The sequence below is a fragment of the Parasteatoda tepidariorum genome, chromosome 6 (genome assembly GCF_982258835.1).
Source record: "Parasteatoda tepidariorum strain Cologne lab strain chromosome 6, Ptep-v5.0, whole genome shotgun sequence".
NCBI lineage: Eukaryota > Metazoa > Arthropoda > Arachnida > Araneae > Theridiidae > Parasteatoda > Parasteatoda tepidariorum.
The window spans coordinates 100,914,462-101,036,357 of NC_141760.1; the positions used below are offsets into that span (position 1 = coordinate 100,914,462).

The window sequence follows — 121,896 nt, forward strand, 5'->3', positions numbered from 1 at the left end:
GACTACTGTAAAATTATACTTCTTTCCCTGATGATGCCATACTAAAAACCTTCTCAATCCCATTTTTTGAATATTTTAAACTTAATAGCAAATTTAGGTGTGAGATGAATTTTACCTCAAATGGGAGGAAATCGAATGTAATTGCTGAACTGAAAATTACTAGAACTCCAAAACTGAAAAAGGCCCAAAGTATTCATCTAGCGAAAGATCAAAATACATCCTATCTTCTAAATAGGGTTGATTCCGAAAATTCCTTTTCATAACTGTGCTTTGTTCATAATTGTTTCATTACAAAATCTATAAGATCAGGTTTACTCGCTTTTCGCTCTCACGTAATTACGAAAGTAACAGACACTTCAACAATTAGCAGATGGAATGGGACACAAAGATCTACAACAAATTTGAAGTTTGACCGTAAGTCTCCCCTTTTAAAAGAAATAGTTCCGGGAAGGTAGTTAGTATTTCAAACAGATTACGAATTGGCCATGCATGATTGATTATACATGGTGAATTCATGTGCAACAATCGTAGACATCTTTTACTAAACGAACTAGCAGCTGTTTGCCCTAGTTGCAGAGAACCATTAAGCATAAAACACATCTTAACACTGTGTTCTAATTTGAAAATTAAGAAACGTCGTTTGTTTAATAATGATTTCTTTTTCTTTACTCGGTACAACTTCTCATCGAAACCTTATTGACATTCTTAAAGATAAAGGATACTTCCCTTTACTTTAAATCATGCTTATATATTGACTAAGTGCTCGGTGCAATGTATCCTGATTTGGCTCTTACGCAAAAAAATAACCCTATCCTTGATTATGTATCTGACGATATATTGGACCACCTATAGATATAAACAAATCGTACAATTATAGAAATAATCGATTTTCATATCGTGATGTGTTGATATTCGGGCAAAGTGTAAAAGAATATTATTTCACATACAATTCAGTTATCACTTCCTTACTACTTAAAAAATACTTTCAGGGTGGGTGAGGTAGAAAACAATATCTAACTTACCACTTCTGCATATAAAAAATTATCGCTGATATATAAATGTTTGATTATCATATGAAGATGCGTTTAAATTCCGGCAAAATATAAAACGAAAAATATTTGAGCATGCAATAATAATTTGGTTTTCACTTCCATACCACCGTGAAAATTCTTCCTAGGAAACAGTAAAAATGGGCAAGTATGGTACAGGATTTCCTTTCTCCAACTACCTCAATACCCAAGGACTGATGTATTACTAGTTTTTTCAGTTAATAAATGTTTGGGGATTTGAAACAAATTTTTATTAAACAGCGAATTAGATGCTATCGTTATAAGATTTTTTTTTAAAAATGTTTGCAAGTCAAATAACCTATATCTTCCTTTAGTACAAAATTGAATCGCAGCATTGGTTTTGTAAGTTGGCATTCTTTTTTTCTCTAAAAAAAGCAAACATAAATGACAATTTCATAATAGATCCCAGCTGTATTATAAATCCATACTTAACACGTTGACCTCTGTTCTACCAACATTGAAATAACGTCCATTAGAATGGTAGTCAAAAGGCTCATACCATGCTATGTGTTGTACCAGCAGAGGAGTGAATATCTTGTTATTTGCCTCTGCATTATAGACAATCAAGAAGGTGTGTAATCCGTAAGTTTTTAATTAATAGAGATCTATGGAAGTGCCACCCTACTTTCTTATCGGAATGAATATTAAAGGTTTCCCATCGCCAACGAATTCAATATTTTGGAGCTGGACCATTGCAAGCTTTTTAATGTAGTCATAATTGTTAGAAAATTTGCATTAAATATTTTTTAAATGGTTTAATAAGTTGGTATAATAAGATTTCTATTACCAAGTAAACATGGATGCTAATTTAAGAATAGACCCTGGCTCAACACTACCCTAGTTACCAATAGCAGCAGAGGAACATCTTAAAGTGTTTGACGTAGAAAGGTGCGGTCCATTCACGCTTTCTCTATCTTGCACCTCTCCTTAGGTAATTTTTGCATTTTTTAGCTCGAATTAAAGGAATCGCCCCATAAACTGAAGTAACACGTTTTGCAAATGTAAAAATAGAATGCGATCAATCAAAGCTAATAAAGAATTATTATACTCAAATAACAAGATATCTATACCTTATCATAATATTATCACTGTAATATTGTACAAATATCACAAGACTTGTAACGCGTTTCATACTTTGCTCGGCATTCTACCAAACTGATGGCTATGCTTACGCAACCAATCATTTACAAATGGAAATGATTCATTTCTCTTCTCAGTCTGGGAAAGAATGCTCAAAATCATCAATACATTGGATAGCATAACTATTTACCAAATATATGTGTTGGAAAATATCCCGAATACAAGTTACTGTCTTAATAATTATACACAAATTTTTTTAAGGAGCAATTCTTAAAAGTTCTCTGTTTCAACATTCGTTGATAGTTCTGTCAATTAACTGCCTTACTAGTTCGAATCAAAAATTAATAGATAAGTTACTTCATCGGCTTAAATAGTATTGAAAGTAGAATAATAGTATTTAAATAGTAATAAAGCTCAAATAAAAGTACGGAATACTAATGTGTCAATCCTCTAAACAAGGATCTTCCTCTGTGTCTAAACGTGAAATGACAGTTGAAAAGTAAATAGATAAACATGTACATCAGGAACAGAAGAACAACAAAATAAAAGAGAGTGATAAAAAAACCTAAGTGAAGCTGTCTTGATGGAAACCTTAGAGTACAAAAGATTAAATTAGAGTAGATTTCCAAAATTTAAGGAAAGGTGTGACACTAGTAAGTTACAGAACCTCTTAAAGGTTACAGAATCTCTAAAAGAACGAACGTGAAAGTGTCTAGTTTTTATTGAAAACGAATATATAAACATATATGTATATACAACGTGTGCATTAATTTTTGATATATTTGAAGAGAGCTGAAATATAGTTTAAAATAAACTATCTTTAAACACATTACAAATGTGTCATGTACTGTCATCTAGTATAAAGACAGATAATTAAACATGATTCTGGCATAAGAAATAAATCGTTTAATCTTTTATACACCTCATCCCGGAAATATCACAGAGAAATACATATATAGAAGGTGGCATTTTGACGCGAGCAAGAAGGTTTATTGAAATTATAAGAATTTTTCAAAATGGAAAATGATTTATAAAACTAAAGATCGGTAGATGAAGTTGAATGCCTATAGCAGCAGAACTTAGGATTGAAACTCCAATTCTAGAGAAATGGAGGATCGTTGAGTATCCTAATTTTTACATATATTTTATGTTCTTTAAGTTTAAATTTAAGGGTGAGTTTAATTTGCCCAATGTAAGCAGGTACACAATTAATCGGAGTGTTGCCTACCTCTGCCTTTGAGGAAATATCAGTTATCAAAAGTGTTCCGAAAAATTAGCTAGCGAAAAAATTAAATTCTCGAAAATTGTTTTAATAACTTTTAAAACTTGTTTCGATATTTTCGTAAAATATTTGTAGTTTTTTTCCTCAAATTAATGAAAATCCAAAGGAACCAAATTAGAAAAATAAAAGTACACAGTTTTTTCATTTTACTTTAGTTAGAATTAGATAGCTTATCGGGTCAATATTCTGTTGAAGGAATAAATAATAATCAATGGAAATCCACTGTCAACAGCAATCGAGCTTTAAGCTAAACAAGCTTTCCTTTTTGCTTATAACGATTGGAACAAATGTCAGAAGCCCGATAAATAAGAGAGCGTAAGGCAGCAATCTTTTGTTTAGGAGGTCAATGGTTACCGATTAACAGAAGTGAGAAATTCATTGCAATTACGAATAAGACTAAGTAAAGTAAGCATTTTTTTTCTTGTTTAAACGTGAAACAAATGCTATTGAATTCATAATATTTAAAACATGATCCATGGCCATGAATATGAAACAATTGTCTATAACAGGTGAATTAATTAAAGTATATAATTTCATAATAAGGCCTATACGAGTTAATTAAAAAGGGTTGAAAATTGAAAGGGTTGAAAGCTATTCCAACTGAGCTCACAATCATAAGCTAAAATTTATCATTAAAAGTGAAAGTGTACTGTTCTTAGTAAATGCGAGTAATCGTCAATTTAAACTTGGCTGAAGTGGAACTCTTTTTCAGTCTCTTTTCGATGCAATTAGAGTTACAATGGGAACGTTAGTAAATAATAAATTGTGCACCAAAAGTGACAAATATGTTTTCATTTGGTTTAAGAGGACACGGGACCTTTCAAATGAAAATTTATGAAAACTTGTTTTTTAATTTAATTTTACTATTATTAACATAATTTATTTATTTTTTAGCATATTTTAGGAAATAGGCCAAGTAAAAACAATTTTGGTCAAAATTTTTTTAAAAATTTAATAAAATATGAAAATTTCAAAAAATACAAAAATTGTCCCTTGTGTCTGAAATTTCATCCAAATAATTTAAAATTTTTTCTATAGATAGATAATGATGATATAAAGACTCTCTAGCATCAGTTATTGTTTCACTTCAACAGGTTTTGAGAAAAAAAATTTTTTTTAGTTCCGACGCTTTTTTTTCGAAAATTTTCATTTCCTCCTACAGTTAAAGTTGTATAAAAAACTTTATAATTAATATTTCGTGAAAACAATGCTACATTGTCTTTATAACAGTCATATGAAGCATATGAAAAATTTTCAGGCAAAATTTTCAAATATTCAGACACAAGGGACAAATTATAGAAGTAAATTATGCAAAAAAAGTTAACGGAGAAAAACTATTTTTTTTGTGTAAATTAACTAAAATTCACTGTAATAGCTATAATATCATGCTTAAAATATTAAAAGAACTTCCGATGTATTCTTAATATAATAAATGCTAAATTTTTACCAATACAAACGATTTTTACATAAAAATATTGTTCGTTATGCATCATATCAATATGTCATATGTAACCTTGAAACAAATAAAAAAGATTATTTTTGTGTGCATAAAAATTACACTAAAAACATTATTCTCTATAATTTTAATAAAACAAATAATATATTTGATACCAGATAAATAAAAAAATTATTGACATTGACATAGGAAAAGCAGGACATAGGATAACTACAATGTAAACAAACAGACAGCTTATGGAACGTCAAAAGTTCCACGCCTACTTTTCAGAAAAATAGCTATAAAACCATAAAAAATCATCGTATCGAAAAAATTTGAACAACACGTGATTCAAGCTGACTATCTTTACATTTTTAACAAAAAAAATTTTTTTTGAAAATTTTATGATTTCAAGGTCCCGTGTCCCCTTAAACGTTCGAAGCTAGTTAACATAATCATACGGGTTTTTGAGAGTAAATACATTTAAACTAGAAAGTCTGGATAAACTTGAAATAAAATACTCAGCTAATTTATAAGAGGTTTTGCCAATATTGGAAGCAATGGGCCTAAAAGGAGCCTAAGCCATATGAACTTTAGGTGAAGCTTAAAACCTAGCACAGTGTGAATTATTATATGCAAGAGAAAATTCCAGATACTTACGAATTATTACAGCAGTTTTGATGGCGGATATAATTTTCTTAAACTCTTTACCATTACCTAAAGATTTAAGCTTTAATCTATATGGGCCGTCATAGATTAATTATTAGGATTTCTGTAAATATTTGACTTTGTCTAGAACTACAATTTGTATCCTTTTTAGTAATAGTAATGTCCGAGGTAAACTAGCAATGCTACTAATTAATACTACCGATCACTAATACTACAAATTACTTTTGAATACTAATGAATAATACCAATACTATCGAAATTTTAATTCAGAAAGAGGATTTTTTTAAGGTCGCGAATTTAAGTCAACAGTATTGACAATCAAATGTTTTTTTGCGGTTCTGACATCACTAAATTAAAATGATCTTTTAATAGAAAAAATCAACTTGGATATTAAGGGTGGGAGAGTAGAATAAAGTTGTTATTTAAGAGCACTGAGCTCGTTATTTGACGTAACAGACAAATTGACGACAGAATTTTGATTAACTGGTGGTTAAGTATTAAGCTCAGGAATATAATTATATGTGAGGAATTTATAGAACTACTCTTCGGATTAGTTTGTGTAGAATAATTCAATTCCTCACCAAGAACGTCGATCAATTGTGTCAAAATTGGAAGTAGAATTATTGATATTTATATGCAAGTCATGTAATTCGTGCTCAACAGTGGCTAACTTTTTACGAAATTTCTTGAAACTTAAAAAGAAGAATTTTCTCAATTTTGTTGTAAGGGCATAATATATTTTAATGATATGAATTCAGAATAAATAAAATTTAATGCGCCTACAATGAATAAGGAAACTAAGGTAGTGTAAGAATTTGTTTTTCAAGCTTTAAGTTGCAAAAACTTTGCGATTTCTTACAAGTTCTGAAGTTAATAAGGTTCGCAAATGTCTAATTAAAAATTATGTTTGTTCGAGTTTCTGTTGTGCTGGATAAAGTTATTTTTCTTTTATGAACATAATATGTGTGATATTGATGAAAGAAATAATTATGTGTCTTATTTAAGAAAAGAGAGAAAAGTGTATCACGCCTAAGCAAGATTTGTAAAGATATTATAAGTTTATCGACTTAAATAAATATTACATTAATACCATAAGATCAGTATTATTCTTCGCAAATGTGAAAAAGCTTAAATGGCAAAGTATAATTAGAAGTATAATACGCAAAGAAAAATTATGCATAGATAAAAGAAATCTGCTTCTTCAATTCATGTTGAAGAAAATAAGATATGTACCCTTATTAATAAGCATGGCAATCAAACTGAATACTATTTCGTAACACAATTCTATTTAACGAAGAAATAGAACTGTTGAAGAAGTAACAAAGTCTGTCATCTCCTCAACAAGCCATACCACATTAATCAGCATGGTTTACCAAATAAGTAATGAAGGAAAGAAAAATACTGCCAATCTCGTAAAGGATATCCAGAGATTAGGTCAGTTTTGTCTCTTGCCTGCTGAAAATTTAATTGCATTAAAATAAGCGCATTGGCAACAAAAAAAATATTCACAGACTAATTCTTAAGATCTCATGAATACAATGTGGACTCAAAAATTCTCCTGAGTACAATCAAGCTATGAAAAAAAAATTCTGACCATTACATTACGAAATTCCAAATATTTTTAAATGCCCATTACAAACTTTTGATGAACACAATGCCCTAAAGAACATGAATGATCTCAAAACAGTCAGTTATATCTCGTAATTTCACACATGAGAACTAACGAATACAACAACAGGCAATGATTAAAGTGCTGGAATGGGAAGATGTAAACATTTCTACAATTTCTGAAGTACCATACGTACACTTTTGCTAAAAACGAAATATTCAACCTGATTCTGACATATACAGGGTTGGATTACTGAAGGGTTCCGAGAGAGACAAACGATACATACAATACTGGACGAACATGCATAGTTGAAATTATAAAATAAATTTTATAAAAACCCTTAACTGCAACCGTTTATGGGGTATTTCATAATAAAAATGTCATAGTTTAATAATCGTTTGTAGAGCATTTTATGTGTGACAAATCTGTTAGAGATAAACAAAACTATCTCCATTTAATCAATTCTTACCTACGCGAAAGCCTGAGAAACATCTCAGGCACCTAAGTTAAGTAATTTGCATTTCATTTTAGTCATCAGTTTTTTGATAGAAGAGTTAAGGTCCTTAAACCAACTATATTATCAATTGCTTATAGAATTTTATTGCTAGTAAATGCATTGTAGTATTTTAAAATTTTTTCTGATAGAAAGCTGAAGAAAAAATAAATATTTAGTTTCATTGATGTTCGTAATAGGGATAGGAATTATGTGAGAGGAGTTGAAAAACTAGGAACAAAATAGGGAAAATTAAAAAAAAAGGACTAAAATAGTTCAATATTTTACTGAACGTTATAAAGTTGCTCCATGTTCTTGGAAGTAACTTCTAATTATAAAGTAATTAATTTCATAAAATAAGCAAGAAATTTGCAAAAAATTATATCTCGTTATAGAAAAATTGATTTTTTTTAATAAATCATTCCTGAAGGCTGCTATATTTTTTAAACATTGTAGCATTTTTTTACAATATGAATTAATGAAAGTTATTACTTAATGATTTTTTTAGCTGCATATAGCGCAGATTATAAAATTTGTCAAGTGAGCGCAATGCAAAGTGACGTGTATGTAAAGTGCATAAGCACTCAATGGAAGATCAAAAATAAAATTTAAAAGGAATTACGAATAATTTTTAAAAATTTTAATGAATTGAAACTTGAAGATGGAACCACCCTTCTACGAAATAAATATGTTTCAAAATTAAATGGAAGACTTTTCTAAAATTTATTTAAAACAAGGCAAAGAGCTTAAAAATTTTTTAATTTTTTCAAAACTTTTGAAGTAATGCATCGTTGAATTACAACAGATCATAAAATATTTTGTTGAATGACAAGCCAAACTTTTGTGTTAAATTTATTTCTAAATCTTTCTTTTTGCTTTTATAAACTAATGGTGGATCATTAGACATAATATATACCACCATGTCTGCTGTACTAATATTATTAGTATTCCCATCACTGACCCTGTTTTTTATATATATATCACATCACATTGTTGATAACGAAGGCCCAACTGTAACATATTGCTGTTGATACTAGTACAGATAATGGGAACAAGAGAAACTTAATGAATTGCGGTATTAGATTTTCAACTCTCAAAGTGCCAATTTCTTAAGAGATTTGCAATTGCAGATAGTGTTTTCACTTTTTTTTTCTTTAATAATTTCAAGAAAAAGACCTACATCTGTTTCATTTAAAACCAAATATTTTTGTTACATTCAAATACGCCATGAAAAGGAACCTTTTATCTTCTGCTGTCTGATCAGCAAAAACAATGTTCTAGGAAATGGCAAATAATCAAAGCGGAACAGATAACTCCATTTTTACTGCATACATCGTACTGTTCTCTGTGCGCTGTAACTTTAAACAAAAAACAACTTAAATTTCCCTTGCGTCATTTTGATTGAGTTTGTTACATTTATTAAGCACTGCAAAATTATGCATACATGGTCACAATTATTCTGTGTCACAAACTTGAACCAACATTTTGATGAACCGAACGCATGTTTCTGAAATAGAGTCAAGATTATTCATCAAATGCATATGTTCCCAAGGTAGATTATCAACTAATTGCATATTTTTAGAACATTTTGTACTAGGTTATAAATGTCTACTGGAAGTAATACAATGACTATTGCTTACTTAGGCAAAAGTTTATCACGGAGAGAAAACAGATTTGGATTTTGCTATCAAGCAGATACTAGAAATTCAACAAAGATTCTAAATACTTCCTTCGAAGTAGAAATGAATCTCTTACAAATTGTTGGATGGCGAAACGAATGAAGTCTTGTGAAATGTTAGCCTGTAAAAAAATTCCTAGAACTCTTCGAAACATTTTAAAAGTTTTTCACACACTTCAGGCCATGCTTAAACTAGTTCATTAACTCATGTGTAAGACAGCACTTTTTTATATCAGGCATTTCAGAATGCTTTTGAATAAATTCTATGCATCATGTTCCGTAAAGCAGGACCATTACTAAAGACAAGCTTTCTTTATCTGTTCCATTTCCTCCTTTGCTCAATATTCTATTTCATATCATTGAAATTTTCGATAATCAGACAAAGCAACTCACTTCACCTGTAATATATATATATACTATATAAAAAATTCTTTTCGCGCATTCCATTAAACTTTTAAACCCATGTCTGCCGATTTCTCCAAAATTGACTACCATGTGGCATCTGCTTTTATTTCAATTAAATTTCATTCTGCAAGTTCTGTTTTCATTTCTGATTGCCAAATAATCTTTTTAGCTTTAAAATACTTTTCCATTTCGAAACATAATAATTAAATTCATTTAGATTTTAATTAATCTTGACTATAAAGATTTTAGAATTTAGTTTTCCTGGATTTCTGAGGTATTTAAGAATGTCAAGAAATGAAAAAAATCGATTCTATGGCAAAATTCAATCACAATCTTTCCAAAAGCTCTATATAACAGAATTTTCAAACTGTAATGACAATTGTTTTAAGTACCTACAGGCAGACAGAATTTAATAATGCATGTAATAAAATCGTTAATTTACGCATTCATTACACTAAATTGATCCAGAAATATTGAGGCTCTTATAAATAAATTATGTAGGGTATTGATCGTACAAGGCGAATAAATTGAGACATCTTACTAAAAGAACCAGTGTCTGCTAAATGGAGTTGAAGAGAACCATTAACCATAATGCACATTTTGACATAGTATTCTAATTTAAAAATTAAAAGACGATATTTTAATTGTTCTTTTTTTTATTCAACAACCTTCCTTAGTGACTCTCGACATCGAATCCTTATTAAGTATCTTAATGACATCGGGTACTTTTCAAGTATTTTAACCAGAATTCTAATATACACTTAGTGTTAGGCCAGGTATATAATTGGCTCTTGCACCAAAAATTGAAACTAACTCAACTATTTCGAATCAAAATAAACGAGATTTTATTAATTTCGGCAACTAGGTAGATTTTTTGTGGGTGATTTTCGTGTGGTGAAGTGATTTTCATGAAGTGTTGAGCATTATCTTTGATTCAATATTTTGGTCATACATTGAGTATCTACGAAGATTAATTATTCTCAAAATATTACATCACATAAGGAGCCAATTCAATACTAATAGATAACAATAGATCTACCGATCAATTGTTAAGTCAAAACTTGATTGTTATCCCATAATCTCTTCATCTGCTATAAAGTTAGTTTTACTTAGAACAAGTTGCTAGCTTCTCTCAGTTTCCTTATTTTTTAGTTAAAAAGAAAGAAAAAAAACTTTTTGGTTACGATATAAAAAGTTAAAATTATATCGAAAAGCTGTCCAGAAAAGGTGGATTTTTTTCAATAGCAACAAAATTATTGAGTTTTCAAACTTTATTTTGAAACATCGATTTATCTTATTAAATAAACTTTTTAAGAATGCATTGAGACATGATGAACGGGATAGAAAAAAATTAAGCTATGTACAAAACACACACAAAAAAAAGAAGAAAAAAAACAGTGATTCAAGTTAATAAAGCTAAGTTACGTTTTGCAAATGTAGAATGAATTCTAACGGTTTGCAAATGTAGTTAATTGGACAATAAATTATAATTTCATTCTTTCTAAGACCGTGTTTAATATTCTTAGCACCAATGCTAAAATATAAACCATTTTTCATTTGAGCATCTATTTGCTACTACTGCTCCAGAGTGTTTCCATTGTAAGGAACCGCTCTCTGTGAAACACATTTTAACCAAATGTAGCAAATTTAAAATTCAGAGACAACGCCAATTCGGTTGCTTTAATCCATTATTGATTTTATTAATTGGTAACAGCCTCCACGACAACATCTTCTCATACCTCAAAGCCATTGGTTTTGATACATCAATATAGATATTTAATAAAAACCAAGTTGTAGGTGCGATATAGCCACAACTGGCTCTTGCGCCAATAACTAAAAACTAACTAACTAACTATTTGCTACTAACTTCAGCTCTGATGGAGTACGATTTTAGGAAATGTTCAAAATTAAATGAGATATATTGACATTTTTAGTTTTTATCATTTGCAAAGTTTTTTTTTAAATAGAATGAAATAAATATCATTAAGCTCTCAACCATTTTAAAACACCTAATGGGCAGTGTTAGTTAGGCTTATCACCAAAAATTGGCTTTCAAATTTAAACTAATTTTATCTAATAAGCTAAGGGGATCATTTTCTGATTTCAATTCTAAAAATATTTCTATTTACCCTTACTAGAAATAAATGGCTCAGTAAAAGGGTATAGCTCAATCACGAGCATGACAAAATGTTCTAAGGTTTACCATTGATGAAAATACGGGTATCAAAAGAGTGCTACATGAAAAATACAAAGAAAAAAAAACATAGAAATACATTTGCAGTAGCCGAAATTCTAAGTTCTCTCTGGAATTACTATTGTTTTTATTATTCATGGTAGCTATTTATCAAAGTTTGCTCGAAATATATGTAATTTACATGGATGTTAAGGCGAAATGTAAAGATATATTTTTTTATTAAATTACTATACGATTAAATGTTTAAAAATTCTTATTTGGAATATAGGACCAAAATATCATGGAGTGATTTAACTTAAAAAATGAATATCCTATAAACAAACACCTCCCTTTTAAAGCATAATACTTGAGTAAGGCTTTGTATTTTAGCATTCCACATTTTTGAACCAGGTGCTTCGTTAATAGATCTATCAATAAATTGTTTTAATAATTCAAATCTAAAAATAATGCACAATAGACAGTTACTTAATCGTCATATAGCATTGGGGAGGCCACACATAATTGTATTTTCTGAAGAATTGGTAAAAGTTGGAAATTTATGGAACTGAGATAGCAGATTTTTTGAAACATACTGCACATGTATGTCGATGTGCATCCAACTTCAAATGTTTTTCAAATTTTTTTCAAAGAATTGTTCCCTGTTATTTTTGTTGGAAATGTCAAAAAAATATACAAGAAATATTGAAATTGAAATTTCGTGCGATGTAAAAAAAAAGGCTATAGCAGCATTAGTTTTCTTTTAAAATTTTATAATACATATAATAACACTCAATTAAAGTGAATTTTGACTATCTTTGGAGATTTCTCTGATTCGATCTATCGTGCTCGACAACTTGCAGAACATTTTATTTATATTTTTGTACATTTTGCCGAATCTACGTAATCTTTGATTAGCTTGACTCCTTGCTCCAATTTGTCATTGACATAATTTAATGCTGATACTTTATATATGATGTGATGGTAAATTCGGAATTTGTCTTTTCTGAAACATTTTTAGGTAAGCTTTTGAGTCAAGATCACCTATGTAAAATAAAAACGAAGAATTTGCTCCAGATAAATCAGAAGCAAGTGTATTTGCTGTGAGAATTTATGTTTTCCAAAATCCATTTCATGTACAGTGATACACGAAAGTCAGCATACACTTGCAAATTTTCCCATTTTTGGAAATAAAATGCAAATAAATTTCTTTTTCTCATTCGTATAGCTACCAGTATGCATTTGAATCATTATGTGTCCAATAGACATCAAACATTTCAAGATTATCATAATCATTTTCAGATTAAGTTAAAAATATGCGTTTTTCAAACTCACAAAAGTGAGCATACAGTTGTATTTAAATAGATTTTTGCAGCTATTTGGCCATCTTTTTATTCTCTTAATATATTTGTAAGAATTGTGCCTTGTTTTATATAAGCTTTAGAGGAGATTTTTGAATGAAATTTATTTCATTAATTTCAAAATGGCAACTAAAAGAACTGAAACATCATTTGAAATCAGAGAACTGGTTATTAAATTGAAAAATGATGCAAAATCACTCAATCAAATAAGTCAAATTATTGGTAGAAATAGAGCTACAGTGCAAGGAATAATAAAGAAATATAATTTGACAGAAACTACGGAAAACTTGCCTCGTACTGGTAGACCACCAAAATTGAACGGTAGAAATGAAAGAGAAATCATTCGAAGAATTCGTAATAATCCGAAAACTACTGCAGTAGACATAGCCAAACATCTTGAAAAGGTTAAAGAAACTGATGTAAATCCAGAATGTGTTAGAAGAGCCTTGAGAGAAGAAGGATATAATAGCAGATTTCCTCGTAAAAAACCTCTCATTAGTAAAGTCAATAGAGACAAAAGATTAGCATTTGCGCATCTTCATGAAAACGATAATTTCGATTACTGGAGCAAAGTTATTTTTACAGACGAATCTAAATTTAACATTTTTGGCTGGAATGGTGAGCAAAAAGTTTGGCGACAACCCGGAACAGAGTTAGAATTGAAGAATCTGATTCCTACAGTAAAACATGGCGGAGGTTCAGTGATGGTTTGGGGCTGTTTTTCAGCTTCAGGTGTTGGCAATTTAGTCTTTATAGAAACCACTATGGATCGTTTTGTCTATTTGAATATATTGAAAAACAATTTGAAGCAATCAGTGAGGAAATTAGGCATAGGAAATGACTGGATATTCCAACAGATCAGGATCCAAAGCACACAGCTGGTGTTGTCAAGGAATGGCTGTTGTACAACCCTCCAAGACAACTGCACCCCCCTTCTCAAAGCCCTGACCTGAATCCTATCGAAAATTTATGGGATGAACTGGAAAGAAGTATCAGAAAAAGGCAAATTAAAAGCAAAGACGATCTTGAAAAGGCATTGCTTGAAGAATGGCAAAAAATCCACAGCACTGTAACCGAAGGACTGGTCTATTCAATGCCTAATCGTATGAGAACTGTTTTAAATTCAAAAGATGAACCAACTAAATATTAAAATATGGAAATTTCAAACGTAGAATTTCCTGTATGTTCACTTTCGTGACTTGCGAAATGACTGATTCTCCAATATTTTATATTATTTTATGTCTAATGATAAAAAAACTGCTGTTTTTGCTGATCAATTTTTTATTTCTAATCAATTTAAGCTAAATTTAATTCAATTCTTAGGTAAATATTTGAAATAAATAAGTTTCTGTTAATTTTGAAAGGTGTATGTTGACTTTCGTGTATCACTGTATACCTTGCGATTTAAAAAAATTATCGGTTAAATTGTTTTTATAGCTTTCTATTCTTTGGACGGAACTTTGCTACTCTAAAAAGCAATCTATAGTATGCCAGTAGTGATTTTACAAAATCATTAATTAAACTATAAGATGTAATAGGATGGTCAAATGTGGTATTTTATATGGGAACAAAGTTATTACCACTCCAAGTAATGTCTAGATTTAAAAAATTCAACTAAGATTAGAAATCAATCTAAAATGAAATTCCTAAGTTAAAACAAAAAGAGAACTCTTCATTACGTGAAAGTTTAAATAGATAACTTTATTTGATGCTAGGAAAATGAAAAAACAATCAGATACGCATGAGTTTTTTGTTACTGAATGCATTAAATGGTGACTGGTGTAAGTTAAGTCTGTCAGGGTCACAAAGTCCTCCAAGTTCCCATAACAAATCAATACCTCGGGGGGTACTGATCGAGAAGCTCCCTTGTCTTCTGGATTCGAATCAAAATTACAAGGATACGAAGTTGAACATTTGTAGTCGTAAACATAAAATTGGGTCGGCTGTTCAACGACGTGCAAAAAAAAGTAAAATTAATGAAATTAGTATTTGAGTTTGAAAAATACTGATTTTAGTGATATTTTAAAGGGAAATTTGAAATTACAATGTCTTTGCTAACCCCTAAAGTAGATTAGAAAGCTGAAATATTTGATATATCAACTTTGTAAGAGAAAGCGAATACTTTTAGATTTGTGACAATGTGCTTTATTTCTAGGGGTGTATTATGTATTATAATGCATGATTAGTATGGCATGGACTATCTTCCATCACCTGAATTGACAGTTTTGAAATCCCATAGAGACAGACTGACCAAAAGGTGTTGTTCAATCTTACAAATCTCCTTCCTAGAATAATTAAGTAAAAATATGTTCTAATAATTTATAGGAATCTAGTGGATATTCTAACATAAATATGATATGCATTAGACTGTTTTGCATTTTTTAACAAACATGCATATCAACTAATACATTATGTCGAATAAAACCTTGAAATTATACTGAAAATTTTAAACAATTAGATTTCTTTACTGCTAAAAATTGTACTTATTATTTTTTCTGTAAATGATTCAAATAGGAGAGACAAACTCTTTGATTGGTATTATCCTGGTCTTGAGTTTTTTATCGGTGGCCCTACATTCTTTTCACTTTTTTCAAAACAATAGAACTGGGTTCATTGCTTTAAAAAAAATCATAACTTTCTAGCGTTTTGACTGACCATTAGTATAGTCACTCAAGAGTCAATAAATTTCAACCAACATAAAATAAAACAAAAATATTTTTATTAAACGAAAACAACATGCGTATACAATATAAAATATTACTTGTGGCTAAAAAGAAAAAGTGAATTATTCTGGTTGAAAAAATCATAAGCCTGTCAACATTTTATAGATACATTTAACCCCTTAACAATCGGTTAATTTTCAAGAAAACGGTCATAAAAGTGCCTATTTTTTGACTTTCGTATTTATATTACGTATTTAATTAGTGCTGCAACTAGTTTAAAATAAACTAACTATCTACAATTACCTTAAAAATATATTGTTACTGCCATCAGGTGTGTAAAATGAGAAATAAAATGTTTTCCGGGTAAAAGAAATGAATTAGTTTTATTCTTATTGGCGCGTTACTACTGAACACTCCAGCCCGTCAATATCACGGGAGCGAGAAATAGCGGGCGAAATCTTACACCGTCATTTTCACGGGAGCGAGAAGGAAGGGGTTAATATTTCTTTTTTGTATTACTTTCAGTTTTTTTAATTAATTCTTTAATTAATGCTGTGAATGAGGTTTTTTTGTGACAAGCGATAACCAAAATAAAAGCTTAGATGGTTCTTTGTTTGTAGCAAGCTTAAATAAATAAAAATACAGATTAAGCAGAGCTTTGATCCAAAATTACTAGTATATAGAGTGCACGAGTGGATGACAGTGATTTACCTAGACTTTTATTTTATATTGAGTTCGATGCATTCTGTATATTAAAATATGACAGACAAAGAATGTAACTTAATAATGGCATATTTTTAACTAATATAATAAATATACTTTATAATTCCCTGTCAAAACTTCCTTTACATGTAAAATCAATATAAAAAGTACTCGATACAATAAGTATCAGTAATCACTCACTTCATATATGAAAGTTTTTTATTCTCTAGAAAAGTTTTATTTAATGAGTTTTTTTATCAAATCTTTAGTAAAAATTCAATTTTTATTCTAAAGGAGAACATTTTTCTTTGCGGATTAAAGCAAAAAAAGAATAAAAACTGAATGAATCAAAAGTAAATTACGAATATGGACATACTATAGTTTCGATTTTCTAAACAAAATCCTTCCTTAGTGTCTGATTTCAGAAGTGACAAGAAAAAGTAGAGACGTACGAAGTGGTTTCCCTGCAAAAACTGAGGAGCAAGATAAAAAAGAAAAGATTTAATTAACATGTGAGAAGGTGTCAATAGGGATTCCCAGAGTGCCAAAAATAAAATAAGGATAAATTTCCAAATTTTTAAAAAATGTCAGATACTAGAACGATTATTAACTAAATTTTTAGAATTATTCAAAATGTGGAAGAATTTCTAGAAATAAAGGTTGGTAGATGAAGAGCAGTGTGGAATGATTTTAGGAACAGAAAACTCTAACCTATGATTAGACTTCCAGCTACTTGCTGCAATAAAAGATTGTTTACTGTCCCGATTTTGCCACATTTTTCATGTTCTTTACGTCGAAAGTTAAGGGTATTATGCATAATTATACACAAGATTACACTGACAAAAAACTAGATAAATATCCTAACTATTAATACGGGCTAGAAAACAACTTTAAATTAAAATTTACTCAAAATCTTAGAAATTCGGTGACTGATTTTTGGATAAATTAAAACAATCGACTTAATAAAGTTTAAATTAAACAGTTTGTTGAATTGCGTAATTAATGCTCTGCAAATTGAATCTTTAATAACAGAAGGAAACTCACGGTCAACAAGATAGCTCCAAGTTAAAGGAGCTTTTTACCAAGAGGTAACTACTAGAACAAATTTAAACAACAGGTGAGAGTAAAGCAATAATCTTTTGTTCAGGAAGTTATGAGAGAAGGAAATCAATGTGATCATGTCAGCATTGACCATCAGTGTGAAACAATCGTCAACATATAGTCTATAAAAAGGGAATTATAATTACTTAAGCTATGTCGTGGACCATATGCTGATGCTACTAAAAGTGAAATACTTTAAATAAAATGGGGGTAATGTGTACTATTCGTCGATTTCAACTTTACAAAAACTGGATCTCTTGTAATTTTTGTTTTTCTGTAAATTAAGGGCAGAGAAATATTGGTAAAAAATATTTACATCAAGACATCGGAAGACAACTATAACATTATAATACATCACAGACAATATAACCGGGATTATTATCAATAAAGGGTTAGATTGCATAAATATGAACGGTTTTCTGATGAGTACGTTTTTGCAAGAAATGAAATATTTATCATGATTCTGACATAGAGAGTTATCGAAGGGTTCTCCAGGAGCAACGCAATATGCAATACCAGGAGAAAGCGGATTGTAAGAAAATGCATAAAAACCCTTGACTGTCATCTCTTATGTGGCATTTTATAATAAAAATTGTATAGTTTAATTAACTTTCGTTTTCATAGAACATTCTGTTAAACGCAAAAGAATAAGAGAGAGAGAGAGGAAAAAAAACTATTTCCATTTCGATGTTAAACCAATCCTTGCCTGAACAAGGTAAACCGCTGGCGCCTTCTCCCCAAGTTGAATAATATGATTTTCTTTACAGTTTTAGGATAGATGAGTTAAGGTCTTAAATGCCACTTTATCATCAATGGTCTATGGAGTTTTTTTTTTACTAAAAAAAGATTAATTTCAGTTTAAAAACATTTTTTATAAATGAAAGTGAAATTTTTTAGTTGTATTGCTATTAGTAATGTGAATAGGAAATATATTAGAGGAGATGAAAAACACGAAGCAAAAATAGAAACAAATGTTTAAAAAAAATTCAGAAAATAGCTCAGTGATATCATTTGCTGTCTTCTAGTTTTAAATTAATTGTGTTTTCATATTCAAGCAGGAAATTCGCATTGAACTATGTTTCGTTTTAGACAAATTTTTTAATAAGTAGTTCATTAATGCTTAAATTTTTTTTAACATTATGAAAGTGTAGTTACGAGAATATTTGTTAATGTAAGTAAGGGTTCAAGGACAAAGAACCAATGAAACAACTTCTTAATCAAACTTGTAGATTAAATTTATTTGTAGATTCTACACCCAATTTCTCCCATATAGACCAGTTGTTGCATATATACTAAAGTCAAACACCACTTTTAAAATATATCTTGTGATATACGTAACAAACTGTGAATCTAAAAAAAATTTATAAACTTAAATCTCAAAGAAGAAAAAAATGTGTGAACATGTTAAAAGAAAGGCATAATAATTCGCTCTTTTTATTGATTGAAGAAAGAATTATAAAATATATTTCGTTTGACGTTTATGTTTATTTGTATTAATATAAAATACCTTTTAATAATTCAGAATAATCGATAGACAGAAAAAACAGAAGATGCAAATTGAATGAGTTAGTTTTGGGCATTTAGGTCTATGTCAATGACTACAGAAATTAATTTATATATTATTGCAAATAATAATAAAATAAACATCAACTTATTAAAAGAAAACACAAATGAGTTAAGAATAATATTCAAAACTACAATTTACATATAGAAAGGTGGCGAGCATGAATGCCAGGTTTGAAGCAAGTTAAATCAGTCATAAAGCCTGAAAAATATAACTATGAAAAAAGATATACGTTTATAAAAAATATAGGATTCTTAGAATTACTATGATAAATTTACTTTATGTATAATTATAATAACATTATGTAGTGAAAGAGTTATTTAAAAATATTTGATTTTCACCAGGGTGTAAATTAAAACATTTTGACGTTAAATATTTTGCGAAAAATGTTCATTTTGACGTTAAATACTTTGCGAAAAATGTTCATTTTATGCTTGGATACAAAATAAATTTTTGGCTAAATCTTTCCTTGCTAGTTGTACCTCTATTGTTACAACGTTTGATTTTGTGATAAAATGTAAACATAGTAAAAAAAAGAAAATTCGGATTGATAATATGTTGAGATACTGATAGTGGTTTGGATAAATTTGTCCATTCTTCTGAAATACGAATTAGGTAAATTTTTCTGGAATATTAAGTAGTTTTTTGCGTTAATGGTTAATGTGGTCTGTTAACCATAAATGGTTAATCTGAATGGTTAATGTGGGTGAAAATGAGGATTTAAAAAATAAGAAAAAGTGAAGAAAAAATTCTTGATTTAAAAATAATGAATTCATGACATAAGTTACACATCTAGAACTTAATTAATGTTCTTAAGCATTATTAACAACAAAATTATTCACCAAAAGTTTTACTGAAAGGAGAAATTAGAATAAATATTCTGAAGTGAAATTGTTTAGCAAAGAATTTAAAAATATATGTATTAAACGAACGTAACGTTACCACATAACATTAGTAAAAATTTTGATTTTTATGTCTAACTATATATAAAAATCCAATAATGGTGTCGCACCAGCCAATGAAATCTAAGGTATCACGTGACATTATGAAAGAAGTAGCCAATCCAAGCGAGGATGCAGTTTTAAGCCAATCAGAAAAGAGAACGCATTCGCTTCAAAGCTTTTTGTTGATTTACTTTGAGTGGGTTTTTGCTGATTACATCTCATCTTATCTTATCATTCTTATGCCTATCCAGTGATTGATATCTTTTAATGTTTACATTTTTGTTGTTTGCTATTATAAAGCTTACTGAGGCTTGCTTACCTTAAAATGGTTAAATTTTAAATCACATTTATTTATTCAACTCATTTCAATCATTTGGAATTTCAGTATAATGTCTGACAGGACAGATCGCGATCGAGAATATCGCAGACAGCGGAGATTGGATCCCACGTTTCGTCAAAATGAACAAGAGCGTCGAAGAATAAATCGACAAAATAATCGAGAGCTTACTAATGCCCGCCAAAGAGAAAATCGAAGTAGGGCAGCTAATCGTCTTCGAGAAATAGATGAAAATCAGTATTTGGGAGAATCGTACAGTGATGACTGTCCACCTCTTTTGATTGGATCTATGTCTGTAGAATGCTCTCATTACAGGGCACTATCCTTTGTAGCAGAGCATGGAAGAATAAAACACAATTGCTGTCACAATGGCAAGATAAAGCTGAACCCAACTCATCCGTATCCAGAAACTTTGAAACAGCTTTTATTGGGAAATGACAATGACTCAATGAATTTCAGGCAAAATATACGTTTTCACAATTCGTCTTTTGCTATGGCAGCATTTTGTGCAACCCAAGAAATTCAATTTAAAGGTATAAGCTGTGTTGCTCTTCGTGGGGAAGTTAACGCAATGGCCACAACCAGCATCATGCCAGCGAACAATGAAAAACCACGTTTTGCGCAAATCTATATCCATGAAAATGAAACTGCTTTGGCCTGCCGAACATCTGAGCGCTGCAAACCAAGTGTTTTAAAAATCATTCAAGATGTTATGCAGCTAAGATGTTATGCAGCGATTTATACGCTCAAGTGTATAAATCGCTGTTTGAAGCTTATAAGAGGCATCCTACGGAGAGTGTTCGCCTTGAATTTCACAAGTTGACCACTACTGATGGCAGACGTTATAATCTTCCAACATCTGGTGCTGCTGCTGAAGTGTCGGCTGTTGTTGTGACAGGTGCTGAAGGTTTAATACCTGATCATGTACAATTTATCGCATACCCAAAACACCAGTTTGTGTGTCAAAAGATGTATAAACTATCTCATCATGTGGAACCAATGGTTTTCCCATTGCTTTTTCCATCAGGTGATCTTGGTTATTCCCTAAACGTACCAAATAATGCAGGATCAAGTCGTGTTACTGCTGTACAGTATTTCGGATGGCGGTTGCGAGTGCTTAGAGACTTTAACATTTTCACCTCTGCTGGTCGTTTATCCCAAAGTCAATATCACAGGATTGCCGCTTCATAATCTTCAACTTAAAGTTGGAGCTGTAGTGATGCTAATCAGAAATTTGTGTATTGCCGATGGGTTGTGCAATGGCACACGTTTGATTGTACGGAAAATAACTAAAAATGTTCTCTTTTGTACAGTTATGACTGGAAGTAAAGCTGGTAGTTCAGCTTGCATCCCTCGCATTACTTTAAATACTGGTGATAATAAAGAGTTGCCCTTTGTTTTGCATCGCACGCAATTTCCAGTCAGACTCGCATTCGCTATGACAATCAATAAAGCTCAAGGCCAGACTTTTGGCAAAGTTGGCCTTTACATAGACCAGAATTCTCCACTATTTGGCCATGGCCAACTATATGTTGCTTTATCAAGGTGCCGGAGCATGTCTGGGATAAAAATTCAGATTGTTGGTGCAAATAGTGACATTGAAAGTTCCTCAATTAAGAACATTGTTTACACAGAAGTTTTGTAAATATCTTATTTTTGTGCATATTTTTTTCTTTGATAACCATTATGGTAAATTGTTATTATGTTTTTTATTTTTGTTTCTATAATTTGAATGTAAATTAATTGGGGGGTGATGCCCTCTAAAGAGAGCATCCAGCATATGATTCCCTTTGAATTTAATCATGTTGCTTTAAGAACATTGTTTATGCAGAAGTTTTGTAAATATCTTATTTTTTTGCATAGTTTTTTTCTTTGATAACCATTATGGTAAATTGTGATTGTTTTTTATTTTTGTTTTTATAATTTGAATGTCAATTAATTGGGGGGGGGATGAAGCACTCTAAAGGGAGCGTCCGGCATCCAGTATATGATTCCCTCTGAATTGAATCTAAACTGCTCTGCCACGCGTGCTTCGGTAACGGAACTTCAGTTCCGGCTAATGCCCTTATAATAACTTCTAATATATATGTATTCGAATCTCATTATTATGATAGAATTCCTTGCAATTTACTAAAAATTTTGTATTTTACTGATTATTAAGTTGATTAGTACATTGTTAAATAAAATCCCTTATGCTCTGCCGCGCATTTATATCCTTATATAAATGTATTAAAATTTGTTTGCGAAGCAAACAAAAAAGAATTGCGTAGCAATTCTCGGGGGTTGGCGAGCGGTAGCGAGCAGGGGGCGGAGCCCCCTAGTAGTTCAATAATGGTACGATGGCATAGTTATTTATTTGCATAGAGATTTAAAAAAGTTAAAATAATACATTATGTTAGGGTATATAGTTTTAATTTGTGCAGACATCAGTTTTATGCGTAGCAGCAATTAAGAATTTAAATAAAGTTAGAATTCGGCTAGTAGGTAATTATGCAGGGCATTATTAATGCTAATTACTCTAATCAAAGTTATGCATATGATCCGTGATTTTTAAATGACGCAAATAAACTCTTCATCTGAGAAAAGTTTGCCATAAAAGATGCGTATTTTTCGTTTGTCGTTAATATGTAAGAAATTTGAAGCCTTCTTATGCCATTCATAAATTTAAAGCAAAGAGTGGACAGTACTAAAGTTCAGCGATAGCAAGAACTAAGGATAGGAAAGTTAGATCTAAGAAGATGTTGTTGTTGTTACTTTACGTCGCACTAGAGCTGCACAATGGGCTATTGGCGACGGTCTGGGAAACATCCCGGAGGATGATCCGAAGACATGCCATCACAATTTTGATCCTCTGCGGAAGGGATGGCACCCCCGCTTCGGTAGCCCGACGACCTGCGCGCGAAGTCGAGCACTTTACGGTAGCACAGTTTAACGAGGACCAATACCGCACACCCTCGGTCCCTACGCAGACTGATCCAAGTGGTCACCCACCCGCACACTGACCGTAGCCAGTGATGCTTGACTTCGGTGATCTGCTGGGAACCGTGTCTTAACGATCAGTCCACTGCGGGACAGATCTAAGAAGAAGTTCGCATGTTAGTGAGAAACGGGAGGATAATGTTTTAGAACAGATAAAGGTAGAACATGCGGAGAAATATTTAAATGATTGTTGAAAAAAGCAAGTAACGAGAATATTAGTTTTATGCATATACTTATATTACGAGAAATGCTGTATTAAGATCTTCAAAATATTCAGTTTTTTTTTCTCCTCATTTTAATTAAGTTTTGAATTTACTTAGAGTCAAATAGATCTTCCTGTACCATCAAAAATAACTTGTTTTTCTGAACAGTTACTGTAGGTCTTCACGGCAAGTCCTGACACTTGTTAAGAAATATCACGTTGAAATTTAAATTAAGTTTAATTTACCGTACTAGAAATAAATGGCCCATGAAAGAGATCACAAGCATGACATAATGTTTGAAGGTCTACTATCGATGGAGACACAGGCATTAAAACAGCTCTGTTCTCTGAGCATGAAAAATACAAAAAAGTCATAGAACTAAGAACAATTCAAATAGATTTTGCAGTAGATGAGATTCGAAGTCCCTTTGGAATAGAACTACAGTACTGTCATTCGTGGTAGTAGTGTTTTTTTTTTCTTCAAATTTTGCACAAAATATATGAATATTAAGACTAAATGTAAAGGCATATTTTCTTATATTAAATTACAATGCTATTTAATTTTTAAAAATGCTTATTTAGGATATATGACGAGTGTTCTTCTTTTCGTCTTCTTGCTTGAGCTTGTCAGATATGTGGCACCTCTGCATTTGCTGCATTTTGTACCAAGCTCCAAGCCCAATTTTTCATAGCTCCATTGTCTTGGATCGCCTACTTAGTTTATATAGTCTGGCAATCCCTTAATGGAGTTAAGGTGAAGCTTTTTAGGATATGGATTGCCTAAGGTAGGGAGGCGCGTAAGAGCGAGGGCATCACACTCGCGTAGGATCTGATGTGCTGATTCTACCGCTTCACGGCAATTCCGACATATTGGTTTTTGTTCGAAAAGTCATATTCTATGTAGATGTTTCCTATATGGATGCATATTTTGTTTAAAAATAAATTTATTTAAAAATTTTATTTAAAAAAAATTATAGGGAAGTTGATGAGCTTTAGTTTGAAATGATTTGCAATTAAGAGAAAAATAGCTTTTCTGTAAAATCGTATTCAGTTTCACTTGCATATAATACTAATAGATTTAAAAGTTCATTTCATTATAAAACAACTTATTCAATACTGGTTTCATGAGAAGAAAAGTTTTTTTTTCCATAAGGATATTTAGGTTTTGTTTATCAGAATTCATATGCGAGTTAAAATTAGAAATGTTTTAAAAGTTTGGTGTTTTAAAGCTTATTGAAAATTTTTATGCACCTTTAAGTGCAACACAATGTTTCAGTAAGCATAATTACCTCTAGAGTAATTTAATTGATAAAATTCTAAAGATTTTAATTTGTTACTGCAGTTTACAAAGTTTATTATCCTTTGTAACATATTTTCCATTCTGAAGAACGACTTGGCAATCGTGTTTTTTGTGTCATTTTTCTTTTAAAAAACCGAATGAAAACAATGTCAGCATTACACGGGACCATACTTAAGACTGTTATTTTCAAGTTTCTTGAGATTATATATATATATATATATATATATACATACACAGTCAGACCTCGAGATAAGGTCATCTGCATATAAGGTCACTTTTCCAAAGTCCCGGCTCACTGAATAGGAATTCTTCGTTGCAGATTTTCGGATATATGGTCAAAATATCCGAAATATGGTTTTAAAAATCATTATCGCTTATAAGGTCATTCTTATCTGAGATGTAACATGGTGTCAGCCACATGCGTAGCAAATTGGTTTCGTCATGCTGGTTTTGTGAGTTCTCTGAATATCGTGGATGACGAAACCGAGGAAGAAGACGATATTCTGATGGAAGATTTGAAAAATCGTGACCATGCCATTGAAGGGGAAGCTGAATATTGTTTGATTGATGAGGAAATTGCCACCACTTCTGAAGCTGTAATTTCTGAAATTGTTTTACAAGTTTCACAAATTGTGGACAATGACAGTGATGCTGAGACTGTAGTTGTAACCCTAAGGAAAGCCTTCAATGCAATAAATGTTATACGAATTTTTTTTACAAACCATAAGGGAGCTGAAGAACATTTTGAGAAGTTACAAAATCTACAAAACATTGTTCGAAAAATGAAACCAAAAACGAGACGGATCTGCATAAATGATTACTTTAAATAAGGTTAGATGTAATGTATGTAGTACACTTTGAAGAAATTTGTAAACAGCTTTATTTTAAATTAAAAAAAATTTTCAAAAATCTAACTTTCTTTAATTTTTTATTAATTCTATTAAAATGTATTGACTTAAATATTTAATTTATGGCCGATTGTTTTCGTTTGTATTACCTTTTCTAAAAAATCATAATGTGTACTATTCACGTGCTTAGTTATGAACTGCTAATGAATCGGTTAAAAGGTCACCCCGCTTATAAGGTCACTTTTGCGATGTCCCTTAGGGTACCAACCAATACCTAACGTTTCATATGCAACAGTTGTTGCCAAAAAACCAACAAAATCAATAGGAACACAATATGACATAACTGAAATAGATGCGCAAAACATGAAATCAAAAATTCTGAAACCAAGACAGAAATCTAATAAATCGAAATCAACGGCATCTCAAGTTACTCAACAAACACCCAGCACTTCAAAACCCTCTACTCAATCTAAAGCTCCAAACAATACAGAAAGTAACAGATATCTAAAATTAACTCCTCAAATAGTAAATGCTTTGCATAAAAAATTATCTCAACCTTCAAGTTTTAGCAAACAAACATACATCCCGAAAAGCAGACAAAATAAATTTAAATTCCGTCAGAAACAGTTAAATGGTACTCAGCAAGACCAGCAGTCGCTTTCGGACGCAATGAGTACAGATGAAGATAATACAAATGATTCGCCAGAACCAGAAATGCAAGTAGATGAAGGGTTAGAAACGCCAGCTAACCTCATTCCCAAAAATATCAAAATTAAAACTTAAAAGATAACGGAGAGGAAAGTTTTAACCTGGAATTGTCGTGGATTTTATTCAAGCTGTTCGGACATTAAACATTTAATAGAGGTGTATAATCCCGCGTGCCTTGCTCTACAAGAGACATTTTTTAAACCAACTCATACGGCTACTATACGAAAATTCTCACACATAAGAAAAGACAATATTATTGGAAATAAAGCATGTGGAGGCGTGTCTCTTCTCATTTCAAACAGTTATCCATTTTCAAGTATTAAACTTCAAACAAACCTTCAAGCAGTTGCCGCTCAAATAACAATAACTTTGCTCATAACTTTCTGTTCTGTTTACCTTCCCCCAAACGAACATATTTCACAACTAGACATTGACAATTTAGTAAATCAGTTACCTGTACCTTATGTTTTATTGGGAGATCTTAATGGTCATAATACTATTTGGGGAAGTAAAGATATCAACGCTCGCGGTTCACAAATTGAAAAATTAATAAATGATCATCAACTGTGTTTACTGAATAGCAATGAAATAACTCATTTCCACTTTCCATCCAGAACATATCATTCTATTGATTTAGTTATTTGCAGTCCCAACATTTATACTTTACTGAACCTAAATGTTCACGATGATTTAGGTCAGAGTGATCATTTCCCTTTACTTCTATCTATTATTGAATCTGGACAAAGGAATCTTCCCGCATCACCTAAATTTAAGTTTGAACGTGCTAACTGGACCTTATTCAGAAAATTCAGTTAATTTAAATGATGACTTAGTCAATAACTCTGTCAACGAAGCTACAACATCAATTACTAATGCTATTCTGTCTGCTGCAGAGAAATCTATACCGCGCACTACTGGTAATCTCCCAAGGTACCCTAAACCTTGGTGGAACCAGGAATGCAGCTCCGCTCATAAAGCACAGAAAAGAGCGTGGAGAATATTTCGCAGGTTTCCCACCATCGAAAATCTTATTATTTTCAAAAAATCGCGAGCCCTAGCCAGAAATATTAGGAGAAGAAGCCAAAAGAATTTTTGGATTCAATATGTATCCAACATGAATAGCCCCCCAGGGGCACACTCTCGTGTGACGGGCACGGCGCTCCCGGGGCCCCGAGCTGGACCTGAGCATTTTTCCATTTCTCTCTTGCGACGGTCCTGTTTTGAGTTTCCGACATTTTATCAAATATTTATATTGACCTAGTGAGCGAATTTTATTTCATTTCATTCAGAAGCACTGTTTATCATTTACAGATGGTAGATCTTTAGATTTTTGTTTGTTTAATACTATTTTTGTCGGGTTTCCTGATTTATGATGTTTCACCTATTAATTTTAAATAACCAATTTTCCCTTAAAGTAAACAGACTAAGAACGTTAGCTTTTTCTGACCAGCACGTTTGTCGTGTGCTGCGTCTCGTAGGGTGGAAAAAGGGAACCTGGAGCAACCTGTATGCTCTCTCATACGAGTGTGGCGCCCAAGGGGGCATTTTCATCTTGGAGTTAGTAGACTGCGTGCTCTTTGGTCCATGCTTCACTGTAGACGAGTGGAAGGAGGATAGGTCCCCCTCTCTTTCAACCGGCTGGTGGGGCAGGCTTAACAGCACCCTGCTTGGGACTACGTACTGCCCCACTGGAATGCCTCGTGAGCTATAATATTTTTGGCGGATCCACATTCCTCTGGTGTAGTGCTATAACTGGAGCTACCCTGAACAGAGTGCCGAGGCTGAAATATTCAGAGCCGATATCTCTGTTCCCCTCGTTGGGCTCGATGGTGGGCATGGGAGTGTCCATCGGAACAGCCTCTTGCATTATGGAGAAAGCAACTTTTTCACACAATCAAAGTAAACCAACACCTAGTTTTAACCTCTCAAATTGTACAAATTACGACCCAACACAAGCAAGATTTATAATACTTAGTTCTACCGATAAGAAGCTTTCTACCTTGTCTCCATTCCTCGTACAAAAATCACTAGAATCACTCATGGGAAACCCTAAAATTGTCCGACAGCTGCCCTCAGGGGATTTATTAGTGGAAACTTCGTCTGTTAAACAAACAACTGCACTACTAAAATCTCATAAACTTGGCAATGTTACTATAAGAGCATCTCCACACAATACTTTAAATATATCAAAAGGTGTCATATCCGATAAAGCTCTTCAATATCTCCCTATATCTGAAATCATTGAAGGACTCTCTACTCAAGGCGTTATTGATGCCCGACACATAACTATTAAAAAAGGTTCAGAAATTATTGAAACTCAACACATAATTTTAACTTTCAGCACAGCCACATTACCCACTGACGTAAAAGCTGGATATAGAAATTGCAAAGTCCGACCTTACATTCCCAATCCATTACGTTGTTTTAAATGCCAAAAGTTTGGTCATTCTACCAACAATTGCAGAGGGAAGGAAACATGTTCCCGCTGCGTCCAAACGGGGCATACATTTAAGTCTTGTACATCACCTGAACTATGTATTAACTGCCATGAATCTCACTCTGCTAGTTCACGATTATGTCAAAAATGGAAGCAGGAAAAGCAAATCTTAAACATTAAAGTAACACAAAATCTCTCCTATACAGAAGCTAAGACAAAATTTCTAAATTCACAGCCGCGCCCAAACATTTCATATGCAGCTGCCATATCTAACTCTAAAATAACGAAATCCATTGGCATACAATACAATGAAGAAGAAACAGACCCACAGAATACGAAATTTAAAACCTTACTTCCCAAAAAATTTGTCAGTACATCCACAACAAAATACTCTAAAGCAATTCAACCGACACGCAGCACTTCAAATTCATTACCTTCTCAGCCCTCTCCACAATCCTCTCAACAGACTCCTTCGCAAAAGAATCCTAGTAGTAATCAATATATAAAAATTACACCTCAACTAGCAAGTGTCTTGCATAAAAAACTATCTCAATCACCAATGATTAGCAAAGCTAAGTTTGTTTCTAAAGGCAGACAAAATTGTTTTGACAAAAACCGTAAAAAACTTATAAATAACAAAAAAGATTCTCAATCTGACGAAATGTACACTGATGAAGATGGCACCGACTCTGAAATGCAAATTGAAAAGGGTATGGAAACGCCTGTTAACCTAAGCCCTAAAAACATAAAATTAAAAAAATAAATAATGGAGAAAAAAAATAATATCTTGGAACTGTCGTGGCTTTTATATCAACTTGCCCGATATCAAAGACATTATCGAAAAACACAATCCCGTCTGTTTTGCTCTCCAGGAAACATTTTTGAAATCAGAGCAAAATGCTACGTTAAAAGGATATACCCACATAAGAAAAGACTGCATAACTGGCAATAAAGCATGCGGTGGTGTATCAATTTTGATATCAAAAAAGTATCCATTTTCCAAATTTCCACTTTCAACTCCATTACAAGCTATAGCAGCACAAATAACGTTTCAATCACTCATAACAATATGCTGTATCTACATCCAACCGAACCAAACTGTTACACAATTAGAACTTGACAAACTAGTTACTCAATTACCAATACCTTTCATAATCACGGGAGATTTAAATGGACATAGTGTAATGTGGGGAAGTGATGATAATAATTTACGCGGCAATCAAATAGAAAAGTTAATTGACGATCACCAACTCTGTTTGCTGAATACCGATGAAAAAACGCACTTCCATTTCCCATCTAGAACATTTCACGATGTCGATCTAACGCTATGCTCACCACGTATTTATCCAGTATTGAAGTTTTCTGTCGGAGATGATCTCTACCACAGTGATCATTTCCCTCTCATAATTAAAGTTTTACAACCTGGATCTGCAACTACAGGGCATTTTCCAAAATTACGTATAAATCTAGCAAACTGGCCTCTTTTTGCAGAAATCATTCATTCTAAATGAAGACATCATTGATAATACCGATATTGAAGAAGCCACATCATATGTTACAAACGCTTTAATATCTGCAGCCGAAAAATCCATTCCGTATACAACACAAAAACTACTAAAATATCCTAAGCCGTGGTGGAATAAAGATTGTAATAGAACTATTAGAAAACAAAGACAAGCCTGGAGAAAATTTCGTCGTAATCCAACAATTGAAAACTTAATACTATTTAAACAATCGCCGTCACTAGCTCGAAGAATTCGCAGACAGAAAGATTCGTGGATTAAATACGTAAGTGAAATAACAAGTAATACTAAATCAGCAGTAGTATGGAAGACAATTAAAATAATTTCTGGACTGTATACTTCCTCTCCAATTCCACATTTAATAGAGAACGGTAATAAAATCACAGACGTTAAAGAGATCGCTAACACATTAGCCAAAAATTTTTCCTTTGCCTCCAGTAAAGAAAATTACCTCCAATCCCTTCAAAATTATAAATCCCGAATAGAGAAAATAGCTCTAAAACCCCCTTTACGTAGTGACGATTATAATTCACCTTTAACGATGCATGAACTAAAGTCTGCTATAATTAAATGCAAAGAAACATCCCCAGGCCCTGACAATATCCATAATAATATGTTTAAAGCAGTGTGTTCCAAACTGTAAGGCGTGCCCCCCTAGAGGGGCGCGAGACTGTTGCAGGGGGGGGGGGGCACGCAGCTGATTCCAAAATATCATTTTCGAATACAAACCAAAAAAGTCGAATAGGTGTCAAAAAAATTAATCAGAAAAACGGTTATACGTAATCCACAATCCTCGCCGCGAATTTCTCGGGTATAAATGCTAAAAAATCCATCCATACTCTTGCTGGAACGAAAACATCTTGCTTTCCCGTTTGGAGCCGAGCGCGAGGAAACACTAGACAAGCACTCGGATCATCCCGGGTATTCTCGAGGTTACTCCCGTCAAACTTCAGTAAGCAGAAGCAGGCAGCAGGCCCCGACAAGGCTTATGAGCCAAGGCCGTCGTTAATTCGACGACGTTAGCGCTCATTACATCCAGTGGCGTAGCGAGGGGGGAGCAAAGGGGGGCATCATGCCCCGGGCGCTACTCACAGAGGGGCGCCAAATGGTCAGCAAAACAAAACAAAAATTGTTGGATAATTTTTTATTTTTATTATAATTTATTTCTGGAAAATGTATTTTAAATTTAGTGCCAGTGAAATATAATAAATGGTAATTCGTAAATAAAATGGAACACTATCAAACTGTAATAATGTATTCATAATAGAAATGACGCGTCTTTCCTAATGTCAGGGCTGACTCGACCTGTGTCTGTCAGCACTTCCTTATGGCATCTACGCTGTGTGGTTACATATATTATCTGCAAATATTTGCAGTGTACAAGGTTCAAACATCAGTGTACAAAGTGTTTGTATGTTTGTACAGTGTACAAAGTACAAACATTCCTTCTTTCAGAATACTATTTATTTTTATTTCTATAAACGCAAAGTAGCTTACGATCAACTTTATCATTAAAGTATGATCAACTTTAATGATGTTATTGATAAATTTGCTTCATCAAAAGCGGAAAATTTATTCATAGTAATTAGTTTTATTAATGTATTATAATCATATTAATAAATATATGTATTTCCTTAGAGATAATAAATATTTACTTTTTTATTGTTTTAAAACTGCGTATTTTTAAAATATTTCTTTATAAATATGTAAAATAAATAATAGGTATCTTTTGAACTAATTCTAGATGATCATTTACATTTCAAAATCTAGTCTTGTTTTCTCAACTAGATTTTTTGTCTCAAATTTAATGCCTAGCTTGAGCCTATGACTTTATTTATTTTACTTTATTTATTCATTACTTTGCGAGTATATTTTACTTATAATATTAGATGGTTTTCGAATGGGGGGGGGGGCGCTAAAAAGGTATTGTGCCCCGGGCGCGAGTTAAGCTCTCTACGGCACTGATTACATCTGGTGTGGAACTATCATCAATTGCGCGCGACTGCGGGGGTTTTCAAACTCGGACGACGCGACTACACTTGGATGCGTGCTCCCAGACGAGAGCAGACACGCGGCATTTCGTTAAGAAACGTTGGTTAAACTCGACCGTTTCCACGCAGATTGTCTACAAACTTTATAAACTCGCTTTGGCACACTTCTAAATTAATATTGAGGTAAATTTCAAAACTGTTACAAAGTATTTTTATTTGATTTAAAATAATAACCCTTTTAGATGGATAAATACGTAACTGGGTTGAGAAGAAAATTGAATGAAGCAAAAGAAGAGGTAACGAAAATAGCGGAACATCTTCGCAAAATAGTAAACCTAAATATAGAAAATATGATCCAATGTACTTATCATTTGGATTTACATGTAAAGTCATTAATGGCCAAGAACGACCAATGTGTTTGCTGTGTCTGAATACTTTGGCCTCAGACAGCATGAAACCAAATAAATTAAAACGGCATCTCGAAAATGTACATGCAGATCACTTTGGCCAGACAATAGAATTTTTCCAAAGAAAATTGGAGAATTTAAATAAACAAAAAGAAATGTTTTCAAAGACCATGTCTGTTACACAAAAAGCATTGCTTGCGTCTTATAAGGTTTCTTATAGAATTGCTAAATGCAAAAAACCTCATTTAATAGGAGAAACTTTAGTGCTACCTGCAGTTATTGACATGGTAGCTACGATGCTAGGTGAATCATATGCTGATAAACTTAAAATCATTCCACTTGCAGATAATACGGTGGGAAGACGAATATCCGATATATCTGAAGATCTTTGCAATCAATTAATAGAAAAAGTAAAACTATCTTCTTTCGCGTTGCAAGTAGATGAGGCTACAGATGTTCTTAAGGATGCACACTTGATTACATATGTAAGATATGTTGTGGAAACTGATGTTAGAGAAGACATGTTATTCTGTAAACCTATTGAAGGCAATACTACAGCAAGTGAAGTTTTTAATATGATTGATAAATTTTTCAATGAATTCTGTTTTCATTCTGTGGGAGAACTGTGTTGGACTATGCACAGATGGAGCTCCATCTATGGCAGGAAAAAACGGTCTACAGGCACTAGTTCGAAAGGTGGCTCCTCGGGCAAGTTGGACGCATTGCATGATTCATAGACAATCACTTGTTTCAAGAGATATGGGTGAAGATTTACTAACAGTATTTCAAGTTATTATAAGAGTTGTAAATTTTATCAAAAATAGCCCATTAAGAGGAAGGCTTTTCGCAAAATTGTGTAATGACATGGGTTATGAATATACATCACTTCTATATTATTGTGAGGCACGTTGGCTTTCTCGTTCCAAAGTACTTCAAAGGGTGTTTGAGCTAAAAGAAGAGATCGCCATATTCCTTACTGATAATAATAGAGATGAAGCAAACTTGTTTTATGACACGAAATTCCTTGTAAAACTTGCGTATTTAGTGGATATTTTTCAAAGACTCAGTACTTTAAATAAATCAATGCAAGGGCCTCAAATTCATGCTTTTGTACAGAAAGACAAGGTTACTGCATTTATGAGAAAATTGGAACTGTGGATAATAAGTTTGAAAAATAATAACTTTGACATGTTTCCCACTTTTAAAATTACCTGTCTTGCAGATGAAATAGAAGAAAGTAAAGTTCTTATTAATAAACACTTGACCAGTTTAAGGGAGCAATTCTCGTTTTACTTTAAAGATCTTGACATGTCCAAATATGAATGGATTAGAAACCCGTTTGTGATTGAAAAATATGATGATTTTGGCCTTACGACAGCAGAGCAGGAAATGATAATTGACTTATCTAGTGACAGCACATTAAAGCAGATGTTTCAACACGAAAATAATATTGTCACGTTTTGGTTACGAGTAAAGGACGAGTTTCCTACTTTAACAAATAAAGCTTTAGAAATTTTATTGCCCTTTGTAACATCTTACTTATGTGAAACTGGATTTTCTGCAGTAGCTGTCTTAAAGACAAAGTATCGATCTTGCTTAAAGATTGAAAAGGAACTGAGAACCGCGATATCTTCAATGATACCACGGTTTGACAAAATTTGTGCTGAAAAACAAGCTCACCCTTCACATTAAATTTTTATAATGTTGTATTAATGTTGAATTCTATTTTTTGTACTTTTGTAAGATTTGTTTTTATTACATTATATTATTATTTCTTAAAATAGATAATTATTTTTTATGTATTTTTATACATAATATTGTATATTATTTTGTAGCCCATTAAATAAATTACAATATCAGATGAGTGTTTATGAAATTGGATTGTTAGAAAAATTAAGGGAGGCACAACAAATTTTTTTTCCAAAGAGGGGGACGCAGGTACAAAAAGTTTGGAAAGCACTGGTTTAAAGCATCTATCAGACTCTCAACTCCACTCACTTCCACGTCTTTTCAATAAAGTATGGTTAGAAAGACAGTTTCCTTCAGCTTGGCGCAAATCATATGTTGTTGCTGTTCCTAAGCCAGGCAAAGATTTGGAAAATCCTTCAAATTATCGACCTTCAAGAAACATTTTTGTCATCATCAGAAAATTTTAATTTACGTAACTACATTTGTTACCGAAACGATAACATTTCTGGTAACCGAACTAATGGTGGTGTTGCTATTTTAATTTCTACACATTTTTCCTCATCCCATTTGTCTCTATCATCTTCATTACAGGCTATTGCCGTTCAACTTCACATAAACATCTCTATTACAATTTGTTCTTTGTACTTACCTCCGAATGATCCCATTTCACAAAGTGATTTGAACATTGTAATTAATCAGTTGTCGAAACCTTTTATTTTGATTGGAGATTTCAACGGCCACAACACGCTGTGGGGTAGCCACAACACAAATGCTCGTGGAAATCAAATCGAAGCAATCATCCTAGATCATAGCCTCTGCCTACTGAATCAAGGTGAGGACACTTATTTTCACGCACCAACTCGTACTTTTCACTGCATTGACCTGGCTTTATGTTCACCTACACTTTTACCATTCTCACAATTTTCAGTTGATGATGATCTTCATAATAGTGACCATTTTCCTATAATAGTTTCATACTCATCTACTTTTAATATTACTCCCAGACCATCTGTTTTCATATATCATCGAGCGGATTGGAACCTTTTCACACAACTTGCTGAAATAACAAATGATATGGTTTCAAATTACAATATTGAAACTGTTGTTGAAACTGTTACTTCAAGAATCATCAATGCTGCAGAAACCAGCATTCCAAAAACATCAACTTCTCTCCCTAGGCATCGGAAGCCTTGGTGGAATGCTGAATGCTCCGCAGCTCACAAAGAACAACAGAGACTTTGGAATATCTTTCGCAGGTATCCATCGACAGACCACCTCGTGGCCTTTAAACGAGCTCGAGCACTTGCACGCAAGACTCGGCGCCAAAGCCAGAGAGACTCTTGGTCTCGCTATGTTTCATCCATCACATCTACAACATCTACCAGACAAGTCTGGTCGAGGGTCAAGAGAGCGAATGGTATCTACCGTGAATTCCATCTTCCGGTACTTGATAGAAACGGTACCACGTACTCTGACCCTGTAGATGTGAGTAACATCTTGGGTGAAACTTTTGCTGCCGTCTCCAGCATTGAAAGTTACAGCCCAGTTTTCCAAGCTCACAAGCGTGTAACTGAAAGACCTAATCTGCAGTTTACGACTCGACAGCGGTTTCGGTACAATAGTAATTTTACATTTGAAGAATTACAGAGAGCACTGGCTAGAGCTCCCTATACCAGTCCCGGCTTTGATGGTGTATCATACCGAATGCTTCGTCATTTGACCTCTGCATCTTTTCAGAATGTGCTGTTACTCTTTAACAGATTATGGACCGAGCAAACATACTCATCAAGTTGGCGACTGGCTATTGTCATACCAATATTGAAACCTGGTAAAGATCCGACGGAGCCAATTAATTATCGCCCAATAGCATTAACGAGTTGCCTCGGCAAGGTATTTGAACGCATGGTTAGGTCTCGCCTCATTTATTTTCTCGAGAAAAACAAACTTATTCCAGATTTTCAAAGTGGTTTCCGTAGAGGCAGATCAACACTGGAAAATATAGTTTCTTTAGAATCGCGTATACGTAATGCCTTTGTCCGACGAAGTCATTTAGTCTCTATCTTTGATATTGAGAAGGCTTACGATCGGACATGGCGTTACGGCATTTTAAAAGTTTTATTCGACATGGGTCTCCGTGGTCATCTACCGATTTTTATCAAAAACTTTTTAAGTCGTAGATATTTCCGGGTCAAAGTGTGCAATACGCTATCTGATGTTTTTATCCAATCTGAAGGTGTACCACAAGGCAGTGTTTTAAGTGTCATACTTTTCATTGTACATAGTTCTCTCATCTTAAACATACTACCATCTACAGTTCATGGCTCACTTTATGTTGACGATTTGAACGTATCATGCTCAGGATCAGACATGAGAGTAATAGAGCGGCAACTTCAACTGAGTGTTAATAAAATCGTGGAGTGGTGTGAAATGAATGGCAATACAATCTCCCCCTCTAAAAGTTCCTGCATGCACTTCTGTCGGTTGCGCAGGCTTCATAATGAACCTGCCATTCACATCAATAACACTGCCACACCTATAGTTGAGAACACAAAGTTTCTTGAGCTGATATTTGACAAGAAGCTTACTTTTTTACCTCACATCAAACAACTTAGAAAACGATGCGAGAAGACTTTAAACATATTACGAGTGCTTTCAAACACGTCTTGGGGTGCAGATCGCATCGCCCTACTGCGAATATATCAAGCGCTAATATTATCTCGTCTTGATTATGCATGTGCGGTATATGGCACTACTTCCGCTTCTAAATTAAGACGCTTGGATACAGTGCATCATACTTCCTTGCGTATATGTAGCGGCGCCTTCCGCTCGTCCCCTGTTAAAAGCCTCTATGTTATCTGTCATCAACTACCTTCAGATCTACGCCGCATGCAGCTGTCCTTGACGTATTACTTTCACATCATGTCATCTGCTACACATTCTCTACAGCATGATTCTACACCATCAAGTTTGCTGCGGATTTATGAAGCTCGTCCGTCTCATTTTCGCCCTTTTAACGTTCGCATGCGATCACTTATTGAAAATTTATCTATTTGTGATTTGCCATCACAATCAGTTGAGCATTTGCTTATTTCACCATGGACCATCTCACAATACCAGTTTGATTGTCAGTTTGTTGCTTATAATAAAGCTCAAGTGTCTCCTATTATATTTCAGCAACTTTTCATTTCCCATCGTCATCAGTTTTCTCAATACGTCCCTGTATTTACAGATTGCTCAAAATCTCTAGGACATGTCGGTTGTGGCGTCGTCATTGCTGATGCCACGTACAATTTTAAAATCCCAGATATTTGTTCAATTTACACTGCCGAAGCTGTAGCTATTCTTTTAGCTCTGCGATTGATCTCATCACTGCCTACTCGAAAATATTGCATTTATTCAGATAGTTTGAGCGTGTTGCGCCAATTGGGACATTTCGAAGAATCGACTCACCCAATTTTAAATTTTATACATCATCTGTTAAATTCTTTTCATAAAAATGGGTTTGATATTTTGTTTTGTTGGGTCCCAAGTCATGTCAGAATTCCAGGCAATGACTTGGCCGATGTTGCAGCACGATCTGCTCTCTATCATCTGTCTCTATGGTTGCAGCAGTGGGACCTCCAAATTAATAATAAATTGCGCGCTATAAAAATTAATTTAGATCCATTGCCTGTGCTACGTAATCGTAGGGCAGACGTCAAACTTACTCGTCTTCGAATTGGCCACACTCGATTGACCCACCTTCACTTGCTGTTTGATGAACCTTTTCCTCACTGCAATACTTGCAACGTTTTACTCACAATCCATCACATTTTAATTTATTGCCCATGTTTTAACCATCATCGTCTAACCTTTTTTGGTAGTTCTAATTTAACACTGCAGGATTTGTTAGGTGACTGCCATCATCCTAACATTTTTGGTCACTTATACTGTATATAACTGTTTTATCCTATTTACAATTTTATGTGATTTTATTCAGCTTTGAATGCAACTGTTTTATGATACTTAACTACATTTAAATTTTATCTTGTTTTACTCACTCCTGAATGCGTTGGTTTCGTTGTATTCAGTTTTATAAATTCCGTGTGATTTTGATGGGAAAAACTTGTAGTATATATCTACCTAGGATTTTTTTTTTGAAACCGTTTGTTTGGCGCAGCATGTCCTTCTGTGGACTTCGTGCCATTAAACCCAACATTCAATTCAATTCAAATTATCGACCAATTGCTCTGACTAGCTGCCTGTGCAAACTTCTTGAACGCATTATAAATTCGAGATTAGTATACGTATTAGAATCCCAAAAAATTTTATCAAATAAGCAAAGTGGCTTTCACAAATGCAGCTCCACAGTTGACAACCTCATGCTCCTGGAAACAGACATTCGCTAGGCTTTTCTCAAGAGACAACATCTCGTAACAATATTTTTCGACATAGAGAAAGCTTACGACCGAACATGGCGATATGGAATTTTACGAGCCTTTTGAATCATGATATTACCGGTAATATGTTTTATTTTATCCAAAACTTTTTAACTAACAGGATATTTCAAGTGAGAATGAAAAATATTTTATCAGACACATTTATTCAAGAGGAAGGTGTACCTCAGGGCAATGTAACACTATTCCTAATAAAAATAAATGAAATTTTAACTATTTTGCCTCCCACAGTGGATGGAAGATTATTTGTTGACGATCTCCGCATTTCTTGTAAAGCTTCCCACATGAACACAATTGAAAGACAATTGCAAAATTCCATTAATAAACTATTGAAGTGGGCAGAATCAAATGGTTTTACCTTTTCATCGAGTAAAACATCTTGTATGCATTTTTGTAGACGAAGAGGACTACATCCTGACCCCGAACTTTACCTGAATAGATTTCGCATTCCAGTTTTAAATGAGACAAAGCTTCTTGGTATGGTTTTAGACTCAAAATTAACTTTTAAACCCCATATTCAATATTTAAGAAAAGCTTGTAACGCAAAACTAAATTTACTGAAAGTTTTAACAAACTCATCTTGGGGGGGCAGATACGAATTCAATGTTAGAAATCTATCGAAGTGTTATCCGATCAAAACTTGATTATGGCTGTATTGTTTACGGTTCTGCTAGAAAATCATCTCTAAAATATCTTGACATAATTCACAACGCCGTCATACGTATTGCCACTGGAGCATTCCGAACCTCTCCAATTCAGAGTTTAAATGTACTCTATCATGAACCATTCCTCTGTACTCGGCGAAACAAGCTATCATTAAATTACTATTTTCATATCAAGAGCCATCCTCCATCCTATTTATCATAACGTTTTAATGCCCAATAACGAAAGACTTTTTATGAACAGACCATCTTCAATACCAACTTTTGGTTTGAGGATGAAAAAACTTTTAGCTGATCTTAATCTAGAGGATTTTAGTATCTTACCGACTTATCCGCCAAAACCTCCTTGGAAATTGACCCAGGTTCAAACCCTAGACGTTTTTAACAATTTGACAAAAGGACAAACTACAGATTTCATTTATCAACAGACTTTTAAATCTCATAGAGAAGAATATTCTGACTATAAATTTATCTATACCGATGGGTCTAAAAGTGAAGGTCACATGGCAAGCGGAGTTAAATTTCCTAATTGTACCATTTCAGAAAAACTTCATCCAAACTGCTCAGTATTTACTGCTGAATCTCATGCCATACTCTTAGCACTTCAGTACATATTAACTCAGAAACGCACAAAATGGTTTATATATTCTGATTCAAAAAGTTGCATTGCAGCGCTACATAACTGATCTCCTAATCCTCACTCCATTTTCAATAAAATTTTACACTTATGATAATTTGTTACAGGATGGACAGTCCGCAAAAAAAAAAAAAAACGAATCACCCTGAATAACTTTCGTTCTAATGATCGGATTTTCACGAACTAAGTGCCAATCTTAATGGTTCCTTTTGGTGACCTCAAATATGTTAATTAATTAGTGCTAACTATTGATTAAGTTACGAAATCAGACACAAAAACGTACTTTCTCTGAATAAACATATAATTTTTTTTACATATTTGGAATCTAGACCCTTGAATTAGGGGGGTAGAAAAAAATTGGGTGGTAAATTGGGCCGCAATAAAGGTTTATATATTTGGCGATAGTTCAGAAAACCGCCAAAAAAAGTCGCCTGCGCAAATAAATATTTTAAGATAACCCATTGACTAATTCAAAAGAGGAGTGCTTAATTTTACTAGGTTGCTACGCAACCAAGCTCTGATAGTAAAAAAATTGAAATAATGTTCAGTGATTGCTCGGAGGTGTTTAATTTATTGTTAATAGAAAATATCTCGAAGTTTCCAGGCCATAAACAATTTTTTTAGGGGATTTCTGTCCAAAAAGCAAAAAAAATATTATTTTAATCTCCTTTGAAAAGTAAATTTGAATCGATTTATAAATTATTTATGATAGTTTTTAGAATTTAAATACATGAACTTTTTATCTGATATTATTTAGATTACACTGTTTTTACTATATTTATTCGAGGATTTTATACTAAAATCAAATTAGCATAACTTATTATAGCTATATACAAAATTTTAGGGATAATCATTTTTACAGCTTTAATCGAGTCTTCTAGGCAAGAAAGTTTGAAGAAAAAAAAGTGCTTGAAAAATAAAATGTAGATTGTATAATAATTCTAATGCATATTCACAAGGTTTTCTATAATTTACGATATTTCTTTTTTCTATAACTCAAGGAATTGCTGAATGTTTAGCGGCATTTTAAAAAGATTGAAATATGTTACGTTTAAGAATAAGATATTGAAATAATATGTTGCATATTGTAGGATTCATTGTTTAAAAAATCGCTTCATTCTACTAGATATTTAGGTTACATCGCTTCCTTTGGATAAAGATGATTAGCAAATAGCATCCTCATGTTTCGATACTTTCTGAAACTTACACGTTCGCAAATTCACCATAAAATGTCGCACAGCATATTCTTCAATTACGATAAGCTACATATACCACCAAATACTGCTACTATGGTTATTTTTGCTTTCTTATGTATATCTGATGCTCTCTTTTTAAACAGAGGTTGTAAGATCCTTAAGATACTGAAATGGGGGCACAAAAACTTAAGAGATAAAATATTTAAATTCATTAACTCAAAATATCTGGTGTCAAAATGTTAATTTTTAAGTTAAATATAACTTTTTCAATATTGATGTTCTTACGTTTTTAAAGACCATATGAATCCTGATAAAATATTAAAATGCATATGTTTACTTTAACGAGTGTAAAATCCTTATCAAAATAATGATCAAGACCCAAATGTAAAACAGTATAATTGACGATAAAAACTCAACTGGCTTCAAAACATATGAAGAGGGAGGTAAAAGTCGACATGTTTCGAGTTTTCAAATATAATCGCCCATTCTCAAGACTTGTCAGGCTTGGATAGCTTGTGGCTTTTATTATTGGACGCTCTAAACATGTCTATTTTTATTATCATCTATTATTTTTTTAAATCAATGAAGTTTTTATATTTTCGATTCAGTTTCTTGGGATTATCCATTTAGTTACACAACACATTAAATTATTTCACTCGATATTAAAATAAGTTTTATATATGTTATAGGCACAGGTTCTTAGATTGAAAAAATAATAATTCACTACTTTGTAAAAAAATTAATGCAGTAAAAAAAATTTTTTTTTTGCTGCAAGCCTTAACATTTTAATTTAAGGTCATAAAAAAATTCCGTTTACAATTGAAATTTCAAAAGTCGAATGGGAAAATGGAATGTCCCCTAGTACCAGGAATCGAAATGAAATAGTTACAAGGACAACTTTTTTAAACAAGTTAGCGTTTCCGTCCTACTCGAAGTTGTTTGAAAAGGTATTTTTTATATATCGATTCCAAAGTTTATTCTACATATATTTCAGGGTATACTTTCGGAGTATTTCGATCGAGTTTATTTTTACACCCTTATTTAACAAACAAATATTTAACAAACAAATATAACTTTATTGAGAACAAAAACACATAAATACAAAGAATATATATTCGTCGTCAAGAGGAAAATCCTGTCCAGGCGACAAAGAAAAGTAATACAATAAATTTAAAATAGAAATTTAAAAAAAAAAAAAAAAAATACAATCATAAATTATTTTGCTCATCATAAGACGTCATATATTGTTGAACACTGTAATAATAGAAAACAAAAAAAAAATGCATGAAACTATATATATAAAAAAATAAATAAATAAATAAAAAAAAAATAACAAAGGTAACATAAGAAATTCGTTTGGATTGGCACAAGACTGGTATAAAAAATCAAATGCTTCCTTTAAAGTGAAAAATAGAGATCTAAATCGTCAATGTTCATCACAAATTGAAATAAAGCACGCTTAAAAGAAGAATATATTTTGATGTTTTGCAACTGAAATGGTAATTTATTATATAATTTAGGTGCTAAGTAAAAAAACTGTTTTCGTGAAATTTCTTTTGTAAAGAAGGGAATCTCATACATTTCAGTTGGTCTCCTTTCAGACACATTAGTTTTTAATTTGCATATTAATTTATTGTTGTGTAAATAGAGTAAAATACGAAAAAATACATTATGGCGAAATGGTAATAGGTTAATTCTTGTATATATATTGGTAGTAGTTACACTTGAATTATTTATATTTAGAGAATTAATAATCTTGAAGCATTTATTCTGAACTGAGATTAAGGGAAGTAAATTAGTTTTATATTCACCGCCATATATTATCGCACCATAATTAATTAAAGAATAAAACCAGGAGTAATAGAGTGCTTTCACAAAATTAAAATGAATTTTATTCTTAAGGTGATAAAATTTAACTAAAACGAAACGCAATTTTTTAACTAAATTGTTAATATGTGTTTTCCATTTTAAATTAGAATCGATATATAGTCCTAAATATTTGATATTGTTTACAGATTGTAGAATATAGCATTGACAATTTTCATTAGTACTTTTGCAGGAGAGAGAGTGAAATTTTAAATTTAAGTTAAATTCTGATTTTCTTAAACTGAAATAAATATATTTAGTTTTATTTAGATTTAAATTTAAGTCATTTATTGTAAACCATTTTGAAATTATGCGTAAATCAGATTGAATTTGAAAAATTAGTTGATTTAAATCAGTGCAAGAATACAAAATTACGGAATCATCAGCATACGTTATTATCTTACCAAAAAGTTTGAGTTGACAAAAGTCATTGATGAATATAATAAACAATAAGGGTCCTAGAATAGATCCTTGAGGAACACCACGGTTTGAAAAAATATAATTACTAAAATTACTTCGGATTTTAACTCTATGTTCTCTGTTTGAAAGATATGAAACAAACCAATTTAACATAATTCCTCTGAAACCAGCAAATTCTAATTTTTTAATTAAAAGATTGTGATTGACATTATCGAAAGCTTTTGATATATCAAGAAATATAGCTACTGTTGTCTTATTTTCGGCAATACTATTATGAATAAATTTTGAAAATTCCAAAAGAGCTTTTTCTGTACTTTTGCCTTTAATAAATCCATGTTGATTAACAGAGAAAAAATTTGTATGTTTTAAATAATTGTACATTTTATCAGCTAGAGCTTTTTCAATGATTTTGGAAAAAACAGGTAATATTGAAATTGGTCTATAGTTTGATAGGCAGTTTTTATCGCCGGTTTTAAAAATAGGAGTTATGGTTGCTCTTTTTAAAGAAGTTGGAAATATGGATGACTTGATTGAGGTATTGATGAAATTAGTTATAAAATTTATATTATTGAGAGAAAATAGTTTAATTAATTTTACATTAATACCGTCATAGTCAAAGGAGTTTTTATTAGAAAGAGAATTTATTAAGTGAAGTACTTCACAATCATTCAATTCTAGGAAAACAAACGAGGTTAAACTTGGTGAAATATATATTTGCAAACTGTTTAAATTTGGGTTTGAGGTATTGTAGGCATTTGCAAATGATTTATTGAATTGATCAGAAGATTCATAGTCGTTTAAAATATCAGGTAAAGTAAGTGATTTGCTCTGATTACCAATAATACCATTTACAAGATCCCATTTTTGTTTATTTGAATCACAATTTAAAAATTTGAATTTGAAATATTCTGATTTTGCTGTTTTAATTAAGTTCTTAAGCTCAGAAACTATAGTGTTATATGCTGTTTTGTAAATAATATCCCATGGATATTTTCTAGTTTTTTTGAATAGTTTTTCCTTTCTTCGAATTAAAATCAAGATATTATTAGTCATCCAGTTATTTTTGGCTTTTTTGTTTGATTTATGCTTATATTTAAAATTATTTTTTAAATTATTGAGTTTGAAAACAAAACTTCGATATTGTTGATCAAGAGAATCTTGAGGATTGTAATTAAATTTGTAATTTGACAGATAATTATTGAGCTTATTATAGTTGATTGAAATTTTATTTTCAGCTTCCTTAATTTTATTTACCTCATCGTAATGAACACTGCAAAAGGTTGGATAGTGATCGCTTATGTCATTTATGAATATTCCGGATTTGATTGAAAATTTATTTGTTTTTACGAAGACATGATCAATGCAAGTTGATGAGGAATTTACTCTAGTTGGTTTGTCTATGTAATTTTGAAATCCAAATTGGCATAATAAATTAATATATTCATGAGTAATAAAATCATCACTTAGAATATCAATATTTATATCACCCATCAGTATTATATTAGGATATTTAAGCTTAGAGATTATTACTTTAAGTTCAGTATTAAAAAAATCAACAGTAAAATCATGAGATCTATATAAAGATAGAAATAATAAATCTAAAGATTTGCAATAAAGTAATATAGATTCTGCGGAAACAAAATGTATAGCTAACTCTGAAATATCAAGACATTTTTTAATAAAAACACAAACACCTCCAGAGCGATTATTATTTCTGCAATTAAAGAATGAATTATAACCATCTATTGAGTAAAAATTAGTTTCATTTTGATAAATCCAAATTTCCGACATAATTATGACACTTATATTTTCAATCATGCTAGAAATATGTGAAATAAAATTATCAAAGTTGGCTCTTAAACTTCTAATATTTATATGTAAAATATTAATGTTTAACTTACAGGTTGAGGTAATAAAAAACTTTAAATCGTCCAAATTTTCAATTTTTAGGCAGTCCGGCACAGATAAAAATGTTTCTTCAGTTGGATGGAGTATTAAGGTCTTGAGATGATTTCACACGTATTATTTTGGACGATTCATCTTTTCTCAGGAATATTTTACCATCACGAACCCAACAAAACTTGAATCCCTTTTCAGATTTAGCCTTACGTGAAAGATAAAATAGATGCTTCAGTTCGGGAGTCAAATGTTCATTGAAGTAAACAGGCATTTCAGTGAATCTGGAGTTGACTTCGCAGGTTGAAAGTTTACGATTTCTCAGTTTCTTTAAGAGCTCATCACGTACAGATTTGGATTTAACTTGAACGATGATTGGTTTAGGTTTATCTTTATTAAAGCTGGGGACTCTGTGAGCGGTGATCAGATTTTCGGATATATTAGTATTCGCAACATTATCAATCTGGGATATTACTTGTTGTATGTCTTCATTTTCACATTCGGGTAAGTTACTTATTTCAAAGTTGGATCTTCGGGAATATTGCTTGAGTTCAATAACTGCTTCTTTTAGTTCATTCAGTTCCTTCTTTATTTCTGCGCTTTCTCTAGTTAGCTGATCATTTTTTGCTTGTAAAGTTTTGTTTACGTTCTGTAGCTCTGTGATAGAATTTTTCAACTCTTGAATTACTTCACTGTTGAATTCAATTGAACGGGTTAAGTCATTGAATTTGTTAGTTATTAACTCTTTTAGGTCTTTATTTTGCTGTAAGATATCCTCGAGAATGTCTGGGCTAGTTGCACTTTTTATTTTCGTTGGATTTTCCTGTGATTTTGAACATTGTGCGCAGGTCCACTTTTGTTTTTTATCAACAGTAAGTCTTCTAAAAGCTCTTTCAGCGAAACCACCACATTGAAAATGAAAAACAGAATTGCATTCACCTTTGCATGTTAATCCATCTGAGTCTTCCAGAATTGGTTCGGCACATGCTTTACACAAAATTTTTGACGAAGACATTGTTTGAAGCAATATTTATGTATAGAAAGCTTGCTTACTAAAACATTAAATTGATATTTTCAAATTTTTATAATTATAAGTGAAATTAGACTTAAAACAATGGGTAAAATCAAAATATTCAAGGAGCGAGAAAAAGCGTATGCAACAGAGGCTACCAGCTGTTGCCAAAAAAACATCTTATTTGCTTAACATTATTTGCACAAAATTATTATTTGCTTAAAACATTATTTGCTTAAAATTATTAAATAATTTACTTAAAATAAATTATTCAAGCTACATGATTTAATGCACTTATAGTATAATAATAAACGGAGCTTCCGACGCATATCCTTAACCTTAATACCGCTATCATTAAATAAATGGAATAAGCTTAGATAAATAATAAAAGTTAATTTTTCCCTCGTTTTAATTTTCAAGGAATAATATGTTTCGATCAAACAGATTTCATTCTGGAAATATCGAAATTATTGAGTAGGTCCCTTGGAGCAATATCATTCTTATCCTCTTTTGACGAAATATAGGAAAAATTAGTTTTCACAGTTTCTGTAAAAAGTATGTTAGCCTACTTGCCACGTTTTTTTTTTTTTAAATTTTTTTTAATTAAAATAAGTTCGGAAATTGTGTATTTTTTATAGCATTTTTTTAAAAATCAAATGAATCTAAAATTGGCACAGCTTCGGAATCCTTTCAAATTTCAATTTTTAGTATTTCCTGCTTAACAAAATAAGGCATTTTCCTGATAACAAATTATACAACAATAATATCTTGGAAATCATGCTAAAGTAAAAAATTAAACTAAATAGTTTAGTATATTATCAGAAAAAAAATCTACTTAGTATCATAAAGAGTAAAAGATAGAATGAAATAATTAGTGAATCACACGTGGTCAGATAATTAAAAATTTAATTTCACAACTAAGATAGTAGGACGACATTTAAGATACTGAGATATTTTAAGACACTAAAAAAATTGGCTACGTATTCCACAGCCTTTTATGTTCGGTATCTTTATCCTCTTTGTAGTGACTTATAAAACATCAGCACTATTTTAGATAATCTAAGTTGAAGTCACAAGAAACAAAAAAAAAGACAATCAATAATTTATATTCTTTTTTCAACAAAAATAGTATGCTAAGTAAATAATCAGCTGTTTTGCATTAAATAATTTTAAGCAGCTGAATGTTTTTAATTTCTTAACAAGGTTTTATCCTTAGCTTGCAGACAATATTTCTTTAAAAAGAACTTGACTATAATTTGAAAAGGAAACCTAAATTAAAGAAAATCTAAATTAAAGTTCTAAAAAAATTATTAGTATATTAATGAAGGAATAATAAGCGTAAAATGGTAAAGAATAAGAATTTTAAAATGTTAAAATTTAATTAAATAGTTGGTAAAATAGTTCTGCGATACACTTCCGGAAATTTCTTTTAAGATTAGGATGATATAGGGTGAACCAACAAATGAAGGAGCATGTCATAGATATTTCTTAGAAATACAATTTTAAACGTTTGAATTTAGATTGATTGGTAACAGTAGCTTACTACCTAACAATAGGAAGTCATCTAACAATGCATTTAGTTACCTAGTCTTTGAGTCTTCGCTGGAAAAAGTTTTGAATTTGTTAGTGTCTGTTCAACACCTTGTTTCTTTGACAAAATTATAAGGTCAGTGTTTGTTATCCGGTTAAACTACAATTAATTGCATATAATATTGCTTTTTCTTTTCATTGTGAAAAAAAGAATTCAAAATATGGTCATTGAAGTTACGTTTTATTTATTTTAAGCATCATAACATAAGCAAGTACTGAGATTAGGGGGTGTTTATTAACTGGATTACAGAACGATGAAAAATCAATGTATAAACAAGTGTTCCTTTACTGGGATTTTTTCAAGTTAATGAAAATAAAAGAAAAATTTTAATTTTCTTGTACCTTTTGTCATATTATAAATCAAAATTATGTTAAAAATAAAAAAAAAACAACTTCTAACCAGTGAAGTAACAGGCATGTTCCTTCACTGAGAATAGATTTCCCAGTGAATGAATAGTATGTGTGAAATATGATTTTACTTGGATAATTAGTAGTTCAGCGACATAGAGGACTCCTAAAATTCAGTTAAATGTTGAATGAATAGTTCCTATAACTATTTCATTTAAATATGCAAATTTAATTTATTTAAAGAATTATAATAATAATTAATTTATTATTTATCTTTATAAATGTAGTGATTAGTTATTACATCATACCTTAGACTCCTTAATAAACTATGTTTATTAACTAAATATAACAACTAAATGTAATAATAAAAGCTTGAATGGAATCTTTGCAGGATTTTGTGCCAATAATTAGCTAAATTATTATCCTATTGCCGTCTTTAATATCCTAACGGGAACTGTGAGGAAAAATCCATTTAAAGACAATTATCTAGGTGAAAAATGGGTAAAGTTTTTTTAAGGCGACATCCACCGATAACTCAGTGCAATGGCGAAGATAATTTCAAAAGGCAAAACTTCCCGTAGAGAATAATATTCGAAATACTGGTTTTAAGTACTTCAGAAGAATCTTTAGGAGGGAAGTAGCCCTGGAATCCTTTTATAAAGTGATTGTATTTACAATGCGAATGAAACAAGAGTTGAATACTGCCCTTAAACGGGAAAAATCTGCGGCCTCAAAAATTATAATGATTTATATTCTAAAGTACCTAGGAAAGAAAAAGTACCTCCATTGGTAGTTTTTCCTTACAGAACAATTCGTTGAGATATTACAGAATCAGTCCCTGCTGCATATTTCATTGGAAAAAACTATTCATGAAATGAAACGATGACCGCAGCAACATTTTACAAATATATTGCAAATGTTTCTACCCATGGCTAATTAAAAATGCAATCAAATTCCTAATTTTGCTTCTTCTGGATAGGTATAAATCTCATATCAATTTGAAACTGAGCAAGTTTTGTTCGTCAAAACGAATTTTCTGGTTTAGTTTTCTACATAATTCTTGGAAATCTCGTTAGATCTTGAAAACAAAAGAATTGTAAAACAATATGTCTCGAAAATTTTACATCCATTTTTAAATAAGATTTGAGGCATCAACTGATGAAGTTAAAATGCTTTTATGAAATGCGATATTTTTTCATTCGATGTAGAAAACGTTGACTGTAACAAATGCATGCAAAACAGACACCAAGAGTTAATGAGCAAGACAACTTATCAACAAAACTATCCCCAGATGGCGCCACCGGCGCATCTGGGGATAGTTTTCTGGGATGAGGGCTCGTTACATCCTCCCACCTTGAGTTTTGGACGACGAATGTCATGACGAAACTCAATTAGTCACTTCAAGTCTTTAGATTGCTTAAGATGCTCTGCAGAACATCCTCGTGAGGGAAGATCAGCTGGATTAAGAGTTCCGGGAACATAATTCCATTCTTCTGGCAAACTGAGAGATCTGATTTGGACATTATCAACGCTGAAAGAAGAAAAACGGTAGTGACTTCAACAAATTTATTCAAAGGACAAATTCCGTTATATGATACTTTAACATCATATCGAAAAATGATAAGAGTAACTGCTTGGATTTACAGATTTTATCGAAACATCAAGAGTGCTGCGGATGAACGAAACCTCGAAAAACAAGTACATTGAAATTCTTCATATTTCTTGCAATTAATTGTTTTACTCACTACGAATGAAACAAAAAATAATTTGGACTTTTAACCACAAAAAATGCTTAAAAAACAACAAACGAAACAATGATCCGACAATAATGAAACAAAATTTGATGAGATACCATATTAATAATTATGTAAGATATTAAAATACATATAAATTATATATACATATATTTTTAATATAATTTTCTTTATATAAAACTATAAATATTAATAATAGATAAGGTTAATATAAAATATAGTACAACGTAATATATTAACTCCGTAAACAAACCAAGATTAAATATATCTTTAAAATAAATTAAAATGTATACTTATTCAATATCATAACTTCCTTCTTAATGTTGATTTGACAGAAAACTGGACACGACGGATCAAAACTGGAATTTCAACAAGCACTGACCTGGAAATCGTAATAATTCTCAGGCCAGCATGGTTGAAAATTCAGTCGATGAAGGAGCCTTCTCTCTACATTTAAGGATGCATCACAATAACTGATGATCATAACAACCTGGAAGAAAACTAAAAGCATTGAAACTGGATAAACAAAACATGAAGCACAAATTATGATACAACAGAACTTGTTCTTTCCAATTATTGATTCATGAACCCTTAATATTATTCAAAATTTTAATAATAATTTAAAAATATCATTTATAGTAGTAATGTTATTCTTGCATCATCAAACAAATAATGAAGTATGTAAGCATAAAAACTTTAGCACATGTAATCCAAATTTCAATAACTAGCAACATAATAAAATCAGCGTATCTGCTACATTTTAAATTACCAAGTCCATGATTAATTCCAAGAATTTTTCAAGACTTTACAAATTTACTATTATCTCTGACAAAAACACAACAGCAAATTTAAAAAAGCATTATAATAACATTAATTGAAATGATTGGTATAGCCAAAACTGTTGTAATCTGCATCCTCAGTTGATTTTTAATTTAAAAAACAGAATAAATAAAGAGTTGAAGCAATAAAATAGCTGAAAAATACAAAAGCAATTAATTTCTTTTTTGCAAAATTATATTCTAAAAATACTTTTCTTGCTCATTGATAAGGAAAAAAATACTTCTGATTTTTCAGTTCTCATTTTAGAATAAAAAAAATAAAAAATTTGCCAATGACTGGCTTGCTTCAACTAGAATCTTAAATTGATGTAATAAAAAAATAAATAATAAAAATTCTTAAATCACAAAAGTTTAAAAGATAATTTGCTCTGGAAATGATGTTTTTTCTTCCATTTGTTGAAAGAACACAATTTTTAAAGAACACGATAAAAACATTTTATAATTTAATAAAATATGACTGTGAGTGTGGAGTTAGTTACAAATTCGGATATTTGGTACATCAAGAAATTCAGGGGAGGGTTAAATTCTATTTCAAAAGTTAGATTAATCAGTGATCCAAATCCATGACTTTCTAGGTGCGCTGATACTTTGTAAAATGTAAATCAAGGAAAGTTGATAACTTTAAGTTTAGGGTGTAACATACTATTACTTTAACCTTTTATTCAAAAGAGAAAAAAAAGGGGCTTCTTTTCAACTTTGTATTGTTAAAGTATAACTTATTAGTCATTCATATTTCCTTTCAAATAATAAATAATATTCAAGAAAATTCAATTCACTCACTAATTCCAATATACTTCCATTCCATTATAACCAATATAATAAATAGGAGCACAAAAAATTGCTTGAATAAAAAATAAAACTCTACCAACTCCACATAAATATAATTTAATGAGAAAGATACCTAGTTAATTATAATGGAAGAGATTAAAATATGTACAAATAAAAAATATGTAGGAGGTACATACCTGTCAACAACTTTATTGAGTTGATCTGACTATAGATCTATGAGGATAAGCAACAACACAACATACTAGTTATAGAGTTATGAAGTGAGGTAGCAACAACAAATGACTAGTTAGTGAAATAGTTACACTAAGGAGTATTTTGCCAAGCAATGTGACACTTATACTTACCCAGCATCAGCACAAATCTTTAATAACAGATATTCTAGTAGGTATTTCTTTTCCTACAAATTATGGTCATAACGTGCAATTTCATCGCTTCCACGTAAGACATAAAGATACACTGGGGCTGGTGAACGAGATTTTAAAGGATAGGAATTTACCTATCTTATTAGTTCATGAAAAGATATTCTTAACAATTGCTTACATTATTGAGCTATAAAACGTATTCGCCATTTTCACCACGCTCAAAAAAAATCGGGCATCCAAGCTCTTGGCGATAGAATTACTTTGGCAATCACCCATTTCAGCTGATCGCCAAAGTTTAGGGTTATAAAACGGCGGGCATTCAAGACAGTGCGTCATACTTCACGCTCCCTAATTTTAAAAACATCCCTTTATTTTCTGAAAATATTTTTTCTTTCTAATGGCAGGCACTGAATTTGAATTTTTGCCTATACTATGCCAGAATTGTTGCTCATTTCGCGTTACCCAGTGGGCACCTGTGAACCAAAGTCACGGAGGCGAGCAACATTGCCCACGCCACACTGCCACAAACCCGTTTATAGGGTGGGCCACATTCACACATCATACACACACACACACAACAGAGGACAGCACAAAGAGAGAGAGAAACATCCATGCCCAGAGCGGGATTCGAACCCGCAGCCTATGGCTTCGCAGTCAGGCACGCTAACCGCTCGGCCACCAGGCCGGCTTTTTCTGAAAATATATTTTGATTCGAAAATTGTTTTTCATATTCAATACATCAAACTAAAATTTTCATAATTGTTTTTTTATATCTACCGTAAAGATTGGCATCACTACAGAAAAAAAAGTAACTAAAGCTGAATTCAAGATAAAAAAATAAAAAAATGCTTCTAGAATAACATTTTGCGATTCGTAAATGTTCAGGTTCTATTGATCTATAACTCATTTTCGGTTAAAGCAAGGTGCGTAAAAACACCATTTCAATAAACATTTTTTTAATTAACACTGTGATGTATATTTTTCACTAATTTCATTCAATTCGACTTTTTGAAAATTTATAATTATTCCCTTTAAGATTGATTCTATGTTTTCATGACGGAAAAGAGTTGAACGTTCCGTAAATAAAATAAAAATATAACAAATTTCTTTAAAAAATAGCTAGTGTTCAACTAATGGTTTGTCCATTGATTTGGCCAATGGTGCATGCATGCAATGTTTCATTTTTTAAGCATATTTCAAAGTAAAAAAATACCACATTTCATAAAATTTCTATGATTGGCCTTAAATGAATTAATACTCGGTTAGCATATTTGTTAAAAACCCTTTCATAGTTTTATAGTTAAAAGAAATAATGTAATTAAGGGGGCCACAATGGACCAAAAACCCCTTTGTTTGAGTGACCGGGGGAGGGTTCTTTAAGCTAAATAGTCGGAGGAACACCGTGTATGGCGTGGCTTAGTTGTTACAACTGTGCGCGTGTGTTATTCATTGAGCGGGCTTTCGCTGGTTTAAATCCCGTCGGATCGTCCATTGTAATTTTTCTTCCTTCTTCTGTTTATTTTACAATGTATTATTTTATTGATATGTTTTTCGATATTTTAAAGGGTTCTATGTAGAAAAAATATTTTTTTTCCTTCGGGAAATAGCGAATAATGCGTTAAAAAATAAAACAAATCCGCTGCACACACTCTGTTTTCGCGCAGACTGAGTCAAGCGGTCACCCACCCGAAAACTGACAGCCAGTGATGCTTGACTTTGGTGATCTGCTGGGAACCATGTCTTAACGATCAGTCTACTGCGGGACAGAGATCGTAAGGAAACTGCTTATAGACTTTTAAGTAACAGGTCTGATTTCAGAGAAACAAGTCACAAAAAATACCCTCATTGTATTTAGAAAGACTAGTCGTGAAATAGATCTCATATGAGTTTCAAGGCATTCAATCAAGGTGACTACCAAGAGACGAAAGTCACCATGAATAGTCATGGAGACTTTTATGGGATTTCACAAGACAGAATAACATCAAAGTTACATTATGACCTCCTTGGGACAATTCAAAACGATCCCACCTGTGACTGTGACTATTTTTGACTTTTACACTATTTTTGAAGATTTTTAGCAAAAAAGCTACTTTTTTATTTTCTGCAGAAAAGATGAAGAAAACACATGATGTGAAGGAAACACAAATGTTCCAAATACCCTATGATTTTTTGCAGATTTTTGTAGCTGTATATCCATTATATATACGTATGCAGAAATATTGGACACTTATTTATGTATCACAAAATTTTATTTTTTAAATTTACATACCTTTTGAACTACACCTTTTCAACAATTAGTTTTCTCTATTTTTGTATCCTTGTCATTCGGTTTAGCGCAAATAATACATCGGCAATACGATCCCACCTGACGTATTAATTTTAGAAATGCGTATTAATTTTACTAAAAAGGTATTTCAGATACATAAAAGGATGAAAAAAAAAATAATTTTTATACTCATCAAATTCATTATAACTTCTGTACTTTTAGTCTCATCGATTTGATTTTAATGTCATTCGTTTCAGCGTAAAAATACACAGAAAACAATACATTGTCTGACTTGGTTTAAGTTTTTCTCATAATGATTTGCCTAGATTTATGTTTCTCTCAGTAAATTTGAAATGTTTGCTAATGTTTATCTCGGGGTGACACACTTTAGGTTTCTATATCCAAGATTCAGACTATTTCGTTATTTTAACTTAAAAAGCAAAAAGGTATACCCTATGTGACACAAGTAAAAACCACCCCATTTTAAAAAGAGTTATATTCAGATGCCATGGCTTGAGATTCGAATACTACACCAAATTTTTAGTAAACTAAACAAGTCTAACTGGCATCAGTGAGCTATCATAACAAAGGACCAGGGTTAGAAATCTCAGTGCGGACCTAAATCTCAACCAATTTCAGATCAATGATAACCGATGGTCTGGAAAGTAGGTACTTTATTTACGTTGCACTAGAGCTCCACGATGGGTTATTGGTGATGGTCTGGAAAATACCCCTGAAGATGATCACTTTTTTGATCCTCTGTAGAAGGGATGGTTTCTCCGCTTTGGAAGCCAAACGACCTGAAGTCATGTACTTTACGGCAGAACAGGTTAACGAGGACAGATATCACGCACACTCAGTCCCTACGCAGACTGATCAAAGTGGGCACCCACCCGCTTACTGAATACAGCCAGTGATGCTAGACGTCAGGGAACCGTGTCTTTACGATCATTCCACTGCGACATTGTCTGGGAAGTAAATTTTTATTGATTGATTTATTGGTAGACATACATATGCAGGCTTGTGTGTCCAATTAAATAAGTACGACCCGTAAGCCTTTGTTATTTAGAAGAGCAGATGGCCAGTTTAGAATAAAACAAAAACGAAAATACATCCGGCGGGATTCGAACTTGTTCTGTCTGACTGGAACTTGACTGGGTGATAGGATTCAGGACAAGCAAGTTCGCTGCCGGAGGGAGGGGTCCTGAGTTCGAATCCCAGGGACGTACATTCATTCAAAAAAATGTCTTTCTTTTTTCTTTCGTTTATTTTACATTATATTATTTTTTAATGTGTTTTTCGATATTCTGGAGGGTTCCGCATGTTGGAAATAATTTTTTTACAGGGAAAATGGGAAAAATTCAGGAAAATCAGTTTATTTGCTCTTTTTCGACTCCTCTTGCAACATTTTGGCTAAACAAGCATGCATGGGGTGTTCTATGTGTAAAATCCAGCAAAGAAAGCGTAATGGAATTATAAAAAAAAATATAAAAAATGAAATGGCGCGAGTAAGGTTCAAATTTCGAGACCCCCTAGCTCCCTTTAATATCAAGGTATAATTTTCAAACTCGAAACCTTAGTAGGGGTCTATGGTCCAAACATGGCTGAAGAAGAAAATTTTTATAGGGCACATAAGGGGTCTCAGTGGGCCCCTAAAGGTATATTGCGAAGCTGGGCGGAGAGAGCTTTTGAAGTGAAACTGTGTCAAGCTTCACGTATAACCGTGGACTATATAGATCTCATAGGGGATACACAATGTGGCCCTGTAGTTTACTATGTATGTATATCTAAAATAGTCTTCTGAAAAGCTTTAAAACGAGGAAATTCGTCTTCTAAAGAGCTTTAAAAAATTCGAAGTCATTTTTCAATATTAACTAACGCAAAGCCCGATATCAGACCTTAATATTGACCCATAATATTTTAATTGGACCACGCGTTATATTACCGGGTAATAGTGCACCCTTCCAGAGGAAATAATTACAAACTTCATAGGGGGTACACAATGTGGCCCTGTAGTTTACTATGTACGCATATCTAAAATAGTGCGTTCGATAGCTTTAAAATGAGGAAATTCGTCTTCTAAAAACCTTTAAAACGAGGCGATTCGAAGTCATTTTTCAGTATTAACGCAATGCCCGATATCAGACCTTAATATTGACCCATAATATTTGAATTGGACCACGTGTTATATTACCGGGTAATAGTGTACCCTACCAGAGGAAATAATTATAGACCTCATAGGGGGTGCACAATGTGGCCCTGTAGTTTACTTTGTAAGCATATCTAAAATAGTGTGTTGAATAGCGTTTAAATGAAGAAATTCGAAGTCAATTATTTGTATAAAAATATGGTTCTATATCTCCCTCTAATACTTACCTATAATATTCAAATTGGACCACTTATTATATTACCGAGTAATAGTGTACCCTACCAGAGGAAATAATTTTAGACTTCATAGGGGGTACGCAATGTGACCCTGAAGTTTACCATTTATGTATATCTTAAATAGTCTTCTGAAAAGCTTTAAAATGAGGAAATTCGTCTTCTAAAGAGCTTTAAAAATTCGAAGTCATTTTTTAATATTAACTAACGATATCAGACCTTAATGTTGACCCATAATATTTTAATTGGTCCACCTATTATATTACCAGAGGAAATAATTGTAGACCTCATATGGGGTACACAATGTAGCCCTGTAGTACGCATATCTGAAATAGTGCGTTCGATCGCTTCAAAATGAGGAAATTCGTCTTCTTAAAACCTTTAAACAGTTTTCTTGAAACAAAAAGCGTGATACGTCTCACGCTACGTGTATGATCAGAATCTAAGTTTCAATTTAAAATGATGTAGATTACGGATAATAAATAATTTGTATAGGATTTTTAGCACTTTAAAAATAATGCTCATTTTAACACAATGTGTGAATTTTATTAAAATTTTGCCATTAAACAAGTAAGCTTATTTTCTTTTCATATTTATTTGATAAATTTATTATTAATTTTATTAGTCTCACTCTCAAGCTATGTAACTACACTATTTTTCAAATGCGTTTATTAGCTTAATATTTTAAAAACTTACGGAGATGGCTGTCTGTTCAATAGAAAACAATAATGCAGTTAACTGAATTTTATACGATAGGTAATTAATACAAGTACTTTATTTTGATTAGTATGTTGCAAGTGCTTTTAATGTATGATGCATGAAATTAAACAGATATTTCTTTGAATAATTAAAATTGAGAAAAATAATTTTAAAAAATATTCACATTTCTCACAGTTTCGTTCTTAGATTATTAGATTTCTATTATTAGAATCAAAGTCACAGATATTAAACTATACTGCTATTACGTCATGAGCAACAGGGCCTGATTTATAAATGAGGGGCCCTAGGCACAGAGCTGTCAGAGGCCCGGTGGTCGCTACTTTAAACTAAATTTATCCCGTTGTTTGATTATGAAGTGTTTTTAAATTATTTATAACACAAGTGAATTGTGATGTATTAGTAAATTTGAGCTTTTATTTATTTCAATATTTGTTAACTTATAACTAACTCTAATAGACATTCCTTAAGAGAAAAACACAAAATAAAAATAAATAAATAAATAAAAAATTTTAATATTTAGGGGTCTTAGACTTGAGCCTCTCAGGCCTTGTGATAAATCAGGGACTAATGGCTATGCAGGGGTCCGATTTTTAAAGACGAAATTAAAATACATAATTACAATAGTTCTCTCTATAAGAACAAAAAGTTCTTATATTTGCAAAAACATTAATTATTTTTCTTGTTTTTAACTGATGAGTTTAAATCAATTGAAACATAAATATTGTCTGAAATACTGATGAAGATGTATACCTGCCCCCCTTCTCCAACGACCTTAAAACTTCGTAAACATTTAGAAGGAGGAAATAAAGCCAAGGCACGTGTGAGAAACGAAATTTGTCGCAAAATTGGTGCAGACGCCCGCCAACACGCGCCATCTCTCCTCCTACATGCAGTGACGTCACTTTCGGCCAATAACGTAATCCGGCACGTTTAGTATTCTATCGCTCGTGTTTATTTACGTCGTACAAGAGCTGCAAAGTTGTCACTGATAGGTATAATGCTTATTTGTATAAAGTATTTAATATGATATAGTTTAAAAAACATTCGTTTTAATTTTTCTCCTTAGCAATGTTTGTTAACTGTTAGATTAGTATATCTAATTTCATCGCAAGTTTATTTTATTTTAATTCATATGTATAAATTTGTTTTCTTCTTTCATCTTAAAATCATTTAAAATTACATTTATTAGAGGCTTAAACGCATTATAAAGAGTGATTTTTATCTTAGGATAGGGGTGCTCAACCTGCGGCCCGCGGGCCAAATGCGGCCCGCCAACCCTCGATGTGCGGCCCGCGGCAGCAATCTGAACAAAATGAAGAAAAAAAAATTAAATATTTGTTTTTGAAAAATAATAAAAAAAATTCGGTAATTTAAATTTACACTTTTAAGTTTTTGACGCACCCAATCTCAATCAGTGTAGTTTTTCGATGGTTAACGGTACGGATTTCAGCATAGTTTTAAAAATCGCAATATTTTTAATACATCATTATTACGATTTACGAATTTTAATTACCACTTTTGACGCTTTTCGTATGTGCCGATTCCAATGACTTTTCGGTAATTATTGCTACCCATTTTCAAGTAGTGTCTGAAATAGCGATTTTTGTGCAAACTTCATGGAAAATCTAAATGATTTTAGAGCCTTTCTTCAACAGTTATTGCTGCACATTTCCCCTTGGTTTTTAAAACTTCGATATTTTAGCACGATATTATTACGAATCGCGAATAAAGAATCGCTCATTTAGATAACCATTTTTTGACATGGTTTTTTGTAACGATTTTATCGCAAATCAAATTATTTTTCAATCGTTATTTTAGAAATTATTCCTACACATTTCTACAAGGTTTTGAAAGTACCGATATTTTTTATACGCTATTGCGACATTTTAATTTTAAATTCCGCATTTAAATTACATAAAATTTTGATGGACTTTATTTACTCCAATTTCATCTGAAATATTAAAGTAATTTGGTTATTGTTTTAGTAGTTATTACGTTTTCCCCTTGATTTAAAAAGATTATGATATTTTTAATACTATGGTTTGACAGCAAGCGAGTTTTGAATCGCGCATTAAAATAATTATTTTTTACGTGCTCTGTTTGTGCCGATTTTATCATTTAAGTTGTACCGATTTTAACACGCATTTTTTAAGAGGTTTTTTTAACGTGATTTTTCTTCTTTCCCGTTATTGCTCCATTTTTATTTGTGATTTAGAATATACCTGATATTTTCACACAATAATACAACTCGTGAAATTCGATTCAGTTTTAATTTTTTCTCGTTACTTAAAAAGTAATTAACGTATCTTAGCCAAATCAACACCTTCCCAGGAAAAAAAAACGAGATGTGTTTATATTAAAAGCGGTCTGTTTTGCAAAAAAAATAATTCAAAACACGGCATAATTCTTTAGTCCCATGAACACGTGCAAGTTTAACAACACATATCGAACCTATTCTTTTTGTTGTCACATGTAATTTAAAAGTCGTACATCGTAATTTGTATTTACGCTATCTGAAAATTGCGCATCGCATTTCGCATTAACATTAACGAGATTTAAAAATAATCCATCGCGTTTCGTATTTACGGGATTTAAAATCACATATCGCGATTCGTGTTCTGGTGTTTAAAATATCATCCGTTGCTACTTTTCTCGCAATTCATATGCAAGCGTTTTAAAAACCATATATCGCAATTCATATTCATGCATTTTAAAAATCAAGTGTTGTGAGTAGTCCTTTCGCAATTTAAAAGCCACACGATTCGTATTCACGCGATTTGAAAAACAAGCATCGAGTTTTTTATTTGCGCAATTTAAAAATCACCCGTGGAAATTCGTATTCAAGCAATTAAAAAATAACACATAGCAATTCGTATTCAAGCAATTAAAAAATAACACATCGCTATTTGTATTTCCGCGATTTAAAAACCCAGAAGGGAAGAGCACCATCTAGGACACATTCCAAAACTGATTATGTTATTTGCTCTTAGTTTATTACTACCCACAACAGCCTCTGTCGAAAGACTGTTTTCCAGAATAAATTTGGCCTGTTCAAAATTACAGAGTTGTCTTTAAATACAATCATTACATTTTCATTTAATGGCTCAAAAAATATCACATGATCAAGTAGATAAAATTATCACAATATTCAAAAATTTTGCAAATTACAGTATAACCATTAAGAAATTTTTAAACCATTTTCTACCTTCTTGGAGCATTTTATATCATTTATGATTATATGCTGGGAAATGATTTGTATATCATTAAATTTTAACTGTATAAAAAATTTTATCAAGATAAGTTTCGCAAAGTAATGTAAATTTTATTGATTGTTAATTGATTGTGTATTAATTGTAAATAGTAAGGGTCATGCTAAAAATATATTCGTCATAAAAAGTTGCAAACAAGTATCTTAATAGTTTTTTTATTATTAAGGAATATAGTTCCTTAAAATTTAATGTGTTTTCTTTCCTTCTTTTTCTTCCCTCTCAGCCTCTTATTATTAATTTAAAATAAAAATGTCTGAAAGTTAAAGTACATTCCCTAATAAATGCTAAATCTTATTTTCCACTTAAGGGGTTTTGTTTTAGTTTTAATCATTTTTAACCCTATAAACTTTCCTTAAATCAAAGTATTTAACTTGAATTTATATTAATAACTAGAATATTTATTTATTTGAAATTTAATTCTATGAAAAAAAATGTAACGTTAAAATTTATGTTTAAATGGTTTTTTGTTTCTTGTAATGTGATAAAAAAAAGTCAATTTTTCCATAGTTTTTTAATTATTTCAATTTATCTAAATTTTTTCTGATAAATTGATTCTGATTTTCGAATTCTGTTTTCCTTCTTAAGTAATCAGTTTTGCATTTTCTAATTTTAAACGTTTTAAAGTATTGTATTTTCTGCAAAGAGATTACAAGGTTAACTGACAAAAAGAATTTAGTGTTATAAAAACAATGATGTTTATATAACAATCACAACCAACAATTGCTTTCAATATGTCGGTCTAAACACTTTGGCATGCGGCCCTTCATTGGTCAATCTGCTATGCATGTGGCCCTTCACTGAAAAAGGTTGTGCACCCCTATCTTAGGATAATTATTCTTCATTTTAAAATGCATCTTTCGCTTTATTAAAAGAACGCATTACGTTTTTCCTTCAAAATATTTTTTACTATTTTTCTAATTATATTATGTTTCTATATATGTATGGTATAGCAGTCATATATCCTATGTATGGTATAACTGATGTAAAAATTTTGATTGGTAATATATATGGGTGATTCTCACGAAATACGACAATTAACAGTCTTTTGCTCCAAGATTTAATTCTATTCTACGAAAAGAACCTTTTTTTTTAATAATTGATAAATAACATCGCTGTTAGCGATGTTATTTATCAATTATTAAATTGTCATGTTTCCAAAGAATCACCCATATTTATGTGTGTATTATATATATATATAACCATGAAAACATTTTTTCAGCGTCATGATATCATAATAACAATATTTTAATCTGTACATAGATTGAAATATTATTATGATATCATGATGCTATAAAAATACTGATATTCCATTACTTAATATCCTGGTCTAGTGTGCCATATGTTATTTTTGCCTAGTAATTTGTTTGACTAGAAACTAGTAATATTTGGAACTTTACGTTTTTTTAAAAAGGTATTTCTAGTGGATTTATTATTTTAACAATAATTTCTTCTCTTTGATGTAATAAATAATATTAATTAATCGCCTGATTTTTTTGGACCAAATATTTATTTTTTTATTACCTTCTATAGGTTGCTGCCAGGGACTAATATAGGGGATAAGGACATTAAACTTTTCCCGGGGGTTTTTAGAAAAGCAACACGCTTTTGACAGACCGGTTTTACGCACAAAAAGTGGCATTCGCGTCGTCCTAGGGATTATTTTCTGACATCCCCGCCGTACCTTAGCATTGTGCGTAATCAGTGTTGATCATTAAAAAGTAATTTAATTTAAATTCTAAAATTTTTTCATTTCCGTAAACCAGTATATTATTTTGTATATTGCTTAAAGATGTCTATTCATTACTCATAATTTATTTGTTTGTTTATTGAAGTTTTAAAACCAGAGATCATTCAGATTACGAGCAATTATATACTATAGTTTCGGTTTTGTTTAGTTTCGGTTTTCAGAACTTAGGTTAATTAAAACCGAAGGAAGGATATTTGCTTATTCAACCATAGTTATTAGTTTGCAGCGTCTGGTTCTATTATAACTGAAGTATAGATGCTTATATTAGCATTTTTTTGTATTTAAGAATATGATTTAATAGAACGAGTTCAAAACTAATACCCTTTGAATTTTATAAGTTTACTATTATTGTTTTAAAATCGCTATAATTAAAAATGCACATTAATGACACATTTTTTTAAACAAAATATAAGCCATGCAACCGAAAATTTTGTAAATTTTCCGATGAGAATTAAAAATAAAAATCTTTTTCATGAAAATAATTATTCGTAGCATTTATTATGAATTCGATTGTATCTTTCAATTTCTGATCTTTATTAATGCCTTTGCGCGAATAAGTATTCAAATTATTATTATTATTATTATTATTATATATATATATATATATATATATATATATATATATATATATATATATATATATATATATATATATATATATATATATATCAAAATCTCCAAATTCATTTCTTAATGTCCGCGTAAGACTATCTACCTTGCTAATTAATTGCCCACAATCCAAATGCTCTTCATTTTGTTTTGATTTAACAAGGAATAAAGATAAAATAACTCATAATTTATGTAAATATTTAAACATTGCTGCCTTTATGAATATTTTTTTAAAAAGAAAACAATCATATTTTGCGTTACACGTAAAGGGAAACCACGAAAATATCATTCAGATTGCTTGACGCTTAAAGAGTTCCAGCGAAATGCTCAGTAATCGTAATGAATTTTTTTTATATAATAAATCATTTTTTTATCGTCTTTGACAGACAGTCAATTATTTCGGTCATTAGCGAGATGCTCTTCATATTTTTTGTAATTTTAAACTCATTCCAAAAATCAAGGTAGCGTGGAATTTAAATATCGGCGTAAAACAATGTTTATAAATGTTATTAAAATAATTTATTTTAACAAAGATTAAGTTGAAATTAAAGTAATCAAATGTTGCGTTAAATGCAAAGGAAAACCACGAAAAATTCTTTTAGATAACTGAACAATAATAAGATTACAGCTAAATGTTCATTATCGCAGTGAATTATTTTTTTACCATTAATTTTTTTTATCATCCTTGACAGACAATTTGTCATCTTAGTGGATGTTGTGAAATACTTTTCTTATATTTTTAACTTTTAACGCGACCCAGAAATCAAAGTAACTTGCAATTTAAATATCAGAGTAAAATCATGTTTATAAAAGCTTTTGTAGTAACCTATATATTATTTAAAATTAAATTAAAATTTAAATAAATCAAATGTTGCGTAAAATGCAAAGGAAAACCACGAAAAAGTCTTTTAGATAACAGAACAATAATAACATTACAGCTAAATGTTCATTATCGCAATGAATTATTTTTTTAACCATTAATTTTTTTTTATCATCCTTGACAAACAATTTGTCATCTAAGTGGATGTTGCGAAATACTTTTCCTATATTTTTAACTTTTAACACGACCCAGAAATCAAAGTAACTTGTAATTTATATATCAGAGTAAAATCATGTTTTTAAAAGCTTTTGTAGTAACCTATATATTATTTAAAATAAAATTAAAATTTAGACAAATCAAATGTTGCGTTAAATGCAAAGAAAAACCATGAAAATGTCTTTTAGATTGCTGAACAATAATCGCATTACAGCTAAATGTTCATTATCGCAATGAATTGTTTTTTTAACCATTAATTTTTTTTATCATCCTTGACAGACAATTTTTCATCTTAGTGGATGTTGTGAAACACTTTCTTATATTTTTAACTTTTAATACGACCCATATATCAAAGTACCTTGTAATTGAAATAGAGGAGTAAAATCATATTTTGAAAGACTTTTTGAATGAAAATAATTAGAATTTCCATTACACACAAATGAAAACCAGGAAAACGTTTTACTAGCAAACTAATTGTACGCTAACAGGCTATAATGAGACTATATCTCAGCAATTATTATCATTTTCCAATTTCTTGTGCTTTATATGAAATTTAATGTTTTGACTAGCTTGGAATGTTTACTAAAATGTTCCTTATTTTATTTATTTATTAATTTTTTGTAAATACATGAATTGTGTTTTATTTTATTTGAAATATTTGAATTTCAGAATGATATAAAGAATTAAATTTTAATAACATAAGTTTTTTTTTTTTTTTTTAAGTTTAAAGTTTACGAATTATAAATCTTTAAAAATATCTGGAAAAAAATGTGTCATAAAATTTGCGAATGTCAGATTTTTCTGGCAAAGAGACTGAATGTTATCAATTATTATTAATCATAACAACTTATAAAAATCAAATAAAAAAAGAACAAATTATGTACAGCTGCAATAAACAAGCACCGCAGTTCACTAGAGGGCGTGGACATAGAGTACAAACTAGTTACTAGACCAGTGATGTCAACGTTCACCGTGACGTCCGTTTGGTCTGCCATGCATTTTGTTCTTTTTTACAAAAATAATTAAACTGCTAATTTTGACTTTTTCTTAATTAAAAACAAAGGAATGTATCTGAGAGCTAATGAGTTTTAAAGTGTTTATGTGTTTGTTAAGTTTTAAAGTTTAATGTGTTATTAGTGATTATATATTAGTGCAATAATTTTACAAAAAATTGAAGCACTAATATACAATTTGTATTTATTCTGGATTTAATAATAGATAAGCTTTTCAAAACTGCTATTTTTAGTGCATTTTTCGTGGCATCTTTTGAGTATTATGTCTTATAACTACTTCAATTTTATTCATTTTTTTTGGTTATTATTTTGCACATCCATGTTAATTTTTACTATTGGTGTAATTTTTCCCGAATGGTGATATTGTAATCATTGAGAAAACATAATCTCTTAGTAGTTTTTAACTGCATTCTAGACTTGAGTATTTTGGTTACAGAATGTGTACATTTGGTTTAGTGCTATGCGTTTAGTTATTCATGTTTATTTTTATGTATAGTTTCAAGGTTGTGGTTTTGGACATCCTAATTTGTTTTGGACAGGACACGTGGGTTTTACTGTCTTTAACTGTCTTGAATTGTCCTAAACTGACTTAAAGTGTCCAAAAACTTTAACATTGGTAAACGGTAAAAATTCTATATGTGTAACACATAATAATTACATATATTAATAAATATTTGATACTTTTTGTACAATTTGTTTAAACTTATTAAAAGAAAATAATAGAACAGGAAACGATTTATAACTTTCAAAGCTCCACAACTCATTGAACAACAAAAGTTAATACCTTATCCCTTAAATATGAATCTATAGGCTTTTAATGCTGATAAATTATGTTTCGCATAAAGATAAATAATGCAATTTTAAAAATAATAATACACTTTTTAATAAAACAAAAAAATTGTCCTCATTTTGTTTCTTGTTCAAAAATTAACGTTTTATTTTTCACAATATTTTTTTAAAATTATGACATAATTTGAGTAAGGACAGTTTTGGACAGGACAGATTAAACCGTGGATTAATCCATTCTGTCCTAAACGCTGCCAACTCTGGTTATTATGAGGCTTATTATGTAAATTTCATAAAAGTTTTTATAGCAATCTTGTTCATTTTTTGTTTATTTATAGCTCTTGTGCTTATAATCCTGACCAAAACTTGACGACTGAATTAGAATCCACTCCGAAAAATTCGTTTGGTCACAAACCTAAAGATCCTAAACCGGAGAGTATGTCTGGTGAGTTGTTGCGTCCAGTGAATTAGTATCATTATTTTTATTTCTTCATAGTAGTAATATAACTACATCTAACAAACAAAAAAGGAACATAAGAAAGAAATTGAAGTGTAGTTAATAACTATACTGATTTTTTTTTTTTAAATAGGATTATTAATTTTAATGCGAAGGATGGAATTTTTTTTTTTGTCATCAGCAAGTTTTCCGCAAGGGAGTTAACAAAGTAAGTTAACCATAGTGTTGACACAGTCAACGGAATAAGTCTCCGCGAATTCAACAAGCTTGTTTATATCTCAAAAGATAAAAAACTGATTTGTGACTAACTCCGTGACTTTTTCATCTGCTGTATTTTTGGTTGCACAGTGTCATTTTAGAATATTTAGATAATTTGGGTTAGAAGTCTAATATCTTTAAAATATACTCTGACCCAGAAAGCAGAGTTGGCCGTTGATTACAGTAATCGATTACAACTGTAATTGATTGCAGATAATTACAGCTATGTAATCAATTACTTGTAATCACGATTACAAGTAATCAATTACTTGTAATCGTGATTACAACTTTCAAAAAATTTTGATTACAGCTGTAATCATGATTACAATTTTGATTACAGTAATCAATTACTTGAAATCATGATTCCAAGTAATTGCGATTACAAGTAATCACAACAAAAACGATTAGGAGTAATTATGATTACAAGTAATCAAAATATATGATTACATGTAATCATGATTACATGTAATTGTGATTACTTGTAATCAAACTATACGATTACAAGTTATTACGATTGTATACTATAGTCAAACTTTTTATGTAAGTATTCATGTGTTTACATATTTTTATGTACATAGAATGTACGCACGCATGAACGTACAATTTGCGATTCCTATACATACAATGTATGCACAAACGTTGTTTGTACGTACAATATTCATAATTATATTACATATAATTATGCATTTATGATACATGTACGCATGTATGTTAGTTTGTACAAAAGGCAATGTTTTGTATCTTTGTATACATAGACAATGTATGTATGAACGTATATGAAAATAATGTTTATGCGTTTGCATGCTTTTATGTACTTAAGTACATATATTGTATAAATTTACGATAATAGCACGTATATACAATGTACGTATGTATATAAAATTGTACGTATTTACGTACAATATGTAAGAATGTTATTTAAAGGTGCAATATATGCACATAATTGCGTGAATAAAATGCGTACATGTATACATGCATATTTATATGTACATCGATATATGTTCACGCAAAGTATGTACTTATGTACAACTTACGTATGTACTTGTATAACTACATACTTTGTTAAAACTTATGCGCATGTAATACATGGATGTACAAAAAAATAGTTATATGCACAATGTACGCATGTACACACAACGTATACATGTACATAATAACAAGTAATGTACAAATACATGCGTACATTTAAATATATGTAATTACAATATACACATACATTGTGCATACATTTAAAAAATTTATATGAGTAAAGTTATTAAAATTTGTTTTAAAATTTATTCTAAGGCATATGAAACTCGACCTCATATTTTTTAGAAAGCAAACGATAATTTTATTTTGAATTTCTAAATATTAATTCCACACATAAAATTTACCGTTTTTCTTACCATTTAAAAAATTTCTATGAATCATGCATTATGTTATAAAAAAAATAAATCTGTATTGTCAAACATTTCATGAAAATACCTAAAAATAATTTTTTATTCAGAGAATTTCAAAATGATATAGAACAATTGAAGCTGAAAACTAAATTTAAATATCGTTTGATTTTGTCATTTAACTTGCTTGAGTCATTAAAAGTTAACTTACATGCATTTTATTTATTGCATTGTACACATATTTAGACATAAATGTAATGTACATATGTATACGTGTAATGTATGTACGCATGTACAATGTATGTACATACATTCATGTATTGTACGTGCATATATAGTACATATGGATATGCATACATGGAACATACGTGTATTGTAGATGTGTGGATACATTCATTGGAATTATATACATTGCACCATATGCATAGATAGGGATAGCATGCATGTACACATGTAAAATTTGTACGAAAGTATTATGCCCAATATATTTATGCACATATGTACTGTATATGTACACACATATGTACATTATATGAACATTATATGTTCATTTCATCATTTGTACATTATATGAATATACATCTGTAAGCTATATGTATATACATCTGTACAATATATGCATCTCAAATGTGTATATGTACGTACATTATGCATGTCGAATGTATGTATGAATATAAGTAAAATATAAATACGCCCAATGTACGTACAATTGTACACAAATGTATTTTGCATATTTGGATACATACATTGAACATTAACATATTATGTATATGTACATAAATACACTGGACATGCATATCATGTGCATGTATACATACATATATTGTACATCCTACAGATATACTTATATTGTACATGCATACATATATTATACTGTTCATAAATAAATTGCACATGCAAAAAATTGTACAGACAATGTATGTATGTTCGTACAAACACAAGTACTTGTATATACATGCGTACATTAACATAGATATACATTTTACATACACAAATATTTGCATAAAATGCATATATTCATTGTGTATAAATGTACATGTCTACATTGTTTGCACATACATACGTAATTATTATCTATATACATGCGTACATATATTTTATACCTACAATATAAGTGTATGTACATGTGTGTGAAACTAAAATGTCTGAGCATATGCACTAGATAAAATCATGTGTACATACATTTTAGTTACATTCATTTGTACGTATGCAAATACGTACAAAATGCAGTACATGTTAATACGTGCAAAATGTATCATTATAAAATACATTCTACTATCTACTGTAAAATATAATCATTTATAAGAATACAATAGTCTTGTAATCGTGTATTTAGATTACATGTAATCATAATTACATGTAATCAAATTACATGTAATCAAATTACCTGTAATCAAATTACATGTAATCATATATTTTGATTACGTGTAACCATAATTACTAGTAATCGTTTTTGTTGTGATTACTTGTAATCGCAATTACTTGGAATCATGATTACAAGTAATTGATTACTGTAATCAAAATTGTAATCATGATTACAGCTGTAATCAAAATTTTTTGAAAGTTGTAATCATGATTACAAGTAATTGATTACTGTAATCGACTATGTAATCATGATTACAGCTGTAATCAAACTTTGTAATCACGATTACAAGTAATTGACTACTGTAATGAAAATTGTAATCATGATTACAAGTAATTGATTACTGTAATCAAAAAATGTAATCGATTGCATTTTTGGCCAACTCTGCCAGAAAGCATGTAACCTTAGAGCAACCTTGTGTGGGAATTTTCTTTTTATTGTAACGAAAATGTTTGTACAGTACAGAACCCGTTATCCGGAAATCAGAAAACCGAAAAACTGGAACGAAATTCGATAAATTTTCCCGCCATTTTTTTTAAAAAAATATTTTTTTTTCCTCATAGGATGTTAGGATTTTTCTTTCTTTTTTGAAAGATTGTCACTTAGATGGTTTACCTTACCATCACTTTGGAAATAATCATTAGTGTATTACTTCATTTTTTCTTCTTTTTAAGATTATTTCCAAATATATTTATTTTAGTTGGGTTTAAAAATAAAAAAACCGCTTTTTGTAGCGATTCAGAAAACCGAAAAAATCAGTTATCCGGAATAGCGATGATCCCGATCGCGACTTTACATATTGTCGACTCCCGGGCACCTCCACTCGCCGCGGTTTTATTTGCCAACTGTTTCACCGCCTTATCTAGTAACCCTGACTCAGAGGCAACCCTACGCTCGCCGCAATACAGCACTCGCAAAAGTCATAAACGAATCTTCGCGCTCTTGGATATTTTTAAAAGTTGCTTGTTGAATTAAGTTAAAATTTTATCCTCGTTTAAGACTAGAAAAATTCAAATAACGAGATCAAAATACTTCGTCCTTCTATAAAGAAAAAGTTACATACACACAATTATTTCAGTTAATTACATACATATTGCGGTTAAAAAAATTTTCAAATAGAAACTATTCTTGTAAATTAAATAAAAATCTGGAGTAATAAAATATTTATATCTTCAGAATAATCAATTTCTTTTGAATATCTTAATTAATAAACAAAGTTTTAAAAAATAATCCCCTATATAAATCATCGCATTATTAAGTGTACATATATTTTAAGATAAAAGTATTAAAAAAAATTTACGCAGTTTGAAAAATAATTATTTTTATTTACTTCATTTTTACCATGTGTTTTCAATTGTTTCTATTTTGGAAAAAATATGTATTCTTCAAAATGCTTACAATATCTTAAAATAATTGCATATATTTTATACTGAACAACATTTGATTGACAATATTTTCTTCATAAGAGAGTACTTAAAAAAATTTGAAAATATTTTCATTAAATTTGTTCAAATATTTTCTGTAAAATGCGTGCTATTATGAAAACAAAGAGAAAAAATATTTTTAGTTAAGCCATGACATAAAGAGACAAATCTATGACATATTCACTACTATTTTCGTATAGTTAATTTATTTTTTATAACATCAAATCATATTTATTAAAACTTAAAGTTGTGGCTGCTCAACTTTTTTTAATGATTCTTAAGTTTGTCAGGGAAAATTCCGATATTTTCCATTTTTCTTGCTTCTATCACTATTATTTGTATATATCTGAAATTACTCACCTTCGTTTTAATTGTTTCCTGATTAATTTTATCATATATTTTGCTACATATATTTATCCTTTCATTCTATGCTTCATTAATTTCATAACTTATCCATCTTGTAACTTTTTATTCATAATTTTATAAGAACTTTAGCTCATTAGATTCTATAACTCAACAATTGGTATATATATTTTATAATTTCTTTATTCAATTTTTGGGCTTCTAAATAAGATATGGAAAAAATACTATGAAAATTATTACCTTTATTGTCAATCTAAAATTAGGTCTTTTTTCCTCCTAAGTGCGAAAACACATTTACTAACTTAATGTAACGTAATTTAACACGATTCATCTTTTTTAATAGGAACGATTCAGAGAAAAGCAGGATCAGTAAAAGTGAAATGTGTATTTTAATTTATATTCTGCTTCAAAAATGAGACAAAAGAGACACAGAAAACTTTTCTGTTATTATTTAATAGTATTCATTAGTCTTTAAAATTCCAAAAGAATTTTTAAATTGCTGGAATCATACAATAGTCTCATTTGTAACAACTTGTTTTTTAATTTTTTTTCACACAATAGCTTTTATTGTATGTAATTTGCTTTAAAAGTTCAAACATTTATTCTTAGATTGTCATGCAGTCTGTGTGTCTGAAAACTGTATGACCTATTTTATTTTATTTGTTCCTCGCAGAATGGTAATAATTGTTTCTTATTTGGTAATAAAAATCTTACTTTTGCTGAGATCGCAAGAGTTTTGTTTTATTATCATAACATAGATTAATTTTTTTGAGAAAAGTGTAAGTCCTCAGCCTTTCAACCATATTGCTTTAAAACTACTTTCTTTATTTAAAGTGTAATTATTAAATTTAAAAATTGTTAAGATTCTCTTATTTGTCTCAATATCTTGTCTTTAATGAATCAGAAATAAATAAACAGATTGTCCTTATATGATATGAGTTATGATATGAGAATGTCAAAGTTGATGCTTACTGTTTGCATTATATTTTTATTTTACAAATCATAAAAAGTTTTCCTTAATCAAAATTTTGTTCACCTCATAAATACACTTTAACTGCTACAAATTTTTAAGTCCTGGCTACCAAAGCTGTGGAGTTGGCTAATACGTATGAAGGAATTTATCGTTTGGGACATAACATTTACAAAAAAGTGTCAAATCTAAGTACAATTGTTTGGAAGCAAATATTATTCGCACTGCAAATCATTACATCAAATTTAATCCTAGATATCAATGTCAGAAAAGTAAAAAAGAATAAATTCATGTATAAAGCTGACAGCAACAATCTCCTCATCATTACACGTATATAAAATGAAAATGCTGAAAACTCATAAATTGCGTAGTTACTTAAATTAAAGGTTTTAAAAACTAAACAATAAGGTACAAAACCCTGCTGCATTATTGAATATTGCGTCCACATGCTTGATAAAGACACCATAAATTATTTACAATAAATTTATAAAAATAATTATAAAGCTATATTCTACTCATATATCCTACACCCACAACAAAACTTTATCCTAAAAAGGATATAAAAAAGCAAGAAATAAATATGTGTTTCAGGAAGTCCGAATAAAAAGAGAATGATAATACACAAAAACTTTTAAAGGAGTTAAATTTATTCACACCTCATGTTCACTCATGCGTTTTTTAAATCGTATGTCGCAAGTGAAACATGCGCGAATTAATATTCGAAGATTTTCGCGAGAAAATTTGAAACCCGACTTGGCGAATGTAACATTGGCGAATTTCAAAATACGGTGCCAAAGAAGTGCCCGGGAGTCGACAATGTGTAAAGTCGCGTCCCGATCATTCCGGATAATCGGTTCCCTACTGTACTAAAATCTTTTTTTCAATAAAGCAAAAATATTGGTTTCAAAAACCTTTCATCCTAGAAGGATTAAAAATTTTTTTAAAAAGTATTGTCACCATATATGGCAACGTTACTTTTAAAAAGTAACGAGTAAAAGTACAAGTATTTTTTAAAAAAGTAACGAGTAAAAAGTTCTTATTTTAAAAAGTAACGAGTAAAAAGTACAAGTAAAAGTACAAGTACTAAACAAAAAAAGTAACGATTTAAAAGTACATTTCTAGGAAATCGAAAATTCAAAGTAACCTAAAATTTTATTGAATAATATTCTTATGTTCTTTAATGTTTTTGCAAAATTGTTGTATTTTATTTAATTATTTGTAATTTTGAAAGTTATGAATATTAATTTATTTTTGAATTCGGAAGAATATTATAATATAATTTTATAATATAATCGTAAAATATAATTTTAAAATCAAATATAATTTTAATATCAAACTTTTTATGGATTTGCACGAAGAAGAAATTTTATCTAATGATTTTAATTTTTAGTTTATTATTTTTATTTATTTAAATTACCATTGATTTAAAATTGTTTTACTCTTTAGAAACGCGTTTTAAAAGCACAAACATAAACAACGCAAACACGGGGTTTCAGATAGCTTTGTGAGCTTTGAGCTAGTAAAAAATAATTGAATGTGCAGAATAAGTTGAAACAGAAGGTATTTAAATACGAAGATACCTGTGAATGCATAGATATTGCACATTAATTTCATAAATTAAAAAAGCATAAGCATTTTTTTAAATTTTATAATTTTTTTTTTTTTTTTTAAGAAAGCTTACCGAGTTTTACAAAAAAGTAACGATTTCATTCGATATTTCCGTTACAAATACTTCTACTTGTACCCTAAAAAAGTAACGAAAGTACAAGTAAAAGTACTAAATTTAAAAAGTAACGAAGTACAAGTAAAAGTACGTACTTTTTACTTGTACCGGCGGTACAAGTAACGAAAGTAAAAGTACTGCCATATATGATTGTCACTTAGATAAAATAGTCACCTTAGCAATAGGATCAAATTGCATTGTCCATTAAAATTTGCTGACAAGGTGGATTTTAACTGAGAATACAAGACTTTGCGAAAAGAAACCTTATAATGACCTAGATTTAAGATTAATTTCACATTGAGACTAGCTTCATTAAAGGATCTTTTTCACGCTTGAAAACCTTAAGTCAACCTCGATTTAAGGTTTTTACATAGAAGGTTGTTTTCCAAGGTTTTGAATTAGGATAATGTGCGTAGAATAGAGCACATTGTCACAGGTCTCATTTTAAGATTAGAAGCTTTACACGAAAACCGCATAGCAAACCTTTTTAGGTTTACATTAAAAGGTTTTTGCTGAGTTAAAATAAACTTTATTTTTCTAACTGGGGAGTATAGGCAAGGTGCACACTGTCAAAAAGACCTAAAAAGTCAGGCGGTTTTCAAGAATTGTAGGGATTGGGACAGAATGAAGATAAGTCAATTTTTTAAAAGTATGCTAATTATCTTTATAACATTTATTAACAAACACATCTTTAACACCTTACTTTGGAGTGTAGTTTATTACCAACTCCTGTCATAACTTGATGTATAGAATTAAGATATTATACCTTATAGTGTAAAAATTATCTTCTTTCTTATTCATCGCCAGGCCGATATGACGGAGAAAAAACTGTGAAAACGTTTCATTATTCATCACCTAAATATAGTTCTGGACAGAAGCTCAAAGATCCAAAGCGTGACTACTGTCCTGGTATGTTACAATTTTTTTGATTTAAATCTTATTGCATTCATTAGTTTTTTTTTTGTAAATTTATTTTATTGCACACAGTTTTTTTTTCCAATAAATATATATTTTACTTTATATCGAGCAATAGCTATAATGGGTAATAATATGTAATGTCTCCTTATCGTTTGTCTTTTTTAGTGAGAAGCTCTTACTTTAAAACCTTTAAATTTGTGTATTTGAGGTGATTTATTTATCGACTATGTCAACCTTCATCTATCCAATTGTACCTTAAGCTAGAATCAAGTTAACAAATCTTATATATTGGTATTTAATATTTATAGTGGTAGTTACGCCACATTACTCCCCTTCCAGAATTTTAATTGTGAGAGAATTTGATGACGAATACCACTAGTTGATTAATGCTGTTTTTTTTCTTCAATTAATTACATCATTTTGCTCTTTCTATTATATTTTTTTATATCATTTCATTCATATTTTTCCTTCAGTTTTTGAACCGGGAGACTTTTATTTACTTCATCAAATTTTTTTTTCTTCATATTTTTTTGATCGCTATTTTTTAACCAATCAACTGATTTATGTATTCCATTCATAGACGTTGGCACTTTTAAGTTCATATAACGTCCGCAGGTCACCATTGAGGGTATTTATCTATCTACTATGTCAACCTTTATCTTTCAAAAAGGACCTCAAGATTGAATCAAGTTAACCTATCTTATATATATTGGTATTTAATATTTATAGTGACAGTTGCGCCACATATTTTCCGTTACAAAAATTTAAGGTGTTTTTGAGATTTATTTGAAATTGTTTTGAGGTTTATTAGAAGTTGACATCAAAACCAACCTTAAAGGAATCAACCTCCCAAGATCTATGAAGTTGTTTTATTCACACTTTAAGTTGTTTTGAGGTTGATAAAAATCTGACTTACGAGCAAAATCAGCTTAGAGAGGTTGATTTTGTGGTAGATAAATTATATTGAAATGACAAAAGAATTCATATAGGAGAGGATATCGTTTTTCTTTTTGCTTATTCTTTAAGGCTGGGTGTAATAATGGATGAATTTAATCTATAAATTCCAAGTCTTGATTATGTCATATAGTTGAAAAAGTGCACCGCAATAGGTCTAATATATATACTTATACTTCAGGTCTAACATATATACATACATAATACTTTTCTTTTAATGAAAACAATGTCTTATCTTCTATTTCCTGTGGTGAGTAAAGTAAATCCACAGATTCAAGTGATTTGAAATGTTAGTGATGAGCGAAGACCTTCTTTAACTACAGTAAGACACAAACATTTTGAGTGAGTTGCAATATTTTTAGAGCATTTTACCTCATTTTCACCTTGAACAATAATTCTTTTATCAAAACCTATTCTAACATTAAAAAAGTAGTGATAGCAAACAATTATCTTAATTCATATTAATACTGTACATTTTGATTTTATTTACTAAGTTACCAATACAAACATCTACTTCAATTTTGTAAAAAATTATGAATTGTGCCTTGAGTTTGTTGTAATGGCGCCTTATGTTTTTCTACAATTTTTCTATGGCTAATATTTTTTAAGAATTTTGATGGAACAATTGATATTGTTCCTCCAGTATCACAAAGTCCCGGAATTTCAATTTTTGAGCCATCACTTCCAGACATAGCCATATCACAAAAATATTTTTAAATAATAGTTGTCATTGTTTATACTGATGTTTATAAATGCCTTTCTCAACCTTTTTGTCACATTTGTTTTGAGAAGAATTATCAGAAACATTTTCTCCTTTTTTCTCATATTTGTTTTGGGAAGATTTGTCAGGGTGAGTTCAGTTGAACTTTTTTTTTCATCAATATTATATTTAGAATGACTGCTTTTTTGATTGTAATCAGCTTTATATGGGTAATTGTAATTTCGTCCTATATAATGCTGTTGATCAGTCTGATATCGGAACTGTCCCGGACCACTCTGGCAATTATTTGTAACATTTCTTTTTACTTGTGATGCGTTATATGCAATGCATTTCCGTAAAGTAGGAGAAAATTCTTTCGGTTTAGTACTGGTCTGTTAATTTATTGCGATTCTCTAAGGTTCAAATTTATCTAGTTTTTCTGCCAAACTTATAGAACTGTTCATAGAATTCCATGTATCAAGAAAATGTTGTTTAACTTCATTTGGTGCTCTAGTTTTAATTTGGTTTGCAGTAATTAATTTTTTCAATTGTTCAAATGATTCTATCTTCAGCTCAGCTAACCAATCATAAAAGTAAGCAGATATTTCATTGCAAAAATCGCACCAATAATCCTGAGATCTTTTATGTGTTTAAAAGAATTTAAATCTTTTCTGGATTAAGTTAATACCTACAGTTTAATATGTCAATAATCATGAGCTAATTCACCCTGTCCCTGTGTAAGTTGGTTAACAATATCATGGGGTAACAGATTCAATAAATGAATAACATATTCGTAACAATATATAACATATCAGTTTCGGGAATATTGGCTAATTTTGCCTTATTTTTGAAATTTTTTAAATACGAAAATATCTCATCTTTTTGAGGTTCAAGCGGTTGGGACAATTTCATTAAGGAAATGTTTACACTAGATGAAGTTACACTTGAGCATTTTTCTTTATCATTACTTTAAAACTTATTTTAAAAAGTTCAAATTCTTGATTTCTAGCTTTTAATATTTGTAGTTCTTGCATTTATTTCTTTTCTTCAAAGATATGATTTACAATTTCCTCAAAAATATGGGGTTATTTTTTTCCTGATTTCAGAAACTGGTTCAGTATCACTTATTCTTAACTCATCTGCCAAAATAATTAAACCAGCTTTTAATATGTTATTTAATTATGATATTCCCTTGTCATTATTTTCTAGATATAGAACCTTTTCTCTTAAAAGTTGTAATTCTGTTTTTTTCCCGTTTTTCTTCCAAAATTCTATTAACTATTTGTTTAGTTATAGATTTATCATATTTTCCTTGCTTTAAAATTTTATTTCTTGTCTCTGTAACTGTGTTATTTTCTTTTACATCTAAATCTAATTCTTTAATCATTTGCTATCATTTACAAATTGATATAAATAATGATGCATCAAAAACATGCAAATCAGTCTATATTCAAGAAATGAAAATAAAGATGTTTAACTCATTATTTTTCAATATTTCAAGCAGGAAATTTTAATAAAGTAACAATTTTTGTCTTAGGAATAAAATTTCAAACATTCTAAAATGTGATGGTTTTAAGAAAATCAATTAATAATTATTTTAACATATCAAGCTTGTTTACTGAAAATTATTTTTTATCTTTATCATTGTTGCAGAGAAATTCTGTCAGATGCGAATAACTAAGTAAACATTGCTTTTACAGAGCCTATTCTACAGTAACTAAAATACTTATTATTTATAGTTAAACAATTCCGTTTTAACAGAGTAGTAAACTACTACGCGTAAACTACTCATTGTCAAGAATGAGCATGATCATAATATTTTCTGACTTAATTTGATACACGATCAATAAATTAATTCCTAAATGTTTTGATTAAACAGTCAAGATTATTAAATACACTGAATGTTTCTATATAATCATCCTCTCTAACATATTATGCATTGATGTACTTTACTTTCCTAACTGATTTTTAACTAAAGGAAAAACACTACTTTAAGATTTTATGTATCTGTCATTGAAATTTATAAAGTTTACTAAAAAAATTACTCAGTTATAAATACCTTTTAAGTTGAAAAATTCATTCAAGCTACTGACCACGAACAATATGACGAATGTTATCCTTGATGGACAAGATGTAAACAATCTTGAAGAAATTACAACTCGGCAGTTGTAGAAGTTTTCCAGTTTTATATCGTTCGCGAACACAGTTTACTTCTACTAATATTTCTTTGCATTTTCTGGCATAAAATTGCGTTGGCTAATAAGGATATTTTAATTAATATTTAATTTATTGTTCTCTTTCAAAAGTAATGAAATAGATGATAATTTTAAAAGTTCGAATGTTAGATTGAATAATATTTAATCTTATATAATATTAGCTCTAATATTCAAAGATGGGAGGTTAGCATGCTGACATGAATTTAAGTTGTTATTTAATAACATTAACGCTAAGAAATTTTAACAATAAAATTGGTAATTATTGGATGCCTTACAATAGTAATTGAGAATCACCAGTATCTTGAATGCGAAGTTTAATCTGAATTATTGTTAATATTGAGTGTGAGTCTTATGAAAAATATTATATTTTCAAATATTTCAGCTCATGGTTACTACGATACAGATTCTGCCCATGAGGATCGGCAAGATATGAAGCCAGGCTACACATTCGGACATAGACGTTCACCTCCAAAAATTGATACAACCCCCGGTATAGCTAAAGATTTAATTCCTCTAAGAAACTGAACGCAAGAATGCGTGGAACTGAATTTATTAAATAATATTAACAACTAAGAAATTTTAACAATTAAATTGGTAATTATTATATGCATTACAATAGTAATTGAGAATCATCAGTTTCTTGAATGCAAAGTTAAATCTGAATTATTGTTAATATTGAGTGTGAGTCTTATGAAAAATATTATATTTTCAAATATTTCAGCTAGTGGTTATTACGATACAGATTCTGTCCATAAGGATCGGCAAGATATGAAGCCAGGCTACACATTCGGACATAGACGTTCACCTCCAAAAATTGAAACGACCCCTGGTATAGCTAAAGATTTATTTCCTATTAAAACTGAGCAAAGAATACGTGAAACTGAATTTATTAAATAATGTTAAAACTAAGAAATTTTAACAATTAAATTGGTAATTATTAAATGTATTACAATAGTAATTGAGAATCATCAGTTTCTTGAATGCAAAGTTAAATCTGAAATATTGTTAATATTGAGAGTGAGTCTTATGAAAAATATTATATTTTCAAATATTTCAGCTAGTGGTCATTACGATACAGATTCTGCCCATAAGGATCGGCAAGATATGAAACCAGGCTACACATTCGGACATAGACGCTCACTTCCAAAAATTGATACAATTCCTGGTATAGCTAAAGATTTATTTCCTATTAAAGACTGATATTTTTTATCACAACTCCATGTTACACAAGCACTTTTCATTAAACAAAATTCTGAAATGACAATCATTTTTGGCCAAATTTGTTTATTCTCAAATTAACATTTCTTATTTAAAAATGATTTTTTGCTGTATCTATTAAAATCCTGTACCTTGCGCACTAAGTATGAATGAGAATAACACTGTGGCACCATGCTTATATCATTCTCGGCTGACGCTGCCTATGCGCAATGTTTAGTTCTTCTAAAAAGCCTATACTCTGTTGCAAGTTAAGAAAAGACCATTGCGGTCTGGGACTTGAGTAATCTTGCACGACTGCATACAGTTCTATTTTATTTCGTTAAAAAATTATACAATGATGCTCAAAAACAATATAAAAGCCTTAATAAGTAAAACACATCAGATAATTTATCCCATTTATTAATCATAGAATTATTAGAAAAAGAAAAATAGGTTATAATTTTGTGTTTATACTGGAATCCTAAATGCCTCTTATAAAAGTTGGTACTGTCGGAAATGCAACCGCCCAAAACAGAACTTTCCTAACGCATGCGCGTTAGGAGTTGTTGTAAGTACCCTTTACATCAAATAAAAACTTTTGTTTATATATCGAAAAGCAAAATTATTGGCGCCTAAACAGGAATGCCTGGTCATTAAAACTGTATAAGATTTAAAATAATTGAAACTATTAATAAATGAAATTGAAGTGTTCTTAATAATGGAATCACTAGATAAAACTGAATTAACTACAGTTAGAATGCCACTGAGAAGCGGTTTCACAAAAGCTGCTAACAGCGTAGAGGTAGCGTTGAATACGAAACCTATTAATTACAATAAATTAGATATTTTGATGTCACTCTTAAAACCTGTTCAGAGACTCGAACTGTGACTTTATACACTAATGTGACTTTGGTTGTGCACTTTCCTTTATATTTTTTTAAAGTATGCAAGGTGGGAGCAATGTCGGAAATGCACCCGTCCAAAACAGAACTTTCCTAACGCATGCACGTTAGGAGTTGTTGTCTTCACACACTTAAAAAAGGCAGCATGTCAGTTGTCTTCTAGTGGCATATCTTTTTTTTCCCTAATTTACTTGTGTTAATAAATATATAGCTATGTTTTTCCAGATCGTTTATTTTGTTAAGAAATCTTTTACAGACCCTGGTGTCAAAAGAACCTAAGAAAGGGGTAAGTATCCTTTACATCAAATAAAAACTTTTGTTTACATACTGAAAAGCAAAAGGCGCATCTTATACTGACATGCCCTTGACAAATGAAGTGTGAGACAAAATTTTTTTTATTTTGTTTTGCTCTAAAAGAAAATCGTCTACAAGAAACAATATTTAATTTTTTCCATCAGTTTTGATAAATGAGAGTTGGCGTTTAGCATCAATTTGGTGTGCACTTATATGCACACAGGCTTTCTCAATGGAGATAATGGTAATATTGTTTTTTATTAACTTGCAACACAGTATAGTTGCACATCTTTGCTGAAGAATTTATACACAAATTTAACCAATACAGCTTTGGAAATGGAGTAATCGGTAACTTGGAAAAATCGGCAACTTAAAAAAAAGAAGGAAAACTTTCATACGTAAATTGGGATGCTTCTCTTTATGATCAGAATTTTTTTTTTGAGGTAGCAAAAGTAGTATATTGATGTATTCTTCTTTTAGTTAATTTCATTAAAAATTATTTTGCCCACCTCTGCTTTTTTTTCCATTTTATTACCATTCCATACCTGCCAACTCTTCCGGATTTTCCGGAAGATTTTATTTTCATATTTAAAGTGGTAGCAATACTCATGTAATTCCAATGAAATTTTTGAATTATAATGATAATTACAAATGAGTTTGACCACCACTACATATAAATAATTACAATAAATATATAAAAGCATAATAATCCTTGCACAAGCGAATTTCAACAGGATCAAAATATAAATATATTTTTGAGTCAGATTGTTTTTCGTTTATTGTATTACAACCACTCTAAAAATCCATTCTCGGAAGGAGTGAAAGTTGGCAGATATGCCATTCATATAAATCAGACTGTTGTAACTGGGAAGCAACCCCCAGAAGCTACAGACAGCCATGGAGAAGGTGGATCCACCGCCGTGCACACATATTGCCATTTTTTTCCCTAAAGTGTTTGTGCCGTCTAAATACTAGACTATATGCCTAGAGCTGTATCTAGTACCTAGTCATCTATCATCATGTTTCATGTCTCGTACTAGGTCACATATAATGCACCTAGTCATCTTATCTTTTTGACTGATATCAGATCTAATGAATCAGTGTTAGCTCACCAGGGCTGGTACTGAGTTACCAGAACAAATCTAACTAGATGTAGTTATCTCATGAGAAATCTTTTAAAAAGTGGGTGTAATCATCCTTATTCTATAAGTTTTACAAAATAATTTGCTATCAATTTATTAACACTTTAGCAGAAAGCGGAGCAGTTAGCATCCCTCATAATATACCCCTGAAATATTTTTGCTCTGATACTCACTGATATTCTCCCTGACACGAATTAATCACTTGTGTATCGCTTTATGTCCTTTCCTTTTTAAAGCACTTTTAAAATCCATTACTTATGCATACTTTTACATTTCAAAACTTTTTACATTTAATAATGTGTTTATAGCGCCTGGACACTGTGATCCTGATCAAACCTTACCGAAAGTGGAAAGTTCAAAGCACAGTCACAGTTATTCATTTGGAGAGAAGCATTACGTGATGGATGGCACACTGGGTAATCAAAATGTCTAATGAAAGAAAACAAAATATAGTTGCTTGTTAGAATAGAAGCATTTGTTTTGCATTACAATTATATTAGATTTACAGTATATTCAGGGGTTGGACAAAATTGTGGAAACATTCTAACTCTATGAAAACTCTATACTAACTCTACTCTAATTCGATACTAACTCTACTCTAACTGTATACTAACTTAATGAAAATAAATTTCACTTAGCAGTAAATGTCTTGGAAGCTTTTACATTGCAAAGCTCTTGACACAGTTTGAGAGATCTTGCTTTAAGCTTTTAGAAATGGTATCTTTTCACCCATGCAAAATTTGGATCGACCCAGTTGAGGAAAGGAAGTTAATAACTTCTTTCCAACTTCAACAAATTTTGAATTCATACTGTAGGAAATATTTAAAAGAATAAATGCCAATTTGAATTCTGGGTATGGAGTACCTATCCCAAGGCTCCTTCATCGAAATATAATAGAATTAAAAAAAAAAAGAGCGGGATGAGAAGATTAGTAAATAAACGTAACAAGGTTTTTTAAATTCTTGCTACTCGCACAAATTCAGGGTAGTGTGCTGACATGAATCTAAATTTATTAAATAATATTAACACCAAGAAAATTTAACAGTTAAATTGGTAATTATTATATGCATTATAATAGAATCATCAGTGTCTTGAATGCAAAGTTTAATCTGAAATATTGTTAATATTGAGAGTGAGATTTATTAAAAATATCATATTTTCAAATATTTCAGCTCATGGTTATTACGATACAGATTCTGCCCATGAGGATCGGCAAGATATGAATCCAGGCTACACATTCGGACACAGACGCTCACTTCCAAAAATTGATACAACCCCTGGTATAGCTAAAGATTTAATTCTTATTAAAAACTGAACGAACGAATGCATGAAACTGAATTTATTAGATAATATTAACAACTAAGACATTTTAACAATTGGTAATTATTATATGCATTACAATAGTAATTGAGAACCATCAGTTTCTTGAACGCAAAGTTTAATTTGAAATATTGTTAATATTGAGAGTAAGTCTTATGAAACATATATTTTCTAATATTTCAGCTTCTGATTATAACGAAGATTCTGTCTATAAGAGTCAGCAAAATATGAACCCAAGCTACACATTTGGTTCACCTTCTAAAGTTGATGCAACCCCCGGTATAGCTAAAGATTTAATTCTTATTAAAAAACTGAACGAACGAATGCATGAAACTGAATTTATTAGATAATATTAACAACTAAGACATTTTAACAATTGGTAATTATTATATGCATTACAATAGTAATTGAGAACCATCAGTTTCTTGAATGCAAAGTTTAATTTGAAATATTGTTAATATTGAGAGTAAGTCTTATGAAACATATATTTTCTAATATTTCAGCTTCTGATTATAACGAAGATTCTGTCTATAAGAGTCAGCAAAATATGAACCCAAGCTACACATTCGGTTCACCTTCTAAAGTTGATGCAACCCCCGGTATAGCTAAAGATTTAATTCTTATTAAAAAACTGAACGAACGAATGCATGAAACTGAATTTATTAGATAATATTAACAACTAAGACATTTTAACAATTGCTAATTATTATATGCATTACAATAGTAATTGAGAACCATCAGTTTCTTGAATGCAAAGTTTATCTTGAAATATTGTTAATATTTAGAGTTAGTCTTATGAAAAATATATTTTCTAATGTTTCAGCTTCTGATTATAACGAAGATTCTGTCTATAAGAGTCAGCAAAACATGAACCCAAGCTACACATTCGGTTCACCTTCTAAAGTTCATGCAACCCCCGGTATAGTTAAAAATTTATTTCCTATCCTTTTAAAAAACTGCCATTTTTTTTATCGCAACTACAAGCACTTTTCATTTAACAAAATTCTTAAATCATTTTTGGCCAATGTAACCGGGAAGCAACCCACCAAAAGCTGCGGACAGCCACGTAGAAAGTGGATCCTCCGTCGTAAACATATATTGTCATTGTCTTTTTCTTCTATATTAATGTTTGTGCCGTCCAAATACTAGACTAAATGCCTAGTCATGTATCCAGTTCCTAGTCATCTGTTATCATGTAGTCGTCTTATCTTTCTGAGTGATGTCTGATCTAATGAGTCAGAGAGAGCCAACAATGGCTGTGGTACTGAGTTACTAGAACAATTCTAGCTAGGTGCAGTGTATCTCGTGAGAAATCTTTTAAAGAATGGGCGTCCTCAGGGCCCGATTTAGCCTAATTGGGGCCCAGGGTAAAAGCTTCTTTGGGGCCCTCCGTCTGCTACAGTAATGAGGAACCGCACTTTATTAAAGTATTAATTTTTTTTACCTCATTGTACATAGATAACAAGAAAATTGACTAGAACCTAAAATAGCTATTAAGCCCCCCCCCCCTTCCAATGGTCAGACGAAATATCGTTCTGTCCATTTTATTGATTCGACAATTCTTTTTCATCATGCCAAATGATCGTTAACTTTGTCATCTAGCTGCGAAAAATTCATATTCTTGCTGACATTAGTGCAGAATTCAGCTGAATTTTCGCAAATACAATGGCTCAATTAAGTCAATCAGAAGCCTGGACTTTTGTAACCATATCGCATTTTGCTATATGTAAAATAGCTGGCATTTGATTGGCTAAATTGGTAGTTGCGAAAATTTAGCTGAATTCCGCACTAAAAAACCATGGATTTACGAAATATGGAATTTTTTGTGTTCATGCAATAGATTAATAAAGAAGCTAAAATAAAACTGACGGATTTTGCGCTCTACTGATATTTTGGTATTAATATAATTGAAGTTTATTTTAGGTATTAATATAATTGAAAGACTCTGATCATTCTTATTCTATAAGTTTTACTATATAATTTACTATCAATTTATCAAAACTTTAGCAGAAAGCGGAGCAGTTAGCATCCCTGATAATATACCCGAAATATTTTTGCACTGATGCTCACTAATATTCTCCCTGACGCGAATTAATCACTTTATGTCATTTCCTTTTTAAAGCACTTTTAAAATCAGTTGCTTGTGCACACTTTCACATCTCAAAACTTTTAAATTTAATGTGTTTATAGCGCCTGGACACTGTGATCCTGATCAAGCCTTAAAGAAAGTGGAAAGTTCCAAGCCCATTTACAGTTATTCATTTGCAGAGAAACATCACATGATGGATGACACACTGGGTAATCATAACGTTGAATGAAAGAACACAAAATATTACTACATGTTAGACGAGAAGCATTTGTTTTACAATACAATTATATTAGATTTTTACAGTATATTCAGGGGTTGGACAAAATTGTGGAAACATTCTAACTGTGTGAAAACTCTAACTCAATACTAGCTTTACTCTAACTCTATGAAAATACCTTTCGTTTAGCAGAAAATGTCTCGGAAGCTTTTACATGGCAAAGCTCTTGGCACGGTTTGAAAGATTATGCTTTAAGCTTTTAGAAATGGTATCTTTTTACCCATGCAAAATTCGGATCGCTATAGGTAATATTTAAAAGGATAATTGCCCATTTAGATTCTTTGTTCGGAGTACCTAGCATGGGGGCTATCTGCTCTTTCCTCGAAATATAATAGAAATAAGGAAAGTATTTGAGAAGATTACGTTAGTAAGTTAACATAATTAAATACACTAATAAGTTGTAAATAAAAATGAAGAATCTGTGATAAGGAGAAAATTATTAATACATACTTTTCAAATTATAGTGGTATTTAAAATAGGAAAAGAACTTTTAATTCGCTAATTTACGCTTATTTCGGTGGTTGTAAATTTTGCATGGGTAAAAAGGACACCATTTCTAAAAGCTTTAAACGCAATCTTTTAAATTGTGCCAGCCGTTGAACCATATAAAATCTTCAGAAACATTCGCTGCTATAAGAAAGATTGTTTACGTAGAGTTAGTATAAAAGTATTACCATATTTTTGTCCATCCCCTGCACAAGTGTATTGAATTTCTTTAATAAATGCTAATAATTAACCATTTTGTCTCTTATTACTTTAATGTGAGAGGGTGTCGATAGAGGCCTTTCGGCACTTGCCTCTTCATCTAAGTTATATTGCTATAGGCAACGAAAGGGACATATCGGTGATAAAAGTAATGAAAAATTAAACATGGTGAGTAGCGTTTTAAAAAGTGCTTTAAGGTGCTTATTTTCTTTTTTTAGTAGCCCTTAGAGGTGCTTTTTTATTAGATGTTTTTAAAAAACAATTTCCCCTTTTCGGAAATAAGATTTTTTCTTTCTTTACAATGTCAATTTTCGCTATGTATTATGCAAAAGCGTGGTTTTCACATTGTTCTTTTCAACGTTTTCACAATTCATTCAAGCATAATGTATTTAGGCCTCAATTTTTAATTCAATACTTTTGTTTAGAACAACTTGGTAAAAATCTGACAGTAATATTTAATGTTTCTTCAATAATGCTACATAAAATTTTGACAAAGTTGCGGCCCGCCATTTGATTTGTGTTTTTAATTGTGGCTCCCGGCCTCATGTAAGTTGGAAACCCCTGTTTTAGGAGATATATATACTATGCATAAAATCTGCTCTCACCGAATTTCATCACTGAAACTACAACGTGGTACGGAATGTGGAAGAATAGGGAAAACTCGTATGAATTCCTCGAATACACCGTTTTATCCAGCTGTAGAGGAGGCAATCAAAATTGGCCTAACTCTTCCAGCTACTACGTGCACTATTGAATGCACTTTTAGTACAATGCGACGCAGAAAAACATGGAATCGGTCTGCAATGTCTTACGAGAGATAATGTAGTTTGTGCATAAGAAAAGAATCAAAGATGACTCAGAATTCATTGAAAAAGTTATTAACAGATTTGAACAGCAAACAAGACAATTACAATTCCTGTTTGATGAAACAATTTTTAATTGTTATGTATCAACAATTACTTAATTATTTGTTTTTGAATAAAAATATTTTAAAAACATTTTATAACAAAATTGTTTTTCTGTATCTTTTTAATTGTTAAAAAAGAAGAAGAAAAAGCCATAGCCGTTGCTACGCACCCTGTTAAAGTCAATTATTTTTAAAATCTTAATGCATTCACAAGTCCTCAAAACTATCAGAAAACATTTTATTACTTTCCTAGAAGTGCCATTTATTAAGTTACAGGGTGCGTAGCGTTTTTGAAAAGGCTTTAAGGTGCTTTTTTTTCTTAAAAAAAATGCTTTATTTTTCCTTTTTCAAAATGAAATACTTTTTCTTGACCATATTTATTTTCGCAACTAATTGTGCAAAATGATATTGTTCTATTCAATATTTTCTCAATTAATTCAACCCAAATCTATTTCGGCCTGCTGTCGGTGAAATGGCGGCCATAGCGTATGAAAACGCCATTCGTTTTACATGTTTGATGAAATGAATACTTGCGGGTCCGCATGTGCGTGTACTGAGCAGAGCTGGATTATGTGCATGATGAGGATTTTTACCCTCTCATGTGCAACTCTGCCACATTTTGCAAGAGATTCAGGATTCAGTTGATTTTGAATTGATAATTTAAAAATACTTCATATTTATAATAGGTAATAATTATCCTGACGCCAAAATTTTGGGTTTTTGACTATTGTCAAAAGTTTTTTTTTTTTTTTGACATGACGGATAAAGTCTTCAATTGTCAAAAACTTGTCCACTCAACCTAATTATGATATTTTTTAAAGTGCTTAAAAAGTGCATATTTTTTGTTGAAAAATTTGGTTGCGCACCCTGAGTTATTTTGATGCAAAAAACTTTTACTTTCGTTTTCACCTGAAGGGGAGTCACGTGATTATACGCGAACTGACATAACACGTTCCTTATCTGCCATTCATTTACAATCGCTGTACTGTAAAAATCAATACGTTCTTGCCTTCGTTTGTATTTTCGTAATTAAATCCTACTATTTCAGATGGTCAATAACTATCTGTGTAATACATTGTGTCTTAATGTAGTTGATTGAAAACGTGGGTTAGATATATCGTATTTTTATTTGGTATGTCGTGGGTTTGATATATTGTTCAATTTCAATGGTTCCCACTGAAACATTGTTTATAGTTGAGGAAATTTTCTAGGTCTGAATATTTAAGATTTTTTAGTTCAGTAAAAAAGGTCTTAGAATGTATGTCTCGTATTACTTCTTAAAATGATGTGTTATGAAGATAAAATGATTTTGTTCTTTGTTTAGAATAATTTTAGCTTTTAAAATGTAGGAAAGCTTAAGTTATTAATTTTTTTTAAATTTATTCCAGTGTGAATTCAAATATGTCTCCAGCATAGCAGTAGCCTTTTAAGAAATTTGTAATCCCAGTTTTTTTTTTTAAATATATATATATAAATTTATATGTTCCACTAGATTTTATTGACTTTATTTTAATTGTGTTAATTTATGTTAAAAGATTATTTGAAACAGAGCATATGCGTTTATTTAGTTCCACATTACAGAAACAGAATTAAATTTTATAAATGCATATAAAAATAATTTTTCGCCATAGCAAAGTTCCGATTTACTCAAGGAGTAAAAACATTGAGAAAAAATATCAACATTACTGTCTATTTTATAATAATTGTCTAATAAATAGCGAAGAATGTGCATTAGAATTTATTTCATTTGGTATAAGTTTATTTTTAATTATTATTCTTTAACTTTATTGAAACAAAAACGTCTAGCTTAAATGATATTCGCTGAAATTATGTGGATAAATTAAATAACATTAAGTGAAATTTTATTATAAGTAGATTATGGAGCTGATGATGGACAGATATATTTCAATGGACTAGATTCTTGAAAGTGTTGATTCATTTTTGGCGATACCGAATGCTTAACCTGAGATTTTTTGTCAACTATTTTAATTAAATTTTTTTAGTTAATAATGTATTAATTTTACTATTTTAGAATTCTTCATTGCAAGCACTGACAAACAGTTTGCAAAATTAAGGCGAGACATTAACAGTAGCCATATTTTGTAAAAACTATATTGCAGAAACAAGAATTAAAATTTAAAAATAAAAATTTCTAACTGCAGCGAAATTCTTATTTACTCAAAAAATAATAAAGAAAGAAATTAACAAAATTGAGATCGCCGAAAGGCGATCACAGGTTACCAATTGCCATAATGGTTGTTGTAATTTTTTTTCACAACTCGAAGTATTTATGAGATCTCTCTAGTATCAAAAATAAACTCATCAACTTGATGCATAACAAAACTATAAGTGAAAAAAAGAATTCTAAAAAATTATCAAACAGCAGCGGTCGCCATAGCAACGCATGCGCACTGTTTACTATTACTCTTGAACACAGCTGAAAAGTGTGATGACGTCAAACCCAAAACAACACCCATTTTGACAATGGGTAATAAACGTTTATGTGTATTTAAATATATAATACATAGTAAAAAAAAGAAGATATAAACTGCATTAGTGAATATTTACTTAAAAAGAAAATCCTTCAACTCTAGCAAAAATATATTTAAAAAAACAAAACAAATTTTAATTACATTATTGGAATTTTTGAATATTATCACATAGAAAGTAACGATGATGAATTGATATTTTACAATGGACTAGATTTTAGTAATTGATACTGATTTACCATATGCTTTACTTGGGTTGCAGACTTGCAAAGATTTTTGTTTGTTTATTGATTGTGTCGGGCCAGTTGTTACTCAATTTGGTAAGAGATTGATCACCTCTGATAATTCTAACAGTGACAACTTATCTTTGCACATTAGACAGCAAAATTCTCAAAATGTTAAGGTTAAAAATGTTGAAAAAATAAAAGTTAAAGATGTTTCAGTAAAAGTAAACATTGAAGAAAATAATGTAAAGGGTAACAATAGGAAAAAGAAAAAATGTCCAAAAATTTCAAATGATTCGAAGATAGATCTAGGTAATGGGTGCACACATTATCAGGTTAATATCGACGAAAAAATAAAAAATGAAAGCGAGATAGAAAATGTGGACTTAAAAGAAATTTTAAAAAGTTATGATGATATATTTGCGAAACATAAACATGACGTAGGAGAAATCAGAATGGAACCGCAAAGAGTCAGGTTAACCTCAGATTAACCTATATTTCTAAGCCCGTACAAAACATCCCTAAAACAACAAGAAATTGATTTACAAATAGAGGAATTGTTAAAAAATAACATTATAAAAGAAAGTTCATCCCCTTATGCTGCCCCAGTAACTTTAGTGTTTAAAAAAGATGAAAATAAAAAGAGTCGTTTATGTATTGACTTTAGGAAATTAAATCAAATTACAAAAACAGATTCTGAACCTCTACCTTTAATACAAACTTTAATAGAAAAATTGTCTAATAGTAGTTATTATTCTAAAATAGATTTATCACAGGGATATCATCATGTTCGTATTCATTCTGATGACACTGAGAAATTAGCATTCGCTACTCACAATGGTCTATTTGAATACTTAAGATTACCTTTTGGCTGGAAGAATGCCCCGAGTATTTTTCAACGTACAGTTCGTAGAATTTTAAATAAACATAAAATTAAATTTGCTACAAACTACTTTGATGATATCATTATATTTTCTAATTCTTATGATGAACATTTAACCCATCTTAAAAAGATTTTTGATATTTGTAAACAAGAAAACTTAAAATTAAAACTTTCAAAATGTTCATTTTTGCAAAAACAAATAGAATTTTTAGGATATGAAATTAAAAATGGAATTGTATCACCCGATAACCATAATATTGAAGTGATTAAAAAATTATTGCCCCCTAAAAATGTAAAATCATTGCAAAGATTTCTCGGATCAATAAATGTATACAATAAATTTATTGATAGTTATGCAAGTATTCGACATCCTTTAAATAACTTGTTAAAGAAAGATGTAAAATGGGTGTGGTCAGAAAAATGTCAACAATCTTTTGAACTTTTAAAGAATGCTATTATTTGTAAACCAATTTTGAAAATTTTTAACCCTAATCATGAATGTCATCTTTTGGTTGATGCATCGTTAGTTGGAATTGGAGCTGTGCTAAAACAGACGGATGAATGTGGTGTATTGCATCCTGTAGCTTTTCATTCTCGTTCATTAAGGGACTATGAGAAAAACTATGCAATTACAGAACTTGAATGTCTTGCTATAGTCGATTCTCTATATAAATTCCATCATTACCTTTTTGGACAAAAATTCACCATACATACCGACCATGCTGCTTTAGTTTGGCTAAGAAATATTAAAAATTTAAAAGGTAGATTATTTAGATGGTCATTATTGTTAAGTATGTATGAATATGATATTGAATACACAAAAGGCTCTGCTAATTTTGAAGCAGATTGGCTTTTCGAAAGATGCAACACATTCAATGGTCCAAAGTAATAGTAAAAATTTCACATTTGTTAAACTTGAAGGAAATTGTGGAAGCTCAAAGGAAAGATAACTTACAAGGTAAATTTGTTTTTATCAATAATGTCTTGTGTGTACGTAAGAAAAATTTTACTAAAATAGTTGTTCCATTTTCGTTAAGATTAAAACTTCTGCAAAATGCTCATGATAAATTTAATTATCCAGGAGTTCAGAAAATGATTAACTTAATAACCCCTGTTTATTATTGGAACAACATAACTTCAGATGTAACAAAATTTTGTAAACATTGTCATACGTGCCAATTAAATAAAAAACCGCGACAAAAAAGATTTGGATTATGACAATCCTTACCCCCTGTTAATCAGTCTTTTGACTTACTAGCAATAGATAGTGTTGGTGGATTGAATTACTATAATTCAACAAAAAAATATTTAACTTTAATTATTGACCACCTTACACGATACATTTGGGCTTTTGCATAAAAATCCATTTGCTCAGAAACTTATACAAATTTTATACATCAAATTTTTCAAAATCAAATTCCTAAATCCTTGTTGAGTGATCGAAACGCTACCTTTACTTCTTCTCATTTTAAAAAGTTTTTGAAACTTAATAAAATTCAACAATTATTGACAACTGCACATCATCCGCAGTCTAATGGCAAGGTTGAACGTCTTGGTCAAACAATAATTACCCGTTTAAAATGTAAAATTAATGAAAAACCTACTAAAACTCCCTGGCCTGTTTTGTTAAAAGATATAGTTAATACTTATAACTTAACTCCCCATTCTGTAACAAAATTTCCACCTGCATACCTCATGCATGGTAGACTCCCCTACGAAAATCCCTTAAATGAAAAAGTCTATCCACCTGTTGAAAAAGCTAAAAAAATAGCAATTCAAAGAACTAGAGAATATCATGAAAGAAAGAAAATTTATTATGATGCTAGATTTTTAGATATAGACTTTAAAAATGATGAATTAGTTCTGTTTGAAGAATTTACTTATCCTAATACGAGGAAATTGTCACTTCCTTTCAGTGGACCGTATAAAATTCTTCAAAAAGTTAATTACAAAACATACATTGTGGGCTGCCTTTTTAAGCCTATAATTATTTCCTCTGGGAGGGCACACTAGTACTTGGTAATATAATACGTGGTACAATTTGAATATAAAGGGGAGATATAGAGCCATGTAATTTAACGCTGTTCACCACACTGTTTTATATATATATGTGTAATACAAAAATTAAATACTTTTGTATTAATAAAAGCATTAAAACTTCATTCGTTTTCATAAAATATCTTTGGTAAAGGATAAGGGTAGAAATTCTATTTTGGGACTTCAAGGCTAAAAACATGCCAATGAATAATAATTAGATTTATACTTCAAAAGAGAAGTTATTTTAAGATCTTACACTTCCATCTAAGGAAAGATTAAACGATTTTCTATGAGTAATAAATAAATTTGATGAGGCGTAAGAATACAAAAAAGGCAATAATGACTGGCCTCTTCACACTTTTTAATCATCCTATAAAACGCAGGACAATGTTTTTGCGTGTCTTTTTGTTGTTTATAATGCCTAGCTAACGTACGTCAGTTTAGACGGGATATGGGTCTTCCCCTCTCCAGCTTGGAGGGGGCTGAGATGTATGATTTCACCATCGTTACTAAATAAAAAAGATTGCACTACATGGACTCATTAATCATGCTGTTTTGACTTGTAATTAACTAAGAAATATCGGTGTGGATCCACCGTTATTTCATATATATATACACATACAATTATAACCTATGAAGACTATGCCATTGTACCTTTACCACAAATAATTAAGCAACAATAAAAATTTGCAGTTTTTAAATTATTTTATATTTGTAGAAAAGTTAAAATATTATCAGAAGATGTGATAGTGTTCATTAACCAATTAAATAAATTTTTAAGACAAAATTTTCTAAGAGGGATCCTCTCATTTTAAATACAGTCAAACCCCGCTATAGTGAACCTTCAAGGGACTGAAATTTCTGTTCACTATAACCGGGAGTTAACTATATCCGTTACGCAGGCAATTTCGCTAATGGTTCCCAAACTCCTCCCTTTTATTACATTATATTCATATAAATGACTGAAAAATATTATGTAGTAGCAAAAAATTTTTTATTTTTATCACTCTTCGTCTTGCGTAGAAATAAAAATTTGTAATCTTTAGCTGAGGAGCAATCCTCAACATCAGATATGGAAACACTTCCCGCCTCTCAGACAATTTTTCCTGAATTTCTGTTATTCCGCTTTTTAAACCTGTCTAACCTTCCATTCGAGCAAATAAAAGTAGTTTCTATAGATGGTTTTAAAAAACGGTATATGTACTTATTTTGAAGTAGAAATTTTTAAAATTATTACAAAGAAAATGGGACGAAATCAGTCGAAGACAGAAAAAAGTTCATTATATCCAACTTCCTCAATTTTTTGGTTCACTATATCCACTAAAAATAACATTATACGTGTATAGCAAGGCACGGGACCGAGCATTTCGTTCACTATATCCGGGAGTTCACCATAAGCCGTGTTCACTATAGCGGGGTTTGACTGTATTATTATTAATTCATCTTCTGAGTCTTTTATTGGCAGAAAACTTTCAATGTCGAAGATATTCATATCAGCATCAATGGCTTGACAGCCCAAGGTGGCCCTTGGCCTTCTCAAGAAGTTTTTTTTCCGGGCTAGCATTTTTCCTGCTAGTGTTTTTAAGACCAAAAGGTCCTTCTCTAGGCTATCTATCCATCTCAAATTCAGCCCGCCTCCTTTTCGTGTGCCAACTGGTCTGGCATTGAAAACTCTTTGTGGTACGGTCTTCGTCCATTCTGATAACATGGCCTATTCATTTTATTCTTTGTATTTTAATGAAGTTAATAATATCAGGTTCATTGTATGAGTAATAAAGCTCTAGATTTGATCTTCTAAGCCACCCACCATTTCTTTTTTCTTTTTTCCAAAAATACTCCTCATGGCCTTTCTCTCAAAGGTACCCAACATAGCCTCATACGTACAAGATGTGGTCCAGGTTTCACAAGCCTATGTTAAAATTGATCTTGAAAGAGATTCATATAATAAAATTTCTGTTACTCTATGAATTACATTAGATTTTATGCATTTTCGAGTTCCATTATAACATTTATTAGCTATAGTAATTCTTTGTATTTCCAAATTGTAATATTATTCCTGTTGATGATTACAGAATCCAAGTAAACATAATTGTCAACAACCTCAAATTTATATTCTTCAACTTCTAAATGGATGTTATCGAAGCTTGTTTTAGTACAGGGCAAATGTTTAGTTTTGCTCTCGTTTATTCTCAGGCTCAGCTTGAGAGCCGCTTTCTCTAAAGAAATAAAAGTCTATCTTAGTGTTCCAGCAATAATGTCATCAGCGAAGATATTCATAACTTAGCATAGCAATTGTTGAAATGTAATTTTTTTTTAAATTAAAATTACAATTAGACAATCAAATGTGTAAAGCTCAAAATAAAAACACGCTTTAATAGATTTCGGTCTGAAAATGAGATTTTCACCATTTAACATTTAAGCTTAATGTTTTGAGATAGGTTAATCGTAGCCCTTTATGTTTCTACTATCAGCGACCAAAATTTTTTTCTCCACCGTTTCATGAAATGGGAGTGCTGCCGGATTAAGCGTATTCGGGGCCTTAAGCCATTCAAATTTTTGGGGCCCTTAGATTAAATTTTTTTTTCTTGTATATTTTTTACTTATTCAAATATAAAAGTTTATTATTGAAATTATTTACTGATCAAATAGAATTACGGACGCTAAATAATTATAAAACACTAAAAAGAATTATGAGACACTTCAGCTGAGGCACTAAATAACTTCTTTTTCACTTAAAACGTCTCAATCATGGCAACAACATTTAATTCTTTGTTTCTTGTTTAAACAAGTCTCAGATCGCTGTAGTACAGCCTTCAATTTTGCGTGGCAAATCACAAATTTAAACTTAAAAAACATTGACAAGTCTTATAATACGTAAACTATAATATAATACTTATTAATATAATAACTAAAATAAGTAATAAATAAATATGATTAACATTATGTAAAAAAATTATCGTGCTTTAGTAATATATATTTGAAATTGATTTTTTTTTTAAAAAAGAACATTTTTTTTCTTAATTTTTTTAAAATTATTTTCAAAAAATCCATTTTAAGGGGGCTCCTAATCATTGGGGGCCTAGTCTGGCCTATTGGGTAATCCAGCACTGGGTGAACACCCCCATAAAATCACCACATATGTTAATTTATAGAGGTTTCGAAATCGTTCTTCGCCACTCCACAAATCTCTCAGTCTTAGCGCATGACTGCTGACGCGTGAAATTTTCTACATCTGAATTAAGATTTACGGACCAAGGTCGAGTGATTGAATAATAAATACATAATTACCTGTATCTCATAAGGCATACCAGTTGCGCAATTAACGAAAGTTGGGCGAAGTAATTCGATTATGGTATATAGAAGGAGTTTATTTATATTTATTGGCAATGATATGGCTACAAGTGAAAATTATTATTCTATTGGATGGCAAGACATTTTTTTTCTTTTTTAACACGAAAAATAACAATACTTGATCTATACCAATTTCTACCATGTCAAATGACGGGACTTTTAAGTTTCCTGATTGAATGTATGAAATATGAATGTTATGAAAGAAATAAACTAAAAAAAATTTATTATAATTGAACAAAATTATATATTGCCAATTTTTATGTATTACAAACATAAAGAATAAGAATTTTTAATTCATTGCTCATCGCATTTTTTACATATAGGGGAGAGTCGGGTAGCCCCGCCCACTGTCAATTTCATATGTATAGAATATTTTTTCAAGTCAATGGACCATCGGACATTAATTGTTATTTTAAAAAAAAGATTATTTTCAAAGATTCAAGTATTTATGCAGCTGTTAACATGGTAAACAATAGTTTTGAAAATATGTTGAATACAGTAGTCATGAAATTAAGAAAAATTGGTTGAATGTTTCGATTAAACTTCATTTTAATACTAAAAAAATTATTTTTTCTATACATACAGCATTAAAGTATGTAGTCTTAAGTTTAATTTGCACAAAGAAAGAAGTCTATATGTGAAAAATTGTTCGAGTAATTACAAATTTACAAAAAAAATTGGATTTCGGGTAGCCCCGCTCACATGAATGTCGGGTATCAACGACCAATTTTATTTCGTCGATAAATGTACGGTTGCAAAAGATTATTATTTTATTGCTTCAAATTTGAATGTTATATGCATTTTTAACAACAAATATTGTTGTTATTAAATGATTGAATTCACTAAAAGTATATAAATATGTAATAAATAAAATAATTTTGTGATAAAAATGATAAACGAGGTTTACCTATTGTCAATACATTGGTCATTTTCATTTACACCTTTTTGTGACTGGGCGGGGTTACCCGACACATTTTGAAAAGAGATGAAAAACATGTTTTTTTTTTTAATTTTTATTTTTTTAAGTTAAACTATTCTTTTTTTGGTTTATTCTTTTTGCATTATTTAATTAGATGATAAAACAATAGAAACATACAAAAATATTGATTATTACTCATTATTATACAGAAATATAAACAATACTCCATAAGTGGGCGGGGCTACCCGACTCCCCCCTACAGGGTGATTCCATTGTACATTTTCCGTAAACATATTTCTTCTAATTATAATTATTTCTAAAATTCTTCTAATTATAAGAATTATAATTATTCTTATAGTTAATATTATTTCTTCTAAGAACGTGTGCTGTCTTGATTGTTTCGACATTTTTCCGGGTGAAAACTGACAATTAGAAATGAGGTAAAGCTATCAAAATAAAATATAAGCTACTTTCCAAAACATTTAGTTTTTGTCACTCTTTCTGACGCAAAAATACCAGTCTAAAATTTTAGGTACTTTCTTGAAATTTGAATTCATAGTTATTCTGATTGAACTAAATACGCAATATTCTTTGCAGAAATGTGCAACTAATCGAATGCAATGCATTGAACACGCATTACATATCGTAATATCTGATACGATAACCTTATAAAGCAATAAATTGTTATTATTTAATGTGTTATTTATTATTTAATATGTTATTTATTATTTAATATGTTATTTATTATTTAATATGTTATTTATTATTTAATATGTTAATTGTTATTGTTTAATATGATACCATAAATTTAAACTTTAAATTTAAACCCTCAAATAGTTTAACGTAGTTAACATAATAAAAGTAGAAAAAAAATTTCAATTGCGTCGTGTGTTCGTGAAGTTTTCAATTTTATTACTTCCTTTGCAATCGCAAGAAAGTTGTTATAATTTAGTAAAGTGCACAGAAAGATGCAATATCTGAATAATTTTTAATCTGACTGTTGATTTTTAACCTATTAATGTACGAATGAAATTTTAAGTTATGAAATCAAGCACAAAAACAAATTTAGAGAAAAAAAACACTCTAGTGCGCTAAAATTATTTATTATGAACAATGTATTGTTTTACAAGGTACAGTGCATCTGTATCAGCTTCTTTCAATATAATTTCAATGATTACTATAGTGCAGTGTGGATGCAATACAGGATACTTGTCGAACTTTTCCTTAGGCACATTATTTATAATATTGTGAATTATCACCATTCACCCTTTGAAATAAAATTGTAATAAGTGAATTAAAAGAAGGAAAAAGTGATTTCCACACATTATAAATCAAATTGACATTTTCATTTATTCCTTCAGTGTACATATTGCTCCGAAAAGAATGGTGTTTCTTGTAATATATTTTCTCACGTGCTCGGGAACTGAAAACCTGAAAAATAAAACAGAACATTTAAAATTAATTCATGTAGTGAGCAAGATTAAAAAGCAGGAATATTTTTATAATGATAATATATGTATATGCAGTCGAACCCCGCTATAGTGAACTTGGTTTATAGTGGGCCCCCGGATATAGTGAACGAAATGTTCGCTCCCGTGCCTTGCTATACACGTATGATATTAATTTGCTTGTATATTGTGAACCGAAAGAAGAGAGGAAATTGAACTTTTTTCTGTCTTCGACTGATTCATTTTCTTCATTTTTTAGTAATTTTGAATTTCTAAATTTATATAGAAATTTCTACATAAAATGCATGTGCCGATTTTTAAAACTATCTATTGAGTAGAATATAGCCATAAGCATTTTTTTTCTTGTTTGCTTCTTCTATCTCAGTTACCCATCCCTAAATAAAGGTCATCCCTAAATTTGTCTGCACGCAGTATGCAAGACGAAGAGTAATGAAAAATAAAAGTTAATACATTTCTTTTTGTTGCTACGTGTTATTTTTCATTCATTTTCATATTTCCTTTTATTGGTAATTTATTTAAATAATGTGTATTGAAAAGGGGAAGTTTGAAACCATTAGTTAAAAATTGTTTGCAGTGCGGATATCGTGAACTCCCGGTTATAGTGCACCGAAATTTCGGTCTCTTGAAGGTTCAATATAGCGGGGTTTGACTGTGTATATATATATATATATATATATATATATATATATATATATAATAAATAAAAATAGTAAATAAATAAATGCAAGAAAACACAAAGAAAGTTAAGAAAAACAATAAGTTTCATTTATTGCGCTTAAGCTGCAAGTAAACATAACTCATTAGATAAGTTCAAAATGAAGAATAAAACAAAGAAAAATTATAGACATAAGAAGAAGAAAAAAAGGGGGGGAATAATAAGTTTTTAAAAAAAAGGGGGGAAATAATAAGTTTTTTTCCGGTTTTTTAAATAAAATGTCATCCTTTTCTTCTTCTTTTTTTTATGTAAACTGTTGTTTGTTATTTTTTTACTTATTATTCCCCCCTCTATTTTTTCTTCTTATGTCTATAATTTTTCTTTGTTTTATTCTTCATTTTGAATATATATATATATATATATATATATATATATATATATATATATATATATATATATATATATATATATATATATATATATATATATATATATATATATATATATATATATATATATATATATATATATATATATATATATATATATATATATATATATATATATATATATATATATAACGTCGTTGTCGAGTGGAGGGATTAAAAGATTAAAACTGGTCTTAGGCAGGGAAGGAGGGTACAAAACTTATGTATTAATTATTAGACAGAAAACGTTTATCAAAAAGCTCACGAAATGTTGTGCTTCTCAATATAAGCTAGGGAAAATCTTGCAAAGTAAATTCGTAAAATGTTTCATTTTAGGGAATAAAGGAAATCTTAGAAATTGTAATTGGTTTATCAAATAGGTCGCGCGATTCCCACAAAGAGCAAAGGGAAAAATGTCTTTAAATTAATGCATGCTTGAGCCAAAAATAGATTAAAGGACAGGATATGAATTTAAAAGTGTGAGATAGTGTTTCGATTAGAATAATAAAATAAGGGAAAATGATTTACAGAAAAGGAATAACGTTAAAAGATTAATTGAAGCTTTTTATGTTTGCATAGATAGCTGAAATGTCAAATTATAGCGAAACACTTGGTACGAAAAGAAAGTTACTATACAAGACCTCAAGATTCGGTATTGGTTATAGCACAAAAAATAATAACTTATCGATTTAATGTAATGGATTAATCATTCAAATGAAAATAGCAGAAAAATTGTTCCGTTACCAATTGGGTACTTGCACTTTAAGAAGAAAAAGATCTCGGATACCCCACACATGTGGCCTATGACATCAGCGCCAGATGATAGTTATAAGCAAAATGGAGTGTTAAAGTTGAGATAAGTTGTTTTTCATAAGTTAGAATGTTAATTGACGTTAAATTAATTAAATACAGCGCCGTATCGCATGTCGAATTTTTTTAGAATTTAAATTAATACATATCCCATACCCTCCAACTGCTACGGAATTTCCGTAGTTTCAGAAATCTTCTTTTCTGACGGTAGCAAAATTAATGTCTTAATATTTAAAAAAAATTAATTTTAGCGTAACTTGTCCACTATTACTTATAAAAGTGTAGGCCATATGGCTAGATTCTTAAGTTCTGATAAAAGTTTTATGAGAGATCCATTTGCTTTAAAAATTTCTACTTTGGTTCGCTACCACTAGAAAGAATTATTTTCAAAATCCTCATAAGTTGGAGGGTATGCATATCACTAACATTAATTAAACACCATTGGCGTGAATGAGAGCAAGGCGATTTTTTACGGTTCTTATAAACGGTTAAAGGTCTGGTTTCTTAGGCCAAGCGCCTTACCTGGTCGTCAGCAAGACGCCATTGTCCCGCTGACGCCAACAAAATATTGGTTTGTTAGCTCAAGGCCTGGTTTCTTAGAACTAGCGTCTTATCTGGGCGTCAGCGGAGAGTTGACGTAGAGCTGACGCCAAAAAAATACTTTTTTGTTAGCTCAGCGTGAGCAGTCGGTCCAACGCAGACATTATCTCTCATTGCGCATGCGTTAATAACGTAAACAAATATTTATTTCGAATTTGTATTGATTTTGTTATTGTCGACCAGTGTTTTAGAGAACAAATAATGACTTTGTCCAAGAAAAAACACATTATAGCTGAGCTAAATGAAGAGTGCTATGTTTAATGAAGAAGCTATGTTTAATGTCAAAATCAAAATTTTGGCTGATTTCAATGTGCTGTTGGATGTTGTCCGCCATTGCTTCTGTGGTTAACGTCACGTTGTAATCCAACTGCAGTTGAGTTGGACGGCAATTGTAGTTCAAGATGAGCGTTCGATGACGCATACTATCAAACTCACAAATGGACCAATCAGAGGTTAGCGCTGATTTCCAGCTGACGGCGTCCTGTCCTAAGAAACCAGGCCTTAAGGGAAGCAAGACGTTTTCGATGTCGAGAAAGTGATTTTTTCAACCATATCGACAAGCCATTTTTTCTCAATATTAAATACATTTTAAAACTTTACATTTATGAAAACTACATATTAATATCATTCAATAACAACAAACAAGGAATTTAAAATATTTATAAATTTATTTTTTATAAATATTTGAAAATTTAATGCATATATAATTTTTTTTTAATCGGACATAGCTTTCGGTACGCTCAAAAAATTTTCTACATGAAAAATCAACAAAAATTTGGCATACACTCATGTAAATATGTTTGAAAAATCAGGTGAAATAGTTTGTTTCATAATATGTACAGAATATATTATATATAAGCAAATTAAATGTAGTATTTCTGAAATAAAATGCAAAAATTCGTTCACATTTTAAAAAACTTCCCCTGTATATCAAAATTATAATGAAAAAAATAAACTTTATATAGTTAATTAAATGTAAATAAGGTATATGTACAAGCATAGAAATTTTCATAACTTTACAATGATTTGTTTTTTGTACGAGCGTACCGAAAGTTATGTCTGGTAAAAAAAAATTATATTTACATTAAATTTTCAAATATTCATAAAAATTAAATTTTTTAAACATTTTAAATTCCTTTTTATTGTTATTGAATGATATTAATATGTAGTTGTCATAAATGTAAAGTTTTAAAATGTATTTAATATTAAGAAAAAATGGCTTGTCGATATGGTTGAAAAAATCATTTTTTCGACATCGAAAACGTCTTGCTTCCCAGTACTTTTACTCCATAAATTTTGCTTTTTAGTACGTAGCTTATTTTTTTTTTATTTCAATATGCATTTGTTAATTAAATTAATCAAGCATCGTTACCGTCAATAAGAATGTAACGGTATTTTAATTTACTCTCAAACGAATTCGTATCATTTCTCCCATAATTTTCCTTTTCAGTTCAAAACTTTCTTTTTCATTTCAATTGGGTATACTATAGCCTACGTCACAGATCGTGTTATTCCTACTAAATTTAACTAGTAAACAGCATTTTCTGCGAGCCTGATTTCTAGCAACAAGTAAAAGAATCAAACGAAGAGTCTTGTTATAAGTCGCTACTCGCCAGGTTGGAATTGTATTAGTCTAGTTCCTTTGGAAATAATTTATATTGCTGTTTTACCGAAGCTTATGAATTTAGTAAGCATATTTAAAACTCAGTTTATTAATTAAACTAAAAGGTAAATGTTATTCCTAGTAAGTGGAAGTAGTTGTGCTTTTTTCATATTATACCCAATTGGGTATACTATAGCCTACGTCACAGATCGTGTTATTCCTACTAAATTTAACTAGTAAACAGCATTTTCTGCGAGCCTGATTTCTAGCAACAAGTAAAAGAATCAAACGAAGAGTCTTGTTATAAGTCGCTACTCGCCAGGTTGGAATTGTATTAGTCTAGTTCCTTTGGAAATAATTTATATTGCTGTTTTACCGAAGCTTATGAATTTAGTAAGCATATTTAAAACTCAGTTTATTAATTAAACTAAAAGGTAAATGTTATTCCTAGTAAGTGGAAGTAGTTGTGCTTTTTTCATATTATACCCAATTGGGTATACTATAGCCTACGTCACAGATCGTGTTATTCCTACTAAATTTAACTAGTAAACAGCATTTTCTGCGAGCCTGATTTCTAGCAACAAGTAAAAGAATCAAACGAAGAGTCTTGTTATAAGTCGCTACTCGCCAGGTTGGAATTGTATTAGTCTAGTTCCTTTGGAAATAATTTATATTGCTGTTTTACCGAAGCTTATGAATTTAGTAAGCATATTTAAAACTCAGTTTATTAATTAAACTAAAAGGTAAATGTTATTCCTAGTAAGTGGAAGTAGTTGTGCTTTTTTCATATTATACCCAATTGGGTATACTATAGCCTACGTCACAGATCGTGTTATTCCTACTAAATTTAACTAGTAAACAGCATTTTCTGCGAGCCTGATTTCTAGCAACAAGTAAAAGAATCAAACGAAGAGTCTTGTTATAAGTCGCTACTCGCCAGGTTGGAATTGTATTAGTCTAGTTCCTTTGGAAATAATTTATATTGCTGTTTTACCGAAGCTTATGAATTTAGTAAGCATATTTAAAACTCAGTTTATTAATTAAACTAAAAGGTAAATGTTATTCCTAGTAAGTGGAAGTAGTTGTGCTTTTTTCATATTATACCCAATTGGGTATACTATAGCCTACGTCACAGATCGTGTTATTCCTACTAAATTTAACTAGTAAACAGCATTTTCTGCGAGCCTGATTTCTAGCAACAAGTAAAAGAATCAAACGAAGAGTCTTGTTATAAGTCGCTACTCGCCAGGTTGGAATTGTATTAGTCTAGTTCCTTTGGAAATAATTTATATTGCTGTTTTACCGAAGCTTATGAATTTAGTAAGCATATTTAAAACTCAGTTTATTAATTAAACTAAAAGGTAAATGTTATTCCTAGTAAGTGGAAGTAGTTGTGCTTTTTTCATATTATACCCAATTGGGTATACTATAGCCTACGTCACAGATCGTGTTATTCCTACTAAATTTAACTAGTAAACAGCATTTTCTGCGAGCCTGATTTCTAGCAACAAGTAAAAGAATCAAACGAAGAGTCTTGTTATAAGTCGCTACTCGCCAGGTTGGAATTGTATTAGTCTAGTTCCTTTGGAAATAATTTATATTGCTGTTTTACCGAAGCTTATGAATTTAGTAAGCATATTTAAAACTCAGTTTATTAATTAAACTAAAAGGTAAATGTTATTCCTAGTAAGTGGAAGTAGTTGTGCTTTTTTCATATTATACCCAATTGGGTATACTATAGCCTACGTCACAGATCGTGTTATTCCTACTAAATTTAACTAGTAAACAGCATTTTCTGCGAACCTGATTTCTAGCAACAAGTAAAAGCATCAAACGAAGTGTCTTGTCATAAGTCGCTACTCGCCAGGTTGGAATTGTATTAGTCTAGTTCCTTTGGAAATAATTTATATTGCTGTTTTACCGAAGCTTATGAATTTAGTAAGCATATTTAAAACTCAGTTTATTAATTAAACTAAAAGGTAAATGTTATTCCTAGTAAGTGGAAGTAGTTGTGCTTTTTTCATATTATACCCAATTACCGCTGATTTTAAATTATTTATTTTCATAGAAACACGCTTTAAAGGAATGACTTTAAACAAAATAAACACGTGGCTCCAAAAAACTTTAGAAATATAAATCTGATAATGTTGTCTTCCCATGCTCTCACGTTAAATGTCCTCGTTAAATTTATCTGACATAGCGAGAGAAAAAAACTAAATATTAAAGTACATGCAAAAAACTCTTTTTTCAATCAAATTGAGCTATAAGCTAGCTTATATGACTAATGTTATCTTTTAAATATTTGCAAAGATAAAATCGTCTGTAAGACAAAATCGCTTATTCTAATTGCAAAGATAAAATCGCTTATTCCGCTCGTAGTAAAAGGTTCCGATGTCGACTGTGACCTTCCCCGAAGGATCAGATCTCAAATTTCATTACTCTTAGAGGAATGGTTTAGGAGTTTATAAAGGACAAACGGATATTCATTTAAAGTGTAAATTTCAACAACCACTACTTGCAGCATACTGAATTTTATATTTAAATACTGTTAATTATGAATATAACCGATTCTGAAAAAAAATATATGACATATAGATTTAAAATTCTTTAAAATAAAAAGAGAATTTTTTTTTAATTTTGATGTAAAGTATTTTATGAAATTGCTTGTATGAAATATAATTTGTTTAATTTTAAGCTATTTACTATTATTATTTTTGCTAAAAAAATTCCCTACGCCATTTTTAACTTCTTCCATTTTGTTTCTACTATTTTATCCAGTGTCTTGAAAGAAATAGGTTTCTTCAGGACAAAACAGCGGTTGCAAACACGATTACGATTAAAATACAAATACGATTAAAAAACAAAAATTGTAAAAAGCTACTTACATTTCACAACATCAGAGTACTGCCCATTACAGCTTCTTAAATATTCCAAACCCTTTTTCAAAATCAAAAGTTTTTTCCTCCGCACCTATGATCTTTCTAACACTTTCGAATATTTTTTCGAGACCTATACCTTTAAAAAGTCCTAAGGAGATGGCTTCTTGGAAGGCTATCTCCTTCCCAACAAGTCCCAATTCTTTGGCGATCTGGAATCTTCTCTGTAACTCTCTCGCCACAAAAAGACCATAGTATCCATACAACCTGTACAGTTCGTACAGTAAAGCTTGCTCAAAAGAGATTTTCTTACCAAGTCCAAAAATTTTTTCGTATAGGTACCAAGGGTAAGGAGATTTCTCCCAGCCTACACTTTTCTCAAGTCCAATTTTACTGAATTCTTTTTCGAGTTCTGTTTTTCCCACACTGAAGTCGAATCCTTTCTCAAATGATATATCTTTTTCGGCAAAAGGCCAACTTTTGTCCAATTCTAGAGCTTTGGCTACTTTTTCGATGTCCACTTCCTTGGCTTCCGATTCCAAAAGGGGAAATGAAAAGGGCGGAACACTCTCGAGTGATGAAAAGTCTAGTGGTGAAAATGAAGCAGCAAGGGAAGAGGCCGAAGCCAACACACTTAACAGAAAAATCTGAAAAGAGACATATTCAAAAATTGTTTTTAAATTTTGTTTTTATATTGAATTATAAAAATTATTATAACAAATTGAATAGACAAAAATTATATTTTAAATTTTAATTGGCAAAATGGGTCTCGGTTTGGATTTGATGGCGCCCGCACTTTTCAGCTGTGTTCAAGAATAATAATAAACAGTGCGCATGCGTCGTCATTGCATGCGTTGCCATGGCGACGGCTGCTGTTTTTCTTCTTCTTTTCACTAGCAGGCATTTTTAATGTATTTACATAATAATAATTTAAAGTATTTTTATATTCTTTTTCTTATTAACGTATAATTACTGGCTTAACGGTGATTTTAATATAAATATGAATGCTGATGAAGGAAAAGTATTTCGTTACGTCTTGAAACTCGTACTTAGGTGGGATATGAAAATCAATCAGACTACAAACATCAATGGAGGCAGTTTTTGTTGTGGCGTTTTAGTGTTGTGGAGATAATCCGGAAAGAAAAATCATTTGACCAATGGGCAACCAGTGATCGTAATAAGGCGATCACGGGAAAAATATACTTGAGGGTGCCCCTTGGCGAAATTGGCGACTTATGTATCGTGCTATTCCTGTTTGCGCGGAACACCGTGGTAACAGGAATGGCAGCCAAAACATTATGATATTTCAATAAAACATTTTAAAATTTCAACAAAACATCGGCCAAAACTTGCAATGAACCCAATATAAGCAAAATTAATAAATCCAATATAAAGGATTTTGAATCGAACAAACATTAATGGAGTAGGCGCAGAAAGAAAAAGAAAAGAACAACTTCTTCATTAAGCTTTAATATTCTCAGATTTAGGTGCACAGAATTCTCTAATGGCAGTTAGATACTAATACTATACTAATAGATACTATAGTGTAAATTTATCATGAGTAGAATCTGCGTACCTCCATCGTCACATAAATTCGACGAAATACGAATCGAAAATGGCGTCTGTAATACCGAACTAGCGGTGACATTTTTTTCTTAAATCCCTTTTCATGACTGCCCACATACCTTCGATCTTATTGACCAAATTCAAAAGTACAAACGGAACTCTGAAATTACATATACCGTTGAACATTTAAAAATAACACTAAAATCTAACCCAATCAGAATCACGATTGGGTTTCAACATCGCCCAGCTTGGCGATCAGCCGCCATCACAACATGGCGAGAATCAAGGGGCACCCTCAAATATAGTCTTCCCGCCCCGATTTATTTGATTTACTGACTTTTATTCATCAAAGAGCAAAAATCATTTTCTTCGAGCTTGTTTTAGGGAAGGGTAAAGTTGGCATAACGACCAAAATATTTGTTTTTCGAGATAAGTAAATAATGATAAATAGTTAATAATTAAGTGTAATAAGAGCTTAATTTTCTCTTTTCGAAAACCAGTCAATGAAATAGTTTCACTAGCAGTTTATTCTCTGAAATGAGATTTTTAGTTGTGATTTGTGTCAGAGAAGAGACAGAAATCGGTGGTAAAAATAAAAAGAAATATTACTGACTACCTCATCTTATTAATTATTACGATGTAAGATTATTTAATTGCCTGGAAAAATACTTTAAACATCCCAGAAAAACAATAAATGATTTTAATACAGTCAAACCCCGCTATAGTGAGTCTGGTTTATAGTGAACTCCCGGATATAGTGAACGAAATGTTCGCTCCTGTCCCTTGCTACACACGTACAATGTTATTTTTTGTGGATATAGTGAACCAAAAAAGAGAGGTAGTTATATATTATGAACTTTTATCTATCTTCGACTGATTTATTTTCTTCATTTTTTTGTAATAGTTTTGAAATTTTCATAAAAAAATGCATATACTAATTTTTAACTATAGCATGGAATGTAGAAATAAGCATTTTTTCTTGTTTGCTTCATTATTGAATTGGTTCAGCATTGAAAGAAGCCGCAATCTTCCAGTATCTAGACAAATGCTTCAAGTCAAAACCGATAAATTTGCTAAGCAGTTTGGTGAGACTAATTTTAAGTGTTCTAATAGCTGGTTAGACAGGTTGAAAAAGCGGAATAACATAAATTGAGGGAAAATTATCGGAGAGTCGGGAAGTGTTTCTCATATCTGATGTTGAGGATTGCTCATCAGCTAAAGATTACTAATTCATTTCGCACACAAGTCGAAGAGTAATAAAAAATATAAGTTAATTCATTTTTGTTACTACGTATTATTTTTCAGTCATTTCTTCATTTCATTTTATTTGTCATTTATTTAAATAATATTGTGTAATAAAAGAGGGGGAGTTTGGAAACATCAGTTAGAATTGTTTGCGGAACGGATACAGTGAAGTCCCGGTTATAGCGAACCGAAACTTCGGTTCCTTGAAGGTTCACTATAGCGGGGTTTGACTGTACTTTAATACAGTTACTTCTATATCCTAACGTGAGTTTTGAGTAAGTCAATGTTTTTCATTCTTTTCATGTCTAAGCTTGTTTGCTCAGATGGACTAGAAGCCCGTTTTAAACTTTAAAAAAACAAGAGCACAAAATGTTTTGCGTGAAGATTCTATAGAAAATAACTGGAACCGTTGCCTGTTTAGATTACCCGAAATTCAGATCATCGGAAATTCTGATTGCAATCGAAATTCTGATTGATTTCGTTAACTAAATCAGAGGTAAATAGTTATGTGATCACACCGTGGTACACCCACATAACTTAAGGGGATTCGTTGGATTTCTATAAACCTCCATACATTGTCTTTCTTCTTATTAATCGAGAGAAGCACTTATTTATTTTTGCAAAAACTCCTTTCATTCATAATTTTTAGTTCGTTTTTGCGGAGTTAGAAGTAAATCAAGAGTTAGGGACCGTTCAAATATAAAGTAAGCAACTCGGCACCCAACCTTGTGATTTGCTCATTTTTACTGTTAAGGGGGAGAAATATTATGATAAATGCCGATAATATCATCTTAGTTTCAAGGCTTTTTTAAAAGCAAAAATTTGAAAAGAAAAATACAAATATTGAATGACAAATTTAAAAAATTTAAATTTGAAAAAAAAAAAAATTGGAGTTGGATACTTGCATTTCAAGAAGAAGAAGATCACAGATATCTACACATATAAATCCTATGACGTCAGCGCTAGCTGATCGTTTATAAGTAAATTCGCGTGTTAAAGTTTGAGCTAAGTTTCTCCTCATAAGTAAATTAACATGAAGTTTATTAATTACAGAACCTTGGGCCGGGATAGCCTGGTCGGTAGGGCGCTGGGCCCATATCCAAGAGGTCGTGGGTTCGATCCTCGCCGGCCGAAGACTCCCCGTGTAGTAAATGGTGACTGATGCACATTAAATCTGTCGAGTCTCAAAGTCCTCCATGTTCCCACAACAAATCAATACCTCTGGGGGTACTGATCCAGGAGTTTCCTTGTCTTCTGGATTGGTTCAAAATTACAAGGCTACGGAGTTGAACGTAAGTAATCGTAAACCCATAAAATTGGGTCGGCTGTTCAACGACGGTTATAAAATAAAATAAAAAATTACAGAACCTTTGAGCCGCGATGACTTAGAGGATACAGCGACCTCAATGCTGACGTGAAATATCCTCAGTGGTAGATGGATCATGGCTTAGAGCAACACCTCCTAGAAAAGAGTAGGCCTCTGCACGGGTTACCATAAATATCCTTTAGTAGTCCAAACGTAATGACATATTTCGTATTTTCAACCACTGCGCAGCTTAGTACCCCGAACGTAATGACATCTTTCTTATTTTTCATCAACTGCGCAGTTAACTTCGTCACATCGGACTACTAATTTGATCCGTGCTGAGGCCTTCATACTTCTAGGAGGTGTTGCTTAGAGTCCCCTTGCAGTCAGGCTAACCATGGGTGGTTCTCGTGGTCTTCCTCTCCATGTAACGCAAATGCTGGTTAGCACCATCAAAAAGTCCTCCACGAAGGCAAATTTCTCCCAAAACTCAATCCAGGAGTTCTCTTGTCTTCTGGATTGGGTTCAAAATTACAACGGTACGGATTTGAACACTAGTAGTCGTTAACCCGTAAAATTGGGTCGGCTGTTCAACGACGGTTGTAAAATAAAATTACAGATCCGCATCGCACATCGAATTTATTGAAATATAATTCGTATTTGTGTACGTTTTTTGCTTAATTTAGATTTATTATTTGCTTATGCATTTTATTATAATCATGATATATTTTTGTTTTGTGTACATGGCAACTTCTGTGCATAATTAGTTTGTTTATGTCCTACATGGCTTCATGCCCGTCTTTGTGTTAAATAAGAAGTATTTAATGAAAGACCTGAAATCTTTATGAAAGAATCCTTGCGTAAGAATATAGAAAATGTGTCACTTAAGAAAATTGATACTTGACGGGCTTGTCTTACTCGAAATAGAATGGGAAAAAAACAGTTGATGGTAATGTAAACAAATTCCACTCTTCAACAACCAATCAGGATCGAGAGACCCACACTACGTCAGTTGCAGGTATCCCATTCTTGACCCATATATTTTATTTTATAATCCAATGTTTGGGTTTACGACTACTAATAATCAACTACGTAGCCTTGTAATTTTGAAACAAATCCATAAGACAAGGGTACGTCTGGATCAAGTATCGGGGGAAATTTGCCTTCGCATTAGAACTAACCCGCATTTGCGTTACATGGAGTGGACGACCACGAGAACTTCCCAAGGTAATCCTGACGGCAAGGGGACTCTAACCCATGATCCGTCTACCATTGAGGATATTTCACGTCAGCACTGTGGTCGGTGCAAGCAGTATGCGGAATTCGTATCTAATGGGATTTGAACCCGGTTTGCATCGTTGGAAGGCAAACGCTCTATCCTCTGAGCTTTAGCGGCTCTCTTGTCCGCTGTCGAAAATCACCTAAAATTCTGCGCGAAACTTTATCACATAAAAAGAATCATTTATTTTGTTTAATGCAAAATTATGGATTTTAATATGAATTGGGTTACCGAAGTCAAAATTAAAGTGTTGCAACTTGTTTGCGTAAGCATGAGACATTTGCTTATTTTTGTAGAGTCAATAATTGCAACTGTAATATCTGACTTCAGCCTTTCGTTAGGAATAGAAGCCGTTTCAAAGCATTTGAAAAAAAAAACCCATTGAATATATGGGTCACTAAAAGAGCCGTTTTAAATGCGCAGTTTTATGACCTATTCATATTTTATGAGGAAAAGCACCGTTTAAAATAATTTTTTTAAGAAAATAAGAGGGATCAATTTTTAAATATATTTTATTCAATCAAAACTTCTACTGAATGTCAATCCCAATCACTTTTGAAATAACATGAAAAATATTTTTCTCAGAAAATAAGCAATGAATTTATATATTTTTGTTTTAGAACATTGAAATACACACTGTAACATCACGAATACGCCCAGAAGTATATAGTGACAGCAAATTTTTTTTTTCAAGTCACTGTGACAATCCTACTAAGGATACAAATTTTTTTTAATTATAACGAGTTAAAAATGAATTATTACGATTATTAATAATTATTACGACTTTCTTTATAGCGACTTATTTTTTAGGCCCATGCATTTTTTCTGCTATTTAAGTGAGCAATGTTTTATGAAAATGGTTTAAATGTGGAAAAAAAATTTTTTTTTTTTGTTAAATAATGAAAATAAAATTCATAATATCAATACAAAACAAAACAACAAGAAAAGCAAACATTTCCATCTAACAATTTTTCAGAGTTTCTATTATTTATCTGTTGTAAAACATTGTCTAACGATTTTAATCAAGCTGCATAGAAATATTCTACATTTTTTAAAGGTAATGTGACAATGCTGTTTCCTATTACTTATTTAAAAAAATATTTAAAATAAGTATGCTATTATTTCATTCAAGTTGTTCGCAACAATTTCTGTCCATCTATTCAAAAACATTGACCGTTTTTTTTGAAAATCAAAATTATCATAAACTACCTAACCCTTTGACGCAGAATTTGTATTAAACATATTTTTCATACTTTTTTGTTTCGTTATTTTACATTAATTTAGGTCAAAAGAGAAAAATATCAAATTTAGCATTTCAACAATTTACGGTTATGAAATAGAGCGCGAAACACCGGTGTCTTTTTCTGCGTTAAAGGTGAAATCTTCATCCCAAACATGGCTCACTTCCAAACGATGATTTTTCAAATTTGCAGTTATTTAAGAGAAGCAGTTATTTATCATTAAAATTTCTTTAATTTACCAAATTTATTATTGATAATGTATTGAACATGAATGGAAAAAAAATCAAATTACATTTTTGGGATTTTAAGCATTTTTGTACGCACAAAACTTAGATAATTTAACGGATTTTTTAGTAACTATTAGAATGTTTTGCATAATTAAAAAATACTTAAATATATTTCTGCTTATACAGTCAAATCCCTCTATAGTGAACCTTTAAAGGAACTGAAATTTCAGTTCACTATAACCGGGAGTTCACTATATCCGTATTGCAAACAATTTTAACTAATTTTTCCGAGCTGCTCCCTTTTATTACATACTAGCCGCATAAGGCGGCCAGCTGTCCGCCACGCTAAAGGTTTTCACAAATAAAGTTTTTTAAAACATAGCAGGAAATCTGAAGATTAGTGGACAATTAAAGTGTTCCTGTCCTGCAATTTTTTCTAAAATTCCTATTTTATATATTATATAGCTACAACGCTTAAGAAAAAAAAACTAAAATGCTAAATACATGAAAAGAACACGAAAACGAATTAATTTTTTAGGGTATCAATTTCTATATAATTTTTTATGGTATCAATTTCTAATTCTATATCGCTACAAAAATTATCGTCTTCGCTTAAGGAAAAAAAATAGAGCGTGGAAAGAAGAAGAAAAACTTATTATAACAATTATGAACAGCGATAAATATATCAAAGCGTAGCGTTCTATTTACGTATCTAATATGTTGCCACATTTTTAGTACAAAAGTTAAAGTTTTATCCACTTTGATAAATGTAAACTAATGCGAACCTTACAATTAAATTATTAATTCCTTCTTATATTATTGGTTTAAGTTGTGGAAAATTAATATTTCAATTGTAAGGTTCGCAATAGCAAACATTTATAAGAGTGGAGAAAAGTATATGCATTTTTAAATAGTTTTTTGAATATGGCTCTTTGAAGACGAAAAAGCATAGATTTTCTTACGAAATGACTGATAACTAAAAAACTAATCCAAATTTTTGAAAAGGGAAAAAAATACTTCTTCATTATGTCAAAACACAATTATGTGCCGAGTTTCGTGCCTGGGCGAGGCTTCTGGGGCGATATATTCTGATTACAGACACACAGCTGCGTTTATTATTATGTATAGATTATTTAAATGAATTACCAATGAAAATAAATACAAAAATGATTAGAAAAACAGTATGAAATAACATAAAATGTGTCATCTTTTATTTTTTATTACTCTTCGTATTGCGCACAAAAAATTTAGGCATGGGAAACTGAGATAGAGGAAGCAAACAAGAAAAAATGCTTATGGCTACATTGCACTCAATAGATGGCTTTAAAAATCGGTACATGTATTTTATGTGGACATTTCGAAATTACCAAAAAATGAAGAAGAAAAAATCAATCGAAGACTTCAAAAAGTTCATAATATCCAAATTCCTCTTTTATTTCGGTTCACTGTATCCACACAAAAATAATGTGTACAGCAAGGCGCGGAACCGAACATTTCGTTCACTATACCCGGGAGTTCACTATAAACCATGTTCACTATTACGGGGTTCGACTGTAATTAGAACATCAAAAAAAATATCTATAAAAACAATCTGGTCAAGGAAAAATTTCTCGAAAAACACAATATATGCGAGTTTATCCAAACCTTATTTCAAATCCTCAAAATATTGTTTCTAATAATGCGAAAAAAATATAATACTAAAGTTAATTCAAACTGTTTTTATCAATTTGAAGAACTAATCGAGAAACAATAGAATCTGTTGAAAATATATATATACATAGTATATATATATGTTTATTTTACCCCCAAATGAAGTGTAGAAAAGTTGTACTTACCATGGTTGTTAATGCTAATAAACCGCAGATGGGTGTAAGTTACTTATATATCTGCCACAAAACTCTCAATTTTGTCGAAATAACGCAAAGAAAATCAAATTATTTTCGAAACACTCGCTTTACCTGATTTTAGTTGTTTACTACACGCATGAACGCAAAATGTGATTAAAGGTCACGTCTTTCTTCTATTGCACCCTTTTCGTCAGTCTGCAATCAATAGTTATTTTGATATTTGAAAAAAGGGTGAGAAACAAATTTTAAACACTCTCGATGGTGTAAGAGGGCAATTTATTCTAGTTTTGCTTTCGTTAACACTATGTTATTTTTGCTCCCATTGAATTGAATTTATTATTTTTTTTTACAACGAGAAGAGTTCTATGAATAAATCCTTCAAGGTCGGTGCCTCTATTAATCCTAATAAACATAAATATTTCCTAAATATGCACATTTCATTTAACCATACCCAATTATTTAGAAGAAAAAAAAGACAAAAAATTAGCGTAACTAAAACAAAACATAACGTGCAAATTTTAAGTTGAAATTTAAATTTTTTGTGTGTGTACGAAACATTTAATTTAAAATCAGTTTACTATCCCGAGTTATTTCGGGCAAATGAAAAAAGGTTAAATATTAGTCTTTGTATGATAGTTCTTAAAACAAGGGACAATACAAAATGATACTTTTCAAACGTCAGTGAAGGAATACGCCATTTTTTGCTTACTCTTATTGCTATGTAAATTCAACTACCATCGTATATACCAGGGATGGGCAAACTACGGCCCGCCGGAAGATTATATCCGGCCCGCGGACCGAATTTTAACTTTTTACTTTCTTTTTTTTGTTCTACAAAACATAGATTAATTAAAATAGTTAGCATTAACAGCTTCAATTGATAAAATGTTGAAAGCAAAAGTTCCTTATAGAATAGCCGTAGATTAGCTCCAACTAGTATTTGTCTTTCTCGAGGAGCAGACATATGCAGTGGCGTAGCTACCAAGGGGCTAGGCGGGGCAGTGCCCCGGGGCCCTCAAGCTCTGGGGGCCCTCGAATCCTTACCAGAAATCTCGATCGAATTGAACTTTTGGAAATTTCTCCGATTTTCAAAATAAATATGACAGGTTGCAACCCCACTTTAATCATGACAACTCAGTTGAGAGAAATTCAAAAGTTATGCCTAGGGAATTCCCCTAAATTCTTTCTGTAGGTTGGCAATGTTGTCAATTTTACGGATAGTGATATGTGCGTTTTATTATTCATCGATGTGCGTTTTATTGTGAATTCGAATTAAGATTTTTTTTTTCGAGAACGGTTAAAAAATTAATGCTGTATCAGGAGTAAGTAAGCTAATGTCAATAAACTTTTTTGTACTGGTCAATATAGTGGTTCAATTTTATTTGATTTTACCACTCATATTGATCTCCGTTAAGTCAATAAATCGTGTCAAATCTATAGATTTCGGCTACAGCTCATTGTATAACGCGAAATATCGTGAAAAAATGCAAGTCACCTGCAGTAGACACATTAATTCAGGTCCGTGGGCAGGAGATCGTTCATGGTCTCTGTAATGCCTTTCCTTTCCAATGAATAAGCAGACCAGATTTTTAAAACAATAAAACTTAACTTTATTTAAAAACAAAAGAAATAGGCATTGTTTTCCAGTAAGAGCTTCCAGCTCTTAGAAGACCAAGGAGACCCTCTCCCGATTATATCAAACATACATCTACCTTTCTCTCTCTCGCATCCCTCCGACGGGATGACAAAATGCGCCAAGTGCGCCTTAAAAGATCGCCTTACAGTTGCCAACCATTACAGTCTCCACCGTTAAATGTGGTAACACTAACGGTGATAATTGTTTTCCGGGGATTCCCCAACGACACTTGTTGCGTATCATTGTGTTTTTCTTTCCTTTTATTTTACTTTTAACGTCGTCAGTGAACAGTGAGTACCTACCTACTCGAGCACAATCTAATATTGTATTGTTTAAATAAATTAGAAAACTAAAATTATGGATAAAAAGAAGAAACCCAGTGGTGCATTTAAACGCAAACAACGCCAAGAAAGAGAAGATAGTAAACAAAAATTGCCCAAAATTGACAAGTTTTTTAGTCAGCCTTCTGCAAGTACATCTAGCCAAAATATTTCTATTGATAGTGACTCAAATAATGTGGTAACTGCAGTGTTGGTTGAGAAGCCTACTGAAGAAGATTCGACAATTATTGCAGTTGGAGATACCTCCACCGCCGATCATGTGAACGTGGATGATGTTTGCATGACACAAATAGAGCGGAGGGTTTGGAGGAACCACAGACCTCTACATTTTTCGAAAATGTGTACGACAAATCTTCTTGTGGCTTGGGAAACTTCACGAAGAAGATACGAAAAACGTCAAATTCTTGATATGGGGCCTTTACAGCCTTCAGGACTTTTTCCAACAGACATCAACCAGATCAATAGGTGTTTTTCAAAATCGTACTACGTTTCGTGTTCTAAATATGGGCCAGTTAATCGTTTTTGGTTGTGTTATTCCAAAATACTAGACGCTGCCTATTGTCAACCCTGCTGGTTATTTGCTTCACAAAGGAATAATGTTTGGTGTACGGGAATTCGAGATTGGAAGCATTTATCAGAAAGAATTAAACAACACAGTTGTTCGAGTGGCCATTCGGAATCATGTGCTGTGCATGAATTTTGGAGAAAAAAACGATACTAATACTATCGACAAGGAACTTGAAAATGAAATTCGAAAAGAAGCATCATTTTGGAAAACGGTTCTTCAAAGGTTATTCGATATCATACTTACCCTAGCAAAGAGTTCTTTGGCTTTGAGAGGACATCAAGAAGACTTAACTCCTTGGGGACGGGCAATTCAGAAAAGCATTCGTACAAAATCAGAATCAAGTTGTTATTAAATAAAAAACGGTAACTTAAATGTAGTCGTTGCTAATTTGACAGACATACTTTGCTTTTACGTTAATTATTGTTAGTTTAATCATTTATATAATCAATGTTAATTCAAAGTATAACTAAATAGTTTTATTTTGAACAAAATAATGGTGAATTAAATAAATCAAACAATTATAACTCCGCCCACAAATAAACTGCTAAAGAAATACTTTGATTACCAGTTTTATATTTTTACCCTGATTGATACAGTTTTATGCTGTCACGTATTTGTGACAGTCGGCGCGAAAGGGTTAAGTCAGAAAGGATACCACGGAAATTTTCTGTCCTTTGTAGAGCTTGTCGCCCGATATGATCACATTTTGCGGCAAGTTTTGGATATGCCCAAAGGTAATAATAATTATTTCTACGTTTTTTTTATCGTTTTATTTTGTTTATAATTACTAACTGTTTAATATCAGGACTTTTTTGAAATTGTGTTTTTTTATGTTTTTAGGATCTACAAGATATCTGAGTGCAACAATTCAAAATGAAATGATTGAGAGCTTGGGGACCAAACTCGAAACCCATCTACTAGAACAAATTAGAGCATCACCGTTTTCTGCCATCATAATGGATACGACACAGGACATATCGAAGGTAGATCAGCTAAGCATTGTTGTGAGGTTAAAGTAATAACCAGATCGGAAAATGGACAGCCAATTGATATAGAAGTAAAAGTGTTTCTAGGCTTTTATGCAGCCATCAAACATGGCGCAGTAGATTTAGTCAACCAAGTGACAACATTATTTATCAACAAAAATATTGATTCAAAAAAATGTGTGGGGAAAGGCTATGATGGAGCCAGTGTGATGAGTGGTGTGTATAATGGTGTACAAAAACATATTAAGGATATCCAGCCTAACGCAGAGTACGTACATTGTGCCACTCATAATTTAAATTTGGTGATAAATGATGCCGTTAGCAGTTGTGTGGAAATACAGATTTTTTTCGCAACGTTGCAAGATTTGTATAACTTTTTCGGAAACAGCATCAAACGTTGGGATCTACTGTCAAAATTCACTGGCGAATCGAACACAACTCTAAAAAAACTAAATCCGACTATAGATGGTCCAGTAGGGTCAATACGATATCTGCAATAAAACTTCGTTATTTTGATATTATCAAAGCTTTATCAGAAATAGTTCTAAAGAATCCTAATAAAGATGAGCGTAGTTCAGCAGAGAGTATTAAAACAAAAATGCTAAATTTCGAGTTCGTGTTGCTTTGCGAATTCATGCACAATGTATTGAACGACATCAATTATGCATCCAAAACTTTACAAAAATGCGACATCAATTTGGGCGAGGCGAGTAAAGTTTTAGCAGAGACCAAAGCAAAGTTGCAAATTTATAGAAATGATTTCGAATTATTCAAGTGCAAAGCCAGTGAAACTGCAAGAAAATACGGTATTGATACCCATTTTCAAGAAAAAAGGCAAAGAAAAGTTAAAAAACATTTTGATGAATTAGCTGCTGATCACCGATTTCCTAATCGAGAAAAAATATTTAAAATTGCAATTTTCTATTCTTCTGTTATTCTTCTGTTGTTAATTCTTCTGTTACTAGACACAGTAATATCTCAATTAGATACACGTTTTATTGGTATGAGTGCAGTCTGTCATATATTCGATTTTCTAACACCAACATTTTTATTACATGTTGATGAAGCAACTTTATTACAAAAGTGTGACGAATTCCCAAAAATATATTCAGATATAATAGGGCCCAGTTTTTCACTTCAATTTATTAATATTTACCACCTAGTTTTACCTCATCTAACTCAAGCATGGACTGTTCACCAATTATGTAAGGAAATAATGAGCAAATATGGAGTGCTAGAATGCGACCTAACGGAAGTATTTACAGCAATGATATTATTCTTTACAATTCCTGTCACTTCTGCAGCAGCTGAAAGGTTATTTAGCAAATTAAAAATAATAAAAAATTATTTAAGAAATAATATGGGCCAAACTCGACTCCGACATTTATCGTTAATAGCAAGTGAAAACAAAACCGCATCAAGCCTGGATTTAAACGAAGTCATTGATACTTTTGCGAAAACTAAAGCTAGGAAAAAATTGTAAATATAATTGTTATTTAATCAGTTGGTAGGCCCGACCTTTATATAATAAACCCTTGAAACTTCTCTATTTCGTTTTATTAGCCAAACCTACACCAAGTATTAATTGTAATTTATGTTGTTACTGTTTAATATTTTTATTACCTCCCTGCAGTGCACGAAAAAGAGCTTTTGTATACAAAAGATCTTTTTCGTGCACAAAGTATTTGTATATTTCATATTTTTATTTGATAAAACCTAATCAGTTTGATAAAAAGCAGTGGGGCACCATTTTTTAATTTGCCCCAGGGCCCTTGGTTACCTAGCTACGCCACTGGACATATGGAATCTAATATAGGTGAATTGTACTTCACATGAGGCTTACTACGCATTTTAAGTTCCAACGAGCGGATTTTTCTTCCGGCGTGAGTTCTAACATAATTTACTGCGTATGGAAAGGCTGCACGCATACAACGTCATTGTAAAAAATGGTGAAATTATTAAATGTATGAAATGGCTACTGCCCTTTTGAGTTATTTGTAAACATTTTTAATCCAAAAATGGCAACTAAAAAATGCAAAGTTGATGTAGAGCGCCATGCGTTCAATGGTGAATTGACTTTATTTTATTTCCGAAGTTAGAATTTTTATTTTAGAAGTTTTTACTCGGCCCACCAAACTTTTTTTTTTTTCTAGATTTTTGGCCCACGACCAAAAAAGTTTGCTCATCCCTGGTATATATAATCGCACAAAACACGTGTGCAGTCCCACAGTTCAACGGCAAAAACCCCATATAATACTTGGCAAACTTCCAATAATAGCAGATTATTATTATTATTTGCCAACGGACGAATAAAAACCTGAAAAAATAAAATGTAGCTACTGACAAATTCTGCTAAGCCCGAGTTTTCTCGGGATGACGAATATTTGCAATATATACGTACCCGAGTTAACTCGGGTTAATTAGGGAAGTGGTTAATCTGTACGGAAGTCGCTCATGGGATAGAGCATTCCACTTCCAATGACGTAATCCGGGTTCGAATCTCAGCGATGGCTGTGGATACGAAATACGCGACCTGGCTGGCACCGACCACAGTGCAGACGTAAAAGTATCCTCAGTGGTAGACGATCATGGGTTAGAGCCCCTGCTAGGTTAGAGAAATATAAATTAAGTTTAAAAAGATCAAATTTTTAATGCAAATACATCAAGACCTATCAAAGAAACCATTTGTTTTATAAAAACTAATAATGATAATTTCAAATGAGATGGATTAAATTGTTTGCGTCTGACGTAAATCACACGAAAGGAAAAAATGATTACTCATTTACAAATTGTTTAAACTCTGTGAATTTGTTTGTAATTTAAATGTAAATTTGACAGAATTTAGAAGCTGTCGGTTGGATAAAGAATTCTAAGCAGTTTTTGATGTGTAAAATATGATGAAACGTTAATTTGAAGTTTTTTACATAAGTGTCGAACGTAAACTGTTTGGTGTCTGACGTAAATTCTTCAGGTTAGATACATAACCTAATTTAACTTAAAGATAACTTACTTAAGATAACTTAACGATAACAATTATAACAGGGTGCGTAGCGTTATTAAAAAGTGCTTAAAGGTGCTTATTTTCGATTTCCGTTTTTTAAAAGCCCTTAAAGGTGCTTTTTTCATTGGGTGTTTTAAAAAGTGCTTAATTTTCCTTTTTTCAATATGAGATTTTCCGTTTACCATGTTGATTTTCGCTTCAAATTATGCAAAAAGCCACAGTTCACATTATTCTATTCAACGTTTTCACAATTAATTCAACCTAAATCTATTTCAGCGTATTGTTAGCCCGTAGCGTATGAAAACGCCATTCGTTTTACATGATTCAAAATTTCAAAACAATGATTCAAAAACAATGCCAAAAGGTTTTTTTTTTTGACATGACGGTTAAAACAAGATAAAACCATCAATTGTCAAAAACTTTGTAACCCTGCCTAATTATGATATTTTTTTAAAGTGCTTAAAAGGTGCTT

General features: G+C 31.0%; 5 protein-coding genes across 17 annotated transcripts; 4 read left to right on the forward strand and 1 right to left on the reverse strand.

The window, feature by feature from the left end:
- Positions 1–20,615: 20,615 nt before the first annotated feature.
- LOC147808245 (uncharacterized) lies at positions 20,616–21,754 on the forward strand. The gene is made up of 2 exons (XM_087166948.1): positions 20,616–21,288; positions 21,336–21,754. The coding sequence occupies exons 1-2, from the start codon at positions 20,616–20,618 to the stop codon at positions 21,752–21,754; spliced, it is 1,092 nt and encodes a 363-aa protein (XP_087023074.1).
- A 124-nt stretch (positions 21,755–21,878) lies between these two features.
- LOC147808246 (ATP-dependent DNA helicase PIF1-like) lies at positions 21,879–22,208 on the forward strand. Its single transcript, XM_087166949.1, has one exon. The coding sequence runs from the start codon at positions 21,879–21,881 to the stop codon at positions 22,206–22,208; it is 330 nt and encodes a 109-aa protein (XP_087023075.1).
- Positions 22,209–33,128: 10,920 nt separating this feature from the next.
- On the forward strand, positions 33,129–33,695 carry LOC147808247 (protein FAM200A-like). Its single transcript, XM_087166950.1, has one exon. The coding sequence runs from the start codon at positions 33,129–33,131 to the stop codon at positions 33,693–33,695; it is 567 nt and encodes a 188-aa protein (XP_087023076.1).
- A 24,964-nt stretch (positions 33,696–58,659) lies between these two features.
- On the forward strand, positions 58,660–86,964 carry LOC107449370 (uncharacterized). 13 transcript variants are annotated; one of them, XM_071178325.2, is made up of 12 exons: positions 58,660–58,814; positions 66,621–66,727; positions 75,024–75,125; positions 79,387–79,494; positions 79,726–79,833; positions 80,062–80,169; positions 82,848–82,955; positions 83,712–83,819; positions 84,043–84,138; positions 84,363–84,458; positions 84,683–84,778; positions 86,050–86,964. In XM_071178325.2, exons 2-12 carry the CDS (start codon positions 66,721–66,723, stop codon positions 86,175–86,177), a joined length of 1,065 nt encoding a protein of 354 aa, XP_071034426.2. In that variant the 5' UTR covers positions 58,660–58,814; positions 66,621–66,720; the 3' UTR covers positions 86,178–86,964. The 13 variants fall into 13 exon arrangements, with proteins under 13 accessions (XP_071034426.2, XP_087022418.1, XP_071034427.2 ...); XM_087166292.1 differs by lacking the exon at positions 84,683–84,778; XM_071178326.2 differs by lacking the exon at positions 84,363–84,458.
- An 11,863-nt stretch (positions 86,965–98,827) lies between these two features.
- On the reverse strand, positions 98,828–115,043 carry LOC107449358 (uncharacterized). Its single transcript, XM_043051139.3, has 3 exons — positions 114,881–115,043; positions 106,191–106,828; positions 98,828–99,171 (listed from the first exon to the last, which is right to left on the reverse strand). The coding sequence occupies exons 1-2, from the start codon at positions 114,881–114,883 to the stop codon at positions 106,217–106,219; spliced, it is 615 nt and encodes a 204-aa protein (XP_042907073.1). The 5' UTR covers positions 114,884–115,043; the 3' UTR covers positions 98,828–99,171; positions 106,191–106,216.
- Between the last annotated feature and the right edge of the window lie 6,853 nt (positions 115,044–121,896).

What these genes read in the sequence shown, in the direction of transcription:
- LOC107449370 (XM_071178325.2), top strand. An exon ending in CGTGATGGATGGCACACTGG is followed by an intron (nt 82,956 to 83,711) that starts GTAATCAAAATG and finishes CAAATATTTCAG; the next exon opens with CTCATGGTTATTACGATACA. An exon ending in TAAAGTTGATGCAACCCCCG is followed by an intron (nt 84,139 to 84,362) that starts GTATAGCTAAAG and finishes CTAATATTTCAG; the next exon opens with CTTCTGATTATAACGAAGAT.
- LOC147808247 (XM_087166950.1), top strand. Translation starts at nt 33,129, where the DNA reads ATGTCTGTTACACAAAAAGCATTGCTTGCGTCTTATAAGGTTTCTTAT.
- LOC147808245 (XM_087166948.1), top strand. Translation starts at nt 20,616, where the DNA reads ATGTCTGACAGGACAGATCGCGATCGAGAATATCGCAGACAGCGGAGA. An exon ending in AGATGTTATGCAGCTAAGAT is followed by an intron (nt 21,289 to 21,335) that starts GTTATGCAGCGA and finishes CGCTGTTTGAAG; the next exon opens with CTTATAAGAGGCATCCTACG.
- LOC147808246 (XM_087166949.1), top strand. Translation starts at nt 21,879, where the DNA reads ATGACTGGAAGTAAAGCTGGTAGTTCAGCTTGCATCCCTCGCATTACT.